Source organism: Gracilinanus agilis, chromosome 5 (genome assembly GCF_016433145.1).
Source record: "Gracilinanus agilis isolate LMUSP501 chromosome 5, AgileGrace, whole genome shotgun sequence".
Lineage (NCBI taxonomy): Eukaryota > Metazoa > Chordata > Mammalia > Didelphimorphia > Didelphidae > Gracilinanus > Gracilinanus agilis.
The window spans coordinates 168,775,008-168,913,915 of record NC_058134.1 but is presented as its reverse complement, the minus strand read 5'-3'; the positions used below and the strand labels follow the sequence as shown (position 1 = coordinate 168,913,915).

The window sequence follows — 138,908 nt, the reverse complement described above, 5'->3', positions numbered from 1 at the left end:
TATATATCTATCTATATATATATATATATATCTATATATATATATATATATATATATATCAGAGTAGAGCCAGGAGTGACCTGCATGGCAGAGATCAGAAGTGAATATACCTGGCAACTGAGTCACTATGTCATGAAAGCAGGGAAGCAGCTTGGCCATTAATTATGTCACATTCGGAAATGAACATGGTGAGAGGAACATATATAGCAGCTGCTTTAAGTTTAAGCCTATTTCCCCTTGGTGATAGAGGAGAGAGTGTGCCTTATTTTGATGGGATATGGTTGTACTACATTCTTCCTATAACTTCTTGATAAATATCTCTTTGTAAAAGTTAGTCATTGGGCTTCCGGGTTAAGATGGCAGCAGAGTAAAAAGCAGCTACTTAACCTCTCCTAACTGAAACATATAGGACTCCTCAAGAAGACATAAAAACAAATCCAGAGGAATGAAGGGACCCCACAACAGGGCACAGCATTGAAGGTATATGGAATTGGGGCTTTTCCCTGCTATAAGGGGATGAAATATCTCTACTAAAACACAAGCTGAACAACTCCCTCCCCACACACACACACACCACCTACAGGGCCAAAGCCAGAGCACAAAAGCAAGTTTGGGGCACCCATTAAGTCCTTGGCAGCTACCTGGGGTCACCAGGGACTGTTCCTGAGAGCAGAAAGACTTAAGACCCCAAGAGGCTAAAGAACACGGACTTTGAACACAGACCCTGAGCGCAGGCACAGTCACAACTGCAGACTCGGATCCTGAGTGCAGGCCTGGACCTTGAGTGGGGACCCAGTGCAGAGGGGTGCACAACTGTGGAAGCAGCACCCTGAGACTGTTAAAGGAGCTTTGGGCAGAGGAACAAGCAAGGGGACCACCAGGAGGCTTGACCCTGAGAACAACTAGACCTGAGACCTCAGGAGCCTAAAGAGTGCAGACAGATCCTGGGCATGAGGATAAAGCTGAAAGGGCACATGGCTCACAATGGCAAGCCAGATTCAGGAACTCCAAAAGAGAAAGATCAAGAAGAAATCTTTAACACTTGACAACTTTTACACAGAAAAAATCCAGACAACAGAGCAAACAGCAGAGGAGAACAAACAAGTAATCACATCCAAACCTTCTCCAAAAAATGAAAACTGGTCAGAAGCTATTGAAGAGTTCAAATCTGAGATTACGAGAAAGGTGGTAGAGAACTGGCAAGAAAATAACAGTTTAAAAGGCAGAATTTCACAATTAGAAAGTGAGGCTCAGAAATCAAATGAATTGATAAGCAAATTGAAGACCAGAAATGACCAGCCGGAAGCCTTGAAGAATCAAACAGACCAGATTTAAAAGGAAAACCAAAAGATTATCGCTGAAAACCAGTCTCTAAAGGCTAGAATTTGGGCAATTAGAAAAAGATGCCCCCAAATAAAAAGAATTGATAAGCAAATAGGAGAAAAAAATCAAACAGCTGGAAAACAGAATGGACCAAATCGAAAAGGAAAATCAAAAGATTATAGCAGAAAACCAGTATCTAAAGGCAAGAATTGGACAAGTAGAAGCCAATGATCTCTCAAGACAACAAGAACAAATAAAGCAAAGTCAAAAGACTGATAAAATAGAAGGAAACATGAAATATCTCACTGAGAAATTGACAGATCAAGAAAACAGGTCTAGAAGAGATAATTTGAGAATCATTGGTCTTCCTGAAAAAGCAGAAATTAATAGAAACTTGGACTCCATACCAAAGGAAATTATTCAGCAAAATTGCCCTGAAGTTCTACAACAAGAGGGCAATATAGACATTGAAAGGATCCATAGATCGCCCTCTACACTAAACCCTGAAAAGACAACCCTCAGGAATATAATAGCCAAATTCAAGAGCTTCCAAGTACAAGAAAAATTTTACAAGAAGCCAGAAAGAGACAATTGAGATATCAAGGAGCACCAATCAGGATCACACAGGATCTGGCAGCCTCCACACTACAAGACCACAAGGCTTGGAATATGATATTCAGAAAGGCAAGAGAATTGGGTCTACAACCAAGGATCACCTACTCATCAAAACTGACTATATTCCAGGGGAAAGTATGGGCATTCAACAAGATAGAACATTTCCAAGTATTTGCACAGAAAAGACCAGGACTAAATGGAAAGTTCGATATCCAACCACCAAAAAAAAAAACAAAAAACAAAAAAAAAACAAGAGAAACATAAAAAAGGTAAATAAGAAACAGAGGGGGAAGAAAGAAAACTCTTATTTTTAAATTTGCCTCTTTAAGGGCTTCAATAAGATCTAATTTTTTGTATTCCTATATGGTGAAATGTTATGTGTAATTCTCTGTAGTGAACTCTGTTCACTATTATAGTATCCACTATTATAGTAATTAGAAGAATTATTCACAGGGAGAGGTTGGAGTACTAAATGCTCTAAGATGATAAGGGGGTGGGTGGGAAAGAGGTGGGTGAATAGTAGAGAACACCAAGAGAAATTTGAATGAATACGAAAAATAGGATATTCTATTACACACAAAAAGGGTATTGGAAGGGGAAGGGATGAATATTATCATAAGAAGGAGAGGAATAGAGCATTAAGAGGTAATATTTAAACCTTACTCTCAGTGGAATTAACCCTGAGAAAGAAGAGTAGCTATATCCATTGAGCTATAGAACTCTATCTAACCCTACTGAGAAAGTCAGAAGGGATAAACCAAGGGGAGCAGAGGACTGGGGAAGTCAAAAAAGGGAGGGGAGGAGACGGGAGAGGGAATTCATTAGGCCTTAAAAATAAAAAGAGGGGAATAACAAGGGAGGGGGTAGAAAGGGTAGTAAATCAAGGGAAGGGACAAGGATTACTGGTTTAAAACAAACCACTGTTTTAAAAGGAAATAGCCTAAGAAGAAGGAGTAGAACTAACAGAGGACACCAAAATGTCAGGTAATATACAACTGATAATTATAACTCTGAATGTGAATGGGATGATTGATTACACTAAATTAAAAAGCTTTTGTATAAACAAAAACAATGCAACCAAAATCAGAAGGGAAACAACAATATGGAAACAATCTTTATAACAAATTGGGAAAAAATATTTTATAACAAAAAACTCTGACAGTGGTCTAATTACCCAAATATACAAGGAGTTAAATAAATTGTATAAAAAAATCAAGCCATTCCCCAATTGATAAATGGGCAAGGGACATGAATAGGCAATTTTCAGATAAAGAAATCAAAACTATCAATAAGCACATGAGAAAGTGCTCTAAATCTCTAATAATTAGAGAAATGCAAATCAAAACAACACTGAGGTATCATCTCACACCCAGCAGATTGGCTAAAATGATAGTAGGGGAGAGTAATAAATATTGGAGGGGATGTGGCAAAATTGGGACATTAATGCATTGCTGGTGGAGTTGTGAACTGATCCAACCATTCTGGATGGCAATTTGGAATTATGCCCAAAGAGTGCTAAAAGACTGACTGCCCTTTGATCCAGCCATACCACTGTTGGGTCTGTACCCCAAAGAGATCATAGATAAACAGACTTGTACAAAAATTTTTATAACCACGATTTTTGTGTTGGCAAAAAACTGGAAAATGAGGGTATGCCCTTCTATTGGGGAATGGCTGAACAAACTGTGGTATATGCTGGTGATGGAATATTATTGTGCTGAAAGGAATAATAAACTGGAGGAATTCCATGTGAAGTGGAAAGACCTCCAGGAATTGATGCAGAGTGAAAGGAGCAGAGCCAAAAGAACACTGTACACAGAGACCAATACACTGTGGTAAAATAGAATGTAATGGACTTCTGTACTAGCAGCAATTCAGTGATTCTGAGGGACTTATGGAAAAGAACACTACCCACATTCAGAGGAAGAACTACAGGAGAGGAAACACAGAAGAAAAGCAACTGCTTGAACACATGAGTTGAGGCGGACATGATTGGGGATGTAGACCTGAAACTACCACACCTATGCAACTATCAACAATTTGGAAATAAGTCTTGATTGATGACACATATTAAAACTATGGGGGTTGGGGGAGGTCAGGGGGTGAAGGGGAAAGTAAGAACATGAAACATGTAACCATGACAACTTTTCTAAAAAATAAAAATTATTTAAAAAAATTTAAAAAGTCATTATTTGCTTATTGATAATATTCTGGAAATGTCAACAAATCAAATGATTCCAGGGTAAAGCAAATTGCAATTGGTAAATTATATTAAAGCAATAATCCTTAGCAAGTGATTTTGGAAAGAACATACAAGAATGGAGGTCCAAGTCAACTGAAAAAGAACTAATGCCAGCTCATTTGGGTCAGCTCTAAAATTCACAAATGAGATGTAGACAAGCTCTGACATCCCAATCTACTTGTGCAAATGGAGTTAATTTGGGGGGAAAAAACCTTAGAGCCAATATGTACAAAGTTATCTCATGTAACTAACTGTTCTACCTTGGTCCAATTAAATAAGTTGTTTCCTCAAAATGGAAAAAAAAAAAGTGTATCACTTTGGACTATCACCATTACGTACAAAAACTTAGCCAATAAAAAGCAATCACCAGAACAAGGAAGCCAAAGGAACATAGATATATCCTATCCTGGAAAACACCTAATCTCATAGAGAAGTTGTGAGACCTGATGATCAATCACAACTCCAGTTTAGAACATAAATCCATTTCCCAAGTCTTACGGAAACAGTGATGGAGAATCTTTACTAATATCATCTAAAACAAATATCCAGAAATGATAGAGGAACAAAAAAAAAAATCTTCAGAATTCTTGACATGAGATGCAATTCATTGATATCATCCCAAGAGTACTTAAAAATAAAACCAAAAGGTAGAATAATACATGGAAATAAAGCAGTATAGCTCTGTCAGCGTTTCTTTAACAACTATAAAAAGAAGACTTAATATAGAAACTACAGCATTCTGTGTCCTATGAGCATATTAAAATTAATCTCACAAAATTTGAGTTCAAAATGCTAATTCCCAAGCAAAAGACTGTCTACAATCAAGGGCAAGAAATAAACCAATGCTAATCTGTCCAGCTTGCCTATGATATGGGCTACATGAGCCAGTTCAATTGCAAACTTAAACAATGCTGACTTGGCACAGTAGGTGGCACTTAAAATTGATTGACTAAAAAATAATAATAATGGTACATCAATAAGCAACAGGTGGCACTATTTCCAAATGCCTCAGTTCCCTCCTACTTTCTCTGGAAAATACCTAAGAATCAGATGAATACTTTGGAGCCACTAAAGATAAAAATTATGGGCGATACTACCTACATCATATGTATGCAGGTGGTGCTGGGTGTTATATAAAGGATGGCAGGATAGAATACCTGCAAAATACAGGGTCAGCCTCACCCAGAATTCCAGGGGACCCCCCCTGGAAAACTTTGGGTGAGGGGACAGTTGAGAAGGGTTAGTGAGCTGCTTCTAGGGGTTAATGTGGGCAGATCACACTGTTTACTGCTCCTGACTTGGGGGTTCACCTGAGAGGGCCATTGTGGCTAAGCCATCATGGTTTCTACTCAGGAGTTAGCCTGCTTAGTAGGATTAGTCCTTACCCACATCAATACAACAATTATTTAGTGATTTAGATATTAGAAATATTCACTATTAGCAAGAGAGCTAGTTTAGCCAAATGCCCATCACCCCCTCCTGAGGGGGGGAGGGGCAGCTTCAACCTAACAAATCAGGGTTACCCTTTCCTCATCCTAAACCTAATTACCCCCTCTAGCTTTTCCCCTTCCTTCTTAATATAAGCTTTACCTACAATATCTGTGCCTGGGAATTATTTGGGGATACTCACTGCTCTTAGTTACCATCCTAGCTTTAATCCACTCAACTGCCAGTTTTAAGAAGATCAGATCCATCTCAGTCTTCAACATTTAGATAGCTAGCTTCTACTTATTCCTCTATCAGACCTGTGGGGAATATAAGTTAAAGCAAGGGAACATCATTGGGGTTCAGTTTCAACAGAAACTTACCAGAAGTACCTCAGTCAGTCTCCATTATCCCAACTGAAAATCAACTGCTTGGGGGACGGGTTTGAAAGCCAGCAGTGTCTAACCCCCTCCCTTCTCACTGAAGCCTGTCAGTCAGTGTCTGTGACTTGGAGGTTACTGGCCCTGGCATAATTATCAGCTTCCCCAAATATCTGTTATTTATCAACATAACATGGGTAGCCTCAGAGATATCACAATGAATCAGAAGCTCTCTTGCCACTGTGGAACTTCCTGGAATTTGGAGCCAATCAGAAGTGACTTTCTCAAACTTCAGTCCTAGCCCCTCTCCAGTCCTCTTCCACACTCTCTTTTCCACCACCTTTCTTCTTTATTCAGCAAGTACTTTGGTTCAGAAAAACCCAGTTCACGTTGGGATAAAGTGATCAGTCTGCCTTTCTCCTCTTTTGCTTTTGACTCCTTAGGCTACTTTGCTTCATGTTATTCAGGTCATAATATGTGGCTGTGGGTTCCTAGATGGCACAGATAAGGAAGGCCAAAAAAAAAGAGTATTTTTAAATTGTAGAAGGATACCCTTAGACTCTGCTTGGCCCTTTATGGCAGAGTTGAGATCATGGATTCAGACCTGAAGAAGACCTTATTGTCCATTAGGTCCAACCCTCTCATTGTAGTGAGGAGGAATCTAAGGCACACAGAGATTAATTAACTTATCTAATGTAACACACTAAGTGGGCAGGATTTGAATTCTGTCTTCTTGATTCCTAGTCCAGCCTATATCTATTATATAACCTCAGTTATATAATAGTGTTGTAAGAGGGAGATTTTAGATATTATATAGATATATATTTAAAGTGTGGCCGCCAGGAATCAATAATTCAGATTGATTCCGTAATTAAAATAGACCCAAGTCAGGATCGGGTTTAAGGTAGTTTATTTACAATTAGGAAGGTAAAAGGTAGAGAAATAAAGAGAGGGAGGCTAGTCCAGGCCTACAGGGGCCTGGACGGAGAGAAGGTTAAAAGACTAATTAAACTAAATACACGCCACAAGGCCTTAGCAATCAGAGAGGCTAGAAGCCTACTCAAGGTAGAGTTTGGAAAACACCAAGGCAGGCCTAGGAAGTCAGCCTAACTTACCCACATGACAATACAGAGTAGAAGCTGCCTGTGGTCTCAGGAGATCCTTCAGCACCAGGTTCAGAGCAGGAACTGCCTCCACAGGAAGTAACTAAGGTACTTAAAGAGAAAGTGTGTCCACCTCTAATTCAAGTGGACAAATGGCAGTCTCTACACTGATTTGGACTGCCCAAAGGGCAGTCCCTTGTTCTTGATTTGTTACTTATTGTCACATGTGGGTAACGCATCTCCCCTCCCCATTAAGGGAGGTGAGGATTACATCATCTCAGGTAAGTAGAGTTTTGACTATGAATGGGCGAGAGCTAATTCCATTTACACAGGGTTGAGGAAATGGGATCCATTTGAAAGATAAGTTTTTATCAAAGAAAATAAGGCTGAAAAGGTCATTTTGTATTTTTGTGTAAAGGAAAGAATTTGATTTTTTAAAATCCTTTTCAATTCTATATTTAATTGTTTAGTTAATTTTTTAAGTTTAAATTTTAGTTTGAATAAGAAAAACAATGGCCTTTATGCCTGAGAATTCGATAAATGTTTGCATTTAAAAACTAAAATTTAAAAATACAATTTTCTCCATGCTTGCTCTAATAAAATAGTAAGTGCACTGTTATGACTGTAGGAAATGATTTGTCATTGCTAGAACTTCATAGTATCTGCTCAGAGGTCCTAGATCTGTTCCTCCCAGCTCTGCCTCAATCCATCCAAAATGACTCTTTTGTTATCATGCTATTACTGATGATCATATATGCCTCATATCTGCATCACATTCTGTGCCCATGAGACCCCTCCCTTCCCAAACAGACCTCAAAAGTCTCAGAAATAATACAATCCATGTATGTCACGCCAGCCAAAATCCAATCTGCAACCTTTTAACATGTTCTCTACTCGTATTCACCTTGTCCGAGGATCCTCATATCTGAATCTATTCATTGGTTTTGTCACCCCTAGAGCAGCTACTACTCTGAATGCAAGAAGTAGTTTGTGAGTGAAGTCTTAAAACTAATAATTGATGAGCGAGCCCTCAACAATGCCCTTATTTTCAATAGTCATCCAGGAGATACAATTAACTCAAACCAAAGGCATTTATTAAGGTAATAATAATAGCTAATAATTACATCGTGCATGAGGCACTGTGCTAAGCACTTTACAATTATTTCATTTGAACCTCACAAAAAACCTGAGAAGTAAGAGTTATTTTGACCTCCATTTTACAAATGAGGAAACTGAGGCAAACAGAACAAAGTGACTTACACACAACTAGTAAGTACCTAAAACTGAATTTGAACTCATATCTTCCTGACTCAAGAGTCAGAATTCTATCCACTGAGCCATCTTGCTGTCCTGACAGCATAAGGATAACAGCTACAGAACATTTACTGGAACATTCCCAAATATTCACCGTGTAAAGGGGAAGCAAAGACTCTGACTTAGAATACGCTGTTAAGGGGGCACACACATCAGGAAAATATGTGGCCAAGACAACTCTTGTCTCTGGAACTGCAGGGACCCATGTCCTTTCTTCTTGTGGGCACCTCACAGGGCTCTCCCTTGGGCAAAGAGTCTCTCCTAAGCTGCTCAATGGATTGGGCTCTCAAAGCATTCTCCCTTCCACAACTCCTCTCCTGGCTCCCCTTTCCAGCCTCCCTCTTCCATGGCTTCCTTAGCTATTTTCAGTGCTCCCCCAGCTTGAACTCCTCCTCCTGCCAAATCTCTTTACTTCTCTTTCTTTCATTCGGCTCTCTGCTGGATTCTAAATCTCCCACTGAATAAATATCTTGTCAGAAAGATGTCACATTCCAGGAGGGAAGGGGGATCACCCCCTAGGTGATTCAGCAGATAGAGCGTCAGCCCTGAAATGGGAGGTTTGGGGTTCAAATCTAGCTTCAGATACTTCCTAGCTGGGTGACCCTGAACAAGTCACTTAATCCCCATTGCCTAGCCCTTACCACTCTTCTGACTTGGAACCAATACACTATTCTAAGATGGAAGATGAAAGTTCAGGGTTTTTTTTTTGTTGTTGTTTTTTTTTATGTCATGTCCCTTGAGGGTGAGGAAGAGAGAAAATCCCCCACCTCCATCCCCATGGTAGAGGTGCAGAAGCCACACCCCACAAAGCTGCCTAGCTATCTCCCCAGGCTGGCAAGCTTGCTTTTTAAGTGCCATCAGGAGCATTAGGAGTCTTCAGATCTGAATTAGAATCAGCGTTCTGGCATTTCACCTATATGGTCTTCAGGTTCCTTATCTCAAAATGGGGCAAAAAAGAGTATTGATGACTTGTAAGATCTCCCCAGCTCCAAATCTAGGCTCCCATAACCCTAGAGGTTACAGGGACCTTAAAAGTCTTCTAATCTAGCTTTCCCACCCTCTATTTCAAAATCACAAAGGCAAAAAAGAGCAAAAGTCTGCGTAATGGAGGTCTACTGACTCCAGATTCATTGCTTCTATGCCCGCACAAATGCTGGCTCTCTGTCCATGTTTCCTCCTCCATCATTTGCAGACCAATCTCTCACTATCGAAGGACGAAGTCCTAGAACCAAGGCTTCCCCTTCATGTTCTTACATAGGCCCAAGAAATAATAAGGGCCTGACTCCTCCCTAGAGTTGAGGGCACAAAGTTGATCCTGGTAAACTAGAGACCTTTGGAAAAATTCCTAGATTTGGAGTTAACAGATCTGGGTTTGAATCTCATCTCTGCTGCCTACTTTTTGTTTGTAGTGGGCCTCCGGACCTTAGTTTCCTCATCTATAAAAGGAGGGGATTGAACTAAATGATTTCTAAGGCTTGCAAAAGCTCTCTTTGGGGGTGGAGTGGGGGCAGGGGAGGGAGTGGATTAGCAAATACTTCTATCCATAGGCCAATCCAAATTTCATTTATTTTCATTAAATCTATTTTGTATCCAGCTTAACATTCTTATTTCCACATCCTTTGTTTTCAAGGATTCTGAATAAGCAGTAGAGAGAGATAAGGAGCAGAAAAAAGTAGCCAAGAAGCAGTGAAACTAATTTATGAGGAAAAATTAAAATCTAAAAATAGTCCATCTATCTTGGCAAACCAACAAGTCAGGGTTAAATGATAACTGTTTACAAGTATTTGAAAGCTATAAATAACATGGAGGAAGAAGACTTATTTAGTAAGCTCTAAGGAGTTATAACTAGGAGTAACAGGAGAAGACTAAGCAGCAATAAATTTAGGCAGAGAGCAGGAAAAATATATAGATCAATAGCTTACAGTAATTTCCCTGTGGAAAACCACTCTGAACACCACCAGTTTAGATGGCCTAAAGGGCATTATTCCCATGAGCTAGATTAATATTCTAATGAAACTTACTGAAAAATCTGGCACCAATTTAAATATATACATTAGTGTTCTGTCCAAAATGGTCATTGGCTTAATATAAGAATAAACTGCTTTAAAAATGAGAACAAAAAAACAAAAAACAACCAGAATATGGTCTTCATCTCCAACCCAACCCTCAACTTGATACTTAGGGACTTTGACATAGTTAGAATCATAGTATCATCACCCTAGATTTGGAAGGGACGTCAGGAGCCAAAGAGTCCAATATCCTTCATTTTACATAGAAGGAACCTGAGGCTCAGATAGGTTCCCCTTTAATTAGTGTCACATGGCTAGTATCCTGCCTCAATTGAGATAGGATTTGAATTCAAGTCTTCCTGTAACAAATCCTGTGTTCTATCAATAATGCCTCACTGCCTCTGTAGGCATTTATTGATGTCCCCTCAAACATGTCTCCCAGTCATCAACTTCCTCATTTCCCATCAATTGTACCTTCCCTACATGTCAAGCCACACATTGAGATGGTCACATCCTTAATCTCATTGTCATCCAACAATGTTCTACCTCCACAACCAATAATTCTGAAATCCTTCTATCTGATCATTAGTTCCCACCTTTTCCACCTCTCCTTGCTCTTTTACCCTTCTAAACCTATTCTACATCCTAACACAGTTTCCAAGCACCCCATCTTTTCATGTTTCCTCTAGCCATCACTCTCACTCTGACCTCACTTCCCTCCCTTTGAAATCCTGATAATGGTGACAATTCAACTATGTGTTGTCATCTGCCCATGAATCCCTCGTGCCCTTTACCTATCACCAGTCTCCTCCATCTTCCATCTCCAACTCTGAATTACCCCCATCTGCTGCCTTCTCTACTCCTATTAAATAAGAGTTGCTGTCTGGCAATAGAGAAAGTAGCATAACCGTGTTAAGTGGATCCACTACAAATTTTTATTTTCTGATTTCAACTGGATCCTCTTTCTGGACAATCACAGTCACCAAAGCATCTGATCCAAAACCTCTTCTCTCCTCAAAGCAACTAGATAATCCCAGCATCTCTTCCACTGCCCTATCTCTTTCTTCTCTCTAGTTCTATACTTCAAATTGCCTCAATATCATTGCATTCTCTTCTCCTTTGAGGCAGTATCAGAGGAAGAGGTGACCCTTCTGGCCAATGCTAATCTCTCTTTTTGTCCTTCATTCTATCTCCTCCTGTCATCTCTAGGAATTTACCCCTTAAACCATCCCTTCTCTCTCCCTAATTCTCAGTCTTTTGTCAGTTTATCAATTTTCAATCTCTTCTTATCATATATTCACTCCACTCCTATCTCAATTCATTCTCTAATCTCCTCTCTCTTCTGACCAGCAATTGTGCCCACCTCAATGTATCTCCATCGTTGGGCCTACAGTCTTGATGGTGAGTCCATGATGGGGATCACCATTTTGTCAGAGGCCTCAGCCATCCTCATTTCATTCCCAAATTAACCCATTCTCTAGTCCACTGATGGGCAAACTTTTTAAAGAGGTAGCCAAAGGAGAGGAAATGCTCATCTGTCAGTCTCTTTCTAAGGCAACTCTTTCAAAGTTTCATTGTATTGTATCCTACTCATTGCATTTGTCAGATTAGGAATAATGTCGCAGGGCTGGATAAAACATTTCAGGGGGCTGCATCTGGCCCACAGGTTGTAGTTTGCCCATCACTGGTCTAGATTATAGCTTTTTCCCAGCATCTTTGCCCTTTTCCTCTCTTTCCTTCCCCCTCTTTCCAGCCATGCTATATGAGGACAACACTGATGACCAGAGTTAGGAAGTAAAACATCAAGAGGAACAGTAAGGAGGCCAGTGTCATTGGATTGCTGAATACATGAGGGGCCAGGAAGTATATGGAAGAAGACTGGAAGGTAGGAGGAGGTCAGCTTATGGAAGTTTTTTAAAAACCAGAGGCAATAGGGAATCACTAGAATTGAATGAATGAGTAATGAATATGACATGGTCAAATTTTCTGTTTAGGAAGATCAATTTGACAGCTGAATGGAGGATGGATTGCAGTGAGGAGAGACAAGGCATGGATATCAATCAACAGGCTCCTGCAGTAGTCTAGTCAGGAAATGATGAGTGCTTAAACTAAGGTGGTGGCAGTTGACAGAGGAGAGAAGGGGGAGTACATGAGAGATTTTATGAAGGTGGAAATACTAGGACTTGGCAACAGATTGAGGGTGGGGAGTGAGGAATAAGGATGACTAGTTTGCAGGTCTGCAAAGCTAGGAGGACAATAATATTCTAACCAAGAATAAGGAAGTTAGAAAGAGGGATGGATTTGAGGGATAAAATACTGAATTCTGTTTTAGACATGTTGAGTTGAAGATGTCCGTGGCATATTCAGATTGAATTATTTGATTATCAGATATTTTCATCTACCTGCTCTAAGGAGCAGGTAGATGACTCTGGATTGAGAGTCAGACCTAGAGGGTTCAAATCTGGCCTCAGACACTTCCCAGCTGTGTGACCCTGAGTAAGTCACTTAACCTCCACTGCCTATCCATTCCTGCTTTTTGCCTTGGGACCAAGATACAGTATGGATTCTAAGATGGAAAATAAGAGTTTTAAAAAAAAGAAAGAAAAATCAAATAAGTTGGAGATTGGAGATGTGATACTAGAAGTAAAGTTATGGCTAAGTGAATAATTCTGAGAATCATCTGCATAGAGATCATAGTTGAAACCATAGTAGTTGATGAAATCATCAAGGGAAATAGTTCAGAGGTAGAAAAAAAGGACCAGGAGACTTGGGGAGGCCTTTAACCCACAATTAACGGACATGACCTGCATGAAGATTCAGAAAAAGAGACAGAGAAGGAACAGTTAGACAAGAAGTATGAAAACAGTATTATAAAAACCTAGAGCAAAGACAATGTCAAAGGATGCAGAGAGGACAAAAAGAATAAGAAATGAGAAACGGTCATTAGATTTGGTGATGAAGAGAACATTGTTAACTTTGGAGAGAGCAGTTTGAAATAATGAGGTCAGAAACCAGACTGCAAACTTACAAAGGAAGTGGGGACAGTAATTTTAGACAGGCTTTTCTAGGAATTTAGCCAGAAAAGGGTGAAAAGAGACAAGATTATAGATGGTGGGGATGGATGAATCAAGTGAATATTTTTTGAGGATGAGGAAGGCATGAGTATGTTTATAGGCAGTAGAGAAGTAGCCAGGGGACAGGGAAAGATTGAAGAAAAGCAAGAGTAGTGATGAGAGAAGATGCTACCTCCTGAAGATAGGACAGAATAGGATCAGTTGTAACTGTAGAGGAGTGAACCCTGGAAATGGGAAGAGCAACCTCTTTATACGAAATGAGGTAAAAGAAAAGAAAGTGAGAGAGGGTATCTTAATGCCCTAATGTGGAAAAGGGAGGTAGAGGAACCTAAAATAGCCTTAAATTTTTACGTGAAGTATGGTCAGGTTCTCTAATGAGTGAGTGAGAATTGGGGTGGCCATGAGATATTTCAAGAGGGATGAAACAGTTTGAAAGAGCTACTGTGGATAAACTAGAGTGATAAGTTTGTTAGGAAGACACAGAAAGATTGCCTGTCTGTAGTAAGAGCCCATTTGAAATTATGTAACAAATTTATTAATGGCCCCATGTAATTGCAGTTCTGTCATTTTTTCCAGCTTCACTAAATAGTTTTTGAGTAAGAGCCAAGGCAGCAAAGAGGGGGAGAAATCCAATGCTGAGGCTTTGGCAGTTTTCAAAGTTTTTGATAGGCTAAGGCAATAAGAGACTCAAAAGGACAGAGTAGAGTTGAAGGTTCTCAAAAAGGTAGTGATGAGGAAGGGCGTAGAGCAGTGATGGGCAAACTTTTTAAAGAGGGGACCAAAGGAAAGGAAATGCTCATCTGTCAGTCTGTTTCTAAGGCAACTCTTTCAAAGTTTTATTGTATTATTTCCTACTCGTTGTATTCATCAGATTAGGAATAATATCGCAGGGCTGGATATAACATTTCAGGGGGCCTCATCTGGCCCTCAGGCCATAGTTTGCCCATCACTGGCATAGAGGGTAGCTACTTTAAGAATGATAAAGGGATCAGAGGTCACAGTGAGGGTGAAGAATAGATTTGGGTGTTGCAAGGCAGAGGAAGTAGAATGGCAACAAATTGTGATCATATAAAGGAATTTCAGAATCCATGAACATAGAAGTGATACATTTGTGGGTGATGGCAAGATCAAGGCTATGACTACTTCTATGTGCAGCAGAGGTAGGGTACAGGAACAGATCATTTAACCTTGTGTCAAAAGTACATCTAAGCATAGCCAGTGTAGGAACTTATTCTGCTGGACTGGACAGTTATACATGGAGGGCTTTATTTTTTTTAAACTGCTCATTGGGAGTAAGGAAAGGGTAGTACAATGAATAGATTAATATAAGAAAAAACATTTTTGAAAGAATATGCTATCTTATTCCATATGTAAGATGGAGACAAAAGATTATTGGGGGGGGGCACAGAAACTTAGAGGAGGAGCAGGAGACCAAATGGTAGTTGGAAGAGCAGTGGGGTTTCTGGGAAGGATTTCCTGAGAAGAGGGACTTTGGAGGGAAGAGCTTGGGGAGAGGGGAGAAGGAGAAATGAGCTCTGAGCAACCTGAAGGCCATCCTTGAAAGTTTCCTGACCTAATTGAGAAGATCTGATACCTTTGTTTACTGTCATCTTGATATCACCTCAGTCCAAGACTGAGGTGCCAACCAGTGTTTGGGGTTTCTGGACTCCATCTGGGAGCAGAACCCTGAACCCCTACTTTCCTTGAACCTTGCCTTACAGAGACCCTTATCAAATATAGACAAACTGATTAGAGATATTAGGCTTAGGCTTAGCGGGAAGGGCAAGAGAAGCTTTGAGTTGAGACAGACTTGGTCTCCTCAAGGTGAAGGACCTGAGGGGGTCAAGAATTTAGGGCTTCCTGCACCCACTGACCACCACCTAATGCACCACCTTTATCCAATACCCTATTATCCTCATTAAATACCTTAAAGTCAGATAGTGTTCAACTTATTCTTGAGACAGATAAGGGAAGAAGTACAACAGCTTTGCCTGACTAGGATCCATCTCTTTAGCCAGATGCCCTGTGGTGCAGACTATTGATCAAGGCAGGGCATTATGTGAGCCCCCATTCTGAGCAGCTATGAACTGGGTCACCTCATACCCCAGGCTGTGAAGAGGCCTTCCTTCTAACCCTCAAGGGGTGGCACACCTTCCCCCGGCCCCCCAATTTCCAAGGGAACCCCCTTATAGTCTCACAATATTAGTGACCAACCAGTGAGTGATGTTGTGAGGGTTATTTAGTTATTAATTCAGTATTAGTGTTGGACCTAGCAGGAAGGGCTGGAGGATTCCAAGATGGAATGAAGAAGCAGGAAGTGGGGCTTGGACTCTGAGAGAGACTCCATAGTGGTTGGGGGCATAACTGTTGCTAACCCTGGGAGAACTCTGAATTAGGGAAAACTCCATCCAGATTCCTTGATCCTGAAAGAGGTAGAGGCTTTCAGCAGTGGACAACAGACCCGAGGAGCAGCACCAAGTGGGGAGTGGTTTGTGATTTGGTGGACAGCATTGCAAACTCTCTCTCCCTACCTGGGTACCTTGGATCACCTGTCCTGGTAGAGTTGGCTCCTGGCATCCTGAGACCATCCTTGGATTTACCGTGAGATCCCAAATGAAAACAATCCTCAGGCCCTTTAGCTGAGCTGACCATACCTGGCTGGAACCAGGTTTGGAGGAGCTCTTCCCCTGTGACTTCAATACTGCTTCCTTTGGGCCCTGCCTGGCTTAGGTCAATAGAATAGTATAGTTAAGTCCCTCCCTTGACCTTGTGGTTTGTCCTTAGTTGTTAAAAGTAGAATCCCTAATACCCATCCTTGTTTATTTGTTTATTCAATTAAAACTGTTACAACTTTTCCCCAGTTGCCTGCTGGTTACATAGGCCCTAACCTAGGTGAGCTAAGTGACTGTTGGCCAAACTGCCATTCTTGTGACAGTTAACAGCGTAGCAGTAAACCCTGGTCATCCTATCCTGTTTGGTCCAGACCATCAGACATTCCTGTCTCTCCTTCAACCCAGTGTGAACCCACAAAACCATTTAGATTACATTCTTAATAATCCTCCAATACAGTGAGGAGGGGATTGCCACGCTGATTCCACCTTATTCCTTTAGCTTTATCCTCCTCCTCATTAGCCACCATAATACACATATTTAATTTATTGCTACGTAATGGTGTTGCCCTGAATTAAAACTCAGGAACTGAAGCATACTTTTTAAAAATTCAATGCACCATCTTGCTAAACAATTTTTTTTATCTGACAAAAAATTTATTTACAAAAACTTCAATTAGTTTTGACTTAAATATGCAATGTTTAATATTATCCTTTTAGTAATAGTGCTTAATATTAGACATGGCAGCTATAGAATAACAGTCTAAGGAAGAATACAGTTCATAAGATTGTGGACAATAGAGCGTTTCATATAGAGAAAGGCACAATAGTTCTTTCAGGGATCAAAAAATTGTTACATTATTATTGTAAAAAAAAAAATCAGTACCTTTCAATACTTTTTGTAGAGTTTTAGACCTGGAAAAGACCTTTTGCAAATTATTTTGTAGAGACCCTCTCATTTTACAATTGAAGAAACTGAGGTCCCGAAAGGGTCAGTCAGTGGCTTGTCCAAAGCCATACAACTGGTTGGAACTAGGTGTAGAACACAGATCTCCCTACTATTAGGTCTATGCACAGACTAATCAAGTAAAATCATAGGTTCCAGATATGACACCTCGAGAATTCTCAAACTAGATCTCAATTTAAATTTAAAATTGATAATTCAAACTTCTAACTAATAATTTAAAGATCTGCACAATATTTGTACTACAAGTACTACAAGTATTTAAGGCAGGTGCCAAGATTGTTTTTAAAAGTTATTAACTTTACATATTGAAAGAGGACTTTACTTTCATACCATTTTAAATATAATTTTGATAGTTGGAGTTCTTGTGGCTATGGTTCAAAATCAGTTTCAAAACACAAGCAAATTTTTTTTAAGTCTTCACATTGCTACTTAGTACCCTAAATAGTTTTTTTAATGGTATTTCAATGTACTGTCATGGCTACTGATATTCTTGTTATTGAAAATGGGAATGAATGGGAAGTATTTACCGAAAAAAAAAATAATGTACACAGGATTTGAGGTGAACATCATTTGTATTTTTAAATCATTGAATTACCAAGACACAATGAATTACCAAGACAATGCTGTGGATCTGAAAAAATATATCTAAATAGTGACCGTGAAGAACAAAAAACAAAGGATATGGTTCTGTGAATAAGACAAATATTGATTCATTTTTCCCAATCTTGTTACATGTATCCAACCTAGACATTTATTTTCATTTCGCTGTGGTAGGCCTCTTTGATTTGACAAACAGATTAAGAAATGTAACAAAATTAGCTGGGGAAAACAATTTAATAGCAGCTCCTCCAAATCTGCTACTTTGTGGAGATGAAATATATCCAAACACATTTATATCTGGATTTTAAATGTAAGGACACTTGGTATTTGTGAAACTCTTAACTTTGCTCAGATTTTGAAACTGTCTTGTGACAAACCAAATACATAGTATTGGTTCGAGGACAGAAGGTAAGGCTTACAAAAAAAAAAGTTGTGAGAGGGAGAAAATAAGCCAAAGCACTTTGAAATCTTTGGAAGGAACGTGATATCTATATTCACAGTAAATGTAATATAGTAGCATTACTCATAAAGACAAGTAATGTATTCTGAGAACAGGGCAAACGAATATGATGCCTGTGCCACACACTGCCTGCTTACATCTGTAGCCCATAATTCACATTCTTTAAGGCCAGAAGGGTCATTGTCTTGATGATGTGCTAATGTAGCCACTTTGTTCAAACTTCAATCAAAGTTCTGATCTTGGATTCGTAGAAGTGTACTTGGGTGCCAACTTTTTAATGAGATCTACTAAGTCTGTTTTTTCTATGCATGCTTTGCACTCTTCTCCCCAGCTGCTCAGAATCTTTTTCAGCTCTGCTACTCTCATCTTTGACAGATCCACTGATTCTAAATCCAACTTCTTTTCTGAAAAATAAAAGAATCAAAGGATTACAGATCCCTTTGAGGTAATATATCTTTTATTATTGTGCTAAATCCAGGAGTATTCAAGGGGGGAATGGAGAAAAGGAAAACATATCCTCAATATCCATAATAATCCATATTCAGTCTCTGAGCTATATTTAGTCCCTGATCTGACTCAGAATTGTACATTGAGCTATGCAAAATTTGGGGGATACTAAGATAAAACTAGTTATGGTTTCTTCTATATAGAGGTTTACATTCTAGTAAGAGAATAAGGCATATACAAATACTGCATGCCCCACCCGGTGTCTGGTACATAGTAGTAGTTTAAATTTTATTGACTGACTGACTGACAAATAACTGTAACAAGATATCAATTGTTAAGTATGTAGGAGAAGTCAAACACTTAGCTTGACTTTAAGACTCTACTTTTTCTAGTTTCCTAGTCCTCAACCCTGAATAATCCCCTATGATCTCATTTCTCTATTCATGCTTCAAGGCAGTCCCCAAATCTGATTGTCTCTACAGAAAGTCATAAAGATCAAACTGATTTCATTCACTCTAAATTCCTTATACATGTAGCAATTCTTCTACTTCATAATTATAAATGCCACATTGAATTTTGTACCCAAATATAAAACAAAAATTAACCTGATCGAATTTCATCATATTTAACTCACCCCAACATTTTAGTCTATCAAGATGTTTTGGGATCTTGACAATTTCCCAGTATGTTCCAGTATGTTTTTATATGGGCCCTGGATAAATAAGATCAAGCACAGATCCCTCAGAATCTCTATTGGAAACATTCCTTCCAAGTTGTCAACAAATTATTATTGGCTACTTTTGAGCACATATTTAACCAGTTCAAAGTTCATCTAAATGCACTATTATCTAGGAGATATATGTATACATATGTATACATATATATGTGTGTATATATATAAAACTTTTTCACAAGGATAGCATGAAATACTCTATTAACCACTTTCCTTTTTTCAAAACAGGACATTTGCCCTTCTCCAATCCACTTGTTCATGATCTTGAGATATGGTTGGTCAACACATTCACTAACAGGAAAGAAATAGTGGCTGGGGTAAAAAAGAAACAAATTTTGTTGGGGTAGTAGAGCAGAGGATGACTGGATATCCCATCTTAAAATGGTGACAGAGAAGAAAGCTGGGTATAAGGTGATATATACATCTTAGATTTGGGGAGAACGGATTGCTAAGGGTTCAAGGGTCAGACTAGATTCCTTGCCTAGAATTGCTTGTTCCTCTTGCCTTTTACTTGAATTTTTGTGTTAACAGTTAATACTGGCTCCTTTCTTGTATTTTAGGAATTTTAGGGAAGATAGGTAGTGCATTGAAAAGACCACTGATCCTGGAGTTAAGAAGACTTGAATTCAAATCCACTCCTAGACACTTGTAACCCTATTTAAGTCATTTAATCTTTGTCTTAATTTCCATATCTACATAATGGGGATAATAATAGTACTTCCCACTGTTTTATGAGAATCAAATGATAAAGCATTTAGTACAGTGCCTGGCACATACTAAGTACTAGGTAAATGTTAGTAATTATTAACCATTATTATTTTGCTTCCTACTAATTTCTAGGTTAACTACTATTCTTCTTTCTATATGATAGCTAATCTTTATGGTAGCTATCTTTGTGAGTATACATGGAACATTTTCTCCCTACCTTACTCTTTTTCAGTGAACACCATTTTGATTAGATTTGTATGACACCAAACTAAAATCTTCTTGCTAGACTTTCTTTGGTGCACTTCATTCTTGGCAAGGAGTCTATCATTTTAATATTTCAAGCTGTGGTCCTGAAATTCAAAGATCATCTCTTAATTATTTCTTCATTTCCCAAATCAGTTTCTCTTTTATATATATATATATATATATATATATATTTTGCTTTCAATGGACATCCGGTTCAATTTATTACTTAAAACTTTGTAGTTGTTGGCAATGCTTTTTAGGTATCTCCTGGCAGTATCATTTGTGCCTACACCAATCATGAGAAGTAGGTTAATATTCTTCTGTTCTGACAAGTTGTGGGAGGTTCTCTGTCAATTCTTGGACATGTTCCATGAAAAGATAATAAACTTCTCTCTTGTTTTCATTGGGTTCACAAATAGCTGCCTCAGTATCCCTAAACAGGTGACCACTAATTGTGCTTCAGTGCCTCATTGATCACTAATTGACATACCTTAAGTGACCAGGTATACAGGGAAACCTACTCCTTCTTTTGTCTCTTAGGGAAAATGAGTGAACCATTTGATCATTTGGCTGTATTTTTTATGTCTTTCTCTAATATAGCAAGAATGCAAATATGACTGTGACAGTCCCTCTACTGATAGGTCCATTCATTGATTACTGGATGAAGAGCTCATATTTCAAGCACCAAAAAATAAATGAATATTTGTCAATAGTCTAAAAACTTTGATTCACAGAATTTTCTTTCTCCCTCTCCATCTTTTTGCCACTATCATTTTGGACTGAGGACCCTTTGTAATTTTATCAGTTTTATGGGCCATCTTGTCCCCCCCCCAAATAAAAAAGGACATACATAATATTTTTCAAATAGAGATATGATGTGAGTTCCTTGCCAACTCTAATAAAAACAAATTGGAATCTAACCAGGGTTGGACTAGACCAATGATGGGCAAACTACGGCCCGCAGGCCAGATGTGGCCCCCTGAAATGTTCTATCCAGCTGGGGGGACATTATTCCTAATCTGACGGATCCGATAAGTAGGATACAATACAATGAATCTTGGAAAGAGTTGCCTTAGAAAAAGACTAACAGATGAGCATTTCATTTCCTTTGGCCACCTCTTTAAAAAGTTTGCCAATCACTGGACTAAACAGATTAAGGCTCTACCAGAAATATATTCAGAAAAGTATCTCATTTCTTCTTTAAAAGGTTCTTATATTTAGAGAGCTTCCCCACCTTTTTCACAAAAAAGTGCTTTGTTTACTATCCCAACTAAATGATTCTTTCATGATCTATGGCAGTGATTCCCAAAGTGGGCGCTACTACCCCCTGGTGGGTGCTGCAGCGATCCAGGAAGGCCATGATGGCCACAGGTGCATTTATCTTTCATATTAATTGCTATTAAAAATTTTTTTAAGTAATTTCCAGGGGGCTACGTAATATTTTTTCTGGAAAAGGGGTGGTAGGCCAAAAAAGTTTGGGAACCACTGAATTCTATGGATTAGCAAATTCTCTACCTATTACATTTCCTCATTTGATGGTTGACCTAATTGTACAACTTTTCACAGCCTGAACCAACAACAGATAACTCAGCATCCATTTCCCTGCCAACAATGGGCAGAAAGAAAGAATGTAAAAAAATGTACATATCAAGATAAGTAGTTTCTGGAGGAAGACTAATTGGCATTCATCAACTGTTTTCCTGGCTCTGTTCTTAGTGTATGCATGAGCCTTGGAGTTTGACATTAAGGAAAAAGAAAGGAAAGGCTGCTAAGAGTAGCTAATCCCTATCTGAACAGACTTGTACAGGTATCAAGTTAATTCCTCTGGTTCCCCAGCGGCTTTTTTAGAAGGCAATCATTTCTCCTCATTAATAAGAGGGCCTTGACATTGTCTTATGTAAGGGTCTTGCCTCTACTTCACTGAAGTTAAAGCTATTTACTATATAATCCAGATACAAAGAAAGCTAAGAGTGAGAGATATCATTAGGCAAAACTGTGAATTAGGCAAATTATCATTGGTACCCCACCACACTTCACCTGTAGCCCACACACTTTTCAGGGAGCTCCCCTTCCCAAGACAGCTGACATAGTGGTGCTGCCCTCAGTTATCTAAGACCCTTTTCCTGAACTTGAATTTCTCAGGAAATATCCAGTATCAAAGATATTTCTACCTTCTTCACTATTAAAACCTGCTCCTAGAAACCTGGGGTGTCTGAATTTTAGAACTGAAGAGAGCCTCAGGGATTATCTATGGCTCTTTTCACCAAAAAAGAAACTGAGGTTGAGAGAAAAGACACTTGTCCAGAGTCAGAGACACATGATGAGTCCCAAGTTTCTTGAGGCCCAGGGTAGGATCCTTTTGGTTGTAAAACTATGCTTTATTTCATCCTTTTTGATGGCAAAAACAAAAAAAGAGAAGAAAATAGCTTTCAAAGGTTTTGCATGATTAGAATACAATGGGCAGTGAAAAGATTAAGATCTTACTAAATAATTCACATTCCTAAACCACACTAAGAAGATACTTATGAAAGAAGACTGTTTCTAGAACTACAAACTACCTTGCTGAATTACCCATAACTTCTCCTTGCTAAGTGTTCTAAAGCATTGAACAATAACAGACTTTTTTCCTAGCCTGGCCTGTCAAATGTCATCTGTCATGATTTGTTCTTTCTGTTGCTCTTACTAATTGAGACTCTTGTCTGAAGTGAATGTTGATTTTATTAAAATAGTCTGATCCCTAAAAACCTAAATATAATGAATTAGCTGGATTTCATACAGAAGGAAGGCTTGCCTTTTATGCCCTGAATAACTACATATAATCAGAAAATAAGCTCCTTGTGGGCAAAGGTCATTTCAGTTTTTTCTTCATATCCCCAATAGGAGACAGTACCTGACATAGAGTATTTACTTCTTGATTGACCAAATAGGCAATATTTTATCTCGTAGGGTTATTAAGAGCTATACTCTCTTTGGATGACTCTTCTACTTCTGTTTTAGCAGATTTCAACAAAGATTTATGAAATCCTGAGATGCCATGACCAGTGAGAAAGAAGCAAATATTAAATGAGAAAGTCCTCATGCTCGTGAAATTTAAAATTAAGTAGGGGGAGTCATAAAAATGGATATGAGATTTCAATTGACAGAGAGCATCCCAAGTGTAGGACAGCTAGGTGGCACAGTGAATAGAATGCTGGGCCTGAAATTAGGAAGACTCATCTTCCTAAATTCTTCCTAAATCCTAAATTCAAATCTGGCCTCTAACACTAGCTGTGTGACTCTGGGCAAGTCACTGAACCCTATTTGTCTCAGTTTCCTCATCTGTAAAATGAACTGGAATGGCAAACTACTGCAATATCTTTGCCAAGAAAATACCAAATAGAGTCACAAAGAAACTGGACACAACTGAAATGAATGAATAAGAATTCCAAGTGTAGGAAACAGTATGAACAAACACAGAAAAATACCAATTGGAATAATGGGGTAAGGTGTGGCAGAACTATAACACATGTGGCAAAGAGTAATATAAAATAAAAATGGAATGATATGAGTGTTAAGCAAACAAATTTATCTTTTTAAGAATTCAAATAGTTGTCATAGGGAATCATTGAAGTTTTAAGCAAAGCAATGACATGACCAGTTCTATACATAAGAAAGATATCTTTCCACACCAATGCAACTATCAATAATATGGAAATAAGTCTTGATCAATGGCACGTGTTAAAACCAGTGGAAGTGCGCATTGACTATGGGGTGGGGAGGGTGAAGGGGGGTGAAGGGGAAAGTAAAAACATGAATCATGTAACCATGGGAAATTTTTCTAAAAAATAAAAAATTAATTAAAAAAAAAAAGAAATACCACATGGGGCCACACAGAGTTGGGCATGACTGAAATGATTAAATATGTGTAAAAAAAAAAAAAGAAAAGAAAAGAAAGATGTCTTTATGGAAAAAATGTTGCCTAAGCAGGATTCTAAGGGTGAGACACAACTAGATAGGACTCCTAGAGAAGGACACTCCTAGGTAATTTGAGCAAAGGATTTATCTTCTGTAGTAATAGACTTTGTTAAAATATTTCAGCCAAGGTTGAAAGATTTGCTATATCTGTAGAACTTGTGACAAGTATTCATGAGTTCATAGATTTTTTCAAATGTCACATGCATTGGAGATAATAGTCCATAGAAAAATGGACACCATTTTGGGAACACATTGAATTCCTGAATTTTTATTTTGCTATTGCCTTTTACTTTTCTAATAGAATATTTGATTTTCCTTTTTTTTATTTCCTGTACTTAAAGTACATATAATCAATACTGATTTTTGATTCTGCAGTAATATGTTTAAAACATATTTGTTCTAATATTAATGCATACCCCAAAAGCCCTAGACTACTGTAACCTGTCATTTATTATTAAATATTATAAGACTGTGATTAATGTTTATGTCTGATTCCAGAAGAAGGGAAAAACAAGAGCCACTATACAGTGCAAGAAGCACAAGGTCATGGAGACCAACCAGTCCCATTGAGATTGATGAGAAACTATACAGTGCCTTGGAGCACAAGGTCAAAAAAGACCGTACCAATCCAAGTAGGATTGTTGAACTTTTAAGCCATTACTAAAGGACTTGAACCTAGTGTGAGACTCGAAGTTGCGATGCTTGACATATGTTAAGACATAGGATGCTTCATTCCAGTCAAGTACCAAAGGTTGGCCATCATTGTGGCTCCCCTATCCCTGAAAATGAAGGTAAATCAGACCAGGGAATGACATTTCCCTTTTACATAAAAATCTAATCCCTTTTTCTCTTATGATATGGCAACTTGCTGTAGTCTTGGCTGCCAATGGGTAAGTGCAATATTATTGCATTTTGTCCTACAGACTAGAAGGATGGAAATTATATATTTTTGTTTATTCAGAAAACCTTACATATATAGATTTTTTTATATTTTGATTCTTATTCTGGATCTTTATTTCTCCCAAAATTTAATTTTTTTTAATGTTTTTTGGTTTTTCTTTTGATAACTGACTCATACACCCCATAACTCAACGATGTATTCGGAGTTGATCCCGGTGTTGGTCAAACACCCTCTTCAGGGGGGATTGTATTTTTATAAAAATCCAAGTTTTAAAATTTTGTTTAAGAAATTTTTCAGGAAAAGAAGTCTGCTAGCTCTTTGAAACTAGAAAGTGGACAATTTGCCTGCAGAAACCTACACTGAATCAAGATGATCCAAAATGAACTTTGGGATGCAACTAATTGAAGTTGAGAGGATTGAAAACAATTACTTGAATTGTAAACTCTTATGCCAAAGGGGATTGCCCCCTAATTGTCTTTTTATCAATGTGCCTAGCAAAACATTGGTTTTGCTCTCTCTCTTTCTATCTCTTCTACTTACCTCTTATCTCTAACTATTGTAGTTAGAACTTTAGGGGTACAAGATGATTATGTCAAATGATCAATTGGGGAGACCAGTCTTCCAAATGATCACAGGGGGGATTGTGATAATTAGATTAAGTCTACACTGCCCATCTTTAGATTTAATCACCAAAGGTGAGAATACTTCTAATTCTGGGAGGTCCATAACCCATGTGTGTTACAGTGAGTAACAAATCAGAATCAACTGACTGTCCCCTAGGCAGTACTATGAGAAGCATCTATTGTGATTGGACATGCAAATTAGGAGGGAGGCACAGGAAGTGATGCATAAGTGACCCCTTTAAAAGGGGGAATTTAGTGAATGAGAGGTCTTTGGCTGAAGAGGGTATCTGGTGATGGACCTCTTCTGGTTTGTGGAGGAGTGTTGGAGTCTTCCTGAACTTAAGAAATTTCTTTTAGTAAACTCTGTGAATGAAGTTTGCTCCATTCACTTCCGGGCCTCTGGCCCTCTAACTCTCTACTGAGGGTTAAGATCTACCTGGATTAATTAGAGGATTGTAATAAATTACCTACTGGGTTAGATTCTTATTTCCTTATTTCCTCTCTCTCTTCTTAATTGTAAATAAACTTTCATAAAAGTCAATTTTGACTTGAGATTATTCTTAATTGGGGATTGATAATAGTTCAATCCTCTGGCAACCATCTTTTAATATATTGAACCCCAAAACCCCTTTTTCCCCCTTATAATCTCCAGTCCAAATGGTAATACATAATATATCACTAACATAATATATCTTTTACTCTAGTTATACCATATTTAAGCTCGCAGATCTGATTGTCTATCTTCTTCAATTTTTCACAAATCTTTACTGCTGGCACATGGGCACTCATTGGACGAGTGACTTCACTTAGGATCTTTGTGGCTGCATCATTCGTTGCTCCAAGATAATAGCACTGAAAAAAAATCAACACAGATTATTTATAATATTAAAGAAAATGAAATTAGAATAACATAGTAGCTCAAAGATTGTCTTCTAGGGATAAGAGTAGAAATAACTTAGTCCTTAGAGTTCAACACTTAAATTTTTAATGATCAAATCTTACGATCAAAGACAAATGACTATGCCACAACCTCCAGAAAGGTAAATTATGTGATGGCTATGGCCATTTTCATTATTAGGTCAAATTCAAAGGATGAGCTCTCCCTTCTCTTAATATCTAAAATGGTTCTCAGAGATAACAGAGAAGATACAAAATGTTTTGCTTTTGTTGCTTAAATCTTTGATTTCACCTAAATAGGGAATGGGAAATAGTGGTGTGGAAATTTCCTCTCAATGCAGATAAGCACTTTGTAATTCAAAGTCTTTGAGAATTGCCTTGAAACACTGAGAGATTAATTGAGTAGCATGTATGAGAGCAGGACTTGAACTCAGGTCTTACTCTAAGGTCTATTCTCTATCCAATATAGCATGCTTCCTTTCTTTAGAAAAGGACATGCGATACAAAATATATTTATGCACCCAGAGAATAAATATATAAACAATTACACAAATGCAAGTTTTTTAATGCAAATACAAGTATGAATAGGTCAGGTGTTTGGGATTATGTAATGATAACTTCAATAGCAAAAAGAGAGCAAAGCCTGCAATTTTGTTTCTGTAATGACTAGGATTCCCCAGGAGGAAACAATGCCAGGCTACTATCCAGGGATCTTCTGATCTAAAATGAGGCAAATCAGAAGACAAAGAGATTGAAGAAAACCTCTCATTTTTTTATCAATGCCTATAGGAGTTATTTTGAACAACAGACAATCTAGAAGAAAAGAAAGTTTGCTTCCTAGTCTCAGAGAGGCCTCTAATATAGCTAATGTTGCTCTTACAATATCAAACTTACCACTTTGTTTTGAGAGTTAGTCAATGAGAGAGAGATGAGCAACTAACTCTAGGATAATCACCTGAAGAAAGTAATATAGATATTGGAAGTCCTCCGTCAGATAAAGAGAAGACTGTTACTCAGGCAGCACACTGAAAAAGAGAACTTTCTCTAGACAAGGTGGATTCCTGAGGAAGCCTGATACTCAAGCCAGCTTTTAAGCCAACTGGTTCAACAAAAGCTCTCAGGCTATGCTGGGGAGCAAGTCCTGTGTACTTATCAGTTCCTTAATCTTTCTGAGCTTGAATCTTCCTTTGTAAAATGTAGGGGTTAAACTAGATTGGTGACGGCAAACAGCCCTGGCACATGTGGCCTTTTTCAATGACACGTGGCCACATACAGAGAAGTATGGGACCACATGCCGAGGATGAAACATTTGCTGTAGTGTAGTATAGACACTCTGTGCACTATAAAAGACAATTCTACCTATATTAATTTACCTATTTTGGTTTAATAAATATAGTTTTATATTACAATTATACATTTTTGTTATTTAAACTATAAATATTGTGAAATTATGGGGTTTTTTTCTCGAAGTGATACACCACCTGAGCTATGCTCAGGTTTTTTGGCGAATTTTGACACACCAAGCTCAAAAGGTTGCCCATCACTGAACTAGATGGTCTCCAAATCCTGGAATATTAGGATCTCTTCAAATATTCTTCCCCTCACACACTATTCTTTATCCTCTATTTCCTTTGGGAACAGGAAATGAGACTGATGTTAATGAAGATTTTGTGCAACACTCCAATCAGACCCAGGAAGCAGAATGAAAATTGGGCCATAGGTGTTGGAAAGAAAAAATCTTCCTGGGCATTTGGCTTGAATGCCTTCTGAATCCTCTCTGACTTATCTTTGGGGTATAATCCACTAAAGAGTGTTCTAAATAGCCCGAATTCTAACAAACTGGGTAAAATCTCATAAACACAATCCCAAGTAACTATCCCACAACCTTCAGGTAAGAAAACTATTAGTTGAATTGATAGAGGATGGAGATTATGCCTACAACCTAACTAGAGTAGAACATATCCATCAGTGAGCACAAAATTTTATTAAGGGGGCAGCTGGGTGGCTCAGTGGATTGAGAGCCAGGCCCAGAGATGGAAGGTCCTGGGTTCAAACCTGGTCTCAGACATTTCCTAGCCATGTGACCCTAGGCAAGTCACTTGACCCCCATTACCTACCCTTACCACTCTTCTGCCTTGGAATCAATACACAGTATTATAGGGTTTAAAAAAAAATAAACTATTAAATGACTTACAAAAGTGCTTCACAATTTGTGAATCAAGGACCCTCTTCAGATCATGTGAAGATATTGCAGAGAATCTCTGAATCCATATGCATATAATTGTCATTTGGAAGGGTAGGGAGGAACAGGGTTAAGTGACTTGCCCAGAGTCACACAGTTTTTAAGTAGCTAAGGTTGGATTTGCACTCAGGTCTTCCTGACTCCAAGACTAGAACTCTATTCACAATGTCATCTAGCTACACCAAACATTGTTATTTTGATCTTTATTCAGTTTCAACAAAACATAAAGCATAACTTAGCATGATAAAAACACACTTTCAGTTAGATGAATAAAGACCCCTCACATAGATTTCAAATGTATTTAGATGCTATTGTGATGAATAAAATACAAGTTTCTTTAAAACCACTATTTGAATCACTAATCGAAGTCATTTTTTGGTCATTTTGATTTTCTCAATCAATAGCTATGTATTATATAAATAAATGTAACTAAACCCTAAGCAAGGGAACCCTGAATTTTTTATATTAAAAAGAGATATGCATAGCCCAAAAGGATGGCAACAGCTGGCCTACAGTATTAGTTAACTATTTAGAAAGCAAAACTAAACGGACTCCTAAGTAATTATAAACATGATTTCTTCCATTTCATTCAAAGATCAATTTAGAATTTTTTGCCAAACTGAATATATTTGAGACAAGAATGCAGTCCAGATGACAACAGAAGGCCATCTTAAAAAATGACAAAATCTGCAAGTAAAGAAAGTGAAAATGAAAAGTGAAAAATTACCATACCAGACGATTTTCTTTTCCTTTGGCATCTAAGCAAATGCTCATTAATTCATTTTCTATGGTTTCCTGGGAAAAGTCAACACCTTTGGCTATTAAGGATCTGTAGAATCTTTCCAGAAATTCTTTACATACTAGGAAGAAGAAAGAAATTATATTAATGTGCACCATAAAAAATATACTTCCATATATTCTGTGCATGACAAATCAACAAAAGGAATATCAAGGGTCTTTGTTAGAAATGTGGATTTGGGTCCTTCTACTAGCATCTAGCTAGTAACTTGGCATATTACTTTTTGAACCTACAGTCTGCCAAAAAGTGGGAAGGTTTGTCAAAGTAAACCCTAAATTGTAAAAACATACTTATATTGGCAAGTTGCAATGGTAGCCTGAACCTAAAAAGATTAAGTTGAATAGGGATAAATATAAAGTCATATGCCTGGGTTAAAAAAAAAAACACTACACAAGTATAGAAAGAGAAAGAGATTGCCAAAAAAGCAATCTATATAGAAAAGATCTAATGAAACTGTAACTCAATATGTGTCAAAGCGTGAAATGGCAATCAAAAATCCTAATGTAGCAATAGGTCACATTAATGAAAACATAGTACATCTGTGGTAAAAATTAAAATCCTTCCATATTAGGTCCTAATCAGATCACATCTGTAATATTCTGTCCAGTTCTAGGTTTTAGAACAAACTAGTTATAGCATTTTTTAAAAGCATAGCAAAGGCAAGAAAGTGACTCAAAACCATGCCATATGTGGGCTAGTTAAAGGAAATAATGTTATTCAGCCTGGAAAAGAAAATATTTAAGTGGAATGTGATAAGTTTCTTAAAATTTGAAGGATTATCATGTCGAAGAGATATTAGACTTGCTCAGATTAATCCTAGAGATTTGAATAAAGATCAATGGTTCTCCACTCTCATATAGCCTTTGAGAACCTATGCCACCAAGGATGAAGCATCAGAAGAGTAAATCTTAATTCCAAAAAATATCTATAATTCTTGTATCCTGGACCACTGGATAAGGTGGAACACAAGTGTGGCACTGGTAACAATGGGTAGAATATAACTGTAATATTGGTAGCAATGGACTAACTGCTCCAGGTAGCTTCTTCAACTGGTGAGCCAACAGGTATGAAAGAATCAAAACAGAAATCAGCCTTAGAAAATGGAAAATTCTAATGGCAGCCCTGTTCTTGGAAAGGAAATTTAGAGCAGGAAAAAAAAATAGCTAACATATTTTTCTCAACTAAGAGGTATAAAGATTAGCCATAACTTGAGTGGCTTGTTTTCAGTTTTGATTCCTGATACATAATTTTTAATAGTGTGCCTCAGAGGTTACCTCTATAAAACAAGTTTGCTATCTTCTTCACAGATAAATGAAGATTGATCATAAAATTTCACTACATTGCACAGTTTAAATACATAAAATAATTTCAATTAGTGTTATTTAAATGCCCATAAATCTCTCGCAAACCATTCCATGATCCATCATCTAGCATTCATTAAACCCTTATTATGGAGAAGGTTCTATTGCTATACCCTAGAGATAACAAAGATTAAAATGAAACTGTCTCTGGCTTCAAGAAACTTATATTCTGCCAAAATGAATAACATTCATAAAAGCATAGGTAAAATAAACTTAATGTTCTGGAAGTGGGGTACATTAAGAGCTGAGGGGGAAACAGGAAAAGTCTTATGTAAAAAGTAACATTTGAGTTGAGCTTTGAAGAAAATCAAGGAGCTTGTGGTCTGGAGAAGGATCAACATGTATCTATATAAAATTTGTAAAAAAAAATAGATAGAAAGTGATTCGAGGGAAAGGCATTAACAAGAGGTACGGGAGAAGCTTGGATCCAGACAAGTTTAAAAGAAGGCAGTATTTAAGCTGAACTTTGAGGGAACATAAGGATTCTGGGAACTGGAGATAAGGAAGGAGTACAGTCCAGGCATGGAGGAATGACATATTTTTTTTTTAGTCAGAGATAGGAGTGGAACTTTAAGCTGTCAGAAACAAAAAATAGGTCAGTTTGACTGGACTACATGAAGTGGAAAAATATATAAGGGCAGAAAGATTAGTTGGAGCCATGTTGTGAAGGCCTTTATATGTTATTTTATTTTATTTTGGAGGTAATAATCACTGGGAATTTACTAAGAAAAGTGACATGGTCATACTTAAGGAAAACAATTTTAGTAGTTTTGCCTAGTTGGGTCTCTTTCTAAGTTTTCTGAAAACTTTTTTTTTAATCTTCCTGTTTGTTTGTAAGTTGATACCTACTGCCATTTTATTCCCTAAGACAGTGGTTCCCAAACTTTTTTGGCCCACCGCCCCCTTTCCAGAAAAAATATTACTTAGCACCCCCTGTCACATACTATCACCACCCCCTTATAGTTATTCACTGTCCCCAAATGTACCTGTGGCCATCACCACCCTCCTGGATCGCTGCAGCACCCACCAGAGGATGGTGGCACCCACTTTGGGAATCACTGCCCTAAGATCTTGTAAATAAGTTTATATTCCAAAGTGGTGTGACACTCTCTCTCTGCTTGGCAAGGAAATTAAGGGTTTTAGGGTTTCTAGGCTCTTTGGGTCTTTTTGTTCTGGTGACTAATTTGGCTTAAATTTTAAACTTCTTTAGGGAAGAGTAATAGTCCGTGTCAATGTTTGTCCTTTCATCCATTTTCCAGAAGGGGTTCAATGGCCTACTATAGATTGTCTCCTTTTTAATCTTTCATCTAATTTGATACTGCATTAGGGCTTTATTCTAACAAATCTGGTTCTATGACTCCTACCATAGAAATCCTCTTTTTTGATTATTTTTTATTGCTTAGAATATCCTATACCTTTTTTCTTCTTTTATAAAATAGTTGTGATATATAGTGGGAAGCTCCTATATCATCTATAAGTCTTTTAGTATTCTCATGTCTTCTTCTTCAGCCATTTTTCCAACATATTTTTGCTATCCTGTCTTTCCAGAGAAGTCACTTTTAAAGTACATGGTGACTTAATTTTGAGAATCTTTTCAAGCTCTTTATAAAATTCTCCACTTATAACAGGTCTGTTGATGGTAGATAAGCGACAATTAATTTCATGGTCCTCTCAAAAGCTGATATTTATGTAGCATTTTCAGGTCTTGCAAAGCACTTATATTTATCATCTCATTTCATACATTACAAGGTGACATTGGGGCTATTCTTATCCCTATTCCATAGATGAATAAACTGAGGCTGAAAGATTAAACTTGCCCAATGTCACACAGCTAGTTTCTGAGATGGTGTTTGAACTTATTATGTCTTCCAAACTCCGAGTCTAGAGCTCTATTCTCTATGCCCCTTACCAGCCCACCTACTTACTGTGGCTCTACATGACACCTGATCTGCTATCTCCAGGTCTCTGCAAAAGCTGTCCTCCATCGCTAGAATGTACTCTCTCCTCACTTGAACTTCTTCATATCAAAGAAAAAATTTGTTAGGACAGTATTGCAAACCTTTGTACTATGGGAGTATTCTGCCAGATTTCACCCTACTGGTATTGCCTCCAAGAATGCAGGGTTACTATCATATAGCAATGAGCTATCTGGTTCAAAACCCTGTGGTTCTGAAACTTCTTTCAAGCCTTAGCTCAGTTGTTGCCTCCTACTTGGGGCCTACCTTGATGCCCACAATTTCTGGGACTCACTTTAAAAAAAAAAAAAAAAACCCTTTCCTTCAGTCTTAGAATCAATAATAAGTATCAGTACTAATGCAGAAGAATAGTAAGGGCTAGACAATGGGGGTTAAGTAAGTAACTTATTGAGGGTCACACAGGTAGGAAATATCTGAGGGCAGATTTGAACCCTGGACTTCCTATCCCCTATCCACTGAGCCACCAAGCTGCCCCTGGGACTCACTTTCAATTCCCTACCCCAATTACTCTGACACATTTTATATTTCTTTCCTTGTGTGTATTCTTCCTAATAAAAGGTGAGCTCCTTGGCAATCGAGGACTATTTTGTTTTTGTCTTCCTATTACCAGTGCCTTATCTTGGTGGTACATAAATGCTCATTGAATGAATAAATGAATGAAAACCTTCAAATTTGATCAAGAAATTCCATGGTAATAAGAAATTGCTTTATATACCTTAAAGTGCTAGATAATGTGAATCATTATTAGAATGAGAAAGACTAGAAAATCTAACCACAGTCCAACTACCAAAAACTGTACATGTGAAATGTAGAATATAGTAACTAGATAATGTAGTAATGCCATCTACAGGAAAAAAAAGGCTAAAAATTTCTTTTTATAATTCGAGGAAAAAAATTGGTAAAATAATGTAAAACAATTATTTGTGATTACAATCAAAAGATCAATGGGGTCAAACATTTTCATAGGCTCTATTTTATTCCCAGTACCACTGACAATCTCTCAAGGTTAAAACTGAATACTAACCCCAGCCCTAGGGGGTGGCTAATTTTTTTTTAAAGAATCCTGATTAGTCCCCACAGAGGCATTAGAATCAAGATAAAAAGAGAAAGAACTATAAGGTTGGTATAGGGTTTTTTTTTTTTTTTTTAATGTAGTCATTGTTGACTTGTTCCACTTTTGCCCGTTGATCTCTGAAAATTAGCTTCCAATGATACCTAGTTCATTCCATTTTGGCTCAGGCTACAGAACAAGCAGTATTGGGAAGTGAATGTAATTAGCTAGGAGGGAAATGTACTGAATCCTTTTCATTACTGTTACCCCTTTTCAAGTGAATGTCCTCACTATAATATCATGAGTTTCATTTGTTGAAATTATAATCAACTATGCTATAATTGTGTCAAATTCTGTTATCATAGAGGACAGAGAAAAAGAAAAGACGACATGGGGCATCATGCATACATTCAAAAATTTTAAGAAACCCAGTTAGCTAAGTTGGCAAAATAAATATTTATTACCAAGATCATAATTTTTTTTAAAAAGTTAATCATCCAATATACAAATCAGAGTATTCTTTTAAAATATGCAATTACTTCTAGAATTTTATTAACTGTATTATTTTGTTGAATAAGCAAAATGATTCCTTTTTTCATTTGTATTCATATTATTTGTTTATTTATTGTCTATTATGTGCCAACACTGTTAGACTCTGGGTTTACAAAAATGAAAATCCTAGCCCTCAAGAAGTTTATTTCTGCATCTCCTTTAGCTTCTCCTTGGTGGGAGACATACAGGTGTGTATATATATACATATATATCCTACCATTTAGAAGTTATATATATCACTCAGTGGTGATATAATGGATCTTTCCTATAACCGTGAAATCTAAAAGACATAGAATCATATCTCAGTCTTCATACTACTTTTGTGACGTTGGGAAATTAACTTCACCTCCCTTTGTGGAATTTTGTTTACAAAAAAGTTGCTGCATTATATTCCAAGCTTCTCCATTGTTGTGATGGACTAAGCACATGGAAATCAAATAACAGTTAATGTATTTGCTTCAATTGGGCACAGAACTTAAAATAAGCAGTTGTAATGGCACCTTTAAGAGCTGTCATTCTGTTCACCATCTCCTCCTTTCTTCCCAGGACAATCAAGCTGTCCTGGGCACCATTTTCAATTTCTTATATATTTATACTATTATAAGCTGTATCGCTTCCAAGCAAAGCTTTAAGTACTAGATACTGAAAGTTGAGCTAAATTTGGAATCACCCAACAGAAAATTTTATAGCTGAAACTAACCTGAAATCATCCAGACAACCCCCTTATATAACAGAGAAGGGAAAAGTGAAATCACTAACTTTGATTCCTTTTAATTCTCCAGCTAACTTTTACACTGTAAAGCAAAGATTTTTTAAACATTAATTTTCTCAGTTTTTCTTGTTTTGCCCACCTAATTCACTCCTTGCTCATTTTTCTTTTTTTCCTTTTGGCACGAATCAGTTTGTACTCTGGTGGCAGATGTCTTCTGGGCAAAGAGATGTAGATATTCCCAACTGAAAGGGAGTGAGGCACTTCAGGACTGCGGTCCGACTTGCCAGGTTGACGTCGTTGGGAATAGATGAGAAGTGTGGCTAGTGAAAAACTGGATACAAGCAAGTCATTTAACCTCTCTATGTCGCAGACTGTGACAAAGAAATTGATCTGTACTAAAGTCTAGCTGTCTCTTTCACCTTCCTTCTCTCAGCGCGAACTAAGCCAAACCCTGTAATAAATGTATAGACTGAGTAGCATACTCCATTAGATCAGAAAGGTAGTTTCAGAGCTCCATTATTTAATTACCAGTGCTCTGTTAATCAGTTTCTTTTTTTTTTTTTTTGGTCTGTGGTGGGGAGGGGGAGAGGTTGGGAAGCCTACAAGGTTGTGAACACACCCAACGAATGATTTTTCAAACAAGGGATGAAACAAACAAAACAACAACAACAAAAACTCTGCAAGAGGAGACGCTTGTATTCTTCTGCTCCTAGTTATTTATAGCATAAGCCAAGCAGGGAGAAGGCAGTGAGAGCAACAGCTGCAGTCCTTAGAGCTCAACGCCATAGCCATGCAAGTTCAGTCTCACCCCCGCTCACCTTCACAGTCAGCCCCAACGCGCACTGGGGAACCTTGCCCCTGAATGGCTATGGGGTAGACAGCAAAAAGGCAGGTAGCTAGGGTAAGGACTATGGATGCAGCTGGGCTCGCGGGCTGCATGTCGAGAAAAAGTTCCAATCGCACGGGCCACCCACGGTCAGAGAGACGCGCAAACTAAGGTTTTCACTATTCCAGTAAGAGCCACCAGAGGCTAGGGAAAAAGGAGAGCCTGGTACTGTACAGAATAAGCCCGCAGTTGCTAGGAGGAATGACGTTAATGCAAACTCTAGTTCCTATTGGTTCATCCAGGAAAAGGCGTGAGAAGTGGGACGAAGCAATGGAGCCTCTCTCCCAGGTGCCACCACCCCCTCCTCTCCTCAACTGGAGCTTGCGCTCTCCTCCACGCGCTGGGCGCTCATATCTTCAACTGAGGAAACCGACGCAGGCGCGACGCCTCTCGATTCGCCGGGCTCCGGCGTAGCGAGGCGGGAATTTGGTCTTGATTGGCGGAGACGTCCCGAGGCAGACGAGGATTGAATGGGCAGGCTGGGCGGAAGGGAGGGGGAAGCGTGTGGTTACCGCGGTGCTTGATGGGGCTGTTCCGAGACCGGTAGCGGCCGCCGTTGTGAGAGCAGCCCGTGCCGCCGCAGCCTCATGGCGGCCATAGGAGTCCACTTGGGCTGCACATCTGCCTGTGTGGCCATCTATAAGGTAAGGGAAAAAGGCGGCGGCGTAGAGAGAATCAGCTCGCTTTACTCTCCCCAGGCTCGGGGGTTGATCCCTTCCTTTGGTTACCTGGAGGGCCAGGCCCGCGATAATGTCGCTCAGGGTCGCGTTCCTGCGGCGGTGAAAGCCGAAGTACGCCTCGGGCCGGTGCCCGACTCTCGACTTTCTGAACTGCCCCCCTCTTTGATCTTCACACTTCAGCTCCAACCTTCCCAAATCCCTCCCCATTCCCTCCCCCCATCCCCCATCTCAGGCCGAGCTCTGCGGGGGGGCGGGGGAGACGCGCTTGGCGCCTAGGAGGGTCGCGGGACGGTGACGAGAGGTGTAGAGTGACGTCATGGCAGCATGCTCCTGACGTGGACCCTTGGCCCCTGCCGGGGTCTGGAGATGGGGGGCAGGAAAGGGGGAGAGGTCTTTGGGGGTCAGAACTCGAGGGTTCCGCCGCTTGTGCAAACTCCAGCGGGAGGGAGCAAGGAAGAGAAGGGTGGGGTAGCCTCGGCCTGTGCGACCTAGAACTGTTGCATTCTATACGAGAGGTTTGGCTCTGGAGGGGAGCGTGGGTGAGTATGGCTTCTTACTTGGTCTGTGGAATATGGAAGGTTTCCCAAGTCCTAAGTAGGAAAAGCGGCGTTGGAGGGCATGGGGGGTGGGGAGTGGGGTATCGGGTCCTTCTGTTAGTTCACTGGAGAAGAGAAATGAACAGTTTTTTGTTTTCCTGCTATCCCTTCTGAAAATAGGATCTATCAGGGAAAAAAAAGCTCCCAAAGGGTTAGTATTACTTAATCCAGAGAAAAGAAGGTGTGTGTGGGTGTGGGGGCGGAGAGGAGAGAGGGTGACTTAATAATGATCTTCAAGTGTTGTAAGGAAGGTTGTTATTACACATAGGATGTATTAACCACTTATTGCCTGTGCAGAGGACACCAAGAAGAAATGGGTGGATACAGCATAGAGGGCGTCCTCTGCTTGTGGAAGGGCAGGCCTGTGTAACTCTGTTAAATGAATAATATAATACATTGCTTAAGTCTAAAATATTTATACAGCACCAAAGTGTCCCAGCAGATGAGACCAAGTTGTATTAAAAAAATTCAACTGTTCTTGTTAAAAAAATATAATCACATCACTGTAAACTTACATAATAATTAATGTCATTTAAAACTACTGTTTTGTTTTTTTGCCCATCTCTCCCTAGGATGGCAGAGCACATGTGGTTGCTAATGATGCAGGTGACAGAGTCACACCAGCTGTGGTTGCTTATTCAGAAAATGAAGAGGTAATAGGCCCCTCACACTTCTTTACTTTGCAATAATTAAAAACTAGATATATTTTAATTAATGGCTTTTTTGCAGGTTGTTGGTTTGGCAGCAAAACAAAGTAGAATAAGAAATATTTCAAATACAGTTATGAAAGTAAAGCAGATCCTTGGAAGAAGGTAAGGAACTCAATTTTAAATGAAATAATACATTTTTATCAGGAAGAGCTCGGTAATCAAATTGTGGTGTGAAAATAGTAACTCTGGAATTAGGTTTTCCCATTCACAATTGGGGAAATTATTAAGAACAAATAATGGATTGCTTATTTGCTTTAATTGGTGATATTAGGTCTTTCTAACTTTGTGACATTTCACCAGTCATCATTAACAGTGCACACTATGGCTTTGGGACATGGCAGTAAATAAATATTTATGTGTTATTTCAGTGGAGATATGAACTTTTGACATTTTGAGTCAGATTTTTAGGGAAAGTGGAATGATGATGGCATTTAAGATCATTTGGAAGAAAGTTAGAGCATTTTATTTTTAGCATAGTTTAATTTTTCCAAAAACTATTAAGGTTGTTTGGTGACAGCTTCAATAGATGTCGGTTTTTTATTATGGTGCCTTTGTTAGATTTTTCTCTAGACTAACTTTTCCTGTTTGTCTCTTAACGTGCAAATTTAATCATTGTAGAAACAACTTAATTAATGTCTTAAATAAGAATCAAGTTAATCATCCACTGCTCTAACTTTAATTAAAAGATTAAAGAGACTTGCTTTCCCAGACTTCTGTCTCCTGAAATTATAGATTACAATAATAATTAAAGGTTTTCTATCCTTGAAATAATAATACTTTACATAGCGCTTTAAAATTTTCACAACACTCCTGTTTTGTTTTGTTTTGTTTTTTTTTCTTATAATTTTCATACCAGCTCTGGGTTTGATAGGACTAGTATTAACCCATTTTACAGATGAGGAAACAAGCACAGAAAGAATCTGGTTTGCTTACTGTTGTGCAGGGAAATAACTAGAAGTGGAATTCGCAGGTCTTTGACTTTAACCATGGCCTCTTTCCACAGTGCTGGATGGAGAATTCTGAGTAAAAATTAACTTAAAATTCTGACCTTGGGCTTAGGAATGAATTAATTTTAAGACTCATTACCTGGGATGCAAGGATCTTAATCAAAATGATCTTTTTGTTTTGTTTTGGTTCAATTGAACTTATGTTATTTTTTCTTCTTAGGCTGTCTCTGCACCAGCCAAAACCAAAATATGGGGTTTGGGGAACGGGGTAGGGGAAGGAGGTGCAAATAGTGTGACAATGACATTCTAAAACTACCCTTTTTCACTGTAAGTTGCAAAATTCACCTTATTGAAAATAAAGCAGTAGGTGTCAGTAGTTTTTAGACCCTAAATACCACCCCTAAATCAGGCAAGTATAGACAGGTTCATTGGTTTGAAGCATTTTAAGCACCCAGCAGGATGGGGAGAAGGGGGAGAGAAAAGGGGAAAACAGCCAAACTGGTAGATGACCAGCCCCTGTCGTTATCTCCAGTTCGAAAAGGTTTTTAGAAACTGCTCTAACAAAGGAAACTTAGTTCTTTTCTAGTCACCTGACAAGATGTCCCTAAGTAGCAATGCCACACTGCCAGCAACATGTAGCACATGGGCTGCCAGGGCTTCTCCAGAGCTGGCTGCCTCACACTGCAGGCCCTCTTTTCTGCAAGTTCCCCGTCTACCAAACATAATCTTCACAGACATAGTTAGAGTCACCAGGTCCTGGCCTTGGAAGCAACCCAACCTTCTGTGGAGGAGTCAGCCCTCAAGTTGCCAAGCCCACAGAGTGCTTTATTGGCCTCCCAACATCCATCTCAGGCTTACTCCTAAAGCCAGGCTTACTCAGCCTTGGCCCCATGCCTATCAATGAACCACTCACAAGTAGTACCATCTAACTTGATGCCAAAGTCTTCCTTACACCCTCCCTGTAACTCATGCCCCTCTGGCCTTCTAGCCAGACATGCGGTCCTTGGACCTGGTTCCACAGCAATTAGTCCGGAGAAGGAGGAAGCAACTGGCTCCAGGAAATATACTGAGACCTCACAGAGCTTCCCCCAAGTCTTCATTGTTGCAACTTGATGCTCAGGAGCCTTCAACATTTTCCCATCCCACAATGGCCACTACCAATAGCAGTGCGGGCATCCGCTGGTCCAGGCAGGAGACTCGTACTCTTCTGGCCATACTGGGTGAGGCAGAGTATATTCAGCGCCTCCAGACTGTCCACCATAATGCAGATGTCTATCAGGCTGTCTCAAAACGAATGCATCAGGAAGGTTTCCGACGCACAGAACGTCAGTGCCGCTCCAAGTTTAAAGTTTTGAAGGCTTTATACTTAAAGGCTTACGTCGCCCATGCCACCAGTATGGGTGACCCTCCACACTGCCCGTTTTATGATACACTGGATCAGCTTCTCCGAAATCAGGTAGTGACTGACCCAGATAATTTAATGGAGGATGCTGTCTGGACCAAGCAATGTGATCAGAACTTAGTAGCCTCTGACCTCCCAGGGGAAGAGGGAAACAGCAACTTGAAGGCAAAGAGGAATCAGGCAGCAGCTGACCATCAGACTATCTTGAGAGCAGCTAAGGAATCAGATGAGAATTGTCACCTGAGTGTGGGAATCGGTAACCAGCTGCCTGAAACCGGTGACCTTGAGGATTCCTGGGATGAAGCCTCAGGTGCAGGTAACTCCCAGGAGTGAGAAAATATCGGGGTCCCACAATGCTGTGGTCTAGGCACTAGCGCGTGGTTGGGGAGTGGGGTCCCGGCAGTGGTTGGCCTCAAGCCCTGCTCTTTTGACCAGTGGATCCTGGGTTTGGGGATGGGCGGCCATATGAACTTGCCTTCAAAAGCCCGTGCACTTGGGTCTGTTAGGGTTGGGATGCCGTGAACCCTAAGAGAGGAACGGTTCTGTGGAAATCCAAAGTAGTGGCAGCATTATTTCTTTAGATAACTAAAGATTTTGTAGTCTGGGCTTCACGGTTTGGTAAGAGAATGGGGTCATCAGGGCTGGGGAAAGGTCGTAAAGCCTTAGCAAAGCCAGGGGCCTAGCGCCTTCCCTGACCACGTACAAAGGGCTCCTTCCGGGAGCCTCCCTACATAGTCTGCTATTTGCTGCTATTTTCTGCTGCTGGCTTCAAAGCATTCCCTTAGCAGGAAAGTCCACTTTGCAACATTGTTGCTTTGTTTTGCAGGCTGCTCTCAAGCGATCCCCAGCTACAGCAGCTCCCACAGCCTTTACAGAGGTGCAGTGGCTCCCTGTCATAGCAGCACTGTGACCAGAGTGGGTGTGTCCTGTGAGCCGGGTCCCTGCGCCAGCACCAGCCGCAACACCCTTGGCCTAGCCTCCACCCAGCCGCCCCAGGCCTCTGCCTCTAGAATCCATCTTGTCCCTGGTGGGGATGGGACTTTCACCAACCAGCCGCCTCCACGGTGGGCCCGGCGGAGAAGGCGTTCAGTGGCCAGGACCATTGCTGCTGAGCTGGCAGAAAACAGGAGACTTGCACGAGAACTTTCCAAGCGTGAGGAAGAAAAACTGGACAGGCTGATTGCTATTGGTGAGGAGGCCAGTGCCCAGCAAGACACGGCCAATGAGCTCCGCAGGGATGCTGTCATTGCAGTCAGACGTTTGGCTACGGCAGTAGAAGAGGCAACTGGTGCTTTTCAGCTAGGACTGGAAAAATTGCTTCAGAAGTTAATTTCAAGCACCAAAAGTTAGGGGCCTGTTGTAAGAAAGTTATTCCCTAAACCTAGTGGTAGTAACATCTGCTTTTTAATGGCTGTCCTCGCTGTTCCCTGACATCTTTTCTTATGCAGCTGGCCCTCAGAAAGAGGGAAGATGAACCATAAATTTGTGGAGCAACAGGAATACCTATTTGGGCCAGTTCCTTTCCCAGAAGCCCATTACTAGTTAATGGAGGACTCTCCAGAAATGTGTGGGCCAGTGTGGTATTAGAAAAAGTCTGGGGCTGAGAGTCAGGAATTCTCCAGTCCTGCTTCTGCCACTGACTTCCTCTGTGTCCCCAAGTTTTTAGGCAATTCACGTCATCTCCCCGTGCATCAATATCCTGCTGTGTACAAAGGGGAATAATAATACCTGTCTTACCTACCTCACAGGGTTGTTGTGAGGCTCAAATGGATAGTAGATGTGAAAGCATTTAGAAAAGTATACTTTGTAAATGTAAGGTATTATTAATAAATGTGACCTTGGCCAAGGTAAGCCTGGGAGGAGGCACATTAGATTGCCAGGTATAAAAATGGGGTTATTCACCGTAACCTCATTCTTTGAGCCCTGCACCCACTACTTGTTTTTTATTTGTTTTTTTTTTTGTTTGTTTTTGTTTTTAAATTCTACTTGACATGTAGAGAGTGATTCCTTGGGTTTTTTTTTTTTAATCCCTCTACCATCATACAACTAATATGGTTGCAAACAATATGTACCCTTTTGAATACATTTTTCACTTCTATAAAAGTCACATATTGACATGTAATGCAAATCAGCAACCAAATTAGCTCCTTCCCTAGCTCCCCCTTTTTTTTCCCCATTCAGCTAGTTCCTATTGCACCACTGAGGGGGGTAAAATTTATGACTGACAGGGAACTGCAGTAGTGTGATGTCATGTTTCCATATTGATGAATGATTCTATGGTGAAATGAAATATTGAATGTTATATAAAATTTTAAATGTAAGTAAATACCTTGCATTTTCATATTATGTAGTTCCTTTACTTTATGTGCATAAGTATATATTAATAATTATCCTGATTTGGTTTGTTACCATCTGATCTTTCTAGAAACAAATGACTTGGATTGATTGTTAGTTTCCCTGCTCTGCTTCAAGCTGATTTCCTTTTTCTAGGCTAGCAGCTTTTCTGTCTAGTGTGTGTTAGAGGGGCATGCCTTGGAAACCTTCCAATCTAGGGAACCTGTTAAAATCACACTTTCTCCAATTTTGGTTCACCTAGTTGAATAGCCAATAACGAATGAGAGCAAAATATAATATCTCCTGCACCTTTTAGGAATGGAGTAGGTGGAGACTCTGGAATAGATCACTGTTCTTTTAAAGCACAGTCCCTAAAGCAAACCTTTTTGTCCTTGTTTTTTAAATCATTTCTCTGTAATACTTAATAGACCTTGAATTTATATTCAATGTTCTTCATTTACAGGAGACCAAAAGATTATAAAAACAAAACAAAAAACAAACTAACAAAATATTTTGGGGTGATGTGCCTTTATCTCTAAATTTACTTTCCAAAAGGAAACCATTGTCTGAGATCATTAAACACAGCTAGAGCTTTTACATTTTGTGAAGTAATTTAGGAGATAATTTTGTTTCTTTTTCTTTTCAAGGGGGTGGGAGGGAGGAGGAGATGGTGGATATATATGATAGAGGCTTTTTAAATTGATGAGGCTTTCCAGAATTTTTATTGTCTGTTGGGGGGAAATTTTTTTTCTTAAAGGTGTGGCTTAAATATCAGCCTAAACACTAGGGGGCACATTGGGGAGGAGGAGAGTCCAAAATACCCCAAAGACAAAAAAAGAACATTTAGTGCAAGTCTAGCACCTTGAGAGAGATATTAAATTGACATGCAAGCTACTATGATAAATGCGATGTAATGAGTAATGAATGTGGGAGGAAAGCTGTTATAGTGGAAAGAGCTCTCGAATAGGAACCAGGAGTCTTCAGCTCTATTCTTGGCTCTTACCATTATGTAGCTTTGTACACTTGGGCACATAACCTTTGTGGATCTTCTTCATCTAAAAAATGTTGGAGTTGGACTTGAATATTTTTAAAAGATTCTTCCCAGCTCTCAAAAGTTATGATTCAAATGTAAACAAAAATTAATGAAATTTTAGCTTTTGCGGTAAATATGTAATACATATTTGAAAATTTGTTTGAATTTTTAAAGGGCAGTGAAGGAGGGTTTAATTTAATATTTACTAAGGCACTGATCTCTTAAATTCCATGAAAAACATCAAAGATACCATCCCTGCTTTCAAAGAATATATTAAGGTGGTGAATTACTCATTTTTAGACCACTTTTAAAAATTCTTTTTGAGAGCCCTCATGTAGAGGTATATAAATCTACAGAGGCCAAGATTAAGTAGGCTTCCCTGGAAGAGATTTCTAGATATAAAGAGCTCAGCTTTTGGCATGCTAAGCTGTTGGTAGTGAAACAGGGCTATCAGTGAGATGAGTTAAGAACTCAGGTGGAGGCATGGAGGTGCCATGATAAGAAATACTATCACAGATACACTAACCTGATAGCCAGGTAGTATGCATGGAAGGCATAGGCCTCTGGAGTACTTTTTACTAGATCGTGGGCAAAAATAAAGAAGAGTATGTGTTGAAGGTTTTTAAAGGGGTGAAGAGAAAAATACGCAGATAATCAAGAGAGCATAGTATCTTAAATGGGAAAGGGTGTGACCAGGAATCAGGTTTTCACCTGGGTTCTAGTCCCATCTCTCATTACATAACCATAGGCATGTCATTTCACCACTCAGTGCCTGAGGGTCCTCATCTGTGAAAAGGGGGATAAATAATAATAACTGTCCTACCTCACAGGGTTGTTGTGAGGATCATTCGAAATGATTTTGAAAGCGCTTTGAACAGTTAAAGCACTATATAATTGTAAAGGATTGGTGAAATTAGAGACCCATAGCACATCAGTGGTGGTGTATGCCAAGCCTCTGGGCAATGACTGTATTTGTAGGCAAAGCCTATGGAGAGGGAGGAAGAGAATCCTTTCCATCCGTTAAAAGGTTGGGGGAGATGGGCCAGAACTGACTTCCTTTCTGCCTTCCAGAAACCATGATGTGCATGAGGTGCTCTTTGTACCAACCCCCATAGTCTGTTTTTTTTTTCTGTTTAATAACTGAATCCTGATGTGAACAAATAAAGTTTTTACTTGTATACAGTTGTGGCCAATCCACTGCTTCCTTAGATGTTCATAATCATCCCTTTATCTTTTCCATCCCTGCTTTCTTTGTCACTTACCTTTCCATGTGTATCCACAAGAGGTATTTATGCTTCCTACAAAAGTTCAGGTGAGAGAAAGAAGTTCCTTATATGGTTGTTGAGAAACAAGGAATGTTGCCACTATTAAAAGTGCTCATAAATTCTATGGAAATACTGCCCTTCCTGGTTATAACAATTACCTTGTTTTGAGAGATAATTGACCAGTTTTTTCTGCCACATACTCTTTATGTGGATCACTTCTGTTGATTAAGTTGCTGTTTAAAACAAGTTTTTCAGCTCCATGCCTGTGGCATGTGTGTCTTTAGCACAAAAATTTGAATTCTAGTCACTCTATTTTTCTGTGTTCAGGACAAAAAAGGCTCATGTCAGATAAAATGTCTTGATTAAGACTAAAAATGTTAATTGATCTAGGATCCCTTCTTAGGTCTAAGAATGCAGTTTAAGTACATGATCTTTTACTGACAATTTTCAGTGATTAAAGAAAGTGGGAACTTTACTTCGGATAATATGACTCCCTTTGGCAATAGAAATAAAATTAGAGCCATAATTAGTGAACTTAACAAATCCTACGTTAGATCTTTATCTGACATACACCTTCTTTACATAACATTCAAAATTTATCTTAAGTCTCTGCCTTATTTTATATATGGAATGTCACCAAACCCAATATGCAGTGTTTTAGGAGGATTTTTGTGCTTTATGTTGTATATAGGTATATGTAATAGAGAAGGGCCTAGAAAGAAAGGGTAGAGAAAACTTAGGAAAAGTGAGAGTAGAAAAAATAAGAAAACAGAGTTCGTTATGAGATAATTTAAATTTGTCCAAGGATATGCGATATCACTGATTTTTGAAACAATCATTTGCTTTTTCACAATTGAATCATTTCATAAACAGCTACTTTGATCAATCCTTCAAGCTTCACCTTTTTAGAAAATGAAACAACCATAATAATCACCTCAGAGGATGATCTCTAGGCTGCAAAAGTACCTCTTAAGATACTAGTTTCTGACTAAGGACTAAGATATATTCCTGCTTTCAGAAGTGAAGAAAGTGCTTGCAGATATGTCACTGATCTCATTGCTCCCCGATATTTTCATTGTATCAGGCCAAAAAGAAGTATTGAGTGCCTACTTCTTAAAGGGCATTTTACTTCTGCCCATCTTTTTCTCTGACTTGTGTTTGCTTCTCTCTCTTTTTTCCTCATCATGTATTTGCCTGCATTCTTCGGTCTGCCATCCTGTCACATTTTCTGCATAGGTACAGGTATATAGGTTTGTTCTTTCTGTCTCATAATTTGGGGGTTCTTTTTGCAATGTTCAGACACTCAAGTGAATGAATGCTGAGGTAGTTTATAGTAGGTTCAATAACCTGGGCTATAACCATAGCCGCCTTTTATCCCTGATTTTGTGGTCGGGACCATAGGATCATGGGGAAAAGCTTATAATATTATAGGAAGCTGTCATCGGGATAAAAATTTACCCTCAACCTAAATTATACTGCATAGTCAGAACAGGAAGTGAAAAAATGTTTTTTAAAGTCTTGATATAATAATTATTGTTAAATGGCTCATCTTGTTTAACTTCGCCTAATGTTATTTCTTATAAAAATTGAAGCATGTTGAATTAGCATTTTAATATATTTTAATGATTAAGGATTAGTGATACTAGAAAAAAGTCATATTTGAATTTTCAGCCTGTTTTGATAATTCTAACTTTTAATACACTATTTTTTTTCTTATATTCACAGCCCTGATGACCCACAGGTCCAGAAATACATCACGGAAAGTAAATGTCCAGTGAGTATAATCTTATTCCCAGAACACAAGATAATTCTAATGATCATTCATCACATATAACTTTGTTTAGGAACTTTACATTTTTTGGTAGAAGAGTTATTCAACTTAATTGTGCTTCTTTCTCTGTAGGTCATTGAAAAAAATGGAAAATTCCAATATAAAATAGATACTGGAGAAGAAACCAAACTTGTTAACCCAGAAGATGTTGTAAAACTGATATTTAGTAAAATGAAAGGTATTGAATAAAATACATAAAATGGAAGTTTCTCAAATGATTCTTTTAAGAGGGTTTTAATTGATAGAAAGACTTTCTTAAACTGAGTGAGATAGCATAGTCAGAAAAACATTGGAGCTAGGATTCTGGTGACCTCACTTCTAGTCTTGGCTCTATAGTGAAATAATAGCTAGGTGATCTTGAATAAGTTGCCGTGGTCCGTGGACCACTACAAAAGATCTTTTTAAGCTCACATGTTGTTATTCGTTGATGAGTTTGGAGGATAAAACTGCATTCCTATCATGTAAACATTAGTGAAACATATTTGCTTGTTTAGAACCCAAATTTCTTAAAGCAGGTTCAATCTTATAATGGCTGTTACCAAAGGCCCATCCTCTGGAAGGCTGGGGAAGGAAATTAGTAAGCTAGGGAGATAAGGTATAAATTGCAAAAAATGCTTTGTTAAGGAAGTACTTGACATCACAGATGTCTGGTGCTACTATTCACTTTTTTTTTTAAACAATACCAATGTATTTATTCATTTTTTGAAATTTTGTGTGTATGTGTAAACAGAAACTGCACAGTCTGCTTTGGGTTCAGATGTCAATGATGTAGTTATTACTGTTCCATTTGATTTTGGAGAAAATCAAAAGAATGCTCTTGGGTAAGTAGAATATGAAATGTTTTCTTCTTTGGCTAATTAAAGGAGTTAAAAATTCTTGGTTTTAAAATTCTTAAAACGTCACATAGCTTAAGGTGAAATCAGATTTGATTCTAATGTCATTAGGATCATTTGGTGATCCTTACTCCCCAGCTTTGGTGAAAATGTCAACAGAACATCAAACTAGATAGACATGGTTCTCTTCTTTGGTTTCATTGATGCCAACTTTGCTCTCTAATTTTGGTCCTTTATGAATCATTTTTATGGAAATATATAATTTTAGAGTGTCTTTGTATCCCTTTTTAACCCAGATTGAATTTTAGATGTATAAGATAAGGTCATAGTTAATATTAAGTAAATGTAATCAGAAGTTACACACAGCTCTGCATGGCCAGAGATCCAGATATAAACTTTAATATTTGCCAAAGTCCCAAAAGGCAAATATTTACTACTGCTACTTTTTAAAAAATCTTCAGCTATCAAAATTATTGACAAAATTTGGTGTTAAGATTGTTTTAACTACAACTGAAAGTTTACAAAGTTAGACATTTTAGAAATTCTCCATTTTCAAAAGAGCAAACAACTTCCTGCAGTAGATTGTAAAGCATATATACCATTTTTAGCAGAAAAATCTATTTTCATGTAACAATTTTTATCTCATGTGCTTTTGTATATTCCTACTAAAGACTAGTATATTTCAGGTTTAGGACAATCCTTAAAGTATCAGATGGCAGTTTACTTGAGTTACTTTTCATCTTTATGTCCTGTTGTGAAATATTAGGAAACAGTAATATTGTTTCTATGCTTTTTTCCCAAGTTTAGGGAAAGAGGAAAAGAACTCATGTTTCAAAATGTTTATAGCAGCTCTCTTTGTGGTGGCAAAAAAACTGGAGATTGAGGAGTTGCCCATCAGTTGGGGAATGACATATGATTGTGATGGAACACTATTGTGCTATAAGAAATGATGAACAAACTAATTTTTTAAAGACCTATACAAGATAATGAACAGTGAAATGAGTAGAACTAGGAGAACATTATACACAGCCACAGAACTAACACTAGAGGAATAAACTGAGAATGTTATCCCCAGAAAGTGAACAGAAAGCTAAAACATAAAAGACTTAATTTTTAAGAACATGCTGGCCTCTGTGATGATATCCTATGTAAATGTGGAGAGGGGAGGGGACAGGGTGGGACACTAGTGGGTAGGATCTATTATGCAGATATGAAGAAAAGTAAATTAGACACAGGTGATCTGTGATTTCATTTGTGTAGGGTCTTTTTATATATGGAAAATGTTTTGTTTGGATTTGTTAACATTTGGAATAATAATTAAAAATAGATTTTAAAGATATTAGGCAATATCACATAAAATCTTCAGTATACTTAGAAATGTTATAGGTGAATAGTTTCTGAGTGGCATTAAATACAGTGAAAGCAAATTGTTTACAGGGAAGCAGCTGGGGCAGCCGGATTTAATGTTTTGCGATTAATTCATGAACCATCTGCAGCTCTCCTTGCTTATGGAATTGGGCAAGATTCTCCCACTGGGAAAAGGTAAAAAATTAGATTAAATATTCACTTAAAAAAAACATTTATTTACTGGCAGTTATAGCTAAAGTAATTTCACTTAAGTTCAGCAGTTCCCAGACTTCGTGATTCTTTTGGTGAGAATTCTTTTTTTTTTTTAAACTCTTACTTTCTGTCTTAGTAACAACTCCTAAGACAAAAGGGCAAAGGGATTAAGTGACTTGCCTAGGGTCACACAGCTGGGAACTGATTGAGGTCAGATTTGAATCCAGGCATGGCAATCTTATTTTGTTTATTCAATATCCAAAAAAATCTACCTTTATATTAGTTGTTGAGAATTGTTTGCACCTGATGTAGGCACATTTATTCAGATATCTGGCTGCTTTGCCCTGATTCTTTTATCTCACTCATATCTTATTGGAATATTATGAACTGGAAAATTAGTGTCAGTAAAACACTTTGAACTGTTCAGATAGCACTAGATTAATACAGCATGTTATTAATGATGTACTTATAAAGTGTGGGTATATATGAAGTATGGCATTAATTTGTTCTGAACCTTTTTAGTTATTTAATTTAAAAGTTATATTTATAGTTTAGTCAACAATCTGAAACAGTTACTATAGTAGTGGGGCTTTCTATGATACTCTCATAAGTATTAACACTTGTAATATATGATATTTATATGGGAGTATTTTCTCTCCCAATGAAGATAAGTTATCATTTTATACAAACTTGCATTTACTTAAATCACATTCTCAATAAGCTTAAACTATTCAGACTAGAAAGCATCATTTTTCATCATAATATAGTGGAAAAAGTACTGGGCAAAGTAGGATACAAAAGGCCTGGATCTGGGTCTTGTCTTTGCCTCTAGCCAGCTGTATAATTCTAAGCAACCCCATTCATTCAAGTTACTTAACCCATTAGAAACCTTATTTTGTAATATCAATGATAGTAGCTTTTCCATCTCTAAACTGCTATGTATGATTCTTTAATAATAATAATTTGTGTTTCTTTTTTAAAAATCTTTATTTTTTCAAAGCAATGTCTTAGTCTATAAACTTGGAGGAACATCCTTGTCTATTAGTGTTATAGAAGTGAACAGTGGAATGTACCGTGTCCTTGCAACAAACACTGATGATAGCATCGGTGGTGTATGTTTTACAGAAGCCTTGGCCCAGTATTTAGCTTCTGAGTTTCAGAGGTGAGACCTGATTATAATATACGTTGGTATTCCTGTTTGTCTTAAAATGTTGTTTATTTTAACAGATTAGCTGATGTAAATTGAAAGTGTTTTTCTCAGCTCTTAGACTGTTGACAGATTCCTGAGTTTTGAACTTTAGTGCTCATTGCCCTGAACCTTCTTGCTGCCCCCAGCTAATAGAACTGTTAGACCATATAGCCCATTCTAAAATTTGTATCCCCTTGCAAAAAGATACTCAGGACATTTTTAATCTCTGAACTTGCCCCTTAAATAATATTTTAAAATGTTGTCAATGTATCAAAAACCGTTTTGGCGTTTTGGATAGGTCTCATTGTAATGGGCAGTGGTAAAAAAAGAAAAAAAAGGATTCTAACAAGACCTGCAATGTGCTAGAATGTGTGATAGCATTGTTGAACGTACTGTATTTTGAATGTGTGAGGCTAATTTGATTTCATCAAATTATGTTAAATGACAAAATATCCTTTAAAAAAGATGAATGTACAAGTATCTTTCCTTGAAATACAATTGAAGTAAAAAATGTTATTTGGTTTAGTGTTTCTGGTTTCTACTTTGCTTTATTTCTGTTCCAGGCACTCATTGAGTTCAAAGTTGAGTTAAATGGACCAAGTAATGAAGCAGTTATAGCAGAACCAGGCAGGGACAATAAGAGTTGGAGAGAGACATCAGGACAGCACAGGGATCTCAGGTGTACAGTTATGGTAAAAGAAATAAATATAGGCATAGAAACCATCCTTTCTGATGATCTTTTTTTCTTTTAATTCCATGATCCAATGTCTCACATACTAACAAGACCATCTTTCCCCAAAAAATCTAGTGCACAAAAATTAGAGTGCTACCAACTTCTGCTATTCAAAAATCAATTATACTCTCAAGCTCTTATTTTAAGCAAATAAGTAAGGCTATACACTATGTTCTTTGTACCTATTAAGCATCGATTAAATGTGAAGAATCAGTTTTATATCCTCTCTTACTTCATGAAGTTGTTATTTCACTGATGTAGGTACTCCTTTAGTTGATGCAGAAGGAAACCCTTTTATTGTTCAGTAGGCATTTTTCCAAAACTATTATGCTTCCTAAATTAGTTGCTGTTCACACATGAACATAGATCACTAATCTTGTTCTTTTTGGCAAGGAGATATATTTGATATAATGCACTATAGCATGACATTTTCTTTTTTGGCAAATTATTTTAAAATAGGTACTCTGTGCAGTTTATTGATGCTTAATTAGCTTGGCTTCTCAGATATTCTGTCAAAGATCAACATATCTTTGTGGTGATATTAAAGATTGTAAAAGGATGTAGGTTTCTAATTCTAGTTTAATGTCTTTGAGCCAGTTACATAACTTTTTATATTGTCTGTGTTTGTTTAAAAGCAAAAATACCCTATCTACCTAAAAAATGCCATTATCAGTAAAGGAAAAGATGTCTTATAGCATTTCTTGGTTAAGTAGTGAAACAGTTCAAGACACTAAATAAATTGGGTTTTTATTTTTTGAATTAGAGATCTTTCCTTTGGAATGTTTGGAAAATAGTTTGTTTTTTTAAAAAAGATCCAAAGGAATTAGAACCTAGAAGTGAAAAATTCTGGTATGTAATCAAGTATAATTTTATTATCTCATTGGGCTTTATTCATTTTTTTAGTTAATGTGAATAGTGACTGTGACCCAATGATTTTTAAGCTTCAAAGATTTTATTTTGAATTTAGGTCCTTTAAACATGATGTAAGAGGAAATGCTCGAGCCATGATGAAATTAATGAACAGTGCAGATGTTGCAAAACATTCTTTATCAACCTTGGGAAGTGCAAATTGTTTTGTGGACTCACTATATGATGGTCTAGATTTTGATTGTAATGTGTCCAGGTAAGAGGGAATAAAAAGGTGAATTTATCATGTTGGAATAACTGACTTTTATGAACTAATTTTTTAAAACTAATATATTGAGTTATATTAAAAAGAAACCATTCCTTTGTTTACTTTTGGGCAGTGTTTTTGACATACTAAATACTTTGCTTTTCCACTCCACAAATGAAGATGATTTGTGAAAATGATTCCAAATTTGGCCTGTTTAATTTGAATATGTGAGATTCTTAGTTTGAAGTTCTTAAAATCATGTAAACTATATCAAAATTTTATATACACAATAGCTCTAAGTAATTTTGCCCACTTTGACAAAGACCCTGCATTGGTTCACCAGTAGTTAATAATTGCAAGATACTAGATTGAGAATCCCTATTGATACTATTTAATTAATCATCTGTCTGACACTCTGGAACTGATTTCTTGATGATACATAGTAGACATAAGGTTAGTGTACATAAAATATGATTTCATATGTATATATATCATGTACGTAAATATGAACATATGATTTCTTCATCATTTATGTGAAATCCAGGAAGTGGTTAATGATTGCTCCTTCTCTTAGAGAATTCTTTTCCTTAGTCTTAACAGGAAGACTCTGCTTTAGGATAACATTTAAGCAAAACTGCTTGTAAACAGAGAAATTTCTAACTCACTCTGAACCTTTCAAGTTATTGATCCGATAACTGGATGAGTCGTAAGATGTCATCAGAAATTGACTTAGAGGATGATAGATCTTAACATTCTTCTATGTACCCAAAGATTACACTGCTTTCATTGGTTATAAACTCATTCATAGGGGGCAGCAGGGTAGCTCAGTGGATTAAGAGTCAGGCCTAGAGATGGGAGGTCCTAGGTTCAAATCTGGCCTTAGACACTTCCCAACTGTGTGACCCTGGGCAAGTCACTTGACCCCCATTGCTTACCCTTACCACTCTTCTGCTTTGGAGCCAATACAAAGTATTAACTCCAAGACGGAAGGTAAAGGCTAAAAAATAAATAAATAAATAAACTCATTCATGTTCTTAATTTAAGCTCCCTATAAGATCTTGATATGAAATCTGCAGATCCTTTAATAAGCTGTTTGATGATATATTTTATCTATTAGGGTTTTTAAGTGTTTTCCTTGTCTGGGATAAAAGATTGGCAGAATGGTTGATTAGTAGTAGTATTACCAATATTATAGAGATACCTAGGGTATTTTGAGGGTAATGTGGCAGAATTTGTACTTATATTTTTATTTGAACTTGACTTTGGATGCCTTCAAACATGTGTAAACTTGGGCTTAAAAAATTCTCTTATACTCTTAAGTCATTTACCTACTATAATTCAAGAACTTGCTCAGCTAATCAAAAGGCACTTACAATATGCCTGCCACTGTGTTGAGATCTAGAAATATGAAGAAAAAGTGAAAATAGTCTCCACATTCAAGGAGCTTACTTACGTTCTATGAGGGAGACAAAAGATACACATAAGTAGATATGTACAAGATATAGAGAGAGTTAGACCCAAGGTAATCTTAGTAGGAAAGGCATCAGCAGATGGGGAGGATAAGAAAGGCTGAGTCTTGAAGGAAGCCAGGAATTCTAAGAGATAGTTGCAGAGAGGAAGAACGTTCCTGGAACAGGAGGCAGCCTGTGCAAAGAAACCGAACATGGGAGATTGGATATTATACCTAAGGAACAGTGAATAGGCTGGTATGGTTGGACTTTAGAATTACTTTGAGGAGAGATCAGAAGTTTTGAAGAGCTTTAATACCATGTAGCAGAGGAGTTTGCATTCTATCCTAGAGGTTAATAGGGAATATAGAGTTTATTAAGTCAGAAATAACATCATTACAATAGTTTTTTATGTTACAACAGGTAATAATTTCTATTAATTGTTAATTTTAAATATTATGCTCTTGTAAGAAATATGTCATCTTTGCTATAACTAGGCAGTTTCATTTTTCCTTTTCAAAGGGCCAGATTTGAACTTATATGTTCACCACTTTTTAATAAATGTATAGAAGTCATCAGAAATCTCTTGGAACGTGTTGAATTTACATCAGATGACATCAACAAGGTAATGTATATTTGCCTCCTAATGTATTTCTTATTAATATAATGATATGGTGTTAGACTAGGAAGGAGTTAGGCAGATATCTTCTTAATAACTAAACGGTATTAAGATCTATTTAAGTATTTTCTGAGTGTGTCTCTGTGAATTTTTAAAAAAGCAGATGGTTATATGTTATTTGTAATACACACTTATAATGCCCATTGTTTATCAGGCATATAATTCCCATTAAGAGTAGGGGGGGGGGGGGGGACAGCTAGGCAGCTCATTGGATCTAGAGCCAGGCCTAGAGACACAAGAGGTCCTGGGTTCAAATTTGGCATCAGATACTTCCTAGCTGTGTGACCCTGGGAAAGTCACTTAACCTTTATTGCCTAGCCCTTAACACTCTTCTGCCTTGGGACCAAACACAGTATTAATCCTAAAATGGAAGGTAAGGGGTTTTTTGCATGTGTTTTTTTGGGGTTTTCTTTTAAGGCATTTGAATGGAGAAGCTTTGTTTTTAAGATCCTTTTATTGTGTTGATTTTTTTAAGTTCTGCTGACTTTAAGAACTGTTTAAATTTGTAAGACATTTTTTAAATGCTTCTTAAAACAAAAAGGCTTTACAACAAAAGGAAGTTATGTTCCTAATGGAAGATTGCTCCTTATGTGTTAGCTGCCATTAACAAATTCAAATTTACACAGAATATGCCTATATTCTATAAATTTTGGAATTAGGAAACCATATTTGATTTAAAGTTAACTGATATATTCATATGTTAGTATTACTCTCTCTTTTTTTATTATCCAATACTTCCTGAACACTAATGATTTTTGAGGAGCTTTAAATATTTCCTGAATATTTGAGTTTCTTGTCTAAACTGTTTACACTTAATATACTTAATATACTGTTTATACTTAATCTTTTGAATAAAAGCATTGCATTCCATGAAGAATTTTTTTGGGTCATTTCACATAAAGTTAAGCCAGTAATAAATGTTTTTTGCTACTAATGATCATACAGATAGAAAAGAACATTCTGTCATAGGTTAGATTTTTGGCTCAGAAATTTAGAATTGGTCTAGGATAGAATTCTGTTTTGCTTATCTCTAAGGAAGACCGCTCCATCTAGATCTAGATAAGCCGTTTCTTTTTCAGCTAGTAGTCTATTAGTCTGTCAGTGAACAAATTTAGGAAGTGCCTGCTATGTGTCAGGTACTATACTAAGCTTTGGGAATATTAAGAAAGGAGCTCACAGTGTTAACTCCTACCATCTGTTTCCTTAGTGGAGGGCTAATTTTCATTTCCTCGGATCTCCTGACCCAATGTGCAAAGGGCCCAATCTTTATCAGTTATGTCTCTTCCTTGCCATGCTCATTTGTGAGATAGCAGTGACATACAAACTTAGAGGAAAGCGTGAAGATGTTTCTCAAAAACAAAACATTATTCAATGAGCTAATAAGTGCATCATCCTAGGTTATACCATTCCCTTTATTATGGGCCTTGCGATGGGTCTTTTAAAAGACTACGAAAGATTCAAAGGCACTCTGTTACTAGAATGTTCTTTATGACTTTGACCGATATAATATGGACAAATTCAAGGCCTTTTCTAGGTTCTATGCAAGAAGAAGACATTGGTGCCAATTTTGTTTTGTTTTATGAACAAACATCCAAATATGAAAAAATTGAATGCCAATTAGTAGATATTTTGTTATCCTTCTAAAAAGTCTCTTTAAAATAGTGGTTTCCAAAGTGAGGAGTGTAATGGTCCCCAAGGGTAAATAATCAGCTAAGGGTGGGAGCATGGGTGATCATCGCCTCCTCTCCCCAAGATAACACATTACAGCACTTGACTCCAATGTACAACCACACCACTCCCTTCATCTGTTACTACTAAATACTTTCCCACTCTTTCCCCTGCCCATTTTGAGGGCACTATCATTTTTACAATCTTGATGTTATTTTTTACTCTATACCTTTACTCGTCGTGAATTTAATCAGTTGCCAGTCATATCACATCTACTTCTACAACATCTCTCCATTTGTCCCCTTCTCTATATTCATACAACCACTTTCTCATCAGCTCTCACTTGGACATTTACAATAGCTGCCTGATTGGTCTCTGCCTCTCTTATTCATCCGTTAGGCAGCTGGTCAAAATGATTTTCCTAAAGTGCTTTTCAAAGCACATGACACTGGCTATGCCATTTATTAAATCTCAGTAGTTCTCTCTTGACTCTAGGATCATATATTGTCTTTAGGTCATCCTTCAAAACTTTTATATTATACATATATATATAAAATATATACTTTATAATTATATACATTAAAGTAGCAGATTTAAATTATTTATAGATAAGTAAATATACATATATAGATATTCCATACAATTTTTTTTTTACTGATGGGGTACAAGATCAAATAACTTTGGGATCCACTGCTGTATCGGATAATATTAAAAGCCACTGTATGTCTTTGTAATGTATATGCCTTAGGATCCCCCAGCTTCCTCCTGAAAAAAATTTTAATAGTGCTATATCCTAAGATAAATGCTAATCCACAGCATAGGTAGTGGAAGATCTGTGTTTTCTAAAGCAAGTTCATTTTTATGTATAATATACAAAAATTGATGGTAACATAATGATGAAATTTCTATGATAGTAAATACTTTTAAGTGCTTCTTCTAAGCATCTTTTTTAGGTTTGCAAATCCAAAAAAATATGTAAACTGTGACTTATTTTCTCATAATGCAGGTATGGAATTCATATCATAGTTTCCACATCAGTAAATTGGTCGATTTACATATTTTAAAGCTTTATTATTTCTTTTTTTTTTGCTACTCTCTTCACCAACAATACACTAGATTGTCCATTTTCCCACAACCCCTCTAACTTTGACCATTCCCATCTTTTGTCATCTTTGCTATTTTGCTAGGTGTAAGGTGGTAGAAAGAACCTTAGGGTTATTTTGATGTACACTTCTTTTATTAATGATTTGGAACATTATTTTATATAATTGTTAATAGTGGAAATTTCTCACTTAAGAATTTTTTATTCATATCCTTTAATCATATAGCTTTTGGGGAATAGCTCTTGGTCTTATCTGTTAATTGTTATTTATCTTGGATACCAAAACTAGATTGAAAAAAATTGATGCAAAGATATTTTTTCCCTTTTGATTATTTCCTTTTGTATTTTAGATGTATTTTGCTTATATAGAAGCTTTTCCACCTCATGTAATTAATATCTATTTTATCTTTTTAATTGCCTCTGCCCTTGTTAATTTAACCCTATGAAAAGCTATGAAAGGTTTATGATCCACTTCCTTTCTGTTTTTTTTGTTTTTTTTTATGGTTTGATTTTTTTTTTAATTCAGGCCACATTCAACTTTTTCTTTTGAGTTATTTTATGCTCCTCCTGAGTCTTTTCTCAGAGGTTTTATTTATCTTCATTTGTTCCAAGAATTAATGTTGTCCTTATGAAAAGTTGGAGTTACTCTCTCCTTTGAGAGCACCTTTAGATTTTTCATAATTCTTGATACTGGTTAGTATTTTCTTTGACATCTTATCCACCTAGCCACCCCCTAATTTTTTTTCTAATAAGATTTCACAAAAGGAATGCCTGGTTAAAAGCAAGACGTTTTAATACCTTCAAGGAGTTTTTACTACTTCATTATAGTATTGATGCTGTTTAATTCTAAAAAACACATTCAGGCAATAAGAATGAATGTTCTTTTCCAGGTTGTACTTTGTGGAGGCTCAGCTCGAATCCCAAAGCTGCAGCAGCTGATTAAAGAGCTATTTCCTGCTGTTGAGCTCCTGAATTCAATTCCTCCCGATGAGGTTATTCCTATCGGTGCAGCTACAGAAGCAGGAATTCTTGTTGGCAAAGAAAGTATATTATTAGAAGAGGAACCTCTTGCTATTGAATGTTCTGCAAAAGATATTTTAGTGAAGGTATGTCTACCTTCTCTAAATTTTGTAATAAAACATTTAATTTTGTTGTAACATTCTTATAAGATAATATGCCATCTAAAATCACAAAATTCATTCAATTTAAATTTGTCCATTTCTGCACTGATTATGGTATATTTTTGTTTTTATACTTTAATGCTCTTATGTATTCTTGTGGTTATTTTCTTAATAAAACAGAAAGCTAGCTATAGTTACAGTCCTAAGAGGCAAATAACAAAGAATTACTAATGATACTCATGTGGTTTTTGCTTATTCAGGGAGTGGATGAATCAGGAGCCAATAGGTTCACCGTACTCTTCCCATCAGGGACTCCTTTGCCAGCTCGAAGACAACACACGTTACAAGCCCCAGGAAGCATATCCTCAGTATGTCTTGAACTCTATGAATCAATAGGAAAACATTCTGCAAAAGATGAAAACAAATTTGCCCAGGTGAGAGTATTAGGTTTATGGCTATCAAAACCAGCAGGTTTTTGTCTTTTTCCTCTAAAGTATTTGTGTAAATTACATCTATAATTTTTTTGTACATGGAGTAGCTCAGATTGCAAAATTAGATACTATGTCATTCATGGGCTGGGTGATAAGAAAAACAGTCATTGTTGGTGCCTAGTAGTTCAGAGAAGGAAATAACTGGGAATAGATTGAACCAATGTTAATGGCCTCAAATGTGTGCTTTTAAATCATAATCAGCATGTTAAAACATGAATTCCAAGTTTTATTACAAGGAAGCAAATGCAACTTAATATCTATCACTAAGATTTTAGGGAATGGGATTCATCCTGCAATTCAAGCAACAATGTTGAGAAGGTGTTAAGAAGTAGAAAATTCCTGTGGGTCAAGAAACGTCCTTCTTCCCCATTGCCCCTAAATCTGAATAGAGAAAGTATGGTATGGTAAATAGAGATTCCTTTTCAGAGTCAGGAAAACCTAGGTTGAGGGCCCACCCTGACCCATCCAGGCTTAGCCATAGTCGAAGCCCTTGAGCTCTGAGTGTTCTGGGCAATTGTCTAAGGCTCCAAGTTGAAAATGTGCCAGCCTACACTAGGTAGGAGGAGTTCCTCATCTGTGAACTGCTCATAACAAAGAAGTTGTAGCTCTAATTGGAATCCAATCTAGAACCTATGGATGAGAATAAAAGAATGCAGTAAACACAGAAGCACTATTATTATGATAGTCCACTAGATGTAAATTTGCCAGACACTCGTGATGAAGCTTTCCTAATACAAACTAATACAAGACGGGAAGCTCCACCTATGCATATATCTCCCAGAACTCTCATTCTCCTAAGCATGGGATAAATTCTTGACTTACCTTGCTGATCATTTTTTCTTTCAAAAAGTAAAGAAGTGGGGGGAGGGGGGCAGCTGGGTGGCTCAGTGCATTGAGAACCAGGCCTAGAGATGGGAGGTCCTAGGTTCAAATCTGGCCTCAGACACTTCCTAGCTGTGTGACCCTGGGCAAGTCACTTAACCCCCATTGCCTAGTCCTTACCACTCTTCTGCCTTGGAACCAATACACAGTATTGATTCCAAGACCGAAGGTAAGGGTTTTAAAAAAAAAAAAAGTAAGGAAAGCAACATGAGGGACTGCTATTTTGGTTTTAATTGTGGCCCAAAAAATCTTGGTTGGAGAAGTGGCAATTATAAGAACCTTGGGAGAATGTGGCCATGTTATCTTCAGTTTGACCCTAAATTTTATAGAATCCTAAACTTTGAGCTGGAATGGCCTTTTGAGGATATCTAGACCCTTCCCACATTCTACACAGAAGGAAACTGAAACCTATTGAGGTTAAATGACTTGTCCAAGATCACACATGTTAAAAAGTGACAAAACCAGGATTTGACCCATGTGTCTGATTATAAATCCAGGACTCTTTCTATTACCCTATGCTAACAAATTTCAAGAAGTTCAGGAGAATAATAGGTGTGGGCCTACAGATAAGAATTCCAAAAGGAAAGATGCCACAAGAGGAATGAGAAATGGACTTCTGGTAACACTGCATATATTCCTAAAGAGGAAGCAAATAGAGGAGGGGCATTTAAAGCAACTGATCTGGTTTGATATGTAAGATTAAAATTAATATCCAATAACTCCAAGTATTATATTTTATAAGATTTACTAATAAACACTTGAAGCAGAAGAAATAAAAGGACAAAAGTAAAAGCCTGAGTAAAGCCAGTTTCCCCAGCCACGTTCACAGGAAAAGAGAGAGGCAGTCACACAAAAACTTTTACCTCCAAAATGTAAGGATGTAAAATGAGAACGAAAGGGGGATGCTGGGAGGGAGAGTCCTGGGGTTCAAAATTCTAATTACACACATAGGAACCTCTTTGTTAAGCTCTGATTAAAAAGGTCATATACAAATATAGGAAGGAAAGATGAATAATATAGTAAAGTGGCATGGAATTCCAAGATTTGTTTCAGGAAGGCCTAAATAAAAAAATGACACAAAAAATGTAGTCAGTATAAAGGGCTTTCTTTTAAGGTATGTACAGAGCAAGAAGAATAATTAAGGAAGGGCTTGATCCACTATTTGTGACTGATAGTATAAGGTTATAAGGCATTAAAGCCCAAGTTTTAAGTATTTAATTTTCAGGAAATCAATTTATAAAGACACTTTTCACAAAAATCATTATATACTCATAGAAGAATATGCTTGTAGAGGATTTCTGTCAATTGTTTAATTACCAAAAAGAAAATCATTTTTAAGGAAAGAAAGCACTATTTGATGAAAAGACCAATTTAATTTGAGATATACCATTAAAATGGAAAAATGCATTTGATTGCAACATCCCTTCCCTCTTCATTTGTTTTTCTTTAGTACTGTTATATTGGTATAATCTAGTTCATAGCCATCACAGAGAAATTAGATATAGAGAAAAGCTAAACAAACTACCAACTGTGCCCAATCATATTCATCAGCCACTGCAACATCTCTAATAGTCATTAAAATTGTATGTTTTCCTTTGAGTAATTTAAATTCTTAAAAATCATAGATTTGAAAACCAACCCACTCCCAGCATGCTTGAATGCACGCACACATACTTTAAAAAGGACCTATGGGGAGTCATCTAAGTAGCTTAGTGGATCGATAGCCAAGCCTCGGGTCCTGGGTTCAACTCTTGCCTCAGATACTTCCTAGCAGCTGTGTGACCCTTGGCAACTCACTTAATCCCCCTTGCTAGCCTTTACCACTCTTCTGCCATAGAACCAATAAGACAGAAGTTTTGTTTTATTTTTAAAGGGCCTATAGCCAATGATTGCCATAGCAAAATAAAATCACCAAAGTGGTTGCTTATCCCAAGGAATTTACATACCACTGCAATTACCTTATACAAAAGAAGAAAAAGAAAAAAAATTTTTTCTCTCTCTAGTTTATCTTCCTCTCTGGTCTAGTCCAGTCACATATTCTTTTTCTATAACAACTGTATCCAATAAAAAATGAATATTCTTTGAGTTTTAAATGCCATGTAGTAGCAAGATTGACCATTTCCGGGCTTTACATTAAAGTTTTTGGGGGGGAGGAGGATTACTAATTTGTTAGTTCATTAGTTAAGATGATGCTTTATTGATTCTTACCTAACATTTTTTCTTTCATAAACAGATTATACTCCAGGATTTAGATAAAAAAGAAAACGGGCTCCATGATATATTAGCTGTTCTCACTATGAAAAGGTACAGAAAATAAAATTTGCTTAGTGATATAAAGAAAATTTGGTAGTCTTTAAATTTTGAGAATCTATATTTCATCAGTCAGTTTGTTAGTTTGTGAAAAGTAGGCAAAGTCTATTCACAATTGAAAAATCTGCCATTCTTGATTAGTAATCATTGTTGATATCTAGAATTGATAAACTGTTCTTTATGCCTTCAGCCTTATTTTTTGTTGGCCTTAATCATGTCTCTTTCTAATAAATTACAATGATATCTTTTTATTTTAACCTTTAAATTTGGTTGTACTTTTGACCTAAAAAAGTGGTCTTTGCTTATTTCAGAGACATTTAAGCAATGTCCAGTGTCATTTCCTTGGTAATTATATGGTAAAATTTCCACTGCTTTCTTGTTCAATGATCTAGAAGGAAATTGTTTTAAAGGGGAAAAAATGTTCCACAAATGTGTCATAATCAGTGCTTTGTTTAAAGCAGTGGTTCCCAAACTTTTTTGGCCTACTGCCCCCTTTCCAGAAAAAAATATTACTTAGCCCCTTAGAAATTAATTTTTTTTTTTAAATTTTAATAGCAATTAATAGGAAAGATAAATGCACCTGTGGCCATCACCGCTCCCCTGGATCGCTACAGCACCCACCAGGGGGCAGTGGCGCTCACTTTGGGAATCACTGGTTTAAAGCCTTGGAATTGAAATGTATTTATTCCAATGCAAAGTCTACTGCCTGAAAACTAAAGTTGCTGTAGCTGTTTTCCAGAATACAGTGCCATCTCAAGTTTTTAATTTAAGATTTTCCATAACTTTTTGTAACAAGCCTGCCCATTTTATTTTGTGTTTAGGGATGGATCTTTACATGTGACATGCACAGATCAGGATACTGGAAAATGTGAAGCAATTACTGTTGAAGTGGCATCGTAGTGCTTTTGAGAAAGCATTTTTTTTTCATTATTGGAATATGTATGTCATTTTGTTTTTGTGAAGGACTTATGTTTATATTAAAACACTTTTTTAATGAACCACATAATCTGTTTTTATTAAACTAATTAGAAGATATTTTTAAATGACTTTCTAAAATATATAGTGAACTAGACAGAAAAAATAATAAAATGTTATTATGTAACTGTTTAAAGTAAAATTATCGTGAGTGGATAATAAATTAGTGTTTAACCTTATTTCCCTTTAAAATTATCTTTTGAGAAACATTTGTCTTATTGGGATTGTCAAATTGAATGTGTTCCACTCATCAGGAAGAACTCATGATTAATGAGAGATTCATTGGACAATAAGAGAATTTATTCTTTGTCCAAACCTATCATAAAACTTTTTACCCTGGAGGGTCAGGAGATAGATAATCTAAACATTTAATCTAAACATTAAGTCTGTCTTTTATTCCCCGTCAGTTAGTAAAGTTATTGGGGGAAAACACAATGAAGATTTAGGTTTTATTAACTGAATATTGAATCAACACTTATTACTATTTAATTTTTCAACCAACATTATGCATTTGTCTTTTGTTATTGAATTTTATGTGAATATCTAAAGACATCTATTTATGTTTCCAAGAATGAGGTTCTTCCTAGTTCTAAATCTATGTTATGATCCTTGCATCATAATAGTCAAATGTAAAAGAACTTAAGTAACACTAATAGTCTATACACACTAGGGACATAGAATAATTCAAATCTGAATCATAATACAATTTATGCTGTGATAGTACCTTTAAATTTTTATAAGTAGAAGTCTTTGTTTTATTTCCAAGATGTTTGGCTAAGACACTAAGTACTCTTCTGTTTGTCAGAAATGCATTGAAATTATGAAGAATAGAAAACATTTATATAGAAAACATTTTACAAGTCAAAAAAGCATATTTGAGAAATAAAATATTAATCAACTACATAGAAAACTCCTTTTTGTGAACATTTGCATAGTGATTTGGGGGGTTTCTTGAGGGGGAAAATTCTTTTATCACTTTTAAGTGCAGCATTTGATGAAATTCCACATTACTTTCTGTGCAAACAAACAATCGTTTGAATTATATGCAAGTCATTTATCTCTTGTAATACACACAGAATATTCAGCAATTTCATCTTTGAGTGTTAGAAAAGAATGGATGGTATCCAGTAAGCCACATGTTGGCAGATTATATTGTGCTGATTGTATTAAGTCTTGAAATGCTACCATTTTTCCTCAGTTAAGTTCAGAATCACTCAGATCAGTTCAGAAAGCACATAGATAGGGACATCTAGGTGGCTCAGTAAATAGAGAGCCAAGGCCTGGAGATGGGAGGTCCTGGGATCAAATCTGGCTTCAGACACTTCCTGGCTGTGTGACCTTGGGCAAGTCACTGCCTAGCCTAGCCCTTATCTTTCTTCTGCCTTGGAACCAAAATGTAGTATTGATTTCAAGATGGAAAGTAAGGGTTTTTTTTTTTAATAAAGAAAACACATAGATGAAGGATGTTTATTGCTGCCCAATATCTAACATGAGCTGCATATGCAGTTCATTAAATTAGACCATCAGTACCTGCACAGGCATTGCAGATGAACTATTAGGCCCAGAAGTAAATAGAGGGAAGAAAGTGGGCTGAATTGCTTGCTGACAAAAAAGCCAAATTTATAAAACAACCATTCTTCTGGTGGTGCTATTGGCTATGCATCATGGAACACAACCAAACTGATGGTCCAGAAGTCTTTGAATGCATAATAGGTAGGCTACAACTCATCACCAGGGATGACTTGTATAAAAGTGGCATAAAATCTATCATCAACAAGGTATAGAAATAGGGAAAAAGGTGATTAGTTATGTTTTCAGAGCAAGGGTTACAAAGCACTTCCCTCAGTCTTTTGAAGTAAGCAGTATTGATGAGGTTGGTGAAGTTGGCACGTGTACCCAAGGGGGAGCTTCTCCAGCCCCCCAAAGCGAGCACTTCCTCTGCTCTCTGGGGTAATGTGGGGGTCTCACAAGCAATTTGAAGTTGCAGTCTGAACCCACAAACTGGAAAACCTTTGCCAACACTGAAGTAGATCATCCTAAAGGCACAGAAGGTGGATGATTTGTCCTTATATCTCTAGCTAAGAAGTACTAGAGCTAGAATTTGAAACTTGGCATGGTTCATTCTGTTATATTGCCTAGGAAAGCTAAAGCAGAGAAATGAAATGATTTCTTCCTGAAGTTTCAAAGAGTGTGAGTTCCAGGATTAAACTCATCATCCCAATAGCCACATTTTGCTACTTAGTCATTTGAATTGTATCATCTTATGTTTGCCCTATGTAAGTTTATTTAAATATTTAGGAGGAAGTAATAAAATAGTGTACCTATTTTATAAAAACATTTGTTCAATAGTCTTAATTTATGGAACAGATTTTTGAAAGTGTTTCATTTTACAAAATCTTTAGTTAGCATTCTTCTGGAGTACACTGAAAATTATTCACTTTGTAGAGGTTTGATAGGTGAAGTATAATTTTAACTTTCTCCCTTTGTCCATTTCTCTATTGTTAATTTTTAAGAGACCTTTATGGCTTCAGAATCAATCAGCAACCATTTATTAAGTACCATTTATGTCTTGGACACTGAACTCAGCACTGGGAATAATCTAATGAATGACCTTTTCTCAATCTTGATCAGCCTTATAACTCTGGTTTCTCTCCTTTCTTAGATTTTCATGACACTTCTCTCATTTTTTTTTCCTCTCTTCAACTGCCCTTCACAGTTTCCCTAAGGGGGTGTACAGGCTCTGTCCTGGGTCCTCTTCTCTGGGCCTCCCATCTCTCTGGGTGATCTCACACCATGGGTTCAGTCATCACCTATCACCTCTACACAGATGATTTCTAAATGATTTCTACATTTCTGTAATCAGCCCTAGTCCCTCTTCTGAGCTCCTCACTGATCTCTATCTCTCAGACAACCCAATGATATCTCCAATAGGTATGTCCAAAACCAGGACTCTCCCACCACATCCTCTTCTTTCTGAACTTTCCTAGTATGAGCAAGGGTACCACCACCCTCCAGTCACTCACACCCACAGCCTCAGGGCAGTCCTTGGACTCCTCACTCTTACCTCACCTAAGTCATTTTTGCCAAATCTTTTCATTTTACTGCGCAGCACTGCTCCTATGTCCTTTTCTTTTTACTAACAAGTTCAGGCTCTTACATCTTGCCTGGACTACTGCAATAACTGGTCTCGCTGCCTCTAGTCTCTTTCTACTCCCATCTCCCCTCCATTCCTCTGCCAAATTTCTGCCTGTGTATCCCACCCCCTGCTGAACAAACTCCAATAGTTCCCTTTTACCTCCAGGCTCAAATACTATAGAAAGTCTTCTGTCTGGCATTTAAAACTCTTCAAACTCCTCCCCAAATCCTACAATCCATCCCCACTAGCTTTCTTGCCTGTTCCCAAACACAGCACATTTTCTGTCTTTGTGCCTTTTACACTGGCTGTTCCCCAGGTCTGGGGTGATCTGCCCCTTCATTTTGGCTTCTTGGTTTTCTCCTGCCCTTCCTTCCAGCTCAGGTTCTGCCTCCTAAAGGCCTTTCCCCACCCCCACCCCACCCCCAGCTGCTCCTTCCCCTTTCAGACTTCCTTCATCCACAATACTCTTTCTTTAAATAAATAGGTATAGGGGGGCAGCTGGGTAGCTCAGTGGATTGAGAGTCAGGCCTAGGTTCAAATCCGGCCTCAGACACTTCCCAGCTGTGTAACCCTGGGCAAGTCACTTGACCCCCATTGCCCACCCTTACCACTCTTCCACCTAGGAGCCCATATGCAGAAGTTAAGGGATTAAAAACAAATAAATAAATGGCTGAGCAAGCGGATAAATAAATAAATGATTGCCTTAGTGGATAAATAAATGTATGTATGATATATATATGTATGTGTGTGTGTGTGTGTATGTAAAACCTTATAATTTATTGCATCCCCCATTGAGGGCAGGCAGGGAGTTTTTTGTTCATTTGGTTTGTACTGCTTTTGTGTCCCCAGCCCTGTGCAGAATGCCTGGTATATATCAGGTACTTAAATGCTTGTCTGGCAGCCCAAAGTGAAATATATACCCTATCCTAAAGGGATTGTTTACATTCTAACAGAGGACAGAGGACATAACACGTGCATATTGTTTATATGGGATATATGCAGAGCGAATACAAGGTAAGTTTAGAGCAAGAGCGGGACTGCCAAAAGTCTTCTGCAGAAGGTGCTGAAGCTGAGTTTAGAAGGAAATCAGAGGTTCCAAGAGGTGAGAACAGCCTTCCAGGTGTGGGGAGAGAGTCTAGAAAGGGGTGATGAATAATATAGGAAAGAAGTCATGGGGGAGGAGAAACTGCAAGTAGATAAGTAAGGCTGGATCTTAATGAAGTATGGGGAGGGAATTCATATCTAAAAAAGACGTCTAAGATAGGAAGAGGGCAGGATGCAAAAGCTTTGGGCATCAAACAACAGAATTTATATTTGAGCCTAAAGGTAACAGAAAGCCATTGGAGGTTCCTGAGTAATGAGTTAGGAGACAGGGCGCGCTTCAGAAACATTAGCTAAGGGGGAGAAGCAAGGAGGTCCGTCCGGAGGCCATTGCAACAACCTAGGCAAGAGGTGCATAGTCTGAACGAGGAGGGTGGCTGTGTGAGTGAAGTACCTAATAGGGAGCCCTAAAACCAGAATATCTGGTCCCTCCCCCTTTTACTATCTATGTGCCTTTGGCCAAATCTGCCTAAGTTTCACAAAATCCCACATTAAGAATTTACTACTCGTCACACTTTAGGACCGCACGTTTTAAGGCATTGTTCTTTATATGGAAACTAAATCTGCCTCCCTGTTCTCCTTCGGTGTTCATTGCACCTACTCCAGCCAAGGAGGACAAATCTACGGTCTCTTCCTCAAGACAAGCCCATGAAGAAAGAGGAACTCAGATCAGGGGCCTTTGATGTTTTGTGCGCCTGAGCCCTCAAGTCCTGCAACCACTACTAACAGCGGTAGCGGTATTGCTGGACAAATAACCTCCAATCTTACATAGAATTTTCAAGGGACTGATATAGGTTTTTAAAACTAGACAATTAAGTTTTATATTATTCTTTACATAGCAACTCCCAATTACAATGACCATTTTTATGCGTTTAAATTAATTTTAAACTTCAATTCATGAGTCTAGCTAAGGTGCTTTGTTGTATGCTGTCAAGTTAATATTTTGATTTTTTCCCCCTATATCACAATGGTAGTACCATGATACCTTTAAAGAGGCCTGGGGACCTCATAAGTTAGATATCAACTTATTTTGCATTTTTTGGTCAAGTCACAGGAAAATCTTGTCTAAGTCAAAGAGATAAATGTAACTACGGTGTAGAATACAGGTTCTAACTTGACTGCTCCTCGGTGATGGGCAGACGTCATCTTGGCCCTCAATAAATCAGTCTTTTGCCCCATGATTTGTATTTTAAAAAATGAGCTTTGCGCCTGGCACCCAGTAGGCGCCTAATAAATGTTCTTCCCTTCCTCCACGACCGATCAGGCTCAGCTAGCCCACACTTCTCCAGTCCGAGAACTCCGTACAGAGTTTGCACGCGCTCCCCGCACCCGCCTCCGGGGACTTCAGGGTTCCGCCCGCATCTCGCTGGTTGCGGGGGTTGAGGGTGGGGATCGTGTCTCTCCTAACGCGGCAGGAGAGAGAGGAGGAATTCGGGCTTCCCGCCGCGGCTCGGCTGCACTGCACGCATTGACTTGACCGCTGTGAGGCCAGCTTCGGAGCCGCGCGGAAGCCCGGGGCCGCTGTGGCCACGGGGACCTGGAAGCCCGCGCGCTCAGCTGCAGGAGCCCGTCATGCCCTGACGTGTGAGCCTGTCTCCTCCCTCCCCGCTCCCCGCTCGCCGCTCGGAGCCGGGTAAGGGGGCGGGGCCTCGGCCCTCCAGCTGAGCGGTCCGGTCAGACCGCGCCAGTTTGAATGAAGGTTCCACAAGATGGCGGCGGCCGCGGCCGGAGCGCGAGGAGGTGAGGGCTGGAGAGGGTCCCTGCCCCCACCCCGCCTCGTCTCACCTCCCACTGCCCAAACCGCGCTCCCCGCGCCTTCAAGACCGGGAAGGAGACCTCGGTGCTGGGGAGCAGCCCGCCACCCGCACACTCCATACGCGGTGACCCCAACGTGGGGAGCAGGGCGGGGGGCTGGCCCCGCACTGTCCCGCTTGCCCCTGGCCCCTCTGCCCCCAGTCCCGATCCCTCTTCCTCCTCCCTCCCTCTTTTTATCCCTTCCTCCCTCAGCCTCATCCCGTCCCGTCCTGTCCCGTCCCGGCTCTCCGCGCTGCACGCTGGCGGGAGCCTACTTGGGTGCACGCCGCGGGAACTGAACCGGGTTGGCGCCTCTGCCCCCGCAGCCCGCGCCGATCCGGGTGGGGAGCCGTTTACCGTCACCCTCCGCGGGCACCAACGTTTCCCGGGCCCCGGAGGCGCCGCTGGCTGGGCGCCGGGCCCCGCGCCCCCCGGGCCCCGCGCAGGGCAGGCTTTGGCTCCCCAACTGTAACGGAGGTGGGGGGACGGCGGGCGCGAGGTGTGGGGCAGGAGCGGGAGGTGCCCGGCCCCACGGAGGGGGATTAGTGGTTTGTTAATCCCTGTGCAGGATCCGAAACCTGATGGGAAGGCAGGCTGCGGTTTGACTTCTTTGTGGTCCTTCGAGGACTCTTGTGGGTGGGTGGGTGGGTTCCAAGTTTCTTTGTATGGACAGGGACCCGGGGCTGGGAGGCTGGTCGTAACTTTCTAGAGAGGAAGACTTGGGCATGGGGCTGTAGAAAGGCTGGAGGCTAGGGGGAAGCATGAACTCGGGGGTTGTTGGAGCTCGGGCTCTGTGATAGTGGCTAGGAAGAAGTGGGGAGCAGGGTTCCTCTGCCCCTAGCAGACTTGCTAATTTTTCCTGGGCTGCAGAGAATTAGATACCCGACCCCTGCTCTCCTCCTCCCCCCCGAAACCCCCTGTGGATCTTTAGAATCATAATTAAAGGAAATACTGGGGTGAAGTGGCTGAGGGACCTGAGAAATTTGTTGAAGCTAACTTTTGCGCCTCCGCTTTCGCAGCGTGCTTGAGTGGCTCCTTAAGGAACACATGGAATTCCTGTAGACACAATCCATCCCTGAACATACGGAAGCCTTTGCATTTTTAGTTCTTCAGGGATGGCAAGCCTTTGTGCAGTATATCCAGGAACCAATGTTTATGGTGTTGATGAAACACTTAATCTTGGAAATTAACATTAAGGTTTTCCAGTGGTTTTTCTATTAAGAGTAGGTTGAAATCACTGCTAGGTGCCTCTGGCTACATTAAAATTTTTCTGATTGCTCTCCACCACACAGAAATAGAAAATCTTGAGTGCTGCTAACAGATTGAATTATGCCTCCCGTAAATACCTTGCCTTAGTAGATATTGAGCATCATTAGCACCTGACAGTTTAGGCGCACCTCACTTTATATATTTCTAAGAATTTTAGAGTTGGAAGGATCTTTAGAAGTTAGCCCAGGACCCCTATCTTTTCGTGAGGACTTTTTTCTCTTTAAGAGATTTTTGTGGTTGTGGGAGATACTGCTGATAGTCAAGATATTTGTGAGGAAACTGCAGTGAAATCCCCTACATAGCAAGGGAAAAGGTATTGTAGTTATTAGGTTTACTCCTCACTGCTCATCTCAGACCACAAAATCGGTGTGGTGGCTCTCACTGGCTTGGAAGTATGGAAAGTAAGGACTCTCAATTTTTGGTAAATCCAAATCTCTCTAGGTGGAGGATCTCCTCCAAACTTTCCCTCTCCTCGCATCCCATCTTTACAGTGAAAAATCTGAAGTACAGATGGAGTTAAATGTTTTCTCCAAAGTTATATAGTAGAACTGGGTATAGAATTCTGGTCTTCTATTTTAAGTCTAGTACTCTGTTATGTCAGGTAAACGTAGATCTAACAGTTTTGTGTGTTATATATATTGTATATGCATTCTAAATGTTTTACTTAACTCACTATTTAAAGGAATCATTCGAATTTTTTTGTGATTGGAAGAATTTACTTCTAACATTTTTAAGCAATGAAGAGTTCTGGATGAGGATCTAGGTTCAAATCCTACCTCTGCCCCTTTACTACTTAGTTGTAATTTTTGGTAAATCACTTGATCTCTCTTAGCTTTAGTGTCCTTTTGGGTAAAATGAAGAGGTTAGATAGACCAGATGACCTCTAAGGTCCCTTCAAAATCTGTGATCCTATCAATAACGTTAAATTTTAGTATAGGCAGTTAAAGTAGAAACAAATTTGTATAAATTGCAAGATCATATTTCATAGTAGTTAGGGCATTTTATCATTCATTACTTTGACATGTCTTTAAGATAAAAAAAAGATGGAAAAATTATTGTTGTTTCCATTATGTGCATAATTCTTGGGTTTATTTATCTTGAGGTTACACTTTATCATTTTAGAGTCTAACATCCCTTCCCATTCCTGTCTGGTCCAGCTTCTGACACATTCTGGCTCTGTGACTTTGGGCATATCATTTAACCTCTAAGTGTTCCAGGGAAGACCACTAAGTTTCTGATTTGTATTGGTAGAGAGTGGCAGCTAGGTGACACAATTAATAGTGTGCTGGGCCTAGAGTCAGAGGAAGACTTATCTTTCTAAATTCAAATCTGGCCATAGACATTTACTAGCTGTGTGACCCAGACCAAGTCACTTAACCCAGTTTGCCTCAGTTTCCTCATCTGTAAAATGAGCTGGAGGAGGAAATGGCAAATCACTCCAGTATCTTTGCCAACAAAATCCCAAATGGGGTCACAAAGAGTCAGACACGACTGAAAATTACTGGACAACAGCAAAGTTATATACTATAGCCACTATCGCAGAAAGAATAATCTATGTTAGAGCTTTACTATAACCTGAGTTGTAAAAAGATGGGACAATCATGACTTTTCTCTAAGGCATCAAAATGCACTGGGCAAAAATAAATAAATTGATAAATTATTTTAAGGCAGCTAGGTGGCAAAGTGGATAAAGCACTGGCCTTGGAATCAGGAAGACTCATCTTCATGAGTTCAAATCTGGGCCTCACTAACTGTATGACCCTGGGTAAGACATTTAACCTTATTTGCCTCGGTTCCTCATCTGTAAAAATGAGCTGGAGAAGGAAATGGCAAACCACTCCAGGATCTTTGCCAAGAAAACCCCAAAATGGAGTAAAAAAGACATGACTGAAACAACTAAACAACATTGATGCAGGGAGTTTTCCTCCCCAGGAGTTCATTTTACCAGTGCAATCACAGCGCTGGATTAAATGGTAACGGCATGGGCAAGACAAATGAAAATTTCAAATCTTATAGCCTTTCAAAGTGGGAAAGCTGTGCTGAATATTAGAAGTTCAGTATTTTTTTTTGGCTTTCAATTCTTTGCCTGTTTGTTGGTTAAAGAAAACAAAGAACTTATGCTTTACTACAAAGCTGTACATTTGGCTTCATTTTAAAATTTCTTATGTTAGTATACCTGTATATTTTTAACAATTATAATATGTCCTAATAGTTGGCTGGGGGTGGGGTGGGGTTGTAAGCTCCATTAATAAAGTAATTATATATGTAAATGTAATGAACCAAGTGAAAAATATTTATTTGTGCTAACCACTACAAAGGGTATCATAATCTTAATGAAGCAAACAAAATATTCATTTAAGGATCTTAGCACAACTTGAATTGGTGGGAATTTATTTAAGTAATGGATGACATTGGTTGTCATATGATGGGAATCAAGACTAACCATCCAGGAAACTTGCCAAAATAGTAGCTTAAACCTTTAGGTTTTCTACTAAAAAAAAATTCATTCATTCATATTTGTATGTGATTTTAGTGTGTAGAATTACTGCTAATTGGAGGGTGGGAATGTTAAACTAAAAAAGTATATATTCTTTAGTATTTTATTAGTGAGGAATCATATTTTCTCATTGTAGCTTGGTGTGTGCCTTGCCTAGCTTCACTTGATACTCTTCAAGAATTATGTAGAAAGGAAAAGCTCACATGTAAATCGATTGGAATCACCAAAAGGAATCTAAATAATTATGAGGTGGAATACTTGTGTGACTACAAGATAGAAAAGGTAAGGCAAATGTGTAGTCCTCAATAAAGTTCTAATCAGACGTTACTTCAGTATTTCATTTCATTTTATCATGAGGAAGAAATTTGGAATTTGGAAAAGCAAGAAATTTTTAAAAGTTTACATTCTAGGCTACAATAGGATTATTTTTTATCTTTTAAAAATTTTTCATCATTATTGTTGCCAAATAATATTTGTGATTTTTGAAGCATAAAATGTGCCTTAACAATGAAAATATTTTATGATTGCTAGTCCATGACCATCTCTGTGTTAGAATCACAGTGAATGTATTCGAAGTCAGTGTCCCCATAGCTATCAAATAGCATACTTTCAGGATCACTTCCCTACTAGCAGGTGGTATGTATGCAAAAATTTAAGCTTACTTTAATGTCAATTTCTGGATAACAGTTCCTACCAGATATCTATGTGAATGTCCTTTTGCCTCAAACTTAATGAGTTGGGACAGTCAAGAGATTCAAGCTCTGTTCTATGCTGACTAGTTTTAGCCACTTAGTAAATCACTTAATCTCTACAAGTCTTCATTTCCACATCTGTAAAGTGAGGGGATTAAACTTGATTTTTAAGATCCTGGCCCAGATTATATGATTCCATATTTAAACCCGAATTTGTAATCATGGGATCTCTTCTTGAACATCCCCAAGAAGTCATGTAGCATAGTTTGAAGCTTTCTGTGGATGGGGAATCCACTACTTCTCAAAGCAGCTCATTCTACTTTTGAACAGCTTTAATTGTTAGAAATTTTTCCTTACATAAAATTTAATAACACACCTCTGTAACTTCCACTCATTGCTTCTAATTCTAATCCCTTAATCCCTTGCTCACAAGACTGTCCTTCAGATTACTGAAGAGACTGTTCCTCCAAGCCTTCCCTTCCCTTTGATAATTGTTCCTAGTTCCTTTAATCAGGTCTTATGTGACACGGGCTCCATCAACTCTAGATACACTTTGGTTTATCAAAAAAAACTTTTTGTTTTTTCTAAAAGGTGGTACCTAGTATGATATCCCATATGTAGTCCATTAGGAAAGAATCTTCACCTTGCAAATTGCTACCCATTTCCCAATTTACCATTATCTATCAGTGGTCCCACCATCCTTACAGATTAGCTTCATATTTCTTTACTTTTCATTCCCACTATTCCATTAGTGGTCAGTCACCAAACCCTATGCATCTTTCCAAATATCTTTTGCATTTACTTTTTTCTATCCCCATTGTCACTACTCTACTCACAACCTTCTTCACCTTGCAGGAAGACATACTATAATAGTCTCTTCGGATTCTTCCTTCCTTAACTGTTGTTCATACTCCCACATTTGTTTTCCAAAAACATTCCCATTTCATCATTCCTTGCTGCTCAAAAATTTCTTGGTTGACTTTCCATATGCTTAAAGGTCGAAGTGAAAACACCTCAGCCTCTGTGTTAATGGTTCTCCTAAATTTATTTTCAATATACTTCTCAGCCTCAGCAGCACCCCTGCTTCAATACCACATCATGATGTGGAAGTCACTTCTGAGTTCTCAAAAGATTATACTAACAGCATAAACACTAGTCAGTTATACTAAACTGTCGATCATTGAGTTAAGTTCCAGAAACACCAAGTTTAATGTCAGAGAAACAAGCTAAGTAAAGAGGTGCTCATTGCCACCAAATTGCCTTTTAGGTGATTCCTTTATTACAGTCAGCCCAAGAATCTTTTTTTTTTTTAATGCAACATAACCTTCATTCTTGCTTGAAAAGTGATTGTGGTAGAAAAGGGAGTTCAAAAAATTAACATTTTTAGGTCAAGTACAAGAATTAATTTAGCTATGTAATTTAACTTAATGTAAGAAAGATTTTTATCTGACTTCCAAGTAATTAATAGAACACACTGGAGAAACTGAGTCACATCCACTTTACATATATACTTTAAACTAAACTAGAAAACAAATTGCAACTAAATGGAAGCTAATAAATAAATTGATTGAGTTAGTTGATTGTTTATCCAAGGACAATAAGTCATGGAATGGTCACCATGCCTTATAATACTCATGTAATGAGCATAAGCAAGGTCACTATCATGAAGATAGTGGCAGCTTATGTGCTCTAACATTTGTCAGAGGATGAAAATGTAGATAAATTCAACAAAGAATTGGACAACATACTTCAAACCAATTCATCATATTTACTTTGAAATACAGTGATTTCCGTGGGAATGTGAACACAGGAAAACAGTGAAAATATTGGAAATTGTTGTTGTTGTTGTTGTTGTTCAGGGAATAAGAAACTAATCCTAAAGTTTGCAGACTACTTGGATGATTCATGCCTGTGTGTCACTAATATTTTCTTCAAAGAGAGTGATGATACAGGATACAAAGAATACTAAATTGTCACCAAAAATGAAATTTACTTAATGGGAAATGCGTAGTTACTAATACATGGAAATCCTTTCAGTATGTATGCATTCATACCATTGATCAGAGCAAAGGTCAAAATTGCCATGAAGTTAGAAGAAAGGAAAAGGATGAGAAGACTGAATAATCACAGCATCCCCAATATGAAATATTTAAGTAAGCTCTTAACCCTGATGAACAAGAACTAGATAAAAGTAAAGATATTGACTAATTACAGAAATTTCTTAAATTCAACCAATGTAAGAATTGCCTCAAGAAGTTCAAAAGAGCTTTGAAATTACCTTACCAGAAAACACTTGTGCATCTTGTCAAGCTAAGCAATATAGTAAGCACCAGGTTGGAGAGTTCAGGCTAACCTGGAAAATACTATGGAGGAAGCTTAGGAAAAATAAAACAAAAAATGAAAACAGCAAAGAAACAAGCATACAGGAAGCTCAATGTAAGATTTAAGGCTATCCAAGAGCAGTGATAGGCAGAACTGCAGTGAAGACCCCCAAGTAGATTAGAAGTATTTCCTGAGTAAGAACCCTGGGATTTAGACTACCATAAAAAAGGGCCCTCTCAATTGAAGTCGAGGCCTAGTGCTATCTCTTATCCACAGAACCACTACCAGTGTACGAAGTACCATCACTGCTTTTTGTATACAAGCAAATTCCTTCTTTTTCAAACTTGAACAATTAATTTTTCTGACTTCTCCTGACTCCATATCTACCCCTGAATAATGACACTCACCAAGTAAATCAACCTCTTTCAAATTTGCAAAAAGGCAAGTTTAACTTAAAAATTCCTAACAATTAAAAGTCTGTGCAAAAATGGAATGGGAAGTAATGGGTTTCCTTCCTCTAGAGACATTCTGGGAAAGGCCCATTTGTCGAATATATTAAGAAGGGAATTCTTGTTTAGGTATAGGCTGGGGTAAATTATCATTTCTAATTATGAGTCTGTGATTCACACACTCAGTGACTGCTGGCATCCCCTATATCATTTCCAGGATATAGTTTGGCCCTTAAAAAATTACTTGGAGGATAGCTAGTAATTTTTTGCCAGCCTTGAGTTCCCTCTGCATCCTATACATAGCTATTTGCTTTATACTGGCATTCCCAAAACCACATTCGTCCAGAATGTCTTTGGATACAATCAAACATAAGAAAATGAAATGATTCCTGCCCTCAAGGAGATTACATTCTATCCAGAGAAGCAACATGTACACATATATGTACAAAGTCTATACAAAGTAATTACAAGGTAATTCGGGGGGCCATGAAGAGAACCACTAGCTGGTGGAAGTGGGGAGGTGCCAAGAAAAGCCTTGTGTAGGATTTGGAGTTTGAGTTGAGGTTTGAAGGAAACAAACGGGTTTGTATTTGACCTTGGAGGCAATAAGAAGCCACTGTAGTTTCTTGAGCAGAGGAGTGATGGACAGACCTTGTTTGGGCAATATCTCACTGACTGCTATGTAGAGTGTGGATAGATGAGAATGAAGCCAGGGAGTAGCAGTATAGAAACAACCATAGAAATAATTGTTCAGTGGTCTTCAAATTATCCATATCATTGAATATGAAGCATGAAATACAGAAAGGTGTCCACTAATGTTATAGAGGCTGCCTCGTGAAAAGTCCAAATGGAAGACAAATTCCACTATTTATAGTGGTTGCTATTGCTGATTATCCCAAGCCTCAGAATTTCACACATGTCTTCCTAAGTAAAACTGGCATAGATATTCATTTCAGTTTCACGGGTATTAAGAACCTGATACCTGGAAAGCACTGTGCTAGATGGTGGTATAAGAGAAAGCAAAGAATAGGCCTAACCACACAGGAAAAACCAAGTGGATGAGGAATACTTATTTCCCAGAGTATATCATGTAGTTTAATGAGCAGCCCCATTACATTAGCCTAGTAAAATTTGAATCTTAAACTAGTACTACAGATACATAGCAACCCAGACCCAGAATTAAATAAGAGATCTTGGGCTAGACTTCATTTGGGAAATTTTGCAGCTGTTGAATAATTCCTGCCCCTTGGTGCAAAAAACTTATTAACATTCTCCCAATGAGGTTTAATAATGAATCATAAGGAATCACGACTTTAGAAGAATAAAAATCATAGGTGACCCATACAGCAATGGAAAGACACAGCATATCACCAACAGTGTTATTCATGCAAAGACAATTATAAAAATATGCATGCATGACTAGAAAAGGAACAAGGATAATTGGATAACGAGAGCCTTGGTTTTATACTGATATATAAAAAAGCAAAAGATTTAGAGAGGAGCTTTTAGTACCTATCCCTGAATTAATGCAAAGATCACATGGTTTAGTTCTAGAAAGGACCTTAGAAATCATTTACTCTAATCCCATTTTACAAAGAAGGAAACCAATACCTAGAACATATGACTTCTGCAAAGTCACAGAGGTAGTAAGTAACCCCATTCTGAATTCCTTATAAGGGCAGGACCTGTCAATTCTGTTTTTTAAAAAAAAAATAAGTGCCTACTATGTACAAGGTGGAGATACAAAGACAAAAATGACACAGTCCCTACAAGGGAGTAGGCAAGTCTCAAGAAGGATAAGATGGCACAAATGGGGTGCAAGTGGCAGTTGTGGAAAGAGTACCCATAATGAAAATAACATGGATCCATGAAGTAAGTACCTATTAACCCCAATTCTGGTAGCCCCTATCATAAACCCTTTCTTCTAGCCAAGATCATTTTCTCTCTGTCCCTACAAAATACCATGAATATTCCATATTGCAAACATTCTTCCCTTTTTATTTTCCTATTAAATCTTATTCATCCTTCAAAATCTTACTCCATCATTTTGCCCTATATCTCAGTAGTTTGAGTCTGCATTATCCTGATACTCATTTTAGCACTTAATCATTTACTATTTTACTGTAGCTGTCTTGTCTTATTTGCCTTACATCTCAGCCCTCAGATACTTAAAAGACAATTATATACTCTCCCCACTACCCATACTCCTTTTACAGGCTAAAAATCACCAGTTCTTTAAACTGGTCATCCTTTGCCATGAAATCAAGGCCCTTTGCTGCCTCATTGTCCTCAGCATCTTTTGTAAAATGTTGGCATCCAGATATGGTTTGGCCCAGGACATGGCATAGCGGGGAAGTAACTTTTTTGGATGCCATGCCTGTCATATAGAGGTCAAGATTAAAATAATCTTGTATGTCCTTCCTATCAATACAGAGTTTAAGAACTATCTATTGAAGACCTAGTGTGTATTACTAGTTTTAAAATAATTGGGATCCAGCAAAATCTTTTTGGTAAAGCTGTACTAACTATAATTCTAATGATTTAGGTGGTATTTCAGTCTTGCGGCACCATAGAGTCATTACTAAGATCATTATTTTGATCAATAAGATCAAAATATCCAACTAAACTACAAGTCAAGGAATCATTCAGAATTGCCATTTAAAATTCCTAGCTGACAAAATACCAAATGATAAAGCACCTCCCTCTTGACTAAAAACTGGATAAAGGGGTCAACTTCTCCAAGCCCTTGTTAAGAAATCTCAGCATTGAGCGAGAAAGACTGAGCTTTCTGTAGCAGCATGGTTATAGATACAGTTAGGGTACTTTGGTGGCATTAGGGCCTATGTACCAGACTTGAACAATGTGGCTTTCCAAAAAAGAGCTAGAAGAGGTTGGTGTGCTGGTGACAGATGTTACAAAAATAACGTTATTAGTCTATAATATTGGGTGTGGACATAAGCCCCAGAGAACCCACCTGGCTGTGTAACTTACCTGGGTTCTCCTTTTTTTTTTTGATTGTTGAATATTTGCTGGGATAAGTATAAATACTTTTGGTTTTTTGTTGATAATCTTAGCAGCATAAAACTACTTGGCAACATTTATTCATAACAATGCTTTTGAGGCATTTAATGGATCTTTTATGTAACAAAAATTCAGCAACATGAGTTTGAAAACAATTTTCATATTTTGTATAACATCCCTTAAAGATGCAGTAATTTATTCTAGAATGATGTCAAAATAATAAGTATTTGTTTTCTCTTTAGAGTACTTAATTCAAATAAATATATCTTTTACCTTCCCTAATAAACAATAAATGAGGTCCTTGAGGGAAGGGATTATATCTTGTTCACCTTGGTATATTATAACTCATTCTTACCACCCCTATCCCCCAATGTTTTCCCTCTTGATTTAAAACAATGTTTTGTCCATTATAGACATTGTTAAATTGAATTGAAACCTTACTTCTTGATGTACATCTTTTATATTTTAAGGATATGGAATATTACCTTGTAAAATGGAAAGGATGGCCAGAAACTACAAATACTTGGGAACCTTCAAGAAATCTCAAATGTCCATTACTTCTTGAACAGTTTTATAATGACCAGCGTGATTATTTGTCTCAGCTAAAACAAGGCAAAGCAGTAATGTTGAAAAATGATATCAAAAGTCTGAAGCCTGCTATTGCTGAGTATGTTGTCAAGAAGGCTAAACAAAGAGTAGCTCTGCAGAGATGGCAAGAAGAGCTTAACAGAAAAAAGAGCCATAAAGGAATGATCTTTGTTGAAAATACTGTTGATCTGGAAGGCCCACCTTTAGACTTCTACTACATTAATGAATACAAACCTGCTCCTGGAATCAATTTAACAAATGAAGCCATAGTTGGTTGTATGTGCACAGATTGCTTTTTTGAGAAGTGCTGCCCTGCAGAAGCTGGAGTTCATCTGGCTTACAATAAAAAAAGGCAGATAAAAATCCAACCTGGCACTCCTATCTATGAGTGCAACTCACGGTGTAAATGTGGGCCTGATTGTCCCAATAGGATTGTTCAGAAAGGTACACCATATTCACTTTGCATCTTTCGAACTAGCAATGGCTGTGGCTGGGGAGTGAAAACCCTTGTGAAAATTAAAAGAATGAGTTTTGTCATGGAGTATGTTGGAGAGGTACGTTAAACTACTTAGACTGTAATGAATAATATGTATACAAGATTGTTACATTTTTGGGAAAAGGCTTTTTTTCCAAAGTACTTGTTTCTTTGTTAATAAATTATTTATTTTTTCTGATAACATTAACTGTTTGACCTGACTGGTATATTTTGTGACTGACATTTGCAAAGATTTACAGATATATTTTCTCGGTTTTGCATCAGGAGTGCTGGGGTATTCTTAATAAAATGTATAATTTTAAGTTCCTGATAAAGTTGGTGCCTCTTTGTGACATGGAGGTAATCCTAAGGTATATACCAGTGGAGCAGAAGTGTGGCAAGTTGTACTAAGCTGGGAAGCTTCAAGTGTAAACTTTTAAGTTTTGGTCTCGTGTCTGTTAGAGAACTAACCTAAGCGGGGACCAGCTCATCACCATGCTGGCTGCCTGGTAATGAATTTTTCAGCTACAGCAGCTCTCGGAAAAAAAAGTTGTAATGGGATTGTAATCTGCATTGGTGGAGGGAAGTACCACATCAGTGACATTACAAATGCCTTAAGTATTGGAGAGGATACATTCAAAAACAAAAGTATGCCCATGTATAAACTGTATGACAACTGGAAGTGATGCTATTTTAAGTACTTTAAGTTCTAATAAATACCCATCAATACTACCAACTTGCTGTGAAAACAATGAATCTAAAAAGATGATAATGGAAGTACAGAACTTATGTTCCTATAAGCTCACTTTGAATTGCAAACAGTCTTCCTACTGACACGCAAAGAATCAAATTGCTTGCCATACTGATAAATCCTAGCTCCAGAGATATTTGTTTGTGGTCGCATATCTGGTCATTTTAAATCCTATTTCAATTTTAGAGTTGTTCTTGATGAGAGTGGATCTAATATTGTCTTTAGAGAGAGCAAAGCTAATCTCACTTAGATCTTGATCTTTGTGGACTCTTCCTGATTGTGTGAATTTTTAAGTTACTCTTCAATATATTTGAACTTTAAAGATTTTATTTACTATATTTTACTTTAGAAAATTTGGGTTTGTAGCCAAATGGGTAATCAAATAAAAAGGTGGAAATAGAGAAAACATTTTTTGCTTTTGAGGCAGATCTTTGTAAAATCCTACAAAATTAATTTTTTTGCAATTGTTCACTGCAAATTGAACTTAACTAAAGTTTTGTGTTACTAGTAAGCTTCCTTTTGTAATTATATTCAAAGATTATTAAAGGGAAAAAAATTAGGCACATAAACTTCAGTGTGCTTTCTATTTGCCTTTAGTAATCCCGTATTTGCAGGGAAGAATAGCTGAGTAAATTTTGCAAATATGTTGTTTTTAAAATATGTATTTGTTTGCAGTAATTTTTGTAACATAACTTTTTTCATCTCCCAGATTTCTCTACTTGCTTTCAACAATCTTGTTTCAGAAAGAACTTGTTAGATGATTGGCAATCACTGTGACTATGCAGAATAGCTATTATATGTGTGATTTAAAACATTTTTAGGTCACAACTACTGTTGGCATACTGTTAACATTAAGAGTTTGTTTCCTTGGTTTCAGCAGTAAGATCAGTTCTTACTTTTAATAATTATTTTGCAAAATTATGGATTGCTTTTTCTTTCAGTTCAGCAATAGTTATATAATATATTAGTTTTTCTTTGTAGGTTATCACAAGTGAAGAAGCTGAGAGACGAGGGCAGCTCTATGATAATAAAGGAATCACATATCTCTTTGATCTGGACTATGAATCTGATGAATTCACAGTGGATGCAGCTCGATATGGAAATGTGTCTCATTTTGTGAATCATAGTGTAAGAAGTATCATTTCAAGCATAAATAGGACCTTTTAAAATTAGAGGGCCAAAAATTTCATCTTGTTACTTTAAAAATCTTGATTTTTTTTTTTAGTACTTAATACCAAGAATCATTTCCACATAAAACTGCCTAGTCCCTTAAAAATAAGCTCTTAAGAATAATCACTCCTACAGTGCTTTGTATTTCTGGAGTGCTTTATAATATTTTTATGTCTTTCACGTAGCATCTTGTTAACATATTATTACTGTCTTAAACAGGAAGACAGCAAATAAGGTTATAAACTTGGGGGAAAATATTTCATGTTATTAGCTCAGCAATAATTGGTTTATGAATAATGTTGGAATTTCTTCCAAATTCACTCAAGCTATTTTAATGTAAATTTTGTTTTGTGAAGAATTTGATATCAACCAAATTAAACATTAACATAACCAATGTCCAGCAAAGTCCTATGTTAATGTTTCACTTTGTTGTGGTGAAACCGTGTTCTAAAAGGCTATGTAAGCAAGAGATGAGGTCTGACATTCCCAACAAAATTGGAAAGGCTTCAGGTAAGGGACCAGGTGATGTAATATCCAAATCTGTTACCTAAAAACCAACCTAGCCAGGTACAGAGTGGTTCATCACCAGAAGGCTGGCCAATAGATGATGAATTTGAATTTGTTTAGTTATAGCAATTCAATAAGACCAAAGGGTGAAGAGGTTTCAGTCTGCATCAGTGGAGAGTACCACACTGTTAAAATCATGAATCTTGAAATATCTCAAAAAATACTAAAAGAAAAATGTTTTAAATTCTAATTTTGTTTGCTAAACAGGCAAACCTGTTAATAGGCTTTACCACCCTGACCAATATGGCTTTATAAATGCATGGGGAAAGCAATGAGCTCCTCAGCTTTTTCTTTGAGCCCTGAGACACTCTGGAACCTTAAATTTAGGCCTAATAAATTTAACTTAGGCCTTTTAATTATCTCAAGTGTGTGCTTTATCCACATAAAGAATAATTAAATATTCAAAATAACTTAAAAATAAGGCCCTAGGAAATTAAAATTTTCATGTGATATTTGTCTAACTTAAATCATGCTTCTGCACATATAATAGCAGTGATCATTAATTCTAATATTCCTTTTTTAGTGTGACCCAAATCTTCAGGTGTTCAATGTCTTCATTGATAACCTCGACACTCGCCTTCCTCGAATAGCACTGTTTTCCACAAGAACAATACATCCTGGAGAAGAGCTTACTTTTGATTATCAAATGAAAGGTATGCTGATTATATAATGGATATTTATGACTTATGTTAAACAATTATGGTTATAGGATGGAATCAGACTTGAAAAGGACCTTTATATTTAATTCTGCCTCCATTATTTTGTAGCTGAAGAAACTTAAGATTCAAATAAGGAAACTTCTCCATTATGATTCTCTTACACAAAATATTATTATTTAGTTCTTTTGGAAATGTTATAAAATTAGGACAGCTGAATGGCTCAGTGGAGAGAGCCAAGCGTAGAGCCAGGAGGTCCTGGATTCAAATATGACATTGAATATTTCCTAACTGTGTGACCCTGGGCAAGTCACTTAACCCCCATTGCCTAGCCCTTACTGCTCTTCTACCTTGAAACCAATGCACAGTACTGATTCTAAGACAGAAGGTAAGGGTTTTAAAAAAAAGATGTTATAAAATCCTTTTTATCGTAGCCTCAAAAAACTAGAAGTTTCTAAACCACGTGAAAACATAGCTCACATTTGTATGTAGTTTTTTTAATTACTTAGGCAGCTAAATATATTTTAACATTTTTCTTTAGAATGAGCTTCCTAACATTTTATGTAAAGTTTAATCTTGTTCTATGCTCTCATGAAAACTCATACATTAAATGAATATTGTATAATTCAGTCAGTTTCCCAGTGACTTCCATTATTCCAGATGTCTATTCATACTGAAAAAAATCTGATTTTGCATTCCAAAATTGCATTCTGACTTCGTGTGCTTTTAATTCTAAGATCATCTTACCCCTGCAATAAAACTAATCTTAATGGTTTTTGTTTTTTACTGATTTTACCACATAACTCCAATATTTGCTTATTAATTGGTGATTGAACACTACTAATTACATAATCCTTAAGGGACAAACATTTACTATATTGTCCCAGTGATGGTCTTTAATGGTTATTTTGCAGCCTTGCAGTTACTTCTGTCTGCTAGTTAGTTATCTAGATATGAACATAAGATAATTATTCTCATTGATTCAAGTTCTAAATAAATATTCAATATGTACACTCAGGGGGGAAAAACTTTAAAATTAATAATAAAAAATTCAGTATTATAATTACCAACTCTATTTTTCCTGTTTTTTTTTTCCCTCCACATATTCAGGTTCTGGAGATATATCTTCAGAGTCTATTGACCTCAGCCCAGCCAAAAAGAGGGTCAGAACTGTGTGCAAGTGTGGATCTGTGTCTTGCAGAGGTTACCTCAACTAAATTTTCAGGATATAGGTCTAAAGATAAATGTCATGGTTCTTTTTGTTTGTTTTTTTACTTAAATCCCATCTTAGGAAATGAATTTTTTTTATATTTAAGTATTTGGGATATTTTTATATATGCTAAATCAAGGTTGTTATTCTTCATGTTTTCTTAATTTACAATTCATTTCAAACCACATTAGCCAAAGACCTTACTGATGCTCATTAATGTGAAAGGGTAAGCACAGGGTCAAAAGAATACATCTTACAGACTAGTCATACGTATCAGTGCTTGGTAGTTAGATGTCAGACTCATTAAGAAAAGAAAACTACTTATGAATTAGGATTTTTATTCATTCAACAAACATTTATTAAGCACTGAGAGAGATAAAAAGTTTAGAGAAGATACCGTCCCTGTCCCCATGGAGCTTATATACTTTTAAGTTTAGTTATGAAAATGCTGCTTTTGAATGTGTAAGTGTTATCAGTTTAGAACTAACATTCAATTTGTTCAGAAATCTTAAATATAGTTAGTTTATTTAATTTGGACAATGTAAAAAAGTTCTATTTTTGTTAATGTAATTTATATGACATCCTTATTCACCTGCTTAACAGTCATACATACTGTGTATGTACTTATTGAAAATAGGTGATATCAAATTTTATACTCTTTTCTAATTTTTGTTAAAAGAAATTGACAAGTTATTGATCCTAATGTTTGCTAAGGTATAAAATTAAATGCAAAACGATAGAATTTAAATATCTTGATTTCATATTTTAGAGAAATTTGTAGCATATAAGCTTTATTTTTTCTGCTTTTACTAGTAGTTCTTAAACTTTTTTTCCACATAGAACAATAATCCTTTAAAAAGTACTCAGTGGCCGGCCATCATGATTATGTGGGAGGAAAGGGGGTGGCTTTAAAGGACCAAAGGGAAGGTTTCTATCAGCTAATATAGTAGCATCAAAGCCCTTTGTAACACTCATCAGAAGAATGGATATACATCCTGAAACTCCTCCATTGCTCCACTGAAAATTGCAAGACTCTGTTTGAGAACTACTGATCTGCATACTATAACCAGATGTCCCTGAAAATATTTTGTGTAATCCCGTATTTGCTAATGTTTCATAATAAGCAGATTTTTCTAATACATTAGTATTACATCTTTATTCAGACAAGTTTTAATGTACATGCTTTGTTAAATCTATAGTATTTTTATATTTTCTGCAGGCTATTCTTTTAAAAGTGATATATATTTTTGAACTGACATTCTGTACATGAACCTATTGAAAATGTGATCGTGAAAACTAAGTTTGGCGTGGCCAAGAATAGTTTATTATAGTATTCCTGAATTATGGGGCTAGAATTAAAACTATAAAGATAAAAATAGAACCGTTTTATCACATAGGAATGCCTAAAAGTTGAATAATTTTTCGGCTACACGTTGCTGGTTCTGAGATTGACTCGTTTTGAATTCTAATCATGGTGTTCAACATGGAGACAAATGGTGCAAAACAAATTCCGTTCACTGCGTTCCTAGCCAAGTCTGCCCATGCCACTTTCCCTTGACTACAGTGACCTAAAACTTGCCTGGGATAAAAATGAACTAAACACCAGGAAAACAGCAATTCCATCCATTTGCCTGTGTACAACACAACCTCTTTTTAGGGAAAATCTGCTGCTCATTTGTGAAATCACTTTTTGTTAAGGAGTGTGTGGTCAGTCATACATCAAAACAATTGTTGCCTTTTTTAAATGGTCATTATGGTTTAGGTTATTGATGTTTATGAGGTTGGAGAGTTGAAGCATTTACAAAATGGCTAACTGGAAAGGACTTTTGTGTGTCTGTTTGCACATCATTTATGTATCATTAGTCAGCAATGGCAATACTGCCTTCATAGTCTAGCTGTATACTTAGTTTGCTATTTATTGGATAAATCCCAAGAGAATGAAGGGGCTATGTTCCTTTCCTTTTAAAGATACAATTTTAAATAACTCTTAATGTAGTTTTACTTTTCAAAATGTTAAATGGTTCATGAGATCTTGCCTCTACTTTAAAAAGAAAATGCAGATAAATTGGAACAAAAAGTGACATGAAGTCAGCAGACCTTTGTGATGAGACGTATCTGAGCCCCATTATACTGTTATCCAAACCAGAATTTATTATGCAGCCAACAAATTACTGTGGTTTCTTGCCATTTTAAATAGGGATTTGTGTTTATCATTTAGCTAGCCACTATATAATTGGCAATCACCTAAATTTTATTTGTTTATATTAATGGCTGTTATAAAGGCTTAGGTATTTGATATTTTTCAAATGCAAGTGATTTACAAATGTAAGATTTTGATCAAGTTTAAATTAAACTAATGTACAGGTTATACTAACTCCATTGTTTTTGGTGTATGTAAATGGAACTGTGTTTGAAATACACAGTTGGTAATCTCAGGAATGTTTTTTAATAGATATGCAAATTTAGTTTGTATTTAGTGATTCTTAAAGCATTTTTCCATAGTTTTTAACAAAATAAATATAATTTAGTTTGGATTCTGATGTTGTTCAGTACATCTCTACTTACCATGGAATATCATTGTTTGTGTTTAAACACCTTATTTTAGTGATTCCTGAGCCAGGCAGAAAAGCCCTGATATATTTATGACCACTCTGACAAGCCTTATAAATACTTGACTTACCAGTGGCTTACGGTCTTGGTTTGTGATTTTGGTTTTAAAGCAAGGCATAATATCTTTATTTAAATTTACATTTTATTCTAATGGCTATTTGAAAGCCTTGGGTCACAGGATGATAGATTTTAGGATCATGGATTTAAGGCCAGAAGAGATCTTAGAGGTTGCCTAATGCAATACCCTCACTTTACAGATTAAGAAACTTGAAATATGCAGAGATGGAGAGAGAAGATTTTGAACCAGGTTCTCTGACTCCAAATCCTGGGCTCTTTCTATTGTCTCTGATTTTTATTATCTCTTAGATTCTTTTAGATTATATTATCTCTTAGATCCTTTTTATCACAACATTCAAGAATTCAAAGGGATACTTGACAAAGAACCCCTCCTCCCTGGCTCAACAAGCAGTCCTTCAGCCTAGTTTGAACCCTCTGGCTTGGGGAAATCTATTATTTGCTGAGGCAGCCATTGCAAAGCAGTACATTTCTCTTTACATAAAACCCAAACTTGCCTCTTTTTTTAATATCTTTCGCTACTTTTGTTCTTTCTGATGGGACCAAGCAGAACTGATCTCAACCTTCAATATAATGAATTATATAGCCTTTCAGAATTGAAGATAGTCATCATATCTCTCCCTCCTACCCTCCAGGTTTAAAATTCCCCCATTCTTTCAATGGCTGTTGTCCTGTGCCATGGAACTCCAGGCTTTTCCCCATCCTGGCTGCTGCTCCTCTGGACATTTCAAATTCTTGATGCAACTTAAAATTTTCTTAATTTTTACTAGGCTACATAAATCTTATTTAGGATACAGTTTATACATATGAAACAGAATAAGGTTGCATGTGATTAAAATTATAAACTCCAAAAATAATTCAAGTATGTTTAGAGAAGTTAGACACTAAAGCAAAAGACATTTTGGAACCTAAGCTAGTAAAACATGAGTCCTAAAAATAAATGGATCTAAAACTAAAGATGCCATTATTTTTTCAAAGTGGAATTTACCTCTCCCTAGGAAGATTTATTTCTCTGAAGCAAAAAATACCAATACCTATATAATTGTTTTGGATTGCGAGTAGAATAGTTAGCATTTGAAGTGCTAGTATGTGAGCACAATGAAATTTGCTAGATAAATTTATTAGCTATAACTATTCAAATGCATAAACTATGATACTTGAATTGGCCCTGTGATCTCAATGGAAGTGCTCCCTCCAGTGGTACAGGCAACACCTTTTCCATCTCATGTAACTAACCTGTCTCCTAAGGAGTTCATTGAATGTGTTAGGGGTCTGCTTCTTACCATTATTATGTCTCAACATGAGACCGGTACCAGCACTCGGTGTGTCCAAATGTTAGCTCTTGCTCTTGTCATATGACTGACTCACTTCTGTCTCCAGTCAAAAATCTTCCGGGTGGTATTTTTATGCCCCTTCTTTGACACAAGTCATTGCCGGTAATTTTCTGCAGATTGTTTATGCCCACCTTCAGTGATCTCTCTACCAATCTTTGCTTGACTCACAATTTTATTTCCTGAGGATGTTCCACAAATTGAAGCCTTACAGCATCACTAGAAAAATACTGGTGATAAAACGATGTCTTTGTTTCAGGGTCTTTAAAAGTTCTATAAAGTTTCTAATGAATTCCAACCTGCTTTCTTATTCCTTTTCAAGTTTGGACCAGTTCAGCAAACTGAATATTCAACTACATATTAAAATATAGACAACAGCAATCACCTACTTTGTTTTTTCTTTTATAAATAAACTAAAGACTTCTGAGCAATTGTGAATCTCATGTAAGGAAATATGGTAATGTTTGGTGCTAGATGCAAGTCATCTACAATAAAGAGCCTGTGGAAGATCTCATCCACCATCCATAGGGAATCGTTCTTTCATTTGGTTTCTACACTAGACACTCTCCTTGGGTGGCAAATGCATCTCCTGTTTTATACCTTGCTTAAAATTAATCAGAAGATCATCCAACTAAGTTTTATCTCTTTTCTTGCAATTATAATAACTTACGCATAGAGGATACCTTGCTGAGCCAGAACCTTTAAGGCTTTTGTTCTGCTGGATTAAATGCATTTTTGTAGTCATCAAACAAGTAAATATTCTTTAAAACTTTTAACCAATTGTATATGTGACTGTAAAGATTTAATAGATTGTAAGCATAGTTTGCAAAAGCCAGATTGTTCCCCTTTCATACTTTGATTAAGGAACCCCTTAAAAACCTTGAGGACAAGGACTGGCTTTTTCTTTATTTGTATCCCCAGCCAATAGTACAGTGCCTTGCATATAATTAAGTGTTTAATACATCTTGTTGGCTAATAGTTGTGTAGATCATTCTAAAAGATCTTCCAGCATTTAGCTCTTTTTCAAAATATAAGTGATGCCTAATTGCCCTCAAAATTGTGTCATCGCGTCATCATGGACCTCCTCTGTAGTTGGCTTGGTCCAAGTGCTCTTCCCATTTTTGTTGTTCTTGTGCATATTGAGAACTAAGATATTTGAGATTAAATATGCTTGTTCCTTTATAATTGATAAAAACATTGTTTTAGAGGTCAATAGATGTTTTCCCTTTTCATTAGTTCTCTTTCTACTTTAGCTGCTCTTAGAAATTAGCTTAAAGGAGATATCATGCCAAACTTTCTAGAGACTCATTTTCCCCTTTATGTACCTACCCTTTGTTGTTTTATTAAACAGTGTTACTTATACGTAATCTTCTATCATCTGCCTTAAGGTTTTGCAAATGGGTTTTATTTATTTATATTACAAATTGGTGTTTCTCTTGGCTATAATCTTTCTGCCTGTTAAGAAAAACAAGCATTTGTTATCTGAGGTGGTTTCGTGGCTATTTTAGTTCCTTATTCTTCAGGGTCTTAATTGTGACAACTGCTTTAAGTTGGCGAAATTATAGGAAAGGATAATAGTTGATGTCTATTCCTTTATTCGTTAACCATTTTTTAATGTCAGTAGCACATCTGAATGTCAGGTCGTCAGCATTATAAGTGCATACCTATTTTCTTAAATTTTTTTCTAATGTGTAATTTTGGCCTTTCCTTTTGTTAAGTGGATGCTATGACTGTATTTTAATGAATGATTCAGAAATGACTTCCACATTGGTAACCAGCCATCTTCTCTCTGTTAAAATATATTCAACTCCTTTTCCTTCTTATTATGTAGTGCTCATTCTCTACAGCAGAAATGTCAGACTTGGAAAGAAATGGATCCCTTTTGGCTGTATATTGACTTAGAAAACCACAGATTAACATTATTATATTGTATTTTTGTTTGTTTTGTTAAACATTTCCCAATTACTTTTTAATCTGGTTCCACCTGTAAGTTTTACACCTCTCTTTTGCAGTGCCTTCCAGTTCCCCTCTGGAAAAAAACATTATAGATATATAAGCATGAGGTGTTGGTGGATGTCTTTCATTTCTTGATCCTGTGGTACATTTCAACATTATCAGTATTGACATTTTGAGTGATCAGTTTTTTATATTTGTGCTATAAATAAAACCAAGAAGATATAAGGAAATTAACACTAACTGGATAATTGTTTTCAGGTTTTCCTAGAAAAGTTAATGAAGTTAAGTATGTGCTATATGCCAGTCATTCTGCTAAGAGCTGAAATAATGATACATTCCCTACTCACTAGACTCAAGGCATTGTGCCCAAAGACAACGAGAAATATTTTAGGGGAAGTCATCTTGCCTTTCAGGCTTTATAATAAGCAAAAAGACCACCGTCGAGGAGACTGAGTTTATGTACAAACAGGCATTATGGACAACAGAGCAGAAAAATACAAAAAAACTCAAAAAGAGCCTTTAAATCAAATCACCATGTACTTTAATTCTTGACAACTTAAAATGAGGTTGGCATAACAGTGGAAAATGTTGGGGGAGAAAACAATGACAAGTATTATTAATATATATTATAAAAATGATGGGAAAATATTTCACAAATATCTCATTCAATCTTTACAAGAACACTATAATCCTATTATTGTCCTCATTTTACAGTTGCAGAAACTGAGGCAGGCATAAGTTAAGTGATTTGCCCAGGGTCACAAGCTGGTGTCTAATGCCAAATTTGAACAGGAGGTCTTTCTGACTCCAAGAAGTGCTTTATCCAATCTGCTCATTAGCTGCCACTAATGAAACCTGATTGACTAAATTATTCAGCATTTTTCTAAAAGAAAAGAATCTCAGTGGTGTTATGCCACTTATTTATGTATTCTAGTTCTCTTTTTATGTAATACAAAAAGGGGAAGGAGAAATGTTAGAAATCCCTAAAAACATGCATATAAGCAATTGTTTTTCATGAGGTACATGCAAGGGCATATGGGAAGGAGAATATTTTGTCCAAAATTTGTTTATTGTCTACAAGAAGTAATATTGTAATGTATCCCATTATTATCCTTTTAACTACAAAGGTAGCTTATGACAAACTAAATAGGACAGAAACTGTCTCAAGTAAAATAAGTAGATTTTGAGGGGCAAGAAGATAAGACCTCTCCCAGTTTGGGATGAGGCTGATCGGGACTGCTCCATTCTAGACCTGGAAGTCTCAATTAGGCCCAAATCAGAATAATGGAAATATTTATTACAAGACATGGGCCTTTGTCTTGGACAAAACTTCTTCATTTACCTTATGTTCCCATCTTCCTCCCTCTTCAACCTCTGCTCCCCACTCCTCTGGACACCAAGCATCCTTTTGTTGTCCTGACTTGCTAAAATCTCTTTATTTAAGCAACTTGTTTTCCTCTACAGTGACACATACTCCAAAATTGCCTTGTTTTTCCTATTATTTCTGTCTACTAAGATTGTGGTTCTCTCAGCTAAGTTGATAAAATGAATTCATACTAATTGACATAGACTAAAGTACTAAGAGTTTTTTCAAGATCATTTTTGACTTTTCAAATGCCAGGATCCAAAAGCCTGTCCTCCATTCTCATTTTCTTTTATCTTTTATGTATAATTTGACGTTGCTGACCAGGCCTTCCTTTCTGGACATTTTCTTAGGTTGGAAACAGCTAGGTGACATACAAGAAACGGAGGCAGAGACAAATTAAAATCCTGCCTCAGATGCTTATCAGCTGGGTGACTTTGGGCAATTCACTCATCCTCAAATTTTTCAGTTGAAATATGAAGGTAATGATAGCACCTCCTTCCTAGGGTTGTGTTAATAAAATGAGATAATGTTTGTTAAAGCCTTTTGTGAATTTTGAATCACTATATAAATGCTAACTTCTTATTCTGTGATGGTGCTCTATTGGTTCTTCTGACAACTCAACTTCCTTCTCTAGAAGACCCTGTTCTTCACTTCCAAAAAAAGGTTGTTGCCTGGTGGTCTGTCCCTTGGGTCACTAATTTTATTGTCACTAATATGTAGATAATTACCAAAGCCATATCATTAGCCTCAATTTCCCTGAACCTGTCTTATTATTGCATTAGGTACTACTTATTCTATGTCTTGATAACACCTCAAACTCAAGTTATGTGCAAAATATTTGTTCCCTTGTTTACCCTTTCCCACTATTCTCCCACTCATTGTCCTATATTAAAATTATGCTCTCTTCAATCCTATTGCCTTCATCCTAGATCTGGTTCCTCCTAATTCATCCCCCTGCTCTCAGCCTCTTCCACACTTGCCAAGCGACTTCCAAATGACTGTGTGAAGGTTGGAATCTGAACGCTTTTGCCTTCATGTATTGCGCCCTTTACAATATGGCTGTAATCTAGCATCGTGTTTCTGCCAAATTAAATCTACTGGCTTTTCCCATTTCTCATCTTGCCTATGTGCAGACCTCCCCCTCATCTGTGCCTGAAAAAATTCTTCTGCCAAGGACCAACTTGAGGACTCCTCTATTAAACGCTCCCCCAATCCTATCTGAAAGTGATTTCTCTGTTCTCAACTTTCTTCAGGGCAATTGTCTTGATCTCTCCTTTGTTCTTGTGTCATATGATCTGTTTCACAATCTTCCCCAACCCAGTAAAATCCCAAAGGGTAAGAATTATATGCATTCATCTCCATATGCGTAAGGCCTACCACAATGATATTTATATAGTAGTCAACTAATGTTTCTTGAATTCTAATGAATTCTAAAATTTCAGCCAAAATTAAAAGAGAGTTGCCTAGATATGCCTGGAAATTAATGATTCCAAGCTACTCCCTGAAACAATATCTTTTTTTAAAAACACCAATAGAGTTGGTGATAATTTTTGCCTATGAATAATGGTACACTGCAAACCTTGATGAATCAAAAATATGGTGACCCAAAGGGCAAATATGAAAGGTGTGAGTAAACTGCAACATACCACTAATGATTTACGTTCAAGAAATGATCTGAGAGATATTGTCCAAGAAATATATGCTGAAAGGGAGATGGACTAGTTATGTGGCAGTGAGGAATTACTAGAAGCCTAAATATCGTACCCACAGAATGTTGCAAGACTTAGAGGAAGGCCTTGGATACACTGAGAAGATCTCTTATGGAAGATCGTGGATAAGACCTGCATAGGATGGAGGTGTGGGTGAGCCCCGTTGGAAAAACACCCATAATCGATAATCACACACCTACTGAGGTATTAAATTGCAATGTGAAGGAGATGTACTTCCTCTAAGTTATATTGTCCAGCTTACTTTCCTTGCAGGCTTGCTCCCAGGGAAGAAGGGGGAAAGGAGAGAAAGTGGGATTTAGCCTTTGTCTTAGTGTGAGTTGTCCTTCCTCAGTGCAGATCACAACCCATCTGTGCCTTCCATTTGGTGTGATTTTTGCTTTTTTAAATACTCCAAGGATCTGTGATTTTATTACTGGGGCAGCGCTTCCTCCACTGACAAAGTCCCTTATACTTTAATAAAGTGTCTTCATGAGTCCCTGAAGCTTAAAATTAATTACCTTGCGGCCAATTTGTTAATAGGACTCCAAATTAGACCAGTTCTTGGACAATAGACACTGTTGATTAATTATCCTTTATTGGAAACTTTTCTACCTTATGACCTGTCTGATTTTGTACTCCATTGGTGTAGACTTTGAGAACCCAGAATCAATTCCACGTGATGATGAGGCATTGAAGGATTTCAGTAGAGAGTGATGTCCTCTGGATCTCAATAACCCTGAGGGTCTCCCTTTAGCTCCTTTAATACTTCATAGGTGTCCGTGTGGCAGTAGGGCTCCCCATCTATTATCCCTGATTTTTTGCTGCATAATTGGCTCACATGCCGATAATATGAGTGCCTTTGATGATGTTTTCTGCCCCTTCTTTTACACTCATTGTGTATTTCTATCTCTTCCCACTGCCTTTGTGTTATTTGAAAATTTTATTCTTCTGAAAGCATGCTTTTCCATGATTCATATTTTGATGGTAAAGTGATATTGCCTCACCAGAATGTTGTTTTTGGATCTGGGAAATAACTTTAGTCACTGGAAATGCTGCACAATTTCTAAGTGCAATTATAGTCTCGTATATTAGAACTGCAAAAGACCTTAGTTGTTGCTATAGATGAAGAAATGAAGGTCCAGAAAGATGAGGTAATTTATGCAAAGTCAAGTAGGAAGTGGCAGGGCCAGAGTTCAAACTTGAGTTTCTATACTGTTTTCTAATAATTCCACATCTAACCTACTGTCTTCCAGTTCATTTCTGGGCCCATTTTATCTTCACTGCTTGTCCAAGATACTTGTATGGGTGAATGTACTCAGTAGGATAGTTGGTCCATGCAACTCTTGGGTCGGTTTGGCTGTTACATACACACTATCCACTTGGTTTTTCTTAAATAGATTTTGCATGGCCACACAGGTACTATAACACCATCCACAGAGAACATTACCATTTAGAGCAGGGATCCCTGACACTTTGCATTTCACTTCCTTGGTACTCTTGTAGAGCCTCTCGACCCCTTCTCAGAAAAATGTTTTTTAATGCATGAGAGACATGGGATTTCAAAAGAAATCAATTATGTTGAAACAATACAGTTTTCCCTTCATTTGCAGACCTCTCAGAATAACTGGCATAGTAGGAAGGCAGCCTATCCTCCCTCAATCCACTTGGAGTCCAGGGAGAACATCCACGTCCCATTATCAGAGAATTGTGGAACAATGTTACCTCTGTGTTGTCTGACAAGTCATTTTGGTCTTGGTATATGCACACATGAAACCCAGTAAGAGAAGCTGTAAGCCTCCCTTTTACTCTACCAAGGCAGATTCTGGAAGATGTGTCCTGTTCTGTGTCTTTTATTCCCCCATTCTGCTCTACCTAAAAGTGCTCTTGGACAATTCTGCTTAGCTACTGTGTTGCGTGCCAAAGCTTTCTGCAATCGCAGCTACTTTTTGATGTTTGTGAGGCAATAATCCTAATATTATCCTATCAAGAAATTCTGCAACGTTTGGCAAAGAACTCCTATTTGAAACCCATTTTGCTTTCTGACATCACGTCTTATTGCTTGGCAAGAGAATAAGTTGGCCGAGTTGGTTTGGGGATTCTGTTGACCTAATTATGAGTTAAATGTTAAATGTCTCTAAAAATGATTTTACTTTTGTCACTTAAGACATTTTATTTTATCCATTTCTGACCATGGAGCCAGGCAGTCTGAGGTTTGGAGTCTCACGCATACGTGGAGCCACAGGTCCAATTCCTATCATGATCCTATTTTTATGTTTTCCCGAGTCAACATTTTGTTTAGGGTTGCAGTTGTCATTTCTATATGTGCTGCCACGTCATCTTTATCATTCTTAATGTTTGCTTTGGCCAGGTTCTTAACTCGTTAGTGATCAAGCTTTATAGGCAGCCATATTAGACTTCTAATATGTTCCATGTACAATGATGAAATGAGATACCGTCCTGACCCTCCGGGAAAAGGGAGAGATCAGGGCAGGCTCCCTCGTTTTTTTCTATTTTAAAGGAGTCACTTGCCATTTCTTAATAAGTCTTTTTTTATGGATCCTGAGGTTTAACTTCCCTGTTAAACTTTCCTTGGTGAAGCAAAGCAACTCCCTCCATAGTAAGGAAAAGGTTGCCCTGATCTGATCTAAAATATGACCTGAGAGGGGCAGCTGGGTGGCTCAGTGGATTAAGAGCCAGGCCCAGAGATGGGAAGTCCTGGGTTCAAATCTGACCTCAGACATTTTCTAGGTGTGTGAACCTGGGCAAGTCACTTAACCCCCATTGCCTACCCTTATAGCTTTTCTGCCTCAATACACAGTATTGATTCTAAGAAGGAAAGTAAGGGATTAAAAAAATATATTTTTTCATATATATATATATATATATATGACTTGAGACCCTAGTAGCCATCCTGTCCTGGTTCCTAAAACTTAGGGGCAATATTCTGCTTCCAGGGAAGGGAGAGACTTGCCATCAAATTTTCCCTCAGTTATGCATGAATCAGAGGGACCTGGGAGGGGTCTCGGAACATCTTTAATGTTCTGTCTAATTTAACCACCTACCCTTTATAGTACATAACTATACACTAGTTTTATTTTGTTAGAAATGCTTGATTTACATTAATATAAATTTAGTTATTTAGGTGGAATGCTGAATATTTGTACCTAATTAACCAAACCATACAATAACTGCATATTATCAAATGTCAGCTTAAAATGATTTTAAGTTTTGATCTTAACAATAAATTCTGTTCATGTAGGCTCAGCCTTCATAGTGAGTTTGGTGCTCACAAAGCATGAATGTCACTCTCAACTTAAAAATATTAGCAGGAATACTGGTTGCAACTCCCAAAAGGTAAGGAAACGGTGGTAGTTTATAAACTACATATTTCTGATGTACATATTCTACTTAAACTTTGAGGAAATCCTAAACTTTCGTTCCTTTTTCCTTTACTGAATAGCCAACTACAAAAGCATTTTTTCCTTCGGAGTTGATGTGTTGGTAAATAAAAATTAATTGGAGCTTTGTAAAAAAAAATGTGAAAGCATTAGCTGATGCACTTATTTTTCTGAGTAACTGTACATTTCAAATAAAAGTTTGTTAAAGCCAAGAGTGCTCTGTACAAAGAAGCATTCCAATGAAGGCAAAGGCTGTGTACTAGGGCAGGAAGCAATTCCAGATCCACCAGAATGGGCCTACACATGTGTAGGATACAAGAACAAGTGGCAACTGGCAGATCTATTCCTCACTGTCCAGGACAAGGTATGGAGGGGTCTGTACCTTGGGGTGGTATTCCAGGATGAGAAGTCCACTTCCCTGCCCTCTTCCTGGAAGGAGCATTGCACTCAGAAACAATCAGCAGCTTTGAGGGTTGGACTTTAGGAACAGAGTAGGATCTCAGTCACAGAATCTACTCCAGTCTGAAGCCTGCAAAGCAGTAACTGGGGCAGGAATCTCAGACCAAAAGGAAGCCGACAATTCTGTCAGTGAACCAGCAGAACTTTTTAGCTAGCTAAGTCCAGATATAATAACCTACAAATCTGTTGTTCAAACCCAAACCCAGGCTAAGACTTGCAGAACTTGGACCAGGAGGGCAATAAGATTCTGCCCTAGATCAAAGCACTTCAGGAGCACTAAAAGCTTTCAGGTCCTGGGTGCTTGCTCTCCCTGAGACCTCAGAATAACACTCTATAACCCAAGGAAGCAGCAACAGGACCAGTCCAGATGGTTTTTCTAGAAGTATATAGAGCTTGGCCTTAAAAAATTTTAAAGTGAGGAAGTAGGCTGGAAAAAATCAGCAAATAAAAAAAAAAAGAAAGAATCCCACCCTAACAGACACTCGAGACATAAAACCCAAGAAAAGAGAACAGCTCTAAAACATGAAGCAAAATCACACACAAAAAAAAAAAGAAAAAAAAAAAGCTTGGGTACAAATTCAAACAATTCCTAGGAGAGATTAAAGAGGTTTAAAAAAACAGACATTAAAATGGAAAATGAGAACTATTGAAGAAGTGGAAAGAGAATTGATTTGAGATACTTTAACCAATCAAACTCCCTAAAAATCAGAATGGACCAAAAAAATGTTATCAAAGCAAAAACAACTAACTTGGAAAATGGATTTGAGTAGAGATAATTTAAGAATCAGTGGATTACCTGAAAGCTATTGCCAAAAAAGATCACATATTTCAAAAACTCATAGAACTATCCAGATCTTTTAGAATCAGGGCAACTAGGAAATAGAAAAAATCCACTGGTCATAGTTTTCAGATAAAAGGAAAAATACTCTAAGCAGCCAGAAAGAAAGAATTCAAATATTGAGGAGCCACCACTATAAAGGAAAGAAGCGCTTAGAATATAATTCAGAAGGCAAAAGACTTAAGTTTACAGCCAAGAAATTACTTATCATGGGGGGCAGCTGGATAGCTCAGTGGATTGAGAGTCAGGCCTAGAAACGGGAGGTTCAAATCTGGCCTCAGACACTTCCCAGCTGTATGACCCTGGGCAAGTCACTTGACCCCCATTGCCTACCCTTACCACTCTTCCACTTAGGAGCCAATACATAGAAGTTAAGGGTTTAAAAAAAAACATATCCACCAAAACGAAGTATAATGCTACTGGAGGAAAAATGGATCTATAATGAAATATGGGACTACAAAACATTCCTTCTAAAAAGATCAGAGATGCAAAGGAATTTTAGAGTTCAAATACAGGAATTAAGAGAAACATAAAAGGTCAAACATGAATAATCACAAGACACAGAGTTGAGTACAGAAATACATTTCACTCGAGAAAGAATAGGATTGAAAGGTATAGTAGGGGAAGGATTAGCCCAAACAAAACAAATTCTAATTAAGGATGCATGAAATATTTTTGCAGTAGCAAAGTATGAGAAGCTAGAGATGGGGGAACAAGGTAAAATACCCATCAACTGGAGAATGGCTGGAAAAGTTATATGGAAATGTGAGAATACTATTGTAAGAAAAAAGGGATGGTTTCAGAGAAATTTGGGATGAATGTTTGGAAATGATGCAGTGAAGAGAGCAGAATAAAAACACTTTATTCGGTAACATTGTAAAATAAATTTTTTTCAAAAAAGTTCAGAATTGATCAATATAACTTAACCATGAATCCAGAAACTATGATGAAACATACTGCAATCCACCTCCTAACAGAGGTTGAGGGCCCGAAAAGTGTCCCTTGGATATGGCCAATAAGGAAATTTGTTTCGCTTAACTACGTATGTTGTAACAGGAATTTTGTTTTCCTTTCTCAAGGGTGAGGAGAAGGAAAGAAAATGGATATTTTGCTATTAAGAAAATAAAGTTCATTTCTTATAAATGTTGACATTAGTCAATGATTTAGTATTTCAAAACATCCTCTTCTAGGTCTTAATTTTCTCATAATCTTCTAAAACATTTACTCTGCAATAAATATGTTTAAAGTTTTCTTCATATTTTGACAAATTATAATTCTAAAATATTTAAGAACTGGATGTTCTGTGCTTATTTTCAATTGCTATACTTTCACCTGTTGACAGTTTTGCATATAGAAGTTGTAAATGCTCCTGTTTGGGAAGTTCGGCACCAGGAGTTGAAGGTATTTCAAAGTCTGAGGAGCTCTGAGAATCCACACTGGTGCTAAGATTCAACAGCTTTTGTTCCTCTTCATTTGCATCCTTCTCACAATTTACTGTAGTTGCTTCTCCATCTTGAGCTCTGCTTTTCACATCAGAAGTGTCTTTTGGACCAGATGTAATCTGTTCCAGTTGGCACGAGGTGACAAGATCTCTGTTTCGGGACCCTCCTTTGTTTAAAAAAGTAAAGTCACCACAATTTCTTTCTTGAGAAGATAACAAAACAGTATCGGACTGGCTGTCCCAACCTTGGCTTTCTTGTTCTGATATGTGTGTGGACTGAGAAGAATTCTGTGAGGAGATGTGAGTTGAATCTCCATCAGAATCACTGAAAAGCCTTGGTGACTGTGATCCACCTGCCTCTGTGGAAGAAATTAAATTTTCTGAACCATCATCTGGAATGTCAGCATTATTTTTAAAGAAGATTTTCCACTCTGGTATGTCCACATCTGATTCCTGCTTCTGTAATGGAAGAGAATTTAAGCCTCTATGAAAAGAAGCTTCAGATTGTTCCTCATCCTCACTGTTGGATTCTTCACAGTCTAGAAAGTTGGTCAAAAGAGAAGTCTGTACACTGTCTGTTCTGCTGCTTGCTATGCTCAGCTTCTTTTGTCCTGGACAGTCTTGAGGTTCAGGTTTTTGGGGAAGTAACAAAGGCTGGAAAGTATGTTGGTTTGGGATCTTGTGTCTTAAAGGCATTAACTGAGGGTCATCAAAGAGATCTTCATCTTCATCTTCATCCTCTGACCACCCCCCAAGGGGAAAAAAGTATAAAGGGAGAGATTTACAGAAATTACGACAATTAATTTTGTGTTTAGCAGTGGTTCCCAAACTTTTTTGGCCTACCGCCCCCTTTCCAAAAAAATATTACTTAGCTCCCTGGAAATTAATTTTTTTTTAAATTTTAATAGCAATTAATAGGAAAGATAAATGGCACCTGTGGCCATCACCACTTCCCTGGATCGCTGCAGCACCCACCAGGGGGCGGTGGCGCCCACTTTTGGAATTACTAGTTTAATGTATCCAGCTGTACTCCTCATCTAAGGCATCTTAGAGATCCCTCTTATAAAGCATAAAAGTTATTTTATAGATAGTTCTCTGGTTCTTTTAGGAAATTTCAGATCACAGTGCCATATCTTATCTTTCCGAGTTATGTTATTTCCATTGAATTATAATACTTTATATACTATTCAAATAGTTTTAACTACCACCACCACTTATATAATGCCATGTTTTTAATTAAGATTAAATATTTTTGTGCATTTGTTCTATCTCAACTAGATCAAGCTCCTAAAGGTTAAAAATCAAGTCTTGAAGTTTTTTTTTTATATCTCCATCTCCCTTGGACCTTGCATTATGGTAAATGCGCAACACTAGCTGATTGATTGGCTGGTTAAACAGACAACAGTAAGTCTGTAACTTAAAAATATTAAGAAACCCTACAGGTTATTCAGATTGGTGATAATTGATACAGCCAAATTACATATATTTAATAACCACATATATATGCAATTAAAAGTATTCAAAATGTTGAAAATCAAACACATTCTCCCAGCCTCTATCAGAATTCACTGACTGACTTCTAACTGCCAGAATGAAAGTAAGAGGAGGATATAGTTGGAGAAGAAATCCTGTAAAATTCTCTTTGACTGGGTAACAGAAATAAAAGTAAAAAGGGGCAGGAAGATCTAAAGTAATATTTGTATTATTTAGATAAGTAGTAGTTTTCTATCATACTGAAGTTCAGCTAAACCAAAAATGATTATATATATATATATATATGTAATATATATATATATGCTTATACTAACATACAGACATAATTAGTTCTTAATGTCTGTATGTTAGTGTAAACATAAATAATGGATAATTGTCGATATAACTTCACACTGCTTTGGCCATTTTCTAGTGCTTATTTCCAAGAAGCACAAAGCACTAAATAATATGTTTATCCTAATAATATGTCAATAAGCTAAGAGAGATTCAATTTGGTCCTTATTTTATAGACAAAAGAAATATAGGCAAAATTATTTTTTCCAAGAAAAGCAAATAAAGTACTAGATTCTATTTCCTTTCTTGATAATTTCAAAAAATACAGCCTTCCTTAAAAAAAATGCACTGAGAACCCAGAAATATTGCCTTTACCTGACTCTAGGAATACTGTTCTGGCTTTCTTCAGCATTCCAAGTGGTTTATACTTTACTTCCGTACTCTTAGAAAAGGATCGGCAAAACGGTTTTAAGCTGAAAAGAATCAGAATATATATTACATACATTTTTTAATTTGTAAGGAAGGTTCTAGCATGCATGATATCTGAGAGCTTAAATATCTGTTTCATAAATTTTAGAACCCCATATTTGTATGTACCAGAATAATAAAATGATGATAACCAACTTAAAAAAAACCTCCTGGACACTAGGAAGTGAGTAATATGTAGCAGGCAGCTGACTTTCCTTTCACAAAATCTCTCCCAGATTTGTAATGGCTCCTGCTTACAAGTATTATAGGTAAGTTTGACCTCATCCTTCACAGGTCTTACAGGATAAAGACTGACTCAGGTGAGCAAAGAAGTGAGATTTTGCTATGTCTTATTCCTTAATGAGGGGGAACCCTACCTTTTTGATACCTTATAACTTGCTCCTGTAAGTTTTTTATCTTTTAGTTCTTCTGCTTCTCAGAAAATATGATGCACCACTCTGGCTTCAATTTTACCTGATTTTTAAATTTTTTGGTATCATTTTCCTGTTATTTTTCTTTCCGAAAGCTTCCCATGTTAAATTTAATTCTTCAAATTATTCTTATAGTATTTTCAGGTGTACAAGTATGAAAAACATGAAGCTTAAATGTAACAGTCAACAAGTATTTAAGTGGAACAAACTTCTTTTCCTTTTGTAACCCTAATCCAGTCACCTTAGGAGTCCATCTGTCAAAGCCTACCCCAAGTCTATCGTCTTCCATAGTACCTTCTAAGATAATTTCAATCCACACACAGAGATCTCTGCCTCATCCAAATTCCTATGGGTATAACCAAGAGTAAGATATTCCATATTTCTGTTTTTTGCTGTTATTCAGTTTTTATGTATAGTGTTCTTCACGAAAGGACTATTCCTGTGCCTAACTGTGGTGCAGAGGGATCCTGGTTCTTACAGTTGGCTAGCAGACTGGAACTTCTGGGAGACTCAAGTCTTCTTGATATGATTTCACTGAAAGTGTTGTCTGAGAACAAGACTAGCTAAATTTGGAAAGATAAAACAGACAGCTGGCCACTTAAGTATTGAAATATTTTGGCCAGATCAACTCACCACTCTAAAGTACCCATACTGTTGAAATCATATATATTTTAAGCAAAGTCACAGGATACAAAATAAACCCACATAATCATTTCTATTTACTACCAACAAAGTCCAACATTGAGAGAAAAATTCCATTCAAAGTAACTGTAGACAATATAAAATACCTGGGGGTATACCTGCCAAAACAAACCCAGCAACTATATGAACACAATTACAAAACACTCTTTTCACAAAGTCAGACCTAACCAACTAGAAAAACATTAATTACCCTTGGATGGGCTGAGCCAGTGTAGTGAAAATGTCAATCCTACCTAAATTAATTTACCCATCCCATGCCATACCAAATTACCCAGAAATTATTTCATAGAACTAGGAAAAATAGTTCATCTGGAAGAACAAAAGGCCAAGAATACAAAGGAAATTAATGGGGGGAAAAATGAAAAGAGGCCTGGCTGTACCAGATATCAAATTATACTATAAAGCAGTAATCAAAACAATCTGGTACTGGCTAAGAAAGAGTGGTGGATCAATGGAATATATTAGATAATCAACACATGGCAGTTAATGTCCATAGCAAATTCGTGTTCAATAAACCCAAAGATCCAAGCTTTTGGGTTAAGAACTCACTATCTGACAAAAATTGCTGGGAAAATTGGAACAGCAATATGGCAGAGATTAGGCATGGACCAATATCTCCCCATACACCAAATTATTATAGTATTTTCAAGAGAAACTCAAAATGGGTATTTGATCTAGCAATAAAGGGTGACACCATAAATTAGGGGGACATGGAAAAGTTTCTCTGCCAGATTTATGGATAAGGGAAGAATTTATGACCAAACAATAGAGAACATTACACAAAAATAAAACATAATTTTGATTATATTCAATTAAGTCTTTGCACAAAACCAATGCAATGAAGATTAAAAGGGAAGCAACAAATACGGGAGGAAATTTCATAGCAAGTATCAGACAAAAGTCTCATATAGAGAACCAAGTCTAAGAAAATATTCTATCAAGACATGGTGAAAGATATGAACTGGCAGTTCTCAGAGGAAGAGATTAAAACTATCCATAGTCACGAAAATGCCCCAAATCACTACTGATTAGCAAATTTTAAAAAACTAAATACAAATAAAACAAAATAAAATAAAATAAAAATATAAAAATAAAAATAAAACGATACTACTGCACACACACACCAGACTGGCTAACATGACCAAAAAGGAAAATGAAAAGTGCTTGAGAGGATGTGGGAAAATTGGAACCCTAATACACCTGTTGGTGGAACTTGAACTGATACAACTATTCTGAAGAGCAATAGGGAATCAGACTCAAAGGGTCACAAAACTAGGCATATCCTTTGACCCAGTAATACCATTACTAGGCCTATATCCCAAAGAAATCAGAGATAAAGGAAAAAGATCAACCTGTACCAAAATATTTTTCATGGCTCTTTTTATAACGGCAAAGAATTGGAAACTGAAGGATTGTCCATCACTTGAGGATTGAACAAGAACAGTGAACAGGATAAATTTAGAAAGACTCATATGAACTGATGTGTGAAGGGAGCAGAATCAGGAAGGACAATGTATACGGTAACAGAAATACTATATAATGATCAACTGGAAAAGACTAAATCATTTATCAGCAAAACAAGTCTCCAAAATAATCACTAGGGACTCAAAGATAATTCTATACCTAACCAAATAAGTACTATTGGCAACTGAGTACAAATCAAAACATGCTGTGAAAGGGAATTCTTTATTCTTTTTATGTTGAGTTAACACTTGTAAAAGGGAATTCTTTATTCTCTTTGTCTACTTTGAGTTAACACTTAGTCAACTCTTTTAGTACCCTTACTTAGTACCTAGCTAACCATTAAGTAAAGAGAGCTCCACCCTTTTAACCCAATCAGAACCATGTGAATCCCATGATAAAAAAGGTTTACCCTTCAGAAGCCTATAAGATTAACACCTTCAGAGGTGAGAAGTGGATCCCACAAGACATTGCCCCTCTGGACACTGCAGGGCAATTTGGAAGCTGTGATTGGCCCCTGTGAAGAGGGGAAGGGACAAGAAGCCACTATAAAAGGCTCTGAATTTCTGGGGCTAGGAAAGTCAACTCCAAGAAGGAGTTGAACTTCAAGAAGGAAGTCAGCTTCAAGAAGAAGGTTGGCTCAAGGAAGAAAGTTGGCCTCAGGAGTCACCTTCAGCTCAAGTCATCATCTTAACCTGCCTCTTGGAGGGAACTTGGGTAAATGGATAGCTGGCTTTCCTTTCCTGTCTTCAGTTAAGAGGGTTAACAAGTTGTGCCTGGTTGAGTCAAGCACTGGAGCAATATTTAGTGTGATAGGCTAGACATCTCTATTCCTTCTTGTATTTCTCTGCCCACCTCTTTTGTAAATAAAAGCTATTAAAAGTCATTTTGACTTTGAGCTATAATATTTTAAATTGGCAACCACTATATTATTTATAATTTTCATATATTTTAGTCAAAGTATTAAAATTCAATTCCTACAATGCCATAATCCACTATATATATCTTTCATGATATTTCTATTGTGTGTGACATATATCTTCTATCATGACATGAGCAATATGGAAATTTGTATTATACAGAAGTATGGGTATATCAGACTATTCACCTCAGGGCTGGGGGAAGGATAGGAAGAAAATCTGAATTTTAAAATGTCAAAAAACAATTGTCAAAAATTATTCATAACCAAACAAACAGAAATCACATGATTATTTCAATACATGCAGAAAAAGCCTTTGACAAAATACACCCTTTCCTATTAAAAACACTAGAAAGCATAGGAATAAAAGGACCTTTCCTTAAAATAAAAAGTATCTATCTAAAACCATCAGCAAGTATCATCTGCAATAGGGATAAGATTTTATTTACCAATAAGAACAAGAGTGAAGCAGGGATGTCCATTATCACCTAAAATATTTAACATTGTAGTAAAAGTAGGTGATGAGGAAACTAAATTATCACTCTTTGTATATAATGGTATACTTAGAGAATCAACTAAAAAACTAGTTGAACTAATAACTTTAGCAAAGTTACAGAAAACAAACCCACATAAATTATCAGCACTTATATATATTTACACATATATAGAGATGTATATAGACATATATATTTCCAACAACAAAATTCAGCAGTAAGAGAAAGAGAAATTCCACTTAAAATCACTCTGGACAATATAAAATACTTTGAAATGTATTTGCCAAAACAAACACAAGAATTACATGAACAGAATTGCAAAACACTTTTCACACAAAGTTAGATCTAAATAACTGGGAAAACATCAGTCACTCATAGGTAGGCCAAGTTAATATAATAGAAATGTCAATCCTAACTAAATTAATTTACTTATTCAGTGCCATACCAGACTAGCAAAAAATTATTGTATAGAACTGGAAAAAATAAGATTCATCTGGAAGAACAAAAGGTCAAGAATATCAAGGGAACTAATAAAAAAAATGTGAAGGATGGGGGCCTAGTGGAAACAGATCTTAAACTGTACTACAAAGCAGTGGTCTTCAAAACAATATGGTACTGGCTAAGAGAGAGAAGGGTGGATCAATAGAATAGACTAGGGGTAAATAACCTTGGAAAGTTAAGTGATAAACCCAAAGATCCTAGCTTTGGGGATAAGAACCCACTATTTGGCAAAAACTGCTAGGAAAATTGTTAAATAGTATGGCAAAAATTAGGTATAGATCAATATCTCACACCCTATACCACATTAAGTTCAATATAGGTATATGACGTAGACATAAAGGGTACTATAAGTAAATTAGGGGAATATAGAATAATTTACCTGTTAGATCAATGGAGAAGGAAAGAATTTATGACCAAACAAGAAATGAACATCACAAGATATAAAATGAATAATTTTGATTATATTAAATTAAAAAATGCAACCAAGATTAGAAGGTAAACAACAAACTGGGAAAAAATAATAAATTTCTCTGATAAAGGTCTCATTTCTCATATAAAGAATTTCGCCAAATTTAAAGGAATCCAAGTCATTCCCCAATTGACAAATGGTCAAAGTATATGAATAAGCAGTTTTCAGATGAAGAAATCAAAGCTATCAATAATCATATAAAAAATGTTCTTAACCCCTCTTGATAAGAGAAATTCAAATTAAAACAACTCTGAGATACCACTCATACCTATCAGATTGGCTAATGTGACAGCAAAGGAAAATAATAAATGTTGGAGGGGATATGATAAAATTGGGACACTAATACATTGATAGTGGAGTTGTGAACTGATCAAACCATTCTGGAGGGCAATTTGGAACTATGCTCAAAGGACTATAAGACAACGCATACCCTTTGATCCAGTAATAGCACCAATAGGTCTATATCCCGAAGAGATTAAAAAAAAAAAAAAGGGCGGGGAGGCGGGGGAGGGAAGGACCCACTTGTACAAAAATATTTATAGCTGTTCTTTTTGCGGTGGCAAAGAATTGGAAGCAAAGGGATGTCCCTCAACTGGGGAATGGCTGAACAAATTGTGGTACATGATGGTGATGGAATACTATTGTGCTATAAGAAATGATGAACAGGATGATTTCAGAAAGAGCTGAAAAGACCTTCATGGACTGATGCAGAGTGAAATAAGCAGAACCAGAAGAATACTGTTCACAATAACAGCAATATTGTGTTAATGACCGATGGTGATAGACTTAGCTATTATCAGCAACGATCCAGGACAATTCTGAGACATGACAAAGAATGTAAGGATGGGGGATGGAACAAAAAGAGCCAGAAGAAGGCTGTTGGTGACAGTTACTGAGAGTTGGGACCAGAGAAAATTCTGGGTAATTGCTCTGGAGGAGGAAGGGGAGGAAAAGGACTTCCGGTGGAGGACTAGGAGAGAGGAGGAGAACATCTCAGCTCAGATCCAGTCCTGGGGGCTTCCTGAGGATCTTTCTTTGGACATTGAAACCCCGATTCCCTGGTCAAAGGCATCCCATCGCTTCTTACCCAACAAGACTTCAATCATCAAGGAAGCTAAGTTTTGGGACTCCATTTTGAGAGTGATCTCTTAGGCTCCTTCTCCCATTACCCAACCTTGCTGAGAGACCCTTTCCAGTCTTACTTGCAATTATAGAGAAGGATAGAAATAAAAAACAGAAGAAGGGACAAGGGGGGAGATGCTTGGGAGTGGGAACCCCAAATGTTCCCACCCGAGTGACAGACACCATAGAAATGGAGAAGAGGGCACCCCAAAATCCCTCTGCCCTTCACCCCTTTCCCTAACCCCTGAATTGCAAAGAATAAAAGCCATTCATCAGTCAGGTAGTGTTCCAGAGTGCCTGAGAGACGAGGGGGAGGGGAATCACAGCTTGGTCTGGCTTCCTCCATCTTAGAGCCAGACCACTCCCTGTGAAGTTGACTGACCTCGGAGGAGGCTTGCGTGAACCCCACCCTCATTGAGAATTGGATTGGGGTACCAAATACCTCATCTTATAGGGAAGCCTTGCCCCCAGCTCCTGTGGAGCAGCACGACCATTCAGGTCACCCAGTTTTGGGGTGACGCCCCCTCAAAATTTCAGCAGTATATATTTGGCAAGAGGGGAGAGCTCCAAGAAAGTCTCACCGTCATAGACTCTCTCTCTCTCCCTTCTCTCATAACATTGGTGTTTGGCTCTCTTTATTCTTACAGATTCTGGTAGAGCCAGCTTAGGTAAAGTACCTAGTAATTCTGAAGAAAAAAAAAAAAGTCTCTGTTTGAACCAGACAGCAGCCATTTTTCTCCTGTCCACAGCATAGCAAAGGGAACAAACTTAGCAAACAAAGAAAATTTAAAGGCACAGTACCATAAAAATTTTACATTCTAACTGGTACTATGGATCCGTCAATGGGGAAAACAATGTGTACCATGATGGAAATCCTTATGTTACTATACAACTTTTTTACTATGATTTATAATTTCTGGATCGTAGTGATCCCAGGCTATATAATGGGAATCATAGAAATATATGATTCCTGCCAATGGCTGAAGCTAGAAATAGGTCGGATCTTTGCATTCATACCAACCACAATTGCAGTCATCATCTCATTCCTCCATTTCTATTGGTCCTTAAAGAATTTAGTTGCACAAATTGCTAGGACACGAGGATGATAATACTGTGTTGATGATGACATTAAGAAAAGAAATAGCAAAGTTACTTGAAGAGAATGCTCAATTGAAAGAAGGAAAAGGGATCACAGCAGGGAACAAAACAGAAATAGCAATGCAAACAGCTGAGTCACATAAAGATACAGCAAAGACAATAGAGGAAGAGACAACAGCACCAGCAGTACCAATATTGCCAATTATTGATCACACGATTTTGCATCCAGATTCTGGATTTCTCCATATAAAAAGACATAAGACATAAGCCATTCACTGCTGCAGATCTAGACACCCTAAAACAATGAATGCCTGCCTTTTATTTAAATCCTTTCAAGGCCATAAAAGAATTTAAGAGAGCATTAAGACTTTTTGATCTCACATTTTTGGACATTGGAATTCTTTCTGAATTATTTACACCAGCGGAGAAAGCACAATTTATTGAGGAGACCCAAAGGAACACAAACTTCACATCTTGGCCACAATATTATGAAGATCTAGAATTAAATAGTCATCAAAACCTAGTATACCTAAGAAGAGCTAGGGAAGATCTTGTAGAAGCTATGAAATCTTTTGCCAAGCATCCTGATTCCTGGGGAAAATTTGAAAAATTAAGGCAAGAGATAAATGAGCACCCCCTCAACATATTTAGATAGGCTTGTTGAAGCTGGGGAAATGATTTTGAAGTTCCAAGACTTAAATGAACCCAACTTGCAACACATAAGAAGGCAGTTTATTAAGGGCAGTTCCCTACCAATTAGAACATACTTTAATTTGCATTGTCCGGGATGGGAATCATTAAGTTTGGAAGACCTACATAAAACTGCTGCATATGTTCACTCAGGAAATCAGGAAACCAAAGAATCCAAAGAATCCATTAGATAAAAAAGATGATATCATAAGAGATTTAAAGGAGCAATTAAAAGAGGCTAAATCTGCCATCAAATAAAAAGAATTAGAGGAAATCAAAAACCTAGAAGCCCTACACACATATAAAGCCAGACCTCAGTACCAACAACACAGAAAAACTAGCAATAACTTTAATAATAATAATAATATAAGGTGTTTTCTTTGTGGGGAATTTGGGCATATAGTGAAAAATTGTCACCTCAAAGTCCAACTTAGCAACAGCAACAAAAGAAGCAATTACAATAATACATACACAAAATCTAGATACAACACTCACAAGAGAGAAAACAAATGTGATCACAATTGTGCATCATCTAGTCAGCATGCTCCTGACTTGCAGACTATGCAAAAGTACATAGCACAGGGTGAAAAACTGTTATTCCCAAGTACTAATGGGAAAACATGACACCTTATGATGCCAGGAAACAGCCCGGGAACATAAAGGAAAGCCCAAGGGGTATGGCAATGGGAAATGACATAAAAACCTTGACATAAGAGACTTGGGCATGGAAATACACTATGGACATGGAAAAGCAAAAATTAAATCTAGGGATCAAATAGAAGAAGAGAACCAAATGATTAGGGATGTAATAGAAATCAAAAACAGAATTTATGGGATAAAAGACAATGATTCAAAGAGAAAGGAGGAAAAATATATATGCATTTACACCAGACTTTAAACCAAACATAATGACTACAACACTAGCAAATCCAAATGCAACAGTTGAAGAGATAAGCTTAAATGGGTGTTCTGAGCAGTTTCACACACAGACAATGATATGAAAGAAACTGCAAAGCAACTTACAATAAAGACCATTGGGAAGGAAAGAGCATTATCCTTAAGCAATGACACAAGCAAACCTCCAAGAGACTTCGCACATGAAAAGGTTAACAGAGAAAAGAATTGAATTGACATACTAGGACATTTAAACTTAAACCCAACAATAAAAGACTAAGCCAAAAAAACTCTGAGAAAAACCTTGATTCAAAAACTTCCAAACTTACAAGCTTTGTGTTAATTCAGGAATGCCTCCACCTGGAGAGAACTCTAAATGCTTAAGAGATAACCAAATAGGGGAATCATTCACACAGAACAATGAATCAATCCAGAAAATAATACAGCCAAGCCAGAGTAACAACCAAGATAACAACATGTTAATGCCATACAGAAACAACAATGTAGGGGAAGCAAATGCATTGCAAGATCAAAATGCATTGCAATCTGAGGGTCCAATGCCAGAACAAACAGTGGTCACTTTACAACAGGAAGAGGAATGTAATATACAGAGACAGAGGCTCCAATGATTCAAGTGAATCAAAAAACAGAAACAGCTGAACCCATGAGTCAAGTCAACCGAGAAACAGAAAGCAATGAACCACACATGACTAGCATGCTACCAGAAAATGACTTGGCAGATATGGACATTGAAGCAATTTTAGCATTAGATGAAATTAATACCAAGTCATCACAAACATATCCTGTTTACACAGACTCTGATGACATGAGTTCTGATGATGAAGAGGAAATGAAAAGACTATATCGAGAAGCAAATGTACCTGTAATCAGGGTACCAAACATAGGCATTGAGGAAAGATGTAAGTGGCTACGTTTCATACATGTACTGGATGACTAATCCATCAAAAGTGCAGAACACCCAGAAACAGTTCAAGATAGACAAATTACAGAAAGTGCTGAGGACTGAGAATTGAAACACAAAATCATTGCAAAACATCTGAAAATGCATATAACATACACACACACAAATGATTGACATTACTGACAAAGCATCACAATCCACATGACGACCAGAGAGCCCGTCCAACAACATGTATGACAACAGACAACATGTGATGGAGAAACAGAGAAGGGGAAAAGCATCAAGAGAAGAAAAGGAAATTGGGAAAATCACCAAGAAGAAAGATACAAGAAAAGAGTACTTGAAAAGACATTGCTCAAAGTCTCGGCAGTATATATTTGGCAAGAGGGGAGAGCTCCAAGAGAGTCTCACGGTCATAGACCTTCTCTCTCCCTTCTATCATAACATTGGTCAGTTGGCTCTCTTCATTCTTACAACCATCTCCAGAAAATTGGAGTTAGAATGTAGACAAAAGCATAAAACTGAATAATAATTTAAAAAATATTTAATCACATTTATATGTATGAGTAGAAAGTAATAATGTGGATTTTTTTATTTTAAAAATGCTAGGAATTCTACATCTAAATGAGTTTTCACCCCTTCAAAGTAATCACTATCAAGGTAGGGGGAGGGGGGTCAGGAAGGTCCCAATTATGATTCAGAAGCTTTCACCAGGTCCAGCTGTAAATATGCCTTCCCCTGCTAGACATTCTGAACTCTTCTAAGTACACACTGAAGGAATATGGGAACCTGTAATTAAAAACATGACTTGGAAATCAATAATTGTTGTTGTCAGGCATCCAAGAAATGAAAACTTCCTGTTCTATCGTTACCATGCAAGTCTATATCTAATAAAACATTTTAAAAGAAATAAATGAAAAGACTGCAAAAAAAAAGCACTGTTCTTATCTTGATTAAAATTTAGACTACCACTACCAAGAATTTCTATGGGCACTACTTTCGACCAATCAGCTGTGTGGTTTGTTCAGTCACTATGTGTGGTGTTCTGGAGTCAAAGGTCCAATAAGCCATGAAGCCCCTATATTTTTATGCTCAATTATTCCAACAGTTTCCTAAATACCTTAGTCATTTTGGACTCTACATTCCAAAAGACCTCTCTTTTGTAATGAAGCTCAAAGTCTGGCCCAAAATATGGCCAGCCATATCTTTCCTTAGCTCTTTCCTTTAATAGGCTACTTTGCTCTTCGACATTCTTAAAGACTTGCATTATGTTTTTGTGTTTCCTCACTTGGGTCCCATCAATTTCCGTCAGTTGGTTCTGGAAGGCTAGGTCCTCATACAGTATACAAGTCAAAAGGGAAGAGACTGGTCTATGCATGATTCGGTAGAGAAATATAAAGCGTTGGCCAGGACCTAATACAGAAGCACATAAAAGAATATACAAGAATTAAATTAATCTTATTTGGTGGGATTAATAACTTTGAACAACTTTCCTACATATCATCCATCAAGTACTAAATCTTCTAGTAATATGTCATTTGGAGAACGGGGTCTCTCTTGGCTTCTTTGAGCATATATCACTGACATCTACATTAAAATAGACATCTAGCATGAGAACAAACTGAAGACAAATGGAATGGCCTTGTCAAACTATAAAACCTGTGATCTAAGAACTGATTTTTAAAAATATTTTAATGACTGTTTCAACATCACTGGTTTCTTTTGTAACTCTGTGGGCTCTATTTGTTGTTGCTTGGTCATTTTCAGTCATGTCCAACTCTTCATGACCTCTTTTGGGATTTTCAAGGCAAAGATACTGGAGTGGTTTGCCATTTCCTTCTCCAGCTCATTTTACAGATAAAGAAACTGAGGCAAACAAGTGTAAGTGATTTGCCCAGGGCCACATAGCTAAGTAAGTGTCTGAGGTCAGATATGAACCTCCAGGCCTAGCACTCTATCCACTGAGCCACCTAGCTTCCCCCAGCAGCTTTATTTTATGCATTTTAAAACATGATTCTGAAAGTAAGTTTTGCTAGCTTGCCAAAGTGGCCTATGACATAAGAAAAGAAAAGAAAGAAACATTTACCTCTATGATAGTGCTACTGAAAGTCTATTTGGGCCACAGAGGGATGACTGAAACAGAAGTCAGATCGTAGCTCTAACTTCAAAGGAAATAATTTTGTTTGGCAGCACAAAGAAGGGATTGTTAGGAGATTCTTTGAACTCCGTATTACACAGCCTGGTCAGCTGTAAAGAAATACGATCTCCTGCTGTAATCTGGCACTGGTCTCTGCCACTGGACTGGATCAAGGTGAAATCCCCTCCGTGAATAAAAAGCAGCACCAATGTAGAACTTTGGCCATTAAGGAATATCAAAGATGTGTTCCCTTACAATCACATCAGCCACTCACTAACCAAAAGCAGACAGGTCACTTCCCCAAGCTAGTCAGAGCAAGTCCAGGAGCAGTAAATGAGAACATGAATACGGTGGGAAGGCAGGGCTGGGAGGAGGAGTGGGTCCAAGTGACTCCACGGAGACTACCAGAGTAGCACTAAAACATGTCCAAGGAAGATTCTTATACAGCTCTATAGATGGGAGCCCTTTCCTGGTTAACTAAATACTGAGAAAAGTTTTATACTTTTATATATTCTATAACATATAATACTGAGATCACTGAGTGAAGTCTGGAGGGAGAAGAGGGCTCAGGATGGAGCCTGGGGCACCTGTGATGAGATGGCGTGACCTAGATGAAGATTCAGGGGAGGAGACACTGAAGGATGGGCAGGAGAAACACCAGAACAGTGTCCTGACAATCTAGAGGGAAGAGAGTATAAAGGTGGAGAAAGCAAGCAATAGTATTAAAAGCTATTAGCTAGCAAGAGCTGCCATTTCTATACTGCTCACCATGTGCCAGGCACTGAGCTGAGCACTTCGTAATGATCTCATTTGATTCTCTCCACAACTCAGAGATGGCGTCTATCCTCATCCTCATTTTACAGATGAGGAGACTGAGGCGGAGAGGGTAAGGGACTTGCCCCGGGTCCAGCTAGCTGACCGACGCCTAAGGTCAGATTTGAACTCAAGTCTTCCTGATTCCAGGCCCAGCACTCCACAACCTAGCTGCCCATGAGGACAGAGAAAAGCCAGCTGATTTGGGACTGAGACCACCAGGAAGTCTGGCGAGAGCAGTTTCAGAGGGAGGATACCGTCAGAGGCTGAACTGTAAGGGAATAAGCAGCAAGTGAAGGGAAAGCGAAGGCTCCATTGGAGAACGCCTCTTTGGGGAGCTCAGCCACCCGGGGCAGGGGAGAATGGGGCCCCAGTGGGGATGGAAGGCCTCTTCGGGCTGGGGAGGCTGGGGTGTAGAGCAGGAGACCCTGAAAATAAGAGAGTGGGGATGATAGAGGTGGCAGGAGGGCTGACCCTGGGAAGCAGTGAGGACCCTGGAAGGAGGAGGGAGAGCAGAAGGCACCTGAAGCTGGATGAGGGAGCTCCTGACAAATGGTCTCAAATTTTTTTTTTTTTCTGAAAATGAGGCTGGGTATTCAGGGGAGCCAGTGGAGGTTTGAGGAGGAATGAAAAGGTGTGGAAGAGCTGTGGGCCAGAGAGTAGATAAGGGAGGTACAGGGGAACTGCCTCGGGGAACAAATCTACAGTGGATATAGTCAGGGCAGCGTGTGTATAGGAGTGAAGGAGGTGGGTGGTGTAAGTGAGTCAACTAATGCAGGGGACATGGCCTGGGAGAGAACAGGGGAGGCCACAGTACAGATGGAGAGGAGGACTGTGTCACAGAAAAAAAGCCAATAGATTCTGGTCAGACAAGAGGATTTTACAATCCTGCATATGATCTCAGGAGAGATTCTCTCATTCCTTTTTCTTTCCTCCCTTTAAGATCTGACCTTGAGGGTTTGCTTCTTTTATCTGTTTATTTTACAGTGATTTCTGTTTGTTTTTGTTTCTGGTCTAGTTTACTTGTACAATACATTTGGAAGTGGAATTTCATAAATTTGTTTTCCCTGATGAATCAGATCAATTTGACTGTCATCCAGATTTGATTTGTTGAATTTTTTTTTTTGCCAGATTACTTGTTTAAGCTTTTGCTTCTGATAACTTCAAATGACAATACCTCATTTGTTTACCTCACTTTTGTATTTATATTTTCCAGGGAGAAAAAATATTGTCAATTATAAATAATTCATACAGAATTGTATCATATGTTGATCTTTGACCATTGGCAATGTCGATCTAGGATGAACAGAGAAAAGATAAAATTTTATTTACTCTAAAAAAAATCTGGGGGTGACAGCAAGATCAAAGATTACGATCATCTTTGTGGCAGAGAAGGAGAGAAACTATAGGGGTAATCTAACATGGAGATAGGATTCTTAGATTTCAAATGGAACCAGATTTATGGCCAGACTCCTACGGAAAAGCTGGAGCTTCCGAGCCAAGCACCCCAGTGACGATAGCATCTAGCACTTGGCCCAATGAACTCTACTTACATTTCTACTACTTTATCCATTGTTGCACCTACTGGAATGACATTAGGATACGCATTCACAGGACGAATGTAACTCAAGAAATCCTTAATCTAATGGAAAAGGAAAAACAAATAATGTATCAGTAATGAGGAAAAAGAAAAAAGTCCTCTTTTTAATAACAAGCAGTGCTTCACAAGACCTGGTGCCCAGGAAATGGTGGAGGAAAGAGAAAAGAATCTTCTATGTGCTTCAGCTATCTGCCAAATAATACAACACGTCCCCCCAATCCTGTCTCCTTGCTTGGGGAGGTTCAGCACACCTCCCATCTACCTTTGATTCTCTTAGAATTGAGCTGCTACCTTTAAATAAATAGCCACATACAACATAAAATCTTACTTGTTGTCTTCCCTTATACAAAGTCACTGTTACGGGATGCAAAGCTTTCTAAACAGTAGAACATCCAGAAGCTTTTCAAAAGCTTTGATTTTCTCTGGCCTTACCAAGTACATCTCATTGACACACAAAAGGAATGGAGTGGTTGTTTTTATGAATACCTTGTATTTCTATAAAGCTCAAGTACTTTTAGTGGTATTATCTGATTTGTCTTCACAACAATCCTGTGAATCAGAGAATTATTCCCTTTTGCAAATGTGGAATCTGAGGTACAAAGCAATTGCTGCCTGCTAACTCTTCTAAATTCAGTATTTTCTCAGAGACAATTCAATCCAGAAAACATTTAGCATCATTAAAAAGGCCTCAGGAACATGGTAAAATACATAAAGAGTCAGAGCTCAAAGGGCTCACGACTCACTTCTGATGCTTACTATCTCTGTGACCTTGGACCAGTTATTTAACCTTGCTGGGCCTCAGTTTCCTCAACTGTAAAATGAAGAGGTCGAATTGGGCTAGATGACTCCTGAGGTCCCTTCAAGCTCTAGATTTTTGATCCTGTGATTTCTGATGGCCTTATAGGAAAAAGGAAATACATATTTTAATTAAAGAAGGAAAGTAAATGAAAAATTATTTAGAATTTTTTAAATTTTGTTTCCTTTAAACTTTTGTGAAAGAACTGCATGCATGAAACAGAAAATAGTGCTTTATCTGTCTATACTGCTTTTTCTTTTGTGAACTGCATCCAAAAGGATAAGTAGGAATTTTAAGATGTATTGGGCAGAAGGGGAGGGAGGGGAAGGGAAGGGAGGGGAGTGGCATGGATAGCTAAACTGATCAATGAATTGAGAGCCAGGCCCAAAGATGAGGGGTCTTGGGCCTCTAAGGCTCCTTAGCTATGTGACCCTGGGCAAGTAACTTGACTCCAACTGTCTAGCCCTTACTACTCTTCTGCCTTGGAACCAATACTTAATACTGATTCTAAGACAGAAAGTAAGAGTTTAAAAACATAGCTGTAGTTCAGGGAATGTAAGAAAGGATAGAATTATACTGGAGTCATTCATTTCTTCCCCTCACAGTCTAGGGGGCTACAAGGAAATGGGAAAACAAAGTAGAAAAGCATCTCTCCTCCAACCCTATGCTCATACAAGCAGAAGTTTAATAGCTTAAAAATGCACGAAAATCTTGGGGACACTGAATACAGATGCATACCTGTACAGTATTTAGGAAAATTCAAGCTCTAATAAAAGCCAATCTAATTTTAAAAACTTGTTTAAATTTTAATAAATGTGCATATATGTACACACACAAATATGTATGTTTTCTCTAAGGAATGTGGTTCCTTTGGTTGGAACAGTTTGTTAACTGGTCACTATCTTAACCCAGTTTCTAGGGATTTGCTGGGGGGGTGGGTGGGCAGGAAAGGGGGAGACAGTGTGTGACACTAAGAAAAACTACCCAGAACTAAGGTATAACTTTATTAGTATACGTAAAATAACAACTCTTAATACGGAAAAAGGAAAGGCACAGGAGCTGTTTTGCTACTCTATCTAGGTAACAGGAAATGAATTCCAGCAAAAAAAAAAACAAAACCTGCAGGCTTTACACTCTTATTAATGTGTCTTTGCTGTATGTAAAACTGCATATAAAAAAAACTGTATGTAAAAAAAGAAAAACCTTTTTCTTATGGTACATATAAAAAAAGAAGCAGATGCTGAGTTCAGTCTGTCCTGAGACTGACTTAAATACCTTGGACAGGGCATAGAGACCACCAATGGCTAAAAAGAATATGAAAGAAATATGAGAGCTGATCACAGAGAGATAGGTGGCCTGAGACACTTCAGAAGGAAACCAACTGAAAAATCACAGGCTTTTGGCTTCTACCCCAAACTCCAAATTACTGGGAAAGGTATGAATTAAACCATAGGGGTTTACTATTATAAAAGTTGTCCAAAAATATTATCTTTGCAGCTAATAAGCAATGTTAAGTTTAGTTAATAAAACAGACTTTTTTGTTTATAAAAAAAAATAAGTAGTCAAAAGGAAATTGTCTTTTTGGCCTTCCTAGGAAATATTACAGATCTTCCATTCCTCCCACCAAAGGTCCCAACTCTTCAATGAAGTCTGCCCTTCCCTCTCTCTCCAGAGTGAAGCACTATTCTCATACCTAATCTCTTTTGTATAATAGCTTTCTTTTTGTCCCTATGAGACTACATCCCTTGCTTTATCACTCTTTGCCATTTAGCCTTCTCTCTTCTCTATAGCAAATCTTAATTGTACTATTTTCTACTTCTAACCAAAGGTCTTTACCTTAAGTCTTTCTCTGCAATTTAGCTCTGCTGTTTGCAAAGTCACCTCCTGAAAGGGTTGGACATAACTGATTAAAGTCACTATTAAGCAATATCTTGATGGGCTTATGGGAGCAATGGGACAGAATATTTGAAATGGAGCCTGTTATAGAAAATCTAAGACAAAATCATGGTGTCCTTAGAGGTCATCTAGTACAAATACTTAGAAAGATGAAGAAACACAAGAGAATGAAATACTAATTAAGGACAGCATATTAAGAGTTGACAAAATGACTAGTAGACAGTAAGATCAGGATGAATTAAGGAAGAGAGAAAGTAAGAGTTAAAGGTCTTCGAGGTAGTCATTATGGAAAAGTGGTGATGCTTGAGGTGGAGAACAATAATTTACAAACATAAATCCATTGTTATCTCATTTCATCAGACTAAACTTTTTAGCATGGGATTCTATCTTACAATTTATGTTTTGCTGAATGCTGTCCAAATGAGATGCTACTTATGATTCTAAATGTAGTGAAAAAAAGTCAATATTATAATTAGATAGCTAGGGATTACATTTCATATTTGTATTTTTATTCTACCACAATTTCTGAGGAAGGTAACTAAAGCTGCACAATGAGGATAACGACTTATCAGAGATGACTGGAACATAGATTTAGATCTGGAAGGGATCTCAGAGGCTATCTAGTCCAGCCCTCTCGGTTTATAGATGAAGATAACTGAAGCCCATGGAAGCTGAGTGACTTGCCCAAGGTCGGCAATACAAATGCTGAAGAGGGGATTTGGGTTCAAGTGGAAATTAGGTCTCCAAGGTTCCGGCCAATTCTGAGAATTTTGAGTTTGTGACTGTTCAATAAGAACTTGAACAGAGCCATCAGCTAAAACTTGAGGCAAAACACACTGCTGACTGATGCCTTAGAGCAGTGATGGGCAAACTACGGCCTTCAGGCCAGATGCAGCCCCCTGAAATGTTCTATCTGGCTGGTGACATTATTCCTAATCTGGCAAATACGACAAATAGGATACAATACAATAAAACTTCGAAAGAGTTGCCTTAGAAACAGACTGACAGATGAGCATTTCCTTTCCTCTGGCTCTCTCTTTAAAAAGTTTGCTCATCACTACCTTAGAGTAAGGACTGGTTCATACTACAGTCAGCTGGGGGCAGCACAGCCCAAGGGCAGGACCAGTATCTAAGAAGGAAAAATTAGTCTTTAAATTCTAAAGTTAAAATCTTAACTTATGTTCTCACAGCAAATGCCATCCAACTCTATTTCATTCCACTTCCAGCCATGGGCATGCTAATATTGCAACCTGACAAAAGAGCTAACATTAGCTTGTCGTAGATTATAAGAATGAAAATTGTGACAAATTACTTTGGAAATGGATTTTTCAGGGGAAGCAAAAGTATGACATTACTCTTTGGATACAACCTGTATCCCTATATAATAACCATCCTTCAATAAAAAGAAAATGCTTTTAAGCCTTACTAAAGACAATTTACTTGAATTCTACTGAATATTGCTTGAAACACTTTCATTTTCAAGGAAAATTCTAGTAAAAATCGTCTGAATGTCAACTTAAAATTTGCTGAATTGGGATTATTTTGTTTAATATTGAGTACTGCTTTGAACAACAATTTAATGGTTCTGTAAGAGAGGTAAATTCTACAGTAGAAAGCCTTTTATTTAGGAAGGTATTCTTGGTTATACATACTTTAGAGTATTTAGATAGAAATTTTACTGATAAGGAAATCCCTTTGGAGTTATTGTCTATGAAATACACCAACATAAATATTTACAATAAGCTACAACAAATCTGATGATTCAAAGTGGAAATATCCCGGAAAATCAAGGACACTAAAGCCGCCCACTATCAACTTACCTCACTGTAGGAAGAATGAAATGAAAAACAAGCTCTATACGAACTCTGTCCAGTTCTAAGAAAAAGTAGCAACAACAACAAAAAACCTTGTTAATCCACATTCATAATCATTTTGTGTTCTCCCAGGGTAGTTGACTCCACTATTTAAACAACTTATAGCCAGGGGGACTTCTTTATGTCTGACTGAACTCCAGAAATTTAAGCATGTACTTATATTTTTTCTCCCACGTAAATGCAAGAAGAGAAGGAGCAAAGCATGAGGGTTAAAGACCTGAACTTGGAGTCAGGAAAGCCTTTATTCAAATCTTGCCTAAGACCTTACTAGTTCTTTGATGCCTGGCAAATCCCTTCACCTCTTGTGTTCAGTTCCTTATCTATAAAGTGAAGAGGTTGGAGCAGCTGTCCTCCAAGGCCCTTCCCAACTCTATTATCTATGATCCTGTGATCTCATGCTCCCTCTCCCATTCATGTTCCACATAGCTATTCAAATGATATTCCTAATGTACAGGTCAGACCATTTCATTCCCCTGTTCAAAAAGCTTTACTCCCCATTGACTCTAGGATAAAATACAAACTCTTCAGGAATTAAAACTCATTACAATCCAGCTCCCATTTGTCTTTCCTTCCTGATGATACATTACTCACTCTCATTTATTCTACATTCTGGCCAAACTGACCTTCATAATATCACATCCCCCATCTCTGAATTCCTAAGGCTTTGCCCAAATGCCAATTCTTTTCAATGGCCTTTTCTCATTCTCCCAATTGCCATTTTCCACTCCAAAATCCCTGTATTTATTTTGTCTGTATCCCATATTTACTTATCCACAAATATGTTGTATCCTCCCATAGCCTGAGATCTCCTTAAGAGCAGGAACTGTCTTGTTTTTGAATTTATATCTCCAACTCCTAGTGCAATGTTGGTACAGTCTAGGCCCTTAATAGGTTCTAACCAAGTGTTTGTTGATTGAACAATCAACTAATGCAGAATACAGCATTCTCTCACCCACTCTTGTCTTCAACCAATTCATCTATATAGGCCAAGTCAATCTTCCCTAAAGTTCCTGTTTCACATTCCCAAATGTCTGCTAAATATTTCCATTTGAGTATCTGGACTTTATTCAAATTCAGATCAAATTGAGATTTTTGCTCTTTTTTTGTTTTTGTTTAAGATATTACCATTCTCCCAGCCTCAAAACTATAGAATCATTTTTTACTTCTCCTTCACCCTCCAATTCTAATCGTCAGATCCTATCAGTCCTTCACTAGAACTTTTCTTTCTAGAATCCTGGCTTATAACAATTTGTACTTGGCAATGGTCTTCTAAAGGGTTCCAGCCTCTTCCTATTTAAATCTATCCGGGACCATCAACACCAGATAATTTCCCTAAAATGCCAGTTGTGACATGAAACTCTACATGATGGAAAATTTTTAGCATCTCCCACACTGGGTAGAAGTTTAAAAGTCCCAACAACTGGGGCCATCCACAAACTCTCCAATCTAACCTTCGAGTCTTATTTCTGCACTATTCTCCTATACGAATCTTTTGTTCTTGCTTAACTAGTGTACTCACTGTCCCCCAATCATGCCTTGTGTTTTCCTACCTCTGTACTTTTTCTCATTCCATTGCATTTTTCCTCCTCCTCTCCTGCCGGACAAATCTTAACCATTTTTTTAAGACCCATATCAAATCTCTCTGATCTCTCTTTTCTGACTATTTTATTCTGGGAGTGACATCTACTTCCTCTAAACTCCTACAACAATGATTAGCTTACATTTATTAGCTTACAGTATTTATCATATATGGCCTTCTGACATTTCTTCTCTTGCTATCTTGAAATGCTATCTTGAAAAGTCTCTGGTGGGTGTGAGTGCATGCTTACTTTTGATCCTCTCAACTAGACTGTAAGTTCCTTGAGGGCAGAGACTATGCCTGACACATCTTTTTATCTCCTAAAGTATATTTTATAGTAGGTATTCCAAAAAACTATTGACTTATTAACAGGCCAGAATGAGTATTACTCATATCAATATATAGAATTGTATTACTTTCTTTAAAAATAAGAAGAAAATAACATGTATTATTAACCCAGAAAGATCTAAGTTTTTCTTTGCCATCTCTGTATGGAACTAAAGGATTAGGGACTTCAGATATCAAACCCCTCAGTTTTATAAATGAGAAAATTGGGCAATTGACTTGCCCAAACACACAAAGTTCACATAAACTTGGAAGGAAATACAAGTTTTCTGACTCCTACTCCATTGCTTTTTTCACTATTTCATATTTTTTTTATTTTTTTTATTAGACATTTATTAATATTCGTTTTTAATCTGTTTACATACTTTATGCCCCTACTTTCCCCTTCACCCCCCACTGTCCCCCCACCCATGGCCAACGCACATTTCCACTGGTTGTACCATGTGTCCTTGTTCAGGGTCTATTTCCCATTCATGTCAGCCTCAGCCCATGCATTCAAGCAATTGTTTATCTTATATGTTTCCTCTCCTGCAGTCCTTCCTCTGAATGTGGGTAGCATCTTTACCATAAATCCCTCAGAGCTGTCTTGTGTCATTGCAGTGCTGCTGGTACTGGAGCCCATTACATTTGATTTTACCATAGTATATCAGTCTCTGTGTACAATGTTCTTCTGGCTCTGCTCCTTTCGCTCTGCTATTTGCTTCCGTTTTATGAGTGAGTTCATCCCGTTCACATTCAGAGTTACAATTGTTAGTTGTGTATTCACTGACATTTTTGTATCCTCCCCTAGACCCACTCCTTCTTATTACACTATTTTCTTTTACACCAGTGGTTTACTTTGAGCCGTTAACCCTTATCCCCTCCCTTGATTGAATTCCCTTTCTGCCCCCTCCCTTGTTTTTCCCCTCTTTTTGTTTTTTTAAAGACCAAATGAATTCCCTCCCCCTTCTTCTCCCCTCCCTTTTTTGGCCTCCCCACTCCCCTGGTCCCTTTGGTTTATCCCTTCTGACTTTCTCAGTAGGGTTAGATAGAGTTTTTTATCCAGATGGATAATAAAGTTACTCTTCCTTCTCCAGGTTGATTACACTGAGAGTAAGGTTTGATTATGCTCTCTTCCTCTCCTTCTTATGATATTATTCATCCCCTCCCCTTCCCATGCCCTCTTTGTGTGTAATAGAATATCTTATTTTTCTTATTTACTCGGATTTTTCTTGGTGTCCCCTACTATTCCCCCATCTCTTTCCCACCCCCCATGTCTTCTTAGACCATTTAGTATCCTGTCCTCTCCCTATGAATTATTCTTCTGGTCGCTATAATAGTGAATATTATAATAGTGTATAGAGTTCACTACAGAGAATTATACATAACATTTCTCCACCTAGTAATACAGATAATTAGATCTTATTTATGCCCTTAAAGAGTCAAACTTAAAAGACTATGAATTTTCTTTCTTTTCCCTCTGTTTCTTATTTACCTTTTCATCTTTCTCTTGATATTTGTGGTTGAGTGTCAAACTTTCCATTTAGTCCCGGTCTCTTTTGTGCAAAAACTTGGAATTCTTCAATTCTGTTGAATGCCCATACTTTCCCCTGAAAGTATATGGTTAATTTCGCTGGGTAGTTGATTCGTGGCTGAAGGCCCAGCTCTCTTGCCTTTCTGAATAGTGTATTCCAAGCCTTGAGGTCTTTTAGCATTGAGGCTGCCAGATCCTGTGTGATCCTTATTGGTGCTCCTTGATATTTGAATTGTCTCTTTCTGGCTTCTTGTAAGATTTTTTCTTTAACTTGAAAGCTCTTCAATTTTACTATTATATTTCTGGGTGTTGACTTTTCTGGGTCCAATGTAGAGGGTGTTCTATGGATCCTTTCAATGTCTATATTGTCCTCTTGTTGTAGAACTTCAGGGCAGTTTTGCTGAATAATTTCTTTAAGTATGGAGTCCAAGTTTCTATTAATTTCTGCCTTTTCTGGAAGACCAATGATTCTCAAGTTGTCTCTTCTAGACCGGTTTTCTTGGTCTGTCACTCTCTCATTGAGATATTTCATGTTTCCTTCTATTTTATCAGTCTTTTGACTTTGTTTTATTTGTTCTTGTTGTCTTGAGAGATCATTGGTTTCTAAATGTTCGATTCTAGCCTTTAAGGACTGGTTTTCGGCTTTAATGTTTTGGTTTTTGGCTTTAATGTTTTGGTTTTCAGCTATAATTTTTTGGTTTTCCTTTTCAATCTGGTCATTTTTGGTCTTCAGTTGACTTGTCTCACTTTCCAATTGCGAAATTCTGCCTTTTAAACTGTTATTTTCTTGCCAGATTTCTTCCATCTTCCTCAGCATTTCATTTTTAAACTCTTCCATAGCTTGTGACCAGCTTTCATTTTGGGGGGGAGGTTTGGATTTTTGTTTTCCCTCCTCTGTTGTCTGGATTTTCTCTGTGTAGAAGTTGTCGAGTGTTCCAGAGTTTCTCTTGATAGTCTTTTTCTTCTGGGCTTCCTTATTGCTGGCCATTGTTGGCCCCGCCCCTTTTCAGCTTTGTCTTTGCACTCAGGGTCTGCCTGCACCTTGCAAGCTCCCGGGGGCTCCGGTCTCCTTGTCCTCGGGGTCAGGCCTCCTGGTAGACCCCGGTCTGCCCCTCTGCCCGAGGTTCCTTCAGCAGTCTTTGGGGCTGCTTCCTCAGCCTCGCTCAGGTCCGCACGGGGTCCTCACTGGAGGTCCAAGCCTGGGCTGGAGATCTTTATTCAAACCTAGGGCACTGCCTTTGCCTGCGCAGATGCTCTTAGGGCACTGCCTTCACCCCCGAAGAAGGTAGTGAAAGTCCGTGGGCTGGAGATATTTTTTCGCACCTGAGGCGATGCCTTCAGCACTTGGGAAAGGCTGTGTTTTAGAGGCCTTTGTCCCAGCCCGAGGTGGTGCCTTCACCCACATGGACGCTTGGGGAAAGTCCGTGTGAGCCCCCAGCCACTTGGGGTCCCTTGTCTTGCAGCACACAGGTACAAGCCCCGGGGCTGCCAGTGATTATCTGGTTGCCCCAGTCCTGTTTTCACACTTGTGCGTTGGCGTTGAGCGAGGTGTGTGGTGTGGGGGGTGGGGGAGGGGCTTCTTCCTCTCGTGTTTTAGTGAGAGCTGTTTCACCCCCCTATAGCGTGGAAATGCCCCGATTCTGCGTACCTTCAATGCTGCGCCCTGTTGTGGGGTTCTTTTGTTCCTCTGGACTCGTTTTTATTTCCCCTTGAGGAGTTCTGTAAGCTTCGGTCAGGAGAGATCGAGCAGCTGCTCCTTACACTGCCGCCATCTTAACCGGAAGCCCCTGATGATCATCCTCACTATTTCATTTTTGTATCCCTCTTAAGTGCCCTCCTGTTGTAGAGGCCCATTATCAAATTTGTTCAAGCTGCTTTGAATTATTTATCTTTTTTTCCAATGTACTAACTTCCTGAAACTTGACAGGCATATTCAATTCCACTATCCAGATCACTAATAAAAGTATTAAATAATATCTAACTCAAAAACAGCTCCAATTAGAATGAGTACATGCTAACAGTCACTATTAATCATCTTTTGTGATGTCTGCTTTTACCTACAGGTAATGGTCTAGATTAGAATTTTTCAAAGCATAGTCCATTAAAACTCAAGATTCCTCCAGATCCTGCAGAGATTTAAGAAATAAAGACCAGTCATGTTGAAGACATTTATGTTTGCTCTATCCCAACATGATCTCTCTGAGACAAGGCACTTCATGTCTGGGCCTCTGTTTCTTCGAATTGAAAATGAAGAAGCTGAATGAGATTATTCTGATGGCTCCCTTCCACACCATGGGCACCATCTTTGTCTGAGTCCAACACCTATTGCAATAGTCTCTCAATCCAACAACTCTTTCAAACAAACCAAACTGTTAACTGCTGCCAGGCTGACTCTCCTAAGATGCCACTTTCATCAAGTCACTTCATAATAGCTCTAAACTTCTCTGCCTGACACTCAAGATCCTCTAGAACCTGGACACATCCTACATAGCTTGTTTTACTTCTCAACACTCAGCAACTCAAACTCTTACCTCTAGTCAGGAATTTCTACTTATTACTTCCCACAAACACTACATTTATTCCTATTTCTATTCTCTTGCTGCTCCCCATCATCTGCTATTTCTAAATTCAAGTACATCGCTAACCTCAACTCTTTTTTTTCATCCTTTTTCCATATGGCCTTTCAATGATCTTTCTATGAACTCCCACAGCACTAAACAGTTTCCTGTAAAGGAATCTCAAAATAAAACTGCACACATTAGTAAGACCATGTATTACTACAACCACCACTGCCATGACCACATTCACTGTGTTCAGTATATAAAACTATTATTGCAATATTGGCTTCTCTGTAAGAAGTCTTGATAAATCCCATTATATATTTAGGTCTATAAAAGGGGCAAAGAGCTAAAGATTCATCTTAGGCATCTACAAGTGACCTATTGGCCACTGATTATATATTCTTTTATTCTATAATTGTTTCTTGTTAAGCAGGCAAGAATTTTTTTAACCTTTAATAAAGTTATTGATTGCTCGTCATTAAAAACAAGCACAGAATTAAAGCTTAATTTAAAAAGTATTGCTTAGAAATTATAACATCTCTTTCAATTACCCTCATACTAGACTGAATTTGAAGAAAGCCAGATCAGATATTTTGAACCAAAAAAGACTTTTCTAATCAGAACATTCTTTATAACACATTGACGGTCCCACCCCCACTGCCCAATATATACCACACATGCCTTACCTCACAATTACATTTGTTTTTCTAGTTCTTTCTCCAAACCACATTGTAGATGGCTTAATACTGATCACATGTAAGGGAATTCCAGTTTTAGAAATAATTCCACATGGCAATCTGTTCCATCGAAAAAGTTCTTCTGCCTAAACAAGAAATGCCAAAGACCTAGAAAATGAGATCAGGAATCCCACGAATCTTTGACAAAAGAGATTTTTTTGCATCAACACAAAATAGAAATCTGACAATGGCACTATTTAATTTACTGTATTAAAGATGTAATTTTGACTAATTATTGAAATCATCTCTCAAATGAGGACAAATTCATGTTAAATTTTGATGTGTTAACATTTCACCTATGATTGCAAGGTATATCCTGCACTAGGAGATTTGAGTATAGTCACTCAAGAAGCATTATGTTACAATACCACTGAACTACACTGGATTAGTCAACATAAAGAATAGACCAATAATATTAGATAAGTAGAAAAGGAATAGTTTAAAGCCTCAAGAAAGAGCTACCTACAGATTCCAAAGGAGATGAGTATGTCACAAAAGGATGTGAATAAGAGGAGACCTTAAGCTAAACAGGGGCAGTAAAACTGTGAGGCTAATTTGGAAAAGTCTGGATTTATAAGAGGCCTGAGACTAAATTTAGAGAAGAGACATTTAGGTGAATTTAAGTAAAAGAACTAGAAATAAAAGAAAAGACTCATTCTGACAGTGGTTTCCATAGGGAAGAGGATTGAAAAGCACCTGAAGAAAAGGGAAGAGGTTCAAAGAGAAGGTAGCTGGTAAGACAAGGAATATAAACTGATAAAACGAGGTGGAACTGGGTACTATAAGCATGTGTATGCACACACATGCACACACACGATACTTAAGGTGTTGTCAATTGAAAAATCATTGTAAAGGTCAGAGGAAGAGAAGAGAAATGACCTAATTTTTTACTAAAAGGGTAAAACTGGTTTCTAGAGTAGAAATAAAGGGGCCCTTCTAGGGAGGTAGCCACTTCATCTTAGAGCTAGTGATGAAAAAAAAAGCACTGGGATCAGTTTGACATGCATCCTATACTAGGGGAGAGCAGATTTCAGAGTACAAGAGGACACATGGGAAGATCCTAGAAACTAGAATTCTATGCACTGCTAGGTTGAACAATAAGATGGAGCACTAGGCCTGGTGTCAGGAAGACCTGAGTCAGACACTGTAGAATTCCATTCAATAGCAAACTCTCCTGTTCATTTTAAATGGTTGAAAAAAAGTATATTAATTAAAGTTTTCAGGAATTTAGCTTAGTTTCTTTATGCCTGCTTCCTCTTCTGGAAAATGTGGATAATACTGAGCATGTCACTTAATTCCTGTCTGCCTCAGTTTGTTCCCTCAATTGTAAATGGGGATAAGATAGCACCTTCCCAGGGTAGTGGCAATCAAATGAAATATTTGTAGATAGTTCCTGTAAGGGAAGCCATGGAAGCCATGGAACGATAACAGGGTGGAGATTTCACTAGGGAAATATATCTGCTGAACTATAAATCAAGTATCCTAAAGTGAGCTCAGGTAGAAGTATATCAGAGGGGGGCAACTGGGTAGCTCAGTGGATTGAGAGCCAGGCCTAGAGACAGGAGGTCCTAGGTTCAAATCCGGCCTCAGACACTTCCCAGCTGTGTGACCCTGGGCATTGCCTACCCTTACCAATCTTCCACCTATAAGTCAATACACAGAAGTTAAGGGTTTAAAATTTAAAAAAAAGTATATCAGAGGCTTTTTATTCCTCATGTAAAATTAGGAGGACTAGAGAGAAGTAAATGTGGAAGTGTAAGAGAACGGTAAATACATCTTCTTTTTTTTTTTTTTTAAACCCTTGTACTTCGGTGTATGGTCTCATAGGTGGAAGAGTGGCAAGGGTGGGCAATGGGGGTCAAGCGACTTGCCCAGGGTCACACAGCTGGGAAGTGCTTGAGGCCAGGTTTGAACCCAGGACCTCCCGTCTCTATGCCTGACTCTCACTCCACTGAGCTACCCAGCTGCCCCCTGTAAATACATCTTCTATCTATGCTGTGCAGTGCATTTCTCCACATGTATATGGATCTCATGCCTGCTGTGATTAATAAGCATTTATTAGGCCCCTAATATATGACTAAAAGTAGACTGTATAGTACAAAATGGATGTAAATTAAATTATCCTTTAAACTGAGAATCTGTGCATTGAGAACATATATAGCAGCAAATAGGGAAACTGAAAATGCCAGCATTTAGTGACAATTAAAAACATGTTTGTATGAAGTTAAACATTTGAAAAGAAACACATGTATTATGAGATCTAAAAGGTCAAAGCAGTAAGAACTACAAGACCAGGAAGAAAAGCCCAAAAGGTCTCTTGTGAACCCAAAGTACCTTTTCTACTCAAAAAGTGATTTTTTGATATTGAAAAATTATCTCTAACTCAGGATAATGGGCAAAAAAATAATCTCTTCTTAGGTGTGTTGGTATCACAGCAAATATGACCCTGATGGCAACTTTCTAGTTGCCAGAAGTAGTACACCAAGCATGATACTTGCTCATGGTTGCATTTTGTATGAATCTAGGCTTTCCATCATCCTCTTTTTTTTCAGTCCCCTCAGTGTCACTGACTCTGAGCTTCTAACCAACAGACTCATACTAATCTACCTATTCAGATAAAAGTATAAATACAAACAAGCATTTCTGGGCTAGAGAATCTACTGTAATATTATGGGGAAGGCCACTTGGGTTTCACATGTCAAACGCTGACAAGCTATTAACAAATGTTTGGACAAACAAGACGGGTTCTTCTATTGGGCAATGATATCACTAAGTCATACATATCAATGATGCCAGATATTAAGAATAAATGAAGTTTAGGTAAACATTTTGAAATTCAAATTCATGGAATCACATTTGGCAAATGAGCAACAAACAGATCGTGAGGTGCTTTGGGAAAACAACGTAGGTTACTGTGTGGAGGAAATTATTTAGGGGATGTTGAATCCGAGTACAGACTCTAAGCCCTGGTGTCCCCTGGCATCAGCATGAGTCAGAAATTAGGGTGGGTGACAACATGGCAGAGCCAGGGTCACTGGAGGCATCCCTAGTGAAGGGGGAAGATCCAACAGAATGTCACCATGCTGACATGACATAGAAAACAAGTGGGCTGGGAGGATTCTTAAACCAAGGCAGAGAGGGTGCTGGGTCTTTTTTACTTCCGCTCTTATACAGACTGAGTCCCTGGGCTGATGCTAGACAAGGGGCAGGGCAGCATGGAGGCGACTGAGAGCTAGGCTGAAATCTGGAACCTGATCTCTCTATCCCTGCCCCCCTCTCTCTGTCTCTCTCTCTTTGTCTGTTTCTCTCTCCCTTCCTCTCTCTCTCCTTCCCTCTCCCTCTCTCCCTCCCTCCTCTCTAGAGCTGTGAATACGTAAGTGGATCATCAATATGTGCAACTCTATCAAAACTTACAATGAAAGTCTGAAGCAAAGCTCAACACTCATTTATGTGCAAGATGGGCAGTAAGAAGTATGTTAAAGCACACATCCTTCCTTTCTACTAGCAACTGGTAAACTATAAAAGTAGAAGGTGACTCATGGTCTCATTTCCAAACATGCTATTAAATGGTTTTCCTTTGCTGTTTAGGGGCATGTATTCTCCTGAGCCACCGTCTGGATGTGGAGAAGTAGTAGCTATTGTGTAAAAGCAAAATGTCAGTCCTTTTTAAATGAATAAGATGTAAAGGAAGTTCAAAAAACATCCATATCATTTTCATCATTCAAAGCATCATTTCCAAAAATGAAAAAAAAGGAAGTGCTAAACTCTTGCTTCCTTAAACTACATGATGTCATATTCTAATGCTTATTTGAATTCTTTTTTAAAACCAGTTACTATAGTGTATAAACATTTTATTGAATCTGTATGTGTAGCTTCCTACGTTATTTGGCCATTTCATTTATTCTCTTTGGCTCCCAGGTTCTTCATTTGTAAATCAAGGGGATTAGATTAGGCAATGCCCATGTTCCCTTCCACTGCTTAAATCTGCCTTAACATCTATAACATATGTATATTATATATCATATATAAAAGTGTTTTGAATAGAAAAATAAGATGGGTACATACCTGTGGGTGCCGACAGGCATGGATCTGTGTGTTACGATCTGTTGTTATATGGTGAAGGATATCAGGCATGTTTTTAAACATATCTAATTTGTTCACATGAACCTAAGGAAAACAATAAAATCTGAATGAAGGTTAAGTTCTTTGAAATTTTCTTATGCTATGGTAACTCAATTTTCAGTGGTTTGGAGACTAATCAGTTCCTCCATTCAGGTCTTGCTTTGCTGCCTCACAGTGGCACAGAGGTGACGCTGGGCCTTTCAAAGGTTTTGGACAATGAAGCGGAAGCTGACAGGCTTTGAGTCTAGGCTTGAGGACAGAACGCAAGCTTCTGTCTGAGGAGCAGCCCAGCTAGCTAAGCTGAGAGCAGCTCCTTTCAAGCTTAACCTCAGGATGATTTCTTTTTTAGCTACAGCAATACCGAAAGACCATCTATGATGATACAGAGGAGGAGCTGCTGATCTTCACCTGTGGAGAGAAGACCCACACAAACACAGAAACATACTTCACTATGATTAATTAGTTGATTAGCCTCTTCCTTTTGCTTGATGCCGATCTTTTAACCAATTCACTGGCTCATACACTTAAGGCTGCTAAATGATACATCTTTTCATGGGATCATACTATGCAGATGAGGACTAAGAGCCAGAGAATTTAAGTGACTTGTCTAAGAAGATACAACTACTAAGTAGCTGAGCTGGACTGAAATCCAGGACTGCTGATCTCAAATCCATTGTCCTGTTGCTTATAAAATGCCTGATAAAAAATGATGGGACTGAATAATCCCTAGGTCACTTTCAGCTCAAAAAATCCTGACTCTGTAAGTTATTAAAAACACACACACACACACACACACACACACACACACACACACACACACACACACACAGATACTCAGGAAAGTTTGGTTACTATATATGAGGTTCTGGATTACAGTGTCTGGTGGAGCTATTCTTGGTATCCTTGACCTTCATTAAATGAACAGCAGGAACAGCTCATAGTGACCTTCAGGTCTTACAAAGTATTTCACATACTTAACGCATTTGGTCCTGATGACTACCCTGTGAGGTACATTCTTTATCATTATAAATACCCATTTTACAGATTTTTTTAAAATGAGCTCACTCAGATCATAGATCATACAACTAGTGAGTGACAAAACCAGAATTAGACCTGGATCTCGGGGCTCAATGAGGCTGAGTGATTTTTCCACTGCCTATACTTGAAAAGAAAGACTGTTTTGCCAATATCTTGTATGTTTAAGGATTGGAACAAGCCACATGAAGATCAGTATGGTATAGTGTAAAGAGCATTGTACTAATAAGAGAAGCAGGTTCTAACCAATCGACCAACCAACATGTATTTATTTAGCTCCTACTATGTGCCAAGTAGTGTGCTAGTCATTGGAGACAAAGACAAAAATGAAGCAATCCCTGCCCTGAAGGCAGTTACATTCTACTGAAGAATATACACTTAAGTATATACAAAATGAGTAAAAAAAAAATCCTGCATGCATCGTTTGGACACAGTGGTTTGCACAGGTCTGGAATTCTACTGCTTACAACATAAGACTTCTTGACATTTTGGTTAGTTTTGCTATGACCTTTCTTTATTCTTTGGTTTGAAGGTTCATTCTCTTGGAAGGGAAGAGGAAAGAATACATGGGAAAATATAAATGATGTTAAAACAAAAAATATTAATAAAAATATACTAAAAAGAAAATTATGACAATCACTATAGGGGAAAGAAATATTCAAATATTATTTAAGGTTTAAAATATTAACTAATTAATAAGACAAAAAATTACAACCTAGTTTCCAAGCAATTCAAAGCATTTTATGAACCTCCCAACATCAAAATTACTTAGAATCAGGGCACTAGGTGGCTCGCTGGATGGAGAACAAGGTCTGGAGATGGCAGGTTTGGGGTTCAAATTTGACCTCAGACATTTCCTAGTTAGGTGACCTGGGGCAAGTCACTTATCCCCCACTGTCCAGCCCTTATTGCTCATCTGCTTTAGAACCAATACTTAATATTGATTCTAAGATGGAAAGTAAGGATTTGTTTTTAATTTCTTAGAATCACAGAGTCAAAGTAGGAGTTGAAGAGGATCATCTAATCCCAAATCTTTATTTTAATCATTCATTTATTCATTTACATTATGAAAATTTTGTAACTATTCCTGGACCTGGAGGCAGTTAAGACCCAAGTTCAAATCCAGCTTCAGACAGTTTTTAGCTATGTGACCCTGGGCAAGTTACTTACTTTGCATCAGTTTCCTCAAGAAACCTATAAACTAGTAAATGAGCTTACTTTAAAATGAAAAACAAAATTACATAATTTTATATATAGCTAAGAAATAATTTAGAGATGATTTCATCCCCTCCTTCCATTTTACAGATTCTGTTAGAAAACTAAGGCCACAAGGAAGAAACTACTTGCTGAAGATCTTGTAATGCAGGGTCCAGACTATTAATCTAGTTGGATACATTCTACCATACATAGACACGAGGGAAAATTGTGCCTTTCCCTCATCAGGATAAAGTAAATTCCATTTCAAAAATTCCGCTAATCTCTGCTCTAAAGACTTTTTGAATGGATTCATCATTTTCAGGTTTCTTTTTATTATAACTGACAAAGTACCTGGGTTCCAAATTCTTCACTGAGATTGGTGAATAAATATTCATATCCGTAGGCCGCTTTGCAGTTCAGCCACACAACATGATATGGACTCAGAGTGATCCAACTTCGTACCAATTCTAATATTCCCCTTAAACACTCCACCTAGATTAGAAATTTTAAAGAGTTATTCAATAAGTAATAGAAAAACTAATTCTCATGATCTTTCCCAGAACAAAAGAAGAAAAAAATTTTTAATTATTAGTCAGTGTTTGAAGACCACAGCATAGTAGGTCAGTCCCAATTATGAGACTTCTTCTCCTACGAAACATCTTTCTAAATATATACTTACCCGACTTGGAATCTGGTAAAATTTTGGATCGAAGAAAGTGGTGTCTAAATACACACTCTGGATGTCTTTCACTCTGAAATAAAATTAAAATTTTGTTTTATCGCCTAATCTGATTTTATAAAACACTAGCAGAGGCTATACAAAGTGTTTCTCTACAAACTGGAACATGGTAGCACAGCACTTCTCAGTATCATTTTTAATGATGACTGAAACCATTTATGGACCCACCACAAATTACTTCCCCTGATATAATACATTTTAACCATGCAGAACTACTGCATGTTAGGAAACTACTATGGTTAGATAAGACATGGTTTTTCACACACACACACACACACACACACACACACACACACACACACACAGAGAGAGAGAGAGAGAGAGAGAGAGAGAGAGAGAGAGAGAGAGCTTAGTTTCCTAGGGGGATATTACATATACCCAAATAATTATATAGGCTATAACAGCTTTGGCTGACATGGGAAAGGATAACATTTTCCAGGATACCTAGGCTCAGAGCATGAACTTTTACTGAAAGAGAATAAGAAACTATATGAATACAACTACACAATACTGTTTAGAGAAATAAAAATGGATCTGAATAACCAAAGAAACATTTTTCGTGGTTGGGTTATGACAATACAATAAAAATGGCCAATACTACATAAGTGATTCAGTGCCATATCAAACTACTGAAGAAATACATGATAAAGCTAAAATACTCAAATTCATCCAATGGATGAAAAAGGTCAAGAATCAAAAAAGAAATAATGAAAAAAAGTAGAAAGGAAGGGGGTCTAATGGTAACAGATCTCGAAATAATCTGCAAAGCAGTGATCATCAAACCTACTTGGAATTGGTTAAAAAAATGAAGTTGATCAGTAAACTAGATTAGGTACACAAAATCCAGAAGCAAACAAATATATCAGTGTTTAATAAGAGCAAATGCCCAAACGACTGGGTATTCAAAACTCTCACTATTCAACTCACTAGAATTAAAACTGAAAGACCCCTAACGAGTATTAGAGAAGGTTATGGCAAGCATCTGGTCTAGATAATAATAGCTGTGTGACTCTGGGAAATTCATTTCACCTCTGTTTGCCTTAGTTTCCACATCATAAAGTGGGGATAATACTTACTTACCTCAGAGGATTATTGTGAAGATCAAATAAGGTATTTGTAAAGTGCCCAGTGCATGGCACATAGGAGGCAAGAAATTATTAATTATCCTCTTCTTGCATAGCTTCCCCTACGTCCACCAATCACAAAGAATTACAAAGGAAGGGCTTTTTAAGGGATGTCAGAGAGAGACATGATTGGAACACACAGGTCAATCACGTAGCAAGAATGAAGGGTGATTGATTGACATTCTTAACATTTCATTGATATCCATCTAATTCCAAAAGATGAAGAAGGCCCCTCTTGCCAGGAGTGAGTAGGCCCTTGGGAAGTGTAAGGTTCAGGCTGCACAGGTAAATTTTATCCTTTCTCCTTACATAAAACTTCTTCTTCTGCTCCTTTCAGCAAGAAAACTGGGACAACAGCTTACAGAAGGACTGAGAGAAGGAAAGACATGGATGGCAGAGGCACAGGCTGAGAGGGAACTGCCAAAAGAGGCACTCACAAAACAAGGTCAGATCCATTGTGGTCTCTGCTCCAAGTCCCTGATTCTCATACAACCTGCAATGCAATATGGTGTTTCTTTTCTTCTTTTCTCTACATCTTGAAAAAAACTTTTGGAAGGATACCTTAATTTGTGATTTGTATATTTCTTTCCTGAATCTGAAGGTCTCCCAGCTTTTTTCTTAAAATGAGTTACCATAAAGAATCAAAGAGTCAGAGAGTTAGAGCTTTAAGGGACCTAGAAGCCATCAAGTCAAATCCTTTTTATTTTACAGATGAGGAAACTGAAGCAGACATAGGTTAAGTGACTTGTTCAGAGTCATAAAGTCAAAAAGTATTTGAAGAGAGATTTAAATCCAGGTCTTCCTGACTCCATACAGTCTCTTAGGAAATGTTCATAAGTTTTGAGATCACATTATTTATTGAACTTGGAAGCTAAAGTTTTTTTAAAGCAATACTATCATTATTTGAGATTTTATCAAGTACCTTTCCTGAGAATACAGGAAGAACTTTTTTAAGCCTTACTTTTCTGTCTTAATAACAAATCTAAGACAGAAGGGTAACCAAGGGCTAGGCAAATAGGGTTAAGTGACTTGCCCAGGGTAACACAGCTATGAAGTGTCTGAGGCCCAATCTGAACCCAGGTACTCCCAACATAGAGGCCTGGCTCTCTATACCCACTGTGCCACATAACTGTCCCTGAAAGAACATTTTAAAGATTTTATAAATTTGAGGAAAAGTTTTTCCCCTAAGTCACTCACTAGCTACTATCAACCCTTAAAGGAAAAGAATAAGGAGTAATTTCTGAAAACCATGGGTTAAAATGAATATTATTGTGATTGTCCTAAGAATCAATCCATGGAAAAAAGTCGAAAATGCAGAAAAAGGAAAAAGAGAGTCCTCAGAGCATAAAAGCATCACACCCAAGTGAATTTTTATGGAAGAGCCCTATGTTTAACAGCTATAATAAATGGCAATACCTGCTCCCAGAGTGTAAGAATTCCATTCTGGCTGCTTCTCCTATAGCTAATCGAAAGTCTCCTGTGTACAAAACCGTTCCATTGTTCCCCTGAAACAAAAACCTACAAAGGAAACAGACTTCAACAATTTCTGTAACTCAAAAGAAATATTAATGAAGACCTGATGCCAAATAATGCGACAAATACTCCTGACTTTCAATTACTAAAAGAAGGCAGTGATGATATAAACTTTGATGGATATAAAAGAATAAATGTGACTAAAAACTCATTTAAAGTACTTTTCCTCACAGCTCTGGGAGGTAGGTAATACAAATATGTCCCACATTTTTTTTAAACCCTTATCTTCTCTCTTAGAATCAATACTATGTAATGGTTCTAAGGCAGAAGAAGAGTGGTAAGGGCTAGGCAATAGGGATTAAGTGACTTGCCCAGGGTCACACAGCTAGGAAGTGTCTGAGGCCAGATCTGAACCTAGGACCTCCTGTCTCTGGGCCTGACTCTCACTCCACTGAGCTACCCAGCTGCCCCCTATATGTCCTACATTTTGACAGCTCAGGAAAACAGATTTAGGAAGTTCAAGTGAAAAAGTTGAAGTGACTTGCCCATGGTTACACCATTAATGTTAATGATTTTAAGTGTTACCTCTGTTGTTAAAAAATAATGGAATTCCACACCAATGCAACTACCAACAATTTGGAAATTGGTCTTGATCAAGGACACATGACAAAACTAGTGGAAATGCGCATCGGCCATGGGTTGAAGGGGAAAGGTGGAGCATGAATCATGTAACCATGTTAAAAATGAATATTAATAAATGTTAAAAAAAATATATCCTCAAAACAGAAAAAAAAAATAATAGAATTGACAAAAAATAATAGAATTGAATAATATTTAGTGTATATTTGTCCCTCTAATCTGAAACATCTGAAAAACTTGCATTTTACTGATGCACTTACTGCTCATGGAAAGAAAATTCCATATGATAAAACACTAACTGGAAAGATTAGTAATAAGAACTGCTATGCCAACAAAGTCCTATTATAGCTACTTTGGCCAGTCATTTCATCAGAAAAAAACTGAGGCAGAAGAAATCTCAGTAAAACAATTTAAACTTTCAGGGACATAGGTAGTTCCTATTCTTAAGACTTAAAAAAAAAAAAAAAAAAGACTGCTACAAAGGGGGATAAGAGTAAAATATGGCCCCTTTCTAAAAATATACGTATTTTTAATCTTTACCTTCTATTTTAAAATTGATACTAAGTATTGGTTCCAAGGCAGAAGAGCAGTAAGGGACAGACAATGGAGGTTAAGTGACTTGCCCAGGATCACAACACTGGAAAGTGTCTGAGGCCAGATTTGAACCCAGGACCTCCCATCTCTAGGTCTGGCTCTCAATCCACTGAGCCACCTAACTACCCCTTCAGAATAATGTTTTTAAATGCATAAAATAAAATACAAAGGAGTACAAAGGAAACTGATTATACTGACATATA

The 138,908-nt window shown here is 37.5% G+C and overlaps 5 protein-coding genes across 6 annotated transcripts in view; 3 read left to right on the top strand and 2 right to left on the bottom strand.

Annotated features, from left to right (window-relative positions):
- Nucleotides 1-17,625: 17,625 nt before the first annotated feature.
- CDNF (cerebral dopamine neurotrophic factor) lies at nucleotides 17,626-36,344 on the bottom strand. Its single transcript, XM_044678123.1, has 4 exons — nucleotides 36,142-36,344; nucleotides 29,605-29,732; nucleotides 26,444-26,585; nucleotides 17,626-18,525 (listed from the first exon to the last, which is right to left on the bottom strand). Exons 1-4 carry the CDS (start codon nucleotides 36,260-36,262, stop codon nucleotides 18,347-18,349), a joined length of 570 nt encoding a protein of 189 aa, XP_044534058.1. The 5' UTR covers nucleotides 36,263-36,344; the 3' UTR covers nucleotides 17,626-18,346.
- A 351-nt stretch (nucleotides 36,345-36,695) lies between these two features.
- On the top strand, nucleotides 36,696-63,121 carry HSPA14 (heat shock protein family A (Hsp70) member 14). Its single transcript, XM_044677904.1, has 14 exons — nucleotides 36,696-36,853; nucleotides 38,058-38,138; nucleotides 38,215-38,297; nucleotides 46,902-46,950; nucleotides 47,080-47,185; nucleotides 47,738-47,828; nucleotides 49,278-49,382; nucleotides 50,401-50,562; nucleotides 52,290-52,445; nucleotides 54,407-54,509; nucleotides 58,224-58,439; nucleotides 58,715-58,888; nucleotides 62,061-62,131; nucleotides 62,959-63,121. Exons 1-14 carry the CDS (start codon nucleotides 36,797-36,799, stop codon nucleotides 63,035-63,037), a joined length of 1,533 nt encoding a protein of 510 aa, XP_044533839.1. The 5' UTR covers nucleotides 36,696-36,796; the 3' UTR covers nucleotides 63,038-63,121.
- Nucleotides 40,290-43,235, top strand: LOC123248975 (zinc finger and SCAN domain containing 29). The gene is made up of 2 exons (XM_044677905.1): nucleotides 40,290-40,860; nucleotides 41,371-43,235. Exons 1-2 carry the CDS (start codon nucleotides 40,290-40,292, stop codon nucleotides 41,892-41,894), a joined length of 1,095 nt encoding a protein of 364 aa, XP_044533840.1. The 3' UTR covers nucleotides 41,895-43,235.
- A 5,937-nt stretch (nucleotides 63,122-69,058) lies between the features above and the next one.
- Nucleotides 69,059-84,817, top strand: SUV39H2 (SUV39H2 histone lysine methyltransferase). Of its 2 annotated transcripts, none has more exons than XM_044678649.1 (6): nucleotides 69,059-69,089; nucleotides 73,046-73,191; nucleotides 79,864-80,013; nucleotides 82,189-82,335; nucleotides 83,468-83,597; nucleotides 84,711-84,817. In XM_044678649.1, the coding sequence occupies exons 1-6, from the start codon at nucleotides 69,059-69,061 to the stop codon at nucleotides 84,815-84,817; spliced, it is 711 nt and encodes a 236-aa protein (XP_044534584.1). The 2 variants fall into 2 exon arrangements, with proteins under 2 accessions (XP_044534584.1, XP_044534583.1); XM_044678648.1 differs by having other exon boundaries at nucleotides 79,864-80,535.
- A 14,595-nt stretch (nucleotides 84,818-99,412) lies between these two features.
- Nucleotides 99,413-138,908, bottom strand: part of DCLRE1C (DNA cross-link repair 1C) — a 58,398-nt gene continuing 18,902 nt past the window's right edge. Inside the window, exons 6-14 of the mRNA XM_044677908.1 lie at nucleotides 137,416-137,517; nucleotides 134,816-134,888; nucleotides 134,488-134,628; nucleotides 131,848-131,949; nucleotides 127,732-127,868; nucleotides 120,994-121,048; nucleotides 116,435-116,523; nucleotides 102,136-102,233; nucleotides 99,413-100,724 (exon numbers count right to left, since the gene is read on the bottom strand). Coding sequence (XP_044533843.1) covers nucleotides 99,838-100,724; nucleotides 102,136-102,233; nucleotides 116,435-116,523; nucleotides 120,994-121,048; nucleotides 127,732-127,868; nucleotides 131,848-131,949; nucleotides 134,488-134,628; nucleotides 134,816-134,888; nucleotides 137,416-137,517 — 1,684 coding nt within the window. The 3' untranslated portion in view covers nucleotides 99,413-99,837. The remainder of the gene's footprint in view (nucleotides 100,725-102,135; nucleotides 102,234-116,434; nucleotides 116,524-120,993; nucleotides 121,049-127,731; nucleotides 127,869-131,847; nucleotides 131,950-134,487; nucleotides 134,629-134,815; nucleotides 134,889-137,415; nucleotides 137,518-138,908) is intronic.

Coding starts and splice junctions, on each gene's coding strand:
- SUV39H2 (XM_044678648.1), top strand. CDS start 69,059: ATGGCGGCGGCCGCGGCCGGAGCGCGAGGAG. Junction 80,536..82,188: donor TCATGGAGTATGTTGGAGAG/GTACGTTAAACT, acceptor TTTTCTTTGTAG/GTTATCACAAGTGAAGAAGC. Junction 83,598..84,710: donor TTTTGATTATCAAATGAAAG/GTATGCTGATTA, acceptor CCACATATTCAG/GTTCTGGAGATATATCTTCA.
- LOC123248975 (XM_044677905.1), top strand. CDS start 40,290: ATGGCCACTACCAATAGCAGTGCGGGCATCCGCTGGTCCAGGCAGGAG. Junction 40,861..41,370: donor GGATGAAGCCTCAGGTGCAG/GTAACTCCCAGG, acceptor TTTGTTTTGCAG/GCTGCTCTCAAGCGATCCCC.
- CDNF (XM_044678123.1), bottom strand. CDS start 36,262: ATGCAGCCCGCGAGCCCAGCTGCATCCATAGTCCTTACCCTAGCTACC. Junction 29,733..36,141: donor CGTTGGGGCTGACTGTGAAG/GTGAGCGGGGGT, acceptor TCTTCTTCCTAG/TATGTAAAGAATTTCTGGAA. Junction 18,526..26,443: donor GATCTGCGAGCTTAAATATG/GTATAACTAGAG, acceptor TTTATTTTTCAG/AAAAGAAGTTGGATTTAGAA.
- HSPA14 (XM_044677904.1), top strand. CDS start 36,797: ATGGCGGCCATAGGAGTCCACTTGGGCTGCACATCTGCCTGTGTGGCC. Junction 38,139..38,214: donor CTTATTCAGAAAATGAAGAG/GTAATAGGCCCC, acceptor GCTTTTTTGCAG/GTTGTTGGTTTGGCAGCAAA. Junction 50,563..52,289: donor TTAGCTTCTGAGTTTCAGAG/GTGAGACCTGAT, acceptor TTTTGAATTTAG/GTCCTTTAAACATGATGTAA.